This window comes from Nymphaea colorata, chromosome 3 (genome assembly GCF_008831285.2).
Source record: "Nymphaea colorata isolate Beijing-Zhang1983 chromosome 3, ASM883128v2, whole genome shotgun sequence".
Classification (NCBI taxonomy): Eukaryota; Viridiplantae; Streptophyta; class Magnoliopsida; order Nymphaeales; family Nymphaeaceae; genus Nymphaea; species Nymphaea colorata.
This window is the reverse complement of record NC_045140.1, coordinates 21,277,851-21,395,789: the sequence shown is the minus strand read 5'-3', so window position 1 is coordinate 21,395,789 and position 117,939 is coordinate 21,277,851. Positions and strand designations below refer to the sequence as shown.

Here is a 117,939-nt window from a genome sequence, read left to right as displayed (position 1 = left end):
ATATGATGGGCCTTAGATAGTGCATGTCCCTTCTTTTGAGGGGTAAAAGCGCTGTTGAGGGGAAGGGCCGGCTTCTTCTGGCGTTGGGGCTTGGGAAAGCCAACACCCCCGTCTGGTCTCCCCTTGATGGGACCCACTCTAAGAAAGTGGGCCCAACTCCGGCAAAAGCTGAAGAATTGGGAAGAGCTTTTTTTGTCATCTTGACCTTGACCATATGACCTTGACCTGACTTCATGTTGAATGGATCAGATGAGAGAATCTGACCCGGAATTGGATTCACATTGCTTTCTCTTCTTCTTCCTCGAGCACAAAAGAAAACCATCTCAATTCAAGAGTCAAGACTTAATGGTGGTAAACTAGTGGCCAAAGCCAACTTATTTTCCTTTTGCCTCAAGGTTCAAAGCTGTTTTCCAACTTGGGTTGTCATACCAATAATGTGATTTGTTGATATTGCATTGCGGGGGCCCAGACTATTGAAGAATGTTCAATGTTTGAATCGAGGGTTCTTGTTTTAATGCACTACTTTGTGTCGTTCAACTTAAATATTGTGCATAGCACCATCTTCAGTCCGTCCAAAAAAATAGCACCCACAACAATCAAATCGAAAACACTTTGTTGACACGCCCCCTCAAACTAGGGGGCTATGCTACACCCCTTGAGAGAAATTCAAGTGCAAAAAACTCTGGTCGATGAAGCATTTTGAATACGACGATTCAACCAGACTTTTCAACGGCCCATCTTGATTACTGTTTAAGGACTAAACAATGAAACAAGGACAAAGAATTCGAGAGAAAACCAAAATGGAGGGCTTTCTTCCGCGATGATTACGATCGATGGCGAAATCTGAGTTAAAAAGGTTGTAGCATTCATGCAGCTACGTGCCCCACTCACTCGGTCACTCTATTCTATAACTTGACAATGAATGACCAACATAGATGTCATTCTCATAGCTTAACGTAGAGTGGTATCACATGTACCTACATCACATCTGCATTAATCAAATGGAAATGCCCTATTATTCTAAATGATGAGCCCTATACATAAGTTTATTCTGCTTAGCAGTTAGCATATTAAAAAAAAAAAAACAAATTTTGTGGATCTCAGGAACGATAAGAGGATGCCAAAATCGATGGTGGTGTAATATTTTAGTGAATCATGATCTTCGTGTGATTGGTTTTTTAACTTTTGTTGTTTAGAGACGCGATCGGCTCTCCTGCTTCCACGAATTACAGGAATTGGTTCGGACGGTAATGGTCGCCATGATTAGTTATTGGGTTTATAAAAGCCTCGTATCAAGCATCGGTCATTATTCCGAGGCAGTGCGTTGTGGATGTGCATGTGATGCTTGTGAAATAAATAACGATTTCTCTTCGGAGACAATTGTCTGTTCCTGTCTCGGGGAATCAAGATCGCCAACCTTTGGCACTTAGCCATCATTCTAGTGCACGTCTAACTAGAAGACCGCATATGACAAAGTTGTTTATTGATCAATCATGCCAAATTATACTGATTTTCTTTTTAAACAATTCGGACCAAAAAAGTGTATTCGAAGTTTAAAACGGCAAAAAATTTAAAAAAAGGGAAACAAAAGAATAATCGCTACCAGGAAACCCGGTTGCCATTTTTCACGCTGTTTCCTCAAATCCCACCACCGAATGCTCGATGTAATATTTTTTACGACATTGGCATCTTTATTTTCGCATCACCTCACTTCTCATGTGCTTTTTTTTCTTAAGTTATGAGAAGAAGAAGAATTCTTGTGGAAAATCAATCGTTTTCTTTCCCGTGTTTTCAAAAAAGCATACGACATTCTGCCATGATCCGGTCGAAATATCGATGTAAATGTCAATATAGCAATAGAAACAAGACAAGAGATATGGGCATTCTGTTGTTTAAAATTGGCCCCCAGTCTTTTTTCTTTTTTATTGGGAATCGTTTAGAAGCATCATTCATCCAACTGTGAAGGTTTAAAAGATTCACTGCAACACAGATACGCTTTTCTGAAGCAATGATCGAAGTGCTCGTTGTAGAGAAAACCTGAACCGGCGTAATAAGAAACGGATTGTCCTGGAACCTTAGAATATCTAGATATTTGGACCAGCATATCGTGGAGACACTCCGCATCTATTAAGCGCCGTACCTCCTGTCATATTTGTCTTAAGGTGAATTTAAATTAATGTTAAGTGGTTCTTAATTCAGGTTGTTCCATCAAGCAAGCCAACTCCTTCTCGATCACTTCGAGCAAATACGCCCGCCGCCTGAATGTGAACCTACTTACACGTCCTGCAGAGGTTTCAAAAACATTTCCTGTTGATGCAGAAAAGCTAACACTGGACTATTCAGCAAACCCATTAGATCTTACAGAACCAGAGACCGGTAAAAAATCTGCATATTTTTTGGCAAGAGAGAAAACGAATCCGCTGGTAAACTGTAAAAAGATGAACAAGTTACCATTTTGGGAGAGAGATGCTTGGCTTTGGTGCACAGCCTGTGTTACGTTAGGCTTGGAGATTTAGATTTGATTTCTCATCGTCTGGATTTTGCTTGGTTTAAGATATGATCGCATCTCCCTACCCCAGGAGCTTTTGCCCATCATAACAAGTATAAATTTTATTAGTTTAAAAGGCCTTCTGCATATTGACAAATCCATGATAGATCAGACCCTTTAAGTTCTCAGACTGATCGGAGACAGACTGAGGACAGGTCCCTCGGCCCTGACTTCATGTCGAATATGTAGACAGTGAGCCTGAGACATGTTCAACCGGACAAGAAACGGTACCCAGCATGACAGACCTGAGCCCAACCCAACATTATGCTTGGCAGATGCCGCCCTGTCAGGCCCTTACAGAGTCCAAGTCCCCTCGTATCAGTATGTGTGAAAGCCCTTTGGCCTTCTAGAGGGCGTCTTGATAACCCCAAATCAAATATATTTTTTCCTTTCATTTGCCACACAGCACCTCTGTGATAAATATTGGCATGAGAGAATTAAGAAGAACCCACAGAATGCATCATCAGAAGGAATCTGGCTTACGGATCAATAGCAATGTATGGTACTACAATGTACAGCGGCTGCTTGCTTCAATGCATGCACCTGAGGACGATGCACCTGAGGACGACACAGTAGACGTTAGGGATAATGGAGTTTTTTTCTTTTCTTTTCTTTTTCTTTCTGTTTGGTTTTTCTGCATATTGTGAATGGCAGTGTACTGCACACAGTTCGATGGTAAAGGTGCGAGGTCCAGTGCAATCACTTCACAATTTGAGAAACACGTCTGAAATTCTCTCGTCACCATTTGGATCGTGAAATGACCGACCCCAAGTGCAGCCATCACAATGTTTAATATTCTTTTCACGGACAACTTGACTGCAACAGACGAGACAAAGGCTCCTGCCATCTTGCACTTGCACATTTCACGGTCTTAAGATAGATGAAGCTCTAAGACATAAATTTGTCATTGATCGACAAAGGAAAACGATCAAGCTGCTTCTCTGGTCACCAAAACAGCCACAGATCAAACGTAATGGACTTGGGAAGGGAACCACACCTCCAACGCTTTCGCATTGGAGACAAAAAGTTGTTTGTGCACCCCCCCCCCCACCCTCGCTCTACTATTAGTCGATCTCCGATACACTGCTCATCAAGGCCAGTGGGCGATAATGAACTTCTCGTTAGGTTCCTCAACAGCCACCTTTACCAGGTTGAGTTGGTGAATTTTTGACCAGCTAATGAATGGAGGTGCAAGAAAATTTTCCATAAGAGCTACTTCAAAAGAAATCAAAGTGACTGGCGTTAAAACATGCAGAAAGTACTATAGACCACCGAATACATTTGAAAAGCATTCCTCTTTGCATTTCTTCCTTTCTTTTTTTTCTTTTTCAAGTCGATTTTTTTCATGGCTGAGGGTTTTATCCTTTACACTCTCTCACTTGTAGGATCAGACTAATTTCTAATTCGGACTTGGCATTAATAGATGCTCTAAGAAAATGGCAACAAGTCAACAAGAGGATTTTATTGAGAATAATTAATTACAAGCTATGGCATGTGAAAGAATGATTCAGATGCTTACCAACAAAAAAACAGATGGTGGCATTAGCATCTGCCTACATCTATCCTGTAAGATTACATACACAAAATTATACACCTGATTGTCAGCCAATAACTAACAATCACCAGAACAAAAAGAAAGATCGCACGGTTGCATCGTGGGGACCATTATGCAGCAGTCACAGATGGGCTACGAGGCAACTTCCTTGGTGTTGCAAGGCCCTCCATTTTCCTCACTTCTGAAGGTGAATCCTGCAGCCTGAGCTCGGATAACCGTATCTGCTCTTTGCATATTTTGTACTGCATAGAAACCAGCAATAACCAATATAGTTTTCCATTGGACAGTACTCAAAAGCTGATAACATAATTTTACAAGAAAAAAATCAATCAGAAAAGAAACTAAATAAAAAAGTCATTTGATTCTTTCAGATGCATCTCTTTAATATACAATGGTACCTTCAACTTCAAGTCTTGTAACTCCTTTTCAGCATAAGTAGCTCGATCCTTGAGTTGGACAAGTGCTTCCTCAGCGGCATCTGGACTTATATCACGGACTGGGCACGTTATGCCGGCAGCCTGCATTATGAACTCATCTTTTTACCAGGGGAAGAAAAAAGAGAAAATGAGGGTTGTTGGGTCGGGGAATTTTGTGGATAGGAGAACACCACCTTCAAAATGCTGGTGCACATACTTAATAACCTTTGTGCCAATTGAATCCTCTCTTCATCAATTTCCTATCATAATTTTCAAATTAGTCCAAAAGCTATTTTGTCCAAGAAATTTCAGGCTTACCATTGTAGCTCGGGAGACGAACCTTTAATTTATTTTTCAGAATTTGTTCCTCATCAACATCAATATAAGGCTTCTTTCCACTACAAGCACGGTAACGGGCAAGCTCATCATTCACACGAACGAGAAGTGTTTCAGTACTCCTGACCTTCACAGCCAGTTCCTCATTATGGACTTTCAATAGGTTATTTTCCTCCTGCCAAAATAAACGAACAAGTAGACATGTTATTAGAGCAAGGCAGGTAGATACAAGTCTGTCAAGTAGAGAGTGTCACCTTGATTTTTGCATGATGATGTATGCGTTGCTGCAGATTCTGCTGTCCAGACAGTTTCTTGACCTCCGTTTCTAGTTCCACAACCTTCTTCTTCTGTGTAGTATTTTCCATCTATATGTATGAAGTTTAGAGAAACAAGGTTAATAACACTAGCTGTTAGTGGATAGTTTGCATCAAATATGTTCTGTCAGTGTCACACCTTTAACATATCGTTTTCTATTGTAAGAAATTGCTCCTTTTGTCGAAGCTTTTCACATGAGATTTGTGCAGCCACCATCTCTGCGTGCCTTCGATTTATCTCGTCTATCCAGCTTAATCAAGGGGAGCAATTTTTCCAACAAAAATAATCAGCATTGAAAGTTTAACAAGAAAGAATTCCATGAAGGCTGAAGCAATGGTTATGTATAACCCACCCCCTCCTCTCCTCTATAAACTCATTAAGCTGTTGCCGTAGCTTCACAACTTCCTTCTCCTGCAAAGAAAATAATGCTCTTAAACATACAAACTATCAAATGCCAGTAACTTGATCAAACCAATAATCAGACCTTCTCTTGAAACTGTTCACTTTGATGCCTTGCTTTTTCTGTTAGTTCTTGCAACTTTTGTTGGTCTAGCAAAGACTGCAAACAGAAAGTGATTGTTAAAGAATGAAAAGACAAGGAAAGAATTGCTCTGGTCAGAGGATATGAGAATTGATGATTTACAGCATAGTTAGTAATATCCAATTTAACACCCAGAAGGTCCCTGATCACATCATGTGTCATGCTCTCAGCTGCAGCTAGTCTTGTGTTCAGCATGAATATCTGAGGGAAAAAGAGGGTACCTTCTTAAAAATCCGAAACACAATTCTCTGCATTTTCAATACAAAAATGGAGAGGGAAAGAAAGAAAAAGAGAGAACTTCTGAAGTTACCTCCTTCTGCCTGCTTGCAGCCAATGCTTCCAGCTCTTCCATTCGAAGCCTTACGACAGACAGCTCCTCATCCTTCTCTGAGTTTAACTGATGTGCCAGTCCTAGGCCTATACATTTGAAAGGGGAACCAGAGCCCCTAGCTTTTGCAGGAGCTTTTTCTGTTCTAATATTCCCCCCTGAAACGGCTTGAGAACAAGCAGGTTCAGGCTTAACTTGTTGCACCATGGCTTCTAGAGATTTGAACTGCATTATAATTCCATAAGGTTAGTCTATCACCTGTCATATTCCTGAAAACAACAAATTTGGTGCTCAGCTAGTTCAACAGGGTTCTACCTTTTGCTTGTACTCACTCGCTTGTGCCTCTGCATGCAAGGTCAGCTCAGAGATGTGAGACTTGCACTGTTCAATCTGTGAAACACAACACATAAAATAAGCAGATGAGCAAGCTCAGAGAAATTTAGGATCACTTGTGAACAATATGGAAAGCTACAAATGTCTGGCATCTTATAATACAAAAGTAGCTTCACATCCATAAATGATCACAAGCAGCACACAAGTTCTAATTAAATAAACAGAAAAAAGCAGGTTATGATCACCAGCTCATTGCAAGTTTGAAGCAATGTCAGTTGACACTTGTGGGGAATATTTCAGATGACTAGCATATCCAAGAAATTTTCAAGACTGAACAGTGCTATCAACCATAACCTGCTTACCATGGGCAAAATTCAGTTCCAGGCAGCCAAATACTACTCATTAAGCAGCTTTGCAGTTAAAGCCAATGCTTGATGTATTTTCCACAAGGATTGCAAGCTTGGTTGAACCAAGACCAGTAATTGGGACAAGACTTGATTATATCCATTGAATCCTTTCTTATCCTAGATATGAAATAATCAAGTTTTTTGAGGTTTGGTATATCACTGCTTTAACCCCCATTCTTCACATTACATGCAAACAAATCCAAGATGTTGGATCGGATAAGCAACCAGTGACCCACTAAACCATCAGAACATACAATTATCTACTTTTTATAAACAATCTCTCCTCAAGATCCTTCTCCATGAATTGAAGATATATCAGTTGACTCTTGTAGAAAATATTTCAAATGACTAGCTTATCCAAGAACTTTAGAAAACTGAACAGTGTAACAAACATAACCTGCTTATTATGAGCAAAATTCAGTTCCAGGCAGCCAAATACCATTCATTAAGTAGCTTCACAGTTAAAACCAATGCTTGATGTATTTGCCATCAGAGTTGCAAGCTTGGCAGATCCAAGATCAGAGTAATTGGGATAAGACTTGCTTATATCTATTGAATCCTTGTTTATCCTAGAATCTAGATATGAAATAATCAAGATTTCCAGGTTTGGTCTATCAGTGCTTTACGTTTGTTCTTCACATTACATGCAAACAATCCAATGTGTTGGAACAGATAAGCAGCCAGTGACCCACTAAAACATCAGAACATACAATTATCTACTTCTCACAAACAATCTCACCTCAAAATCCTTCTCCATTACTGTCTTCCTTAAAAACTCTATTTGTCTTTTTGCTTCCAATAGCTCACTTGTTTGTCCGTCTAAGAGCCTACAGAAAAGCCATCATTTAAGAATTTGCAAAACTAAGAAGCCAGCAAAAGGACAGCATATTGAAAATGTACTACCTTTGTAAATCATCTTCACTTTCCCTAGTAGTGACATCCATTTTGGTTTTCATACCATCAGTATGTAATGCTGACATTTGATGCCTCAAAGCTTGGAGCTCAATTTCCAGTTCTTCACTCTGCATACGCTGCCTTTCAGCTTCATCTTTGACAATTTCCACCTAATAACACAAACAGTCAGAGGAGCTTCAGAATGAAATGCAAGATCATGGTAATAATATGACAAGAATAATGCTAGTACAGGATCATGCACCTTGTTTTCCAAGACATTGATGGTACATTCAAGCTCTTCAATAGATCTCTCTAGAAGCTTCACCTCCTCTTCCTTGTCCTCAGCATAAGCCCTTCTTGCCTCAGCCATCTATCATACGCCCATGTTAAAATTATGCAACTCGAACAAGAAAACAAAATGGTCAGCCCAATAACATCATAGTGGTTGGGTACCTCTCGTTCTTCAGCAGCAACTGCTTCATTTTCTTCAGCTAATGCTTGTGTGACTGCTACTTTTTCTTTTAAGGAAATAACCTCGCCTTCCAGGAAATTCCTGTCTTTAGTAGTTTTTTCCAGATCAGACTTCAAGCTTGTGAGCGAAATATTTACACTCTCTAATGAAGACTTCAGTTCTACAGCTTCTTTAGTTAGCTCTTCAATTGACATGCTTTTGTTTTCTAGTTCATTATCAACAGAGTTCTTCAAGGACAAGAGTCCATCTAATTGACGTTTTAGCTCACAATTTTCATTTGATACTTCCTGCAACGATGTAAAAACAGTTGCATTTTCTAATTCCAGTGAGGCAATCTGAGCAATTTTTTCTTTAATATCAGCTTCAAGCACCTGGCTGTGCTGAATAGCACAGTCAAGCTGATTTGACTTTGTGTCCAGATCGCCTTCTAAAGCAACAAGTGTGGCTTTCATTTCTCTGAGTTCATCCTCTTGGTCCTTGGCCTTAGATGCTGTCTCCTGTAATAAACTCAAATCAAATGATAATCCTTTCAAGACCTCATCCTTTCGAGTAATCTCAAAGTTGATCATGAAATTTTCAGAGTACAATTCTTCAGCTAGACTCTCCAAATATTCATACTCTGACATAATCTTAAGCACCCTCATCTCACATTCAGAAATGCCGTCAGAAAGATCATCCAAAAAACTGTTTATTCTTTCACCAGTGACTTCACCAAGCATGAAAGAGAGTGATTTATCTACCCTCTGATACGTTCTGCTTACATCTATATCAAGCTGTTGAGTCAAATCCAAGCAACGATTGGCATTTGATCTAGTAGAAAACAACACACTGTCCTTTCTCTGAAGTGCAGAGGTAAGTTCCTTTTTTTCTATTTCAGTTGTAGACAAGCTCTGCATAGTTGCAACTCTCTGTTGATGCAGTACAGCCAACTCTTCTTCCCTTCTTTCTAGATTCGAAGTAACTAAAGCATGTTGACCTTTGAAATTTGATAACTCATATGATAATTTTTCTTTGGCATCATTGATCTCAACAGTTTTGTTTTTGAGCAGCTCATTGTCTTTGCTTAATTCTTTGATTGTCTCCATTAGTGTGTTTATTTGTTCGTTTTTCAGATCAAGCACTTCTTCCCTTCTTTCTAGATCTGATGTAACAAGAGCATGTTGACCCTTGAAATTCAATAACTCGTAAGACAATTTTTCCTTGGCGTCATTGATCTCATTAACTTTACGTCTCAAAAGCCCATTCTCTTTGCTTAGTGCATTAATTTTCTCCATTTGCAAGTTCATTTGTTCGGTTTTTAAATCAAGCTCATCGGCAATAATTGAATGAGAACAAATAGAAAGGTCCATCTCCAAATCCATATCAACCAAGAACTGATTTTCAAGTTCCTGGTCTACTTTCAAGAGAACTATTTCTTCTTTGAGTCTTTGAAGGACTGCAGACAAGTTATTTCGCTCTTTGCCCAACTCAATAGTTCTTAAAGTTCTCTTTGTCAACCCATTTAAAAACTCAGATTCCACATGTTGTAGAAATCTCACCGTGTCCCCCAAATCCACAGATGTATCTTCTGTTTCAGGGGCTGTTGATCCACTAAAGATCTTGCATAGCAGATTATCTTCAGTATCAGCTAATCTTGATGCAATTTCAAGCTCTTTCTCAAATTCAGAAACCTTGACTGCATATTTCTCTAATTGTGCAATCATTAACTCTTTTTCGGCTCGTAGCTGATCCAGCTCAATGCATAAGGACAGGTTAGCCACACTCTTCTGTGTTAACTCTGAAGAAAAGACAAGCAACTCAAAGTCCATACAGGACAATGTCATCAAGAGATACTCAGCATGTTGTTCCATGAGTTCCTGGATGTGCTCAATGCCTTCATTTTGTTCTATGCATGAGCTTCTATGTATAAAAATAGAAGGATCGACAAAAAGATGAAGATGTCTAAGGATTGACTCCTTCAATAAACCTTGCTGGATGCGCATACCTTTTTCCATTTTAGAAAATTCCTCCAGCTTATGACGGAATTGTTCTTGTTCTCTTAACAGATTTTCTTGGTTAAGTACAGCCATTAGAGAACTTTTGCTATTCTCATCTATTTCTTTCATCAGGAAACCAAGCTCAGAAAACATGTTATTTGACCTAGTCAACAGAAGTTCTTCCTGAGCCTGTAAATCTAGGATTTTCCCCTCAAAGTCATTCAGTTTTTCTCTAAATTGACCAGTTTCTTTTTCCTTCTTTATGATGCGGTCAAAGCTGCTCTTTATATCAGTTAGTAGCTTTCCCCTTAGATGGCTGCATGCTTCAAGTTCACCTTTTGCTCTGAGATTATTCTCTCTCAAGCTGGCTATGACAGTATTGGATTCAGACAGTCCATGATCAAGGAATCCTATCTCTGCATTCAAACCAGTTACGGCCTCCAAAAAGATTCCCATGTGGCAGAGGTGTAGTACAGATACAGCACAATCTTTTCCAATAATATCAGTCCACACATCTTCCAAACCCTTTTTTGCCAAACATGCTGATTCCAAAACTAGTGATTTCAAGTGGTAAATATCACATGCAATTGACTTTAGATCTTCCATGACAGAGAGTTGGATTACTCTAAAATGATCCTGAAGTGCTATAACCAGACTCCTTGTTTCAGTTAAGGACAAAAGGAAATCTTCTTCCAGATTATTGAATTCTTGGTTCATCAAATTGGCTGAAGAATTCAATCTCTGTATTTCGCCAAGCAAGAAATCCTGCTGGCTTATCAACTTGGCTTCCACCTTCTTAGCTTTTTCCATCTTAAGCTTTGATGATTCACTTGCTTTGACTAATTCATTTACCATAAATTCTGCTTCCCTCATAGTTGCTTGGGCCTCTTCAAAATTTTTAACCAACTGGGATGCTTCAACTGTTTTCTCCACTGCAGTTGCTTTTGCAGTTTCCAGCTCTTGAGCCATCGCCTGTTCAAAATCAACACCACTTACAACATGAACTACAAAAAGTGCCTTGAAGAACTATGTCCAAAGAAAAATATCAGCATAGAATAATATGTATTGTTGCCACAAAAATAATATTTTAAAACTTCAAATTATTGAAAATTAAAACAGAATTTCAAGTATTATCATATGATACCTTGTTGTGTTGGACGCAACTGTATTTAACCTCTTGAAATGCCACCATGACAGTATTCAGCCTATGACACATCTCCAGTAATGTAAGCTCAAACTCTTTTTCCCTTTGATTAATATGTTCCTGCAATTTAAGAACCTCAGCAGAAAGGGATTCAAGGTTTACCCTGCTCTGTTCCTCAAAGTCCTTCATCATCTTCTTCTCAGCGAGTAACCTGCTCAACTCAACATGTAATTCCCGAGCATGGGAAACTGCAGAGTGTATTTCCTTTCTTAGAATTGGCACAGTTGTGATGCCCTTACCATCAATCCTCTCATTTTCAGAAAGCAACATTAGAGAGGTCGAGCGTTTCAGTTCATTGTGATCATGGATGCAGTCACAAAGTGTGCAATGTCCATCATGTGCATGGTCAACATTAAATCTGCATAGAGTTCTCTTCCCACAATCATCCTGACAGGCATATTTATGGTCCTGAAGCATCCTATCCAGTTTTGGGTAGCCATCATACAGGGATTCTCTAGCCACAATCTGAAAAGGACACACAGTCCAGTTACAATTCAAACTCTAGCGTGAATTGCTAAATTTTTAAACAAATTCAAAGTATGCTCTCATGGGATGTGAAAAAAAAATAGTAAAATCATTATAAGTGCAGGCCAAGTATCCAACACTGAAAAGTTCAAAAGCTGAATTCCTTAGACGAGAAAAAAATATATATACAAAGAGAAAGAGAAAAACACAAGAACATGTGTGTACATGACATTATTTTTATGCATACCTCTTGGTTTGGCTTCACAGATGTAACCACATACTTTTCAATCGTCAAGCTCTTTTCATTACCATTTGGTGTTGACCTTAACCCATCCCCCTTGCAAACATCCCTAATACTTTCCAGGCAATTTTTCAAGCAGGAATTGAGGATGCTTATATCATTTCCCAATTCCATTGCTGTTTCTTCATCTAAATGACCAACTGATGTAGCACCCACAGCTAAGCATCTCTCAGAAAGTAATTCATCAGATGGATGGTTCGTTATAGCACCAAGAAGGACACACATAACAGCATCAGAAGTAAATGCCCATTGCCATGCACTCTCAACCTGTATTTCGATCTCCTCAATTGCAATTTCAAAATATTCAGATCCCTCCATTTTTGCAAGTTCAACCTTACTTTCCAAATCAATAATTTCTGACGCTTTTTCATCAAGCTGTGACTTCAAAAGAAGGATCATGTTTCCTTTCTCATTTATTTCCTGCTTCTGAGCTTCAGTTACAGCAACAGTTGCATCCTTTAAAGACTGCAATTTCCACTCTACATCATGCCCCGCTGCTTGTGCATCCATCAGGCATCTTTTTAGGTCTTCTATCTGTGCATCTTTTTCAAGAATGCAACTTATCATCTTCTCAACCTGGATACTTATCCAGGATCTCCGAGGAAAGGATTGTGCAATACTATTAACCTCATACAAGGCATTTTCCATCACCTCATTCCCATCAACAAGCACTTTGGCAATCTCGCAGGCTACCTTCTCCCACTCCTCTGTCAATGACTTCATTTCCTCATCTCTTTTCTGAACTTCCTCAACAAGTCTACTGTTTTCCTTCATCAGCAAAGACACTTTATCCTGCAAACCTTTTGACGAATCCTCCAAATGTTTAACCCTTTTGCCTGTTTCTAGATCTTTTTCAGTAATCATGTTAGCCTGTTGCTGAACCATGGCAAGCTCTTCCTGTAGGCAGATGATTGCTTGAGCAGTTTCTGCTTCAACCTGCTCTCTAACTTTATCCATTTCTTGTTCATATGTTGACTGGGATGCCTGATCAGATTGGTAGATCAAATTCAGTTTCCTGGCCTTCTCCAGAGAATGTTGCATTCTCTTCAGCTTTAACTGGAAGTGAGATTCATCATTCCCAGCATTCTTTAGGGATTCTTCAAGAGATTGCTCTTCACTGTACCAATGTGAAATACTTGTTTGTGTATTCCTTTTGTAATTTTCAAACTGCCCCTTAGAACATGAGATCTCATCTTCCTTTTTCTCCAGATGGTAAACAAGTTGATCATTCTGAACTTTCAGACTCTCCAGATCCTTTAATAAAAGGACATTTTGGGACTCAAGTTCCTCAATAATTGACCTTGTGTCATTCAACTCCTTCTCTGCATCTCTTAATTTTTCATTTGTCATCAGATACTGATTATTTTCCTTCTCAAACTCATTGCACAGATCAGAAAGCTGCTTCTCTGCCTCTAATCTACATGATCTTTCCTCTTCAAGCATGACTCTCACTAAATCTAACTCCAGCTGCAAATTGATGACATCAGTAGAATATTTCAGCACAATGTCATCCTCTAATCCTCCTCTTCTGGGAGTTCCATCAACTAACTTGCCCCAAGATTTCTGATCATCTGTTGAATGCAATATATCTTCTGTAAAAAGATCCTGTGGAACATGAGTTAACAAAACCTTATCAGTGATAGGACCATCAATTTTGATACTGCAAGGAATAATATCAGATACTTCTCAATTCTTCTCATCGTTTGAAAAGGAACACAGAGAAAATAACCTGATTATGCTTATTAATCACATCTGCCTGAGTATGAGTTGTTTTTGCTGCTGCAATAGGACTTAAAGGGACAACATGCTGCTTCTGCATAGAGACAATGATTAGTTAACTCAAAAGTTGCAAAAGACTCCTTCATGTCAAGCCCGAAAATGAAAACGCACCCTCAGCATTTCTTCTTGATCACGGCACAGTGATTTAGCAGCATCTAGTTGAATGTGTAAGTCATCTATCTCTCTGTAGAAAATAGAAGTCAAAGGCCACCAACAAAAGTTTGGGTGATATCACAAATGCAACCTTCTCAAGGATTTAGCATGCAGAATAATCACAAAAAAAGAAAAGTAATGTTACCAAATACCTGGTCAATTTTTCATTGTCTGCCATACAAGAACTTAGGTTATTCCTGCAACGCTCCAATTCTTTTTGGCAGTTGATCATCTGGAATTTGACAGAAAGTATCATCTTTTGCAAGGAACGAGAAGAACATTCTGTAAGATCGAACAGCAACAGTCAAAGAATTAAGAAAACCTTTAGACGCAAAGGCTTATCTTCACTAGGCACATCAGCTGCTCCAACTTTAGTTGCCATCTGCAGCTAACAAGAGCATATCAAAAATAAATAACGCCTTTCTCAAATAATGAGGAGAAATGAAATAAATGCAGTTAGATAAAACATGAAGTAATGTCACCTGAGGTGTGCAACCAATGTTCTGGATATTATCCAGTTTGAACTTTCCATCATAGAGTTGAATTAGCTGAAAACCAAGACACCCATAAGAATGCATGCACTTGATTATCAAAATAATGATGAAAAAAAATATATATGAGAACTGACAATGACAATGAAAGCCATCATGGGGATAAACCTGATTGCGCAGTGCGGAGACTTCACCCAATAGGATTTCTCGTTCACCCTCTTGGTAAAATTCCTGAAACCTGGATGCAGTGACAAAAGAAAGCAATTAATATCATCCACAGAAACAGAAAAGAAAATAATAAGGAGAAAAAGGAAGCATGTGTGAGTTTACTTTTTGAGTTGCTCAAGAAGTCTTATATTTTCCATAGCAAACCGAGTGACCTCAGGATTTCTATCCACACGATTTCTTAATAATTCTAGCTCTTCAGTTAGAGCATTTTTCTCCTGCAGCAGATAGACATCTGATGGCATCAAACTGTCGACAAGAGATTTCATCCTTTGAATCTTATCCTCCCGAAAACGCAGCATCATCTTCATCCCTCGAGTATCCTCCTCTCTTTGGCGGACCTAGGGACACATGATAAGTTATGGAATTGTTTCTTAATCACATTTATACATACAATGAGAATTAAAGAAAACCTAAGGGCATGACAACAACATGGACAAAAAACTCTACTAACTAAAAAAACTAATTAAAAATCCGCACTCTAAAAGTTACAGATGGCAATTACAAAGACATCAGCATAGCAATAATTCAATGATACCTCAAAGTGATTCAACTTTCAAGACCTAATAGCAAAATTGTGGCTTTCCAATTTCCAAATATCATCCATTTAATTGAAAATTTTTGGCAGCTTTATTGTTGAATTGGATGTTCAACGTCAACATCATCAAAAAACAACTTTCAGTAACCTGCTCTGAAGGACTATAACAAACATACATATATACATGTATATACACTCATACTCTCTTGTACACATGTTGTAAACGAGGTCTGTGCAGTGCTATTTCCAATCTAGAGATAATCTTTTACCAAGCGATTCAACTGTTCTATCTCTGCTTCGAGCTGCTTAGTCATAGACTCCTGCATTTGTTCCCTTCTCAATGAACCAACAAGTGTTGCCTCCAATGACTTTAACTGCAGCCAAAGATGAGAAATGCAATCAGGCATGGCTATATTTATTCTGATAAATAAGACACATTCAATTCCTAATAATGAAAAATGGCAAAAAATGGAGCACTATAAAATTCACCTTCTTACATGAGATCCTAGGGCTGCCAGAAATTGCCAACCCATTAACATCATCAAAGTTATTATTTTTGCACGCATCATCATTATGTACATCAGGATTGAATGAAAGTGACCTTGAAACGTTTTGGCGCTTCAATAGTGCAATTTCCTCCTGATTTTGCAACCAATTGTTAACGAATTCAATTGTCCATGAAATGAACAAACAGGACATTCATAAAATTAAAACTAATTGTTTTTACAACCTTCAAAATATGTATCTGATTTTGCAATGCAGTCACATCTCCTGAAGTATCCTCATTCACAACAGCCTGAAAAAAAAAATTAGCCTTTCAGGACAATTTAAACTGCACTAGCCTCTAGGTTTAAAAGGAATTTATCAAGAGCTACAATGTAAATGCCATGAAAGTAATGAAACCATTGAAGTGCTCTGTACATTATTTTGAATGAGTTTTGCACGTTGAGCAAACTTCAGAGTGCTTAGTGTCTCGCTTGAACAACTGAAAAAACAAAAGGAAGCAAAAAATAAAAATGTGACGAAAATAACAGAGAAAGATGGGAATCATATGTTTAACTAAGAAGACACACCAGAGTGAAGGGCTGACGTTAGCGATAATCATTGTTTTTGAGTTTCCACCAAGAGAATCCTGAACAGAGTAGATTAACTCATTAAAATGTCTGAGTGAAGATTACTCATGGTAAAGGCAACTCAAAAGTAATAGTTCATCATGTGCACACCTGGAGAAGGAATGTCAGCCTGGAGTCTCTATAAGGGATATGTCTCTGCTTTCCATGTGCAACATCAACCAAAACCATGATAACATGGCTGCAAAATGCCAAAATCATTTCCAAAGAAAATAAATGGAATGGAATTAAGAATAACAGGAACATTGAAATTCTCAAGCTAAAAGGAAAATGAATTTATAAAATTAATGTGAAATCAAGATTCCTCAAAGTGTCTAACATAAATAGGTAATAGCTTACCCTAGGGTTGAGAGCGACTTGTTGATATTTGCAGCTTCCTTCAGTCGGTCTCCTTCAGCGCCAGAACTTTTCTGCCTCTCAGAACCAGCAAGATCTACCAAATTAAGTCTCCCATATCTGAAGTTAGTTGTTGAATTCTTCTCCCAGCAACTTTCAATAACACATGTGAAAACACTATGAGAACGACTGCTTTCACGATTCATGTTTGTTGCTGCCACCTTCCTGTTGGAAGATCCCTGGATATAGAATGCATTGCAAGTGAGATTCCTTTCAGCTCAAGCTAGGAAGGAACTGCAATGCAAAAAAAAGTTACCTGAATAAGTAGCTTAAGGACATCAGACACTGAGTTCACCTCATATTCAGTAAGGTTCTCTACATATACACCTTTTTTTGTGTCTTCTCTGAGCTGCAGTGGTGGTCAGAATGGTTAAAATAGGAAGGATGTCAGAGCTAAGTTTTTGAAAGTGTGATGCATGACTATTACCATCAGATTCGTAGAAGAAGGATCTAAAAGATCTGTTATTTGTTCATTATAGATCTCAAGGAATGAACATTTGCAGCTAAAACGTACTTTTTCATCCATCCGGCTTTCTTCCTCCTGTGAACTCAACAAAATTTTAAAATACAAGATCAATTACTTTTGGATATAAAGTAATAAACTATATTATTGTTGGAAGATAAAGAACATCAGACATTACAGCTCTAATCCTTGCAAATAAGAACTCGAAAATGCGAGACATCATCCCTTGATCAGGACTAGGCTTCTTATCAATGTCGTCAATTTGACCAAGCATAGTATATGTTTTCCCACTTCCTGTCTGCAACAAGAATTAAATGTTTAAGAATGGGTTCTAAGTCTGTAATTGAAAAAAATAGATGTATAAGAAACATCACCTGGCCGTATGCAAATATACAACTATTGTAACCAGACATGCAATTTTCTACCATTGGTAAACCAGCGACTCTAAAAAGCACCTCCTGTGCATTTCAAACATCTCACTGGGAATTAACTTTGCAGAACCTTAGTGTAAACAAAAAAGAAAAATAATGAAAAATCATATATTTACCTGGGTGATAGTCTCACACGCTACATGATCAAATATAAATCGTGTCTCAGGCTGCCCAATCCAAGTAATACTCTGAGCACTTTCCTGCCTTAAACATCTACTGTGACCATATGAGTTCTTTTCCGTGTTGTTAAGTGGGCGTATACGAACCAAAACCTACACCATAGAAGTAAGGCATAATTAACTACAAAATATGTGTATGGAAGCAAGAAGGAACATCAGCCTAATTGAATTTTTGGCTTTTATCCTTGCCCCTAGACGCATAGGTACCTAGTCTTAATTAAGACTTAGGGTAGGCAAATTACAACACTTCCGGTATCAGTCGGATGATACTACGAATTTCTCTTTCACAAACTCCAGGATGTGACCAAGGATATATCCTCCTAAGATTCACACAGCATAATCAACGCAACAAACTACATAGTTAATGCAAACAACAGCAAGAAACTAATACTGACACACATAATATGCTTGTAAATTCATACGGCATACAGAATATGCTTGTAAACTCATACGGCATTCTACCGCCACTAAAGAAAACAAAGACTAGGAAACCTGATCCGACCCACCAGTGCAGAAATTATCTGCCGATTCCTTGATGTCCAAGTCGAATATCACTTATCATGATTGGTCCCAGCTAGATATTCTGACTGATCAGATTGTGCAAAGATTCAAACGGATAAAAAAGCATTGCAAAATGAGGACAACTTGGAACAACATCATAGCCTATTGTCCCGACATACAGTAGAAAACAGAAACCAGAGATGGATGAGTGAGTGTGTACCTGTACATTATGATCCATCCAAAACGATGGGTCCTCCCTAAGCTCGAAATGTGGCACTGCTACACTATCCACGACCAAAACTGGACCATAGACAGCCGAAGCACCCCTTGACAAGGTCCCGAAATTCACGCTACGTGGCTTCGACACGCTTTTTGTTGGCGTGCTCTGCGCCAAAGAGCTCTCCGAATTTGCGGACGAAGCCTTCCCGGCAGTCCGGTTGGCCCTAGGAGTCGTATATCCGCTGCCAGGACCTCTTGGAGCAGGGGGCAAGCTGTTCGTCCCAGTAACGGAACAAGATTCTCCCTTGCTATCTTCCCTCCCCTCTTCCCAATCCTGATCCATCCTCTGCCCCCATCCAAACCGGTTCCTCGCAATCCCTGGCTTGTCCGGGGTGCGAGGAGGTATGCCTCTGTTCCTCGAAGGAGTCCTTTCTAGCTTCCTCTTCTTGCACAATTCTTGCTCCGGAATCGATCCAGGGTTCTGGATCGTGCTCAAGGGTGGGCGATCGGGTTCTTTCTCCATTGAGGGTTCCACGGCATCGGCCGGATTCACCGGAACATTCTCACTCTCTTCGGATTGAATACCTTTTCCAGCATTTCGCCGGAAAAATCTCAAAGAAGACATATCTCTGAGCATACGAAGATCGGATCGGTGTCAAGATTTCAAGAACTAAAAAAGAAGCGACAAATCTAAAGCCATCGGAGACGGAAAGTGGAAAGGAGATAAATCCACTTTCTGATCTTTGGGTTTAGGGGTTTGGATGAGGAGTGGGGTTGGCGTCGGAGAGAAATCCTCTCCCTCTCTCTCTCTCTCTCTCTCTCTCTCTCACTCACTCTTGTGTGCCTTCTTGATTCTTGAACGAGTGAGTGTGAAGAGCCTTGACGGAGTTCGAATTCAAAAGCGGGGGAAGTCGACGATCGGACGGTTGGGCTTTCTTCTTGGGGGTGGGTGAAAAGTGGACAGTCACAATGTGATTGAGATCGGCGCGATAGCCGTTTGAATTCGAGGGAGGGGAGGGCGTGACCATGTGGGCCCTACTTTGTTCTCGTTCCCCTTAAATTTTACAGGAGAAGTCCTCAAGTTAATGACGACGTAATGCCTGTGATTTCGTAAATTCCTGTTTCACTACTCCTTTTGCTGGTAACTTTTCTTTTCGCCCCGTACTTACTTTCCTTAATTGATCATTTACCTAAAGAAAAAGATGGCTCATCTCTTCTTGTCAGCATTTATCATATGCATAAAACTATTAATACAAGCTCCACATTTTTTTTATTTCCTTGGTAAAATTAACCACCAATTAATCCTAGCCGATCACAGGCGTGACCAATCAAAGTTTTTGCTTTTCATTACCTGTGATGAAAAAAAACAAATTCGCATTACCATAAGATATTATTACCTGTGATGAAAAAACAAATTCGGCGTACGTTTCAGAAGAATTTTGAACATGATCACAAAAATGAGTTTGACATGCGAATATTCAAGTGTTTTTTTTTTTTTTCAGGAAACGCTACGGGCACACAATTTCTTCGAACTTTTAACAAGAACGGACCTCGCCTGTCTCCTAACTCAGGAGTTCATATTGGATATTGCCCTACTTGGTTTCACACTTTCATGGCGGAAGCAGGCATTGGGTCCATCAAGAATTGCATCATTAATGGACATAACAGCGTTCTTCTATTAATAAAATGTGTAGTGCAGGTTTTTAGATCTGCTTAAAATGTGATTTAGCACATTACAGTATGACCCTGCTCTAGAATGGATAGAATATTACTTTTGCAGGAATCTGGAACTCAGGCAACCTGCGCTTTTAAATTATATTTTTAAAGTTTATGACAAAAGGCACTATTTTCAATGTCAGCGGAGACATGATTCAAATTTAAGTAAGTAGTAAAACCAAGTAGAAGAAATTAGAAAGCAAATCAGACTTGCATGTACCAAGGCATACAAAGCAGCATCGGACTGCCTGCCCTGATGACTATCCAAAACCAGAGTTTTGGTCAGATCGAGTTCAAATTTAAAAAATATTTTTAATATAATATATATATATATATATATATATAATCATAAGAAAATATATATAATTTTCATATATCAATAAAATAATATTAAAAGTAAGTTATCGAGCCGGATCGAACCAGCCTACTAAGCCAACAACTTATCAAGCCAGCTGGTGCCCAATTTTCGAGCCTGGGCTTAGGCCCAGGCCACCGAGTAACCATGCCCAGCTTTCCTAACACATATACCTTTTGTTTTCTCCTCAAAAAGAATAGCAAAGAAAAAGCTCAGATTCAAAGTTACTTCTTTACTGTATCTTAAGACCCCATTCAAATTCACTTGTACAGTATGACTATTCCTCTTTCATCCATGAATTCACCACTTCAATATTTTACGTCTGACCCAATATTCAACTTTTAACGGTGAAATCATTAATTCAAATGAAAACGAAGGCGGTCAAGTCAGAACCAACTGAAGTAATGCGTTCGGTTTATTGAAAGCCATACATTTAAATGCCCGAAAACTGCCCTTACACATAAAGGTTGGAGAAAACTGCAGAAATTGAGCTATTACAGCCAGTACACTGCTTCATTTCTTCATGTGAAGGCATAACACGGCATTCTATTTTGCAAAGCAGACCCACTCATCTTACCGCATTTTAGTCACTTTGTATTATTAGTCGAAAAGTAAATCGCGAAGACAAGCTGCCAATATAAAACCTAAATTATCCTCTCCTTCTCATAGACATAATGATTTTGGCATTTTTTGCTTCGTCGGCGTAGTATTTTGCAAAGTCATCAGCACTGACCAATTCAAATTCGGACGAAAACCAAGATTCGAAAAAGAAAAAAAGTGGGGGAAAACGGCAAACGGATCTTTGGAGGCATCTGTGGGTCCACATACACATGAAAACAAACATTAAAGACATCAGTTCTTCGATAATGCGTGGCAGAAAATAACAAAAATATATAGTTTCCGAACAATAAAAAAATCAATAATGGTTCCCCAGGAACCGTTTCGCCTTTTCCACGATCTCTTTGCTTGCGTTAAAGCAAATTCAAATTTTAAAATTCCGGCGGCTCGTTATGCCTACTGCAAAACCGCACAGGGTACTCCCAACCAGCAGACAAGGAAGTTCAGCAACGCTATTAAGCTATTTAAGTATACAGTCGAAGGAACGCAGCGGGGCAGAACCGGTGTTTACGGCTCATAACCAAGTTGTAGAGACTCACAAAGCATCAGTGTGCGGATGGCCCTTCAACCTCAGTGGAGGCGGTGACACACATTTCCCTGTGCTCCTCTAGCAAGTCTGTAGAAACACACGCAGAGAGAGAGAGAGAGAGATGAACAAAGTCTCAAAAGGCATGTAAGAAAACACAATATATTCATTGAGTTAGCTGAATATACAATCATGTACAAGGGAACTTGAACCCAGAAGAAAATGTGCAAGTTTGGCGCTTTCTGGAATCCATTAGGTTCTACCCATCAGGAGTCCTGGACTTTCGAAAGCAACCAGAAGCTTCAAGTTTCTAGCATAAACAATCAGCTGAGCATGGTCGGGTGTCCCGTCTGAAGCATCCTCTTGATCATATCCATGCCAAACGAAGAGTCAGAAGCACTGATTATAAGGAAGACCAAGTGTCAGGATGCCCTCAAAAGCAAGCAAAAGGTTTTCACTTTTCACAGCATAAGAACAGACTTCAGGCTAGAATTCAGACACACACACACACAGAGAGAGAGAGAGAGAGAGGCTCATCCATTACATAACTGGACAGTTAGACACACGGAATCAGAGTTGGGCACATGTTTTATTAGGACAGCAAAATTTGTTTACACTGACCATCTGGAGCGATGTCTTATCGAACTAATAACTCATGAAATCGAAAACGTGAAAATATGAGATAATTTCAGGAAAAAAAAACAAAGAAAATAAAAAAGAGTCATAGAACAGTAAAACACGATAAAGAGAACCTGATGCATTAGAGTACAGACAAGTCTGCTCCAATCGTAACTAGATACACAAGCAAAATTATTTCTATGTTTATCGAGGAAGCAGGAAGAAAGGTGACTACTTGTGAGTTGTGAGGTGTAAACAGGAGGAAAGGCAAGTACTAGCGAGGTATAAACAGGAGGAAATGTAACTACTTGTGATTAAGACATGGCTGCTGAGCGCAAACTCACAAGTGTAAACCACAAAAGCGACCCTATAAAATTTGCCGGTCTCTAGAGTACCAACAGTCTTGCTTCGATCATGTGTGACCAGACAAGCAAGCAGAATCACTTTTATACATTTTTGAAGAAACAGGAAAAAAGAATAAACTAATGAGGTACCCAAGCATAGTTGCCATGTGCAAACAAAGCGGCATCAGTCACAATTTTGCTGAAAGTCGAGACAAAAGATAGATATAGCAATCATTCAGAAGGTAATAACTTTAAGGAATGAAATGGTTTAAAAATTAAAAGTCTAAAAATAGTTGAAACACCACGAGTGCAGACCTACCATGCAAATGGAGTTGCAACCATCACTATTAATAGACATAATCAGAGAAACATATTTGTCATACAAGGACCAGTTCACAAATATGCGAAACTTACAATCACGCAATTACCTTGGGAATGTAATTTCATAAGGAAATGAGACCCCCTCCAAACTGGGAACAGAAGGAATGTGATCTTTCTTTTCATCTACAAACCTTACAATTTGAAAAAGTACTTCACGAAGGGTAGTTTCTAAGGAAGCACGACGTGCAGTCCGTTCTTCAGCAACCTCTGTTGTCAAACAATGAATAATCAGTTCACTGAAGAACCATCCTTCGTTCTTTCGAAGCAAAAGGCATAGATAAGAGCCAGCACAGACCCAGTGAGTCTTTACGAGCTTTGGCATGGTGAGATTTTCCAGCATGTGATTTTGATGGCACTACATTCATATAAATATACCAATGCTCCCAGTACGAGCGCTCAATTTTATTACTAAACCATGTTGCTTGTTTGTTTTTAATCTCGAAGAAGGATAAACATATCTGCATCATTCAAGACAAGCTCATCAGAAAGGTCACCTACATATAAATTGTCAAGCACGATGAAGTCCAACAGCAATAAAACCAAAAGAATGGATATCACTGTCAATGTTACAAATAGAAAATGGCAAACAGCAAAAACATAGTTGTCCAACAGAACAGCACAACAAAAAGGAAAACCTCAAGAAACCAAAGAACTAATGAAAGAGAAGGTGCACCATAAAAATGCAACAAAACTGACCTGACTTTTTTTGTTTGGATGCTTCTCCACCCAGGCAATGAACTGATCAATTTTTTCCTCTATCTTTTTCTCCAGCTCAGCATCCCCACATTGTACCTTGACCAAACAAAATTTCCAATAGAATCACTGGAGTGTGCAGCAATACAAGCTACATGGCATCATGATGATCCATAACAAACCATATCAACACAAGATTTAAATTGCACAGATGCCTTAGAAAACTCATGGATAGGAAAACAGCTTTGGAAAATAGTTAAGTGCTCGTTTTCCCAAAAATCAAAAGTTACAGACAAGTTGAGACAGCTTTATAGTTTCATAATTATACCAAATGCTCCCATCAAATAAAGAAGATGGAATTACATCCAAGGTATACAAAATATGCTGGAACATAACTCTACAATCCATTCATATTAAAGATGCATACAGAAATAGGATTCATCAGCATATGAAAATAAAACTAGAAAACAAAATATTTGAGAATCAGCAATGAGTTTTGCTAATCAAGTATGCCTTTTCACATGAGAACATGACATAATTGTAAAAACTATCATAGTGATAATTTTGAAGAATATACACACACTTACTGGTTAGAGGATTTTTGTCCTTGGGAATGATTTTCATGGAGTACTGGATGAATTGTCAAAACCCAGAAATGTTCCAAAACTATATGCTCGTCAATTCAAATGCACTTTAATAGTCTATGCAAGCTCCTACACTTTCTCCAGCTCTATTACACAAATAAAATAAATGGTAAAAGGACACAGATTGTTTCTAAATCATGGTATGTTAATGTGAGCTACATGTCTAATAGATCAAAACCAACACAAAGAAAACTAAATTGCACTATATCTTTCCTCTTGCATATCATACAAGATCATACAAGAAGTTTTAATCACATAAAGGTTCCAATATTTGGGTGCAAACAATCATGTTGAAAGGCTAACGTCAGAGGCAGAAAAGGGCCACATTAACTTACATAAGTAATATCAAAGAGTTCAGAATCAACATCTTTTGGCCGAACAAGCCCTAGGGCTCGATGAAACACAATTGTGTGAAGTATACCTGTAACCACAAAACAAAAAAAAAAACTCACTTTCAGAACATGTGTGTTCCCATGACATGGTTTCTGTTGGAAAACTAAAATTTCAAAAGTCATAAGAACAGAAAATATTGTGTTAATCTTCATCAAGCTCTTAATCTCATACTAAAACTGCTCTGAGATAAGTTGATCGTGAAGCTAATTGTTGTTTTATAAATCCTAAAAGAAAACAGAGTATGCACGCCTGTGAAACATAGATAGTGCTTACATCTTAAAACTTCTGGGATCTCAATGGCCTCCACCTCCTAAAAGCACAAAACACCGGCCAAAAGGTAATTCAACATATATAAAAAATATGAACTATTTCTATAATCTATATGACGAGACAAAAGATGAATAAAAAATTGAGGAAGGTTAGAAACCCATCATGTGTTATGCTCTGTAAGAGCCCATAAGCCATCAAGGAACTTACTTGGCTTTTCCATCATAAGAGACAAAGGATAAACAGATGTTCATTCTTAAAGACCTTAATCTCCTTGACTGACTCTTCTTCTTGAACCTTTTTGTTTCATTCTTTATGTTTAGCACAACGGTTACATTCACAAAATCATCACAACATTTTCATTCTACACACGCTTCAGTTTCAACTTCAGGACATCTAATGAACAAGAGGGGGAAGCCAGTTAAAAATCCATCGCTGCTATTATTTTAAGATTATAAGCATCTCCTAACAGAGCTCAAAAGTCCAAGATAAGACAGTGCAATTAGAAATTCAATTCCCACATTTTTTCGACTAGGTTGACATTAACAACGGTAAGTGTAACAACCATGCACTTACTAATACGCGTACGGCACATTGAAAAGTTCAACAAGAAATATGACATCCAGATTCCGTATGCATGTAAGAATCACTAAAATGAAAGCTAGTCCTTCGATATGTAAGTTTCGCTTGCATCAAGGGCATCTGTATAACTGTATTCCACAAAAAGAAGACGAGAATCCTTAGCTGACACAAATTCCCACTTCGCATACTGTGGAACATTGATTCCGGATTCGCATATATTTACAACAAAAAATTCTCAACTACTTTCTGATTGTAGGAATTAAACACGGTATATCTTGCAGTTTAGGGATAACTACGTTCTCTAGTGTTCTTCATGAAACCCTAACCATCGGCTCCCCAGTGACGAAGTTGACGATTTGGGTTCAAGTTTCAAATTGGACAACCAAGAATAACTGGCGAACAGAATCGCCAACACATGCACAAGCTTAAACGACAAATCCCCAAGAAGAATCAAAGGGGAAAAATGATTTTCGATGGGCACGTACCAGTTCTTTAAGATGGCAAACTTCACAGTTCATGATTCTCCCCCTCCTGTCTACATCAGAAAAGAGAAAGAATCCAAACAAGTATGAGAAAGACGATTCAACTGGGAGAAATCTTCTGCGAGCATGGCGCGAATTTAAACAGCCGGTGGATATACAAAGCGAGAAAAAGTAGTTGCAGCAAAAAGTTTCACAAAATTTACCCAGGAAATAGCAAGTAATTGAGAAGATATTCCCGACAAAAACAAGCGCGATACCAAGGAAGAGCAGAGGGAGAAGAGAGAGGTAATTTGTCAGTTCTTATCGATTGAGAGAAAAGGCCGTTACCCGCCAAGGCTCCGAAGGCTTTATCTATCTCCGCAGTGTCTCGTGGAAAATTTTTTATTTCCGTCCATGCTTTCTTCTTAATTAAAAAAGTCACCACGCTTTTGTAATTGTTTCAATAAACAAACACATTTTCACGTAGCTGTATTCCAAAGTTCTATATCGTACATATTGAAATATAAATATAATGCGCACAAACACATAAGTTTATATGTTTATATATGCGATATTTCTTTTGTTCGCTCAACTATTTTCACTTTTTTAGCTGACACTTTTTTGTTTCTCAAGTTAACAGAATGCTTTTATTTTACAAATATTCAGTCCATAATTCAGGCGTTTAATTTTGAATTTATCTGGCTTGTCGGCAATGAAGAAGTCGATCGGCTTGGATATTATATAATCTAATATGGATTTGAAAAGGAATCGAAATCCGGCTGGATGGCCAATTCAAGCATCGTGTTTTGGTTATGGATCTTAACATTACAACGAATTTTTGTCCCCGGATGCAGCAACGTACCAAATGTTGTGTAATTGTCGTCGGATCCCATTCTTGTACGTGAGCTTACTGGACGGAATACCTCCACTTTGTTGATAGTGTTGGAAATGGATACGATCTGGTTTTGATATTTTTGGATGAGCCTGATCTCAATTTCAGCATGCATAGCTATCATGTGTCCTCTTTGTTGGGCTTGGAAGATGTTTTTGGTTCGATCTTCATAGGTTTGATCGGCACCAAGTAAAACCAAATGACGATGCATTGATCCGTACACACTATAATCAATCTGCCTTAACATGATCCAGATTATCTTTACTACTTTACCTTATAAGGATCCAAATCTAGAATGACATTTTAAATTCAGATCAATTGTCTGGCTATCCAATGTATTCACATCCCCACCTGGGTCTGAAAATTAAATCAAGCATATCATGGCTTGAATTAGGCAAGTTTGCATCAGCAGGCTGATGAGCTATATATTGAGCGAGCTTCGTTGGTCTAATGAGTCGAAATCTTTTGCTGACTTCAGTCAGCTTGTAAACCAAATGAGCTACACACACAAAGTTACTGGACGACAAATGGTGTTGAATGGTTAAAAATTAAAAAATCTAATACTAAAAAGCAGACGACAAATGGTGTTGAATGGTTAAAAATTAAAGAATCTATTACTAAAAAGCAGTCGGTCTAGGAACATCAGAATTTGTAGTGCAACAATGATTCATGATACTTTTGGCAGCAGTTTGTGAAAGTTTAATTTTTAACTATCCGGCAACTACTAACATCAGCCAGCATATGAGAGTGTGTAAGATAAAAAAAAGTTGAAAAAACCAGTCCTAAAATAAATTTAAATATTTGATTTCTTAGCATTATTGCTTTTGGCATAGTGGGTCTGCTAATTGGATTACATGAAGGCAATTAAAAGTAGGGGTGGGCGACCGGCCCGGTAAAACCCGGTTCGGGTCGGTCCGTCAAGCCTGAAGCCTGTGTTCGAACCGTTCAAAGAAAAATAGTTTTAAAATTATAAAATATTTTTAAAAATATAAAACATATTTTTAATAATAAAATACACATTATTAAATTTTTAAAATAATAAAAAAATATTTTTTATTATTGCCGGATCAGGCCCGAGCACGAGCCCGGTTTTCTTGGCTCAAACCGCATACCCGGTCTGCGGCCCAAGCCTAATTAAAAGCCAAAGTAGTCTTTGAAAGTGAGGGTAGGGTAGAGTTAATAACTTTTCATAGAATTATAGTTTCAAAATTTTAACATGAATGAAAATATAAATTTTTAAAAAGTTTATATAGAATAATTGAAATCTTTTAAAATTTACATGTAAATTTTAATATTTCTTTTTTTGAGAGGAAGCCAAGGCCCCTCTGGCTCCATCCTAAGTGATAAATGAGGGTATTAACCACGAAGTTTTAAGCGGCCGGCAAACAACAAAATCTATTGCACCTGGGTGTGGTTTGGCTTCTTAATATTTACAAGTAGAAAATAAGAAAAGCATTGCCCATGAACTTGAGTGGAATAATGCAAAGTAACCCATAGGCCAAATTATTTACGATACGAACTCAAGACCCTACAAACAAACAGATACCTTTCTAAGCTTACGTCGAGCTTAAGCATGAATTATTAAATCAATTGAACAGTTCACGAGAAAAGCATAAAACGAACTATTTTCCTTACTTTAAACACCTCAAACTGATCTGAATAACGAACATGAATGGAGATGACTTCATGTATTTAAAAGATATAGGCACATGAAAAACATGCTTTATTTACTAACTTAAACCATACAAAAACATCAACCAAGTGTAATATTCAAAACATAAGATATTATAATGAAGAAACAAGATTCCACAAATGATCCAAAAAAGCAAGGGAAAAAGTCCAGGAGACCTTCAATATTAGGAGCAGATCTTAGCTATATTTTTTCACAGACTAACGCAACTTATTCAGGTCAAACTGGTATGGTCCAAGTTGTTCTACCACTCCACAAATCCATCACACAACAGTATGTTCTTTAACCTAGCTTAAAGTGATATACTTGAATGTTTTCAACATCCAATTTCTTGAAATCGCTCAGCTTCCTGGTCTTGAAAAACTTGCCCCAGTTGTACTCTTTGTATTTAGGAGGGTTCTGCTTATTCACCATCTCCTCCAATGGCTTCACTGTCACATAGTGGGCAGGGTTGAAAAAGAAAGGGATAGAAAACCTCTCCCTCTCTGAGTTCACCACGACCCTGTGCTCCACGCTCTCATATTTGTCATTGCTCCACACCTGAGAAAAGCAACACATGAATCTAAAGTGGTTTGATGCATCAGGAGGTTAAGAACTGCGTTTTCTGTTACCTGAACTATATCCCCAACATTAATGATGTAAGAATCCGGCACAGGCTTCACACCGACCCACTCCCCATCTGTCTTTCTTTTAACTTGGAGACCCCCAACATCGTCTTGAGCTAGGATGGTAAGGGCGCCGGAGTCCTTGTGGCGGCCGACGCCGAGAGCATGGTCGGGAGTTGGGCAGGGAGGATAGTGATTGAATCGGATGAAAGAGGTCTGTTCTTGGAAGTAGCTGTTTAAGCGGGTTGCAGGTAAGCCCAAGCTCAGCGACATTAACTCCAGAAGCTTGAATGCCAACTTTTCCATTTCTTGGCCATACTCCTCGCAGGCTTCCCTGGTTGTGGGGAGGAAAGGGAAAAGGATTAAAGGCAAAATATGGTTTTAGCAGATAATACATCACCTCGCTACTCAAGATGGGTGAGAGTTCTGCTGCTTAAATTAGAACCAGTGACGGCTTGTGCAATAGGAAAACGAAAATGTCAAGCTAACAACGAGTGAATAGAATTGCGGTGAGGATTTGGCACATCTAGTTGCATGTGGGGAGAGAAAACAAAACAAACCAAAATCAACCTTTTTGACCAGAGGATTTCAAATTATTGCCAGTTTTCATTCCTTTGTTTTCTCTTGCTGCAGGCTGAGTACTGTGATCAAAATTGCCTCACCTGAATCCAGGTGGCTGTCGGGGCCATTGGCTGCTGAGGGACTGCAAGCCATGGTCGCCGTCGAGGTGGGAGGAAGGGAGGAGGGTGGGTTCGCGGACGACGAAGTCGAACACCTCCTTCCAATCCCTGACGTTCTTGGTGTGCTCGGCCTCGTAGTAGCCCAGCGGGTTCGCCTCGTCCCTTCGCACCAGCTGCTTCTCCTCGGGCGGGAGCCGGAAGAACCCTGCGGAGGCGGCCTCTGCCTTCTGCCGGACCTCCAAGGGGACGCCGTGGTTGAGCACCTGGAAGAATCCCCACTCCTCGCAGGCCCTGCCCACCCTCTCCACCAACGAGTCGTGGAAGGGGTGATGGGGGGAGAGGTCTATGACGGGGATGTCATCGGCCGACTGCTGCACGCCGTTGGCCCGCCGGATCGGCCTGTGCTCTTCCCCCTGCAAGAATGCAGAGTCCAACTCCAGTCCCTCACCCATCTCTCTCTCTCTCTCTCTCTCTCTCTCTCTCTCTCTCTCTCTCTCTGGGCGTACGATCGGACAAAAATTTGGCAAGTTTGCCCGATGTCTGTAGTAAACAGAAATCTAAACATGAGAGCATTTACCTGCCCGCATCTCGCCCACACATCACGGCCCACGGATAAACATCTGTGATTTTCAATAAAAATTATGACTCATTTTTTCGTTGCTGTTTCTACTTGGCTCGCATTACTAGCTAACAAAGTTTACTGAAGTTTCACAATTTGCATTTATAGTTGAAGGCAGCCGCCATTGAATATGTGCAACCATTTTCATCAAGGATGTTCAAGGAAATAAATTTTTTTCTTTAATTACAGACGTACGTCACAATTATCAATATGTTAATAACAGTATCCCATATTTTAGTTTGACAATAATTTGCAAGAGGCATTATTGTCCATCAAGATATAACCACATTTAACAAGTTCGTAGGCAAAAAACCATTCTCTTAGTCCCCATGTGGAAAGAGCAACCAAAGAAAAGAACCATTTTATCTTGAGATCTTACTCATTTACCTCCCCAACAAAGACATCAATGTCACTATCATGTTTTAAAATACTAACATCTGCTTTACCTTTCATTTCTTCCTTTTGGATTGGAAATTTCATGCTCCTTCTTATGACAATAATTGCAAAACAATTTTTACCTATTTATTTGGATTTGAATTTGACTCTTTCCTCTTTTGCATATCATTCTTTTGTTCTTTGGATCTTTGTTATCATTAATAGTCAATTCCTCATCAATCATTTCTTTGCTCATAAGCATTATTTTGGCTTTTTATTAGTATAATGCTAGGTAGTATATGTGTATGAAAAATGATTAACAAAAATTGAATACGGTTTATCTGGCATGTCGGCAACGAAGAAAGTCGATCGTCTTGGATAATATATCTAATATGGATCTGAAAAGGAATCGAGATCCGGCTGCATGGGCAATTCAAGCATCGTGTTTTGGATATGGACCTTAAGATTACAACGAATTTTCGTCTTCGGATGCAGCAACGTACCAAATGTTGTGTAATCGTCATCGGATACCATTCTTGTATGTGAGCTTCCTGGACGGAATATCTCCACTTTGTTGATAGTGTTGGAAATCGACCGGATCTGGTTTTGATATTTTTGGTTGAGCCCGATATCAATTTTCCGCATGCATAGCTATCATGTGTCCTCTTTGTTGGGATTGGAAGATGTATTTGGCTCGATCTTCAAAGGTTTGATAGGCACCAAATAAAATCAAATGTTGATGCATTGATCCGGACACACTATAATCAATCTGCCTTAACAAGATCGAGATTATCTTTACATTTTTCTGACACCCAAAAAATTTAGTCCGGTATTGAAAATTGTGAGGGATTTTTAAAGACTTATAAAGGGGGTTATTAAATAAATGGTTGTTCTGGTTCTTAGTTTTTTTGGGGTTCAAATTGAAATGCTAGGGAGTAGGTTGAGATCCGCCAAACCAAAAACCCGAGCCCATAAGTGGGTCAGATTGTAACAACTTTACCTTATAAGGATTCAAATCTAGAATGACATTTTAAATTCAGATCAATTATCTTACTATCCAATGTATTCATATCCCCACCTAGGTCTGAAAATTAAATGAAGCATGTCATGCTTGAAGTAGGCGAGTTTGCATGAGTAGGCTGATGAGCTATATATTGAGCTAGCTTGGTTGGTCTAATCAGTCAAAATCTTTTGCTGACTTCAGTCACCTTGTTAACCAAATGAGCTATACACACACACACAAAGTTACTTGACGACTAATGGTGTTGAATGGTTAAAATTAAAAATCTATTACTAGAAAGCAGCCGGTCTAGGAACATCTGAATTTGTAGTGCAACAATGATTCATGATACTTTTGGCAACAGTCTATGGTATTTTTAGTGACATAAATTTTAATTTTTAACTATCCGGCAACTATAGACATCAACCAGCATATGAGAATGTGTAAGATAAAAAAAAGTTGAAAAAACCAGTCCTAAAATGAAATTTAAATATTCGATTCCTTAGCATTATTGCTTTTATTGTATACCAGACAAAATTTACTTTTTCAAATTTCAAGTCAAATTTTATTTGTTTACAAACTTGCCCCAAGGGGCGTGGCGTAGTGGGTCTGCTAATTGGAATACAGCCCATGGCAATTAAAATCCAATGTAGTATGGTCCTTGAGAGTGAGGGTAGGGGTAGAGTCAATATTTTTTCATGAAATAACTTGAATTATAGTTTCAAAATTTTAACAAGAATTAAAATATAATTTTTCAAAAAGTTTATATAGATTAAATTAAATGAAATCTTTTAAAATTAACATGTAAATTTTATTTTTATTTTTTATTTTTTGAGAGGAAGCCAAGGCCCCTCTGGCTCCACTCTAAGTGATAAAGTGAGGGCACTAACCTCGGAGTTTAAAGCCGCCGGGCAAACAGCAAAATCTATTGCACATGGGTGCGGTTTGTCTTCTTCGATTTACAATTTACATGTAGAAAATAAGAAAAGCGTTGCCCATGAACTTGAGCGGAATAATGCAAAGTAACCCATAGGCCAAATTATTTACGATACGAACTCAAGACCCTACAAACAAACAGATACCTTTCTAAGCTTACGTCGAGCTTAAGCATGAATTATTAAATCAATTGAACAGTTCACGAGCAAAGCATAAAACGAACTATTTTCCTTACTTTAAACACCTCAAACTGATCTGAATAACGAACATGAATGGAGATGACTTCATGTATTTAAAAGATATAGGCACATGAAAAACATGCTTTATTTACTAACTTAAACCATACAAAAACATCAACCAAGTGTAATATTCAAAATATAAGATATTATCATGAAGAAACAAGTTTCCACAAATGATCCAAAAAATGAAGGGAAAAAGTCCACGAGACCTTCAATATTAGGAGCAGATCTTAGCTATATTATTTCACAGATTAACGCAACTTATTCAGATCAAACTAGTATGGTTCAAGCTGTCCTATCACTCCATAAATCCATCACACAACAGTATGTTCTTTAACCTAGCTTAAAGTGATATACTTGGATGTTTTCAACATCCAATTTCTTGAAATTGCTCAGCAGCCTGGTCTTGAAAAACTTGCCCCAGTTGTACTCCTTGTATTTAGGAGGGTTCTGCTGATTCACCATCTCCTCCAATGGCTTCACTATCACATAGTGGGCAGGGTGGAAAAAGAAAGGGATAGAAAACCTCTCCCTCTCTGAGTTCACCACGACCCTGTGCTCCACGCTCTCATATTTGTCATTGCTCCACACCTGAGAAAAGCAACACATGATACATAGCTCGGATGAATCATTATAACTCTATTAATCTAAAGTGGTTTGATGCACCAGGAGGTTAAGAACTGCGTTTTCTGTTACCTGAACTATATCCCCAACATTAATGATATAAGAATCCGGCACAGGCTTCACACCGACCCACTCCCCATCTGTCTTTCTTTTAACTTGGAGACCCCCAACATCGTCTTGAGCTAGGATGGTAAGGGCGCCGGAGTCCTTGTGGCGGCCGACGCCGAGAGCAAGGTCGGGAGTTGGGCAGGGAGGGTGATTGAATCGGATGAAAGAGGTCTGTTCTTGGAAGTAGCTGTTTAAGCGGGTTGCAGGTAAGCCCAAACTCAGCGACATTAACTCCAGAAGCTTGAATGCCAACTTTTCCATTTCTTGGCCATACTCCTCGCAGGCTTCCCTGGTTGTGGGGAGCAAAGGGAAAAGGATTAAAGGCAAAATTTGGTTTTAGCAGAAAATATATCACCTCGCTACTTAAGAGTGGTTAGAGTTCTGCTGCTTAAATTAGAACCGGTGATGGCTTGTGCAATAGGAAAACGAAAATGTCAAGCTAACAACGAGTGAATAGAATTGCGGTGAGGATTTGGCCCATCTAGTTGCATGTGGGGAAAGAAAACAAAACAAACCAAAATAAACCTTTTTGATCAGAGGATTTCAAATTATTGCCAGTTTCATTCCTTCGTTTTCTCTTGCTGCAGTCTGAGTACTGTGATCAAAATTGCCTCACCTGAACCCAGGTGGCTGTCGGGGCCATTGGGTGCTGAGGGACTGCAAGCCATGGTCGCTGTCGAGGTGGGAGGAAGGGAGGAGGGCGGGTTCGCGGACGACGAAGTCGAACACCTCCTTCCAATCCCTGACGTTCTTGGTGTGCTCGGCCTCGTAGTAGCCCAGCGGGTTCGCTTCGTCCCTTCGCACCAGCTGCTTCTCCTCGGGCGGGAGCCGGAAGAACCCTGCGGAGGAGGCCTCTGCCTTCTGCCGGACCTCCAGGGGGACGCCGTGGTTGACGACCTGGAAGAATCCCCACTCCTCGCAGGCCCTGCCCACCCTCTCCACCAACGAGTCGTGGAAAGGGTGATGGGGGGAGAGGTCTATGACGGGGATGTCATCGGCCGCCTGGTGCACGCCGTTCGCCCGCCGGTTCGGCCTGTGCTCTTCCCCCTGCAAGAATGCAGAGTCCAACTCCAGTTCCACACCCATCTCTCTCTCTCTCTCTCTCTCTCTCTGTGTGTGTGCGTGGGCATACGGTTGGACAAAGTTTGGCAAGTCTGTCCGAGGTCCGTCGCAAACAGAGATCTAAACATGAGAGCATTATTACCTGCTCGCATCTCGCCCACACGCCACGGATAAACATATGTGGTTTTCAATAAAAATTATAACGTTCGTTTTTTTCGTTGCTGTTTCCACTTGGCTAGCATTACTAGCTAACATGACTAATATAAAATATAACTGAAGAAGACAAATTTTTTCGTCCAAAATTTACTGAAGTTTCACAATTTGCATTTATAGTTGAAGGCAGCCTCCACTGGTTCAAAGGATATTGTTTTGAACACGTGCCCCGGTTTTACTTTTACCTTACTGGCTGTGTCTGGGGCAAAGGTATTCAAGAACATTGTTGCAGACCGGATCCACACTGCAACTTCAGAACTCAATCTGAAATGCAAATCTGAAATGCAAAGATGGACGCAAAGATGGACGCAAATCCGGTAACTATTAAATAGCCAACAAAGTAGATATGTTAAATTCAATAAAACAAAGAGAGAGGGAGCCGATAAAATGAAAATATATAGCAAAATTTGAGGACAAAAAGTTCCTTAACTACATAAGCAAACCGTAGAAACGAAATATAATAAGAGAATATACAAGTTAATATCACAATAAAACGTAATAAGAGAGGTGGAGAGAGTGGACAAACGGAATAGCAGAGTCACCCAGCAGTAGACGAAGGACGGTGCCGTAGCCGAATAACAAAGTGAACATCTCCCTGCACAAGGAGTGCCACAGACTCCGACGATGAGAATGTGTCTCTCAATACCCTGTTGCTGCGCTCTTCTCAAATGCGCCATCAAGAAGAAATGAGCCACAACTTCCAAACACGACCCCAGGTAAAAGACAGGTGAGAAGAAGGACAAAAGAGAAAAAAAAGGCGAATGGATGGTGGGTTTGAGAGGTTGTTAACGAAGGAAGACCATGCAGAGGTAAGAACACTATAGAAGAAAGGACAAGAAGTAAAGAGGTGAACCCGAGACTCAACCGCGGCGAGATAGAGAGAGAGAGAAATAATAAGAACAAGAAGACCATTATATCTACAAAAGCGACAAAAGACTTTCTAATGTTGAAAATGGTAAATGACCAACTCCAGAAAGCCGCTCTATCTACAAATTCGATGGATAACAACACATTTACTAGATAAATGGTTTTGATCATAGTCATTTTGGGTGAAAATCAGGTTAACAATTCACTGCTAGAAAAAAGAGGTTTGAAGCCCTTCCCCCAAAATTTTTTTTACCTCTAGACTCTTTGGTTCTATCAATATTAACAATGATAGTAATTCACCCACCATACCCAAGATACACAAATAACGCTTACAAGGATCGAATTAGGATCTCAATCACAGCCATTTGATCAAATTATTAAACGAGTAAAAGTAACAAAAACCTGAATAAACCATAGGCTTCGACCACTCTACAACAGTTGTGGCTCCTGATTTATTCTTGTAATTCTTGCATAAGGAAATTAATTCATCAGAGTTGAGTAGGCACTGCATGCAGCTGGTGCGATCTACACCTTTATACTTCTCGCCTGCTTAAGAGGAGGTCGTGGGTGATGGAACCTTGTTTCCGTTGGTCTAATTAATCTTCGGGTGTTTTTACCTGATATAACGCTTCCACGCAATCCCTAGGCAGGGCTAGATCTGATCCTCTGGATGCAGAGAAGAGATCTTCATATGAATAGCTGAAAACACGAAAAAGGCTGCCTATGGACTCATCTTTGTCAGTAAGTCAAGGATGAGGGACAACAGGGAGTTTGGACATGGGATAACAGCTTCAACGCTGCTGAAAAAATGTGGTCAATACATTGGCTTGTCTAGAAAATTGGTGGTCCACCATTAAAATCTATCTTGTGCACTCCTACACTTCGTGGCCTGGCAGAATTTTCGGCAACAGAGAAGAAGAAAGGCGAGGCAGTAATATCAGTTCATACATTACTTGAACAGAAGCGAAACAGTCACTGTTGTGAAGAGCTTCTTTGCATCATCTGAGTTAAGCTGAGCCACTGAGGGAGCCAACCACGCCGACTCCGGCTCTCCCGAAGTTCGGCCAACTTGTTCATCGACTCCGATTTCTCCGCCAAGACCCCACTATCTTCTTTAGCAATACCACTCTCTGTTTTACGCATATCGTCCGCTCAGAACCCTGAAAGAATTCGTTGCAGGGAAGCCGCTTCGAGCTCTGGAAGAACGGAATGATCGAGGCCGAATTCAACCCCGACGATACCCCCGAACACGCCCATCCCAGCCGATCCCGAGCAAGAAGCCCCGGAGATCTTCATGGCGGAGGCCAACCCAGCCAAAACAGGAGCTCTACATTTCTCTGGGAGAAGATTTTCCAGCGAGGGACCCGTAACTCCGATGCGCCTTTACTCGGTAGGTACTATCAGCGGTGGAATAATTGATCGGCAACTGATCGAGATCGGCACTATGTTTATAGAGTGGAAAACTCGCAACCAGCAGCAGTCCTGGAAAAGCCTACAGTTGCCGCACCTGATTCCAATTGCAAGCGATTGTGCGATGTAGCCCGGATAAACAGCCGTGATCCTGATCGCCATCTCGGGAATTCTAGGGTCTGCCGGAACAAGTGATGCAACGGCGATTCCAAGAATGGAGGAGAGGCAGAGAAGGTGGAGTTCTGGACGCCGTCGACGGAAACCCCGGAGGCGGCGGCAGGGGATTGGAGAACAACCGACGGATTACGGTGAAGTTCTTCGGGAGGGGAAAAGTTGGGAAATTTCCGGCAGCGGCACGGCAGAAGATGCGGCCAGGTGGAGAGGGCGAGAAAAACATTTTTCAGCCAAACAAACTGGAAGGATGAGTTTTTCATGGTCAAAGGCAAAGTTTTATTTGGATAAATTTGTAGGGAAATGAACAATTTTTTAAAAATTAAAAATTTGGTCTGTCGATGTTCTTTGCCAGTGGAAAGACCTTCAGATCTAGCCTTCACGATGAAAAATTTTGATTTGAGATCCATTTTATGGACGTTTACAATCCTGAAGATAAAGTTTTATGCAGCTAACTGACCTCCGAAAAGATTTTCAATGGATCAACAGGGCTATAAACTTGGCAACTTTAGACATAGAAAGAAAGCAGATTCTTCATGATGGTCCGTCTTCATGGTTATCATGCTGCAGGACCTCATACTAGAAACCATGCTCATAAGGTTTGGCTCTGTGTCGGACGCTGCATGCTATGAGATAGAAGCGTTCATCATGCCAGCATTGGAGAGGAGGACAAATGCATTACCAAGATCTCCAACAGTGGAGGAATTATCTGCCCAGCATTGTATGCACGATCTGAGGAGCAGACCACATGGCTACGGTGTCAAAACCCACCGAACTCAGCACACACCTGACAGATATTGCGTGGTTTGCAGTTCAGCAAGACTTTCTGCGGTAGCAAGGTATCACTCAAGAGTGAACTTTTCATGCTAGTGCAGAGTCAGATTTCCACGTGGCGCCATTCAATAGTGAACTATTCATAGTAGTGCGGTTAGGAAACAAGCTTCATGTACTTGGCATCAGCGAATGCTACAGAGTTGAAGCATTTTTCTGTTCAAATATGTTAATATCATGTTGAAGCGAAACATGTTCAAAGTATTTTTAACAGGAGGAGGAAACACACAGGTTTTGCAGAAGAGCCATTTACCTTTTCATGAAATTCCAATAAAGACCTTTTCTCCAATATTTTTCTGTACTAACTATAGTCACAACAAATTTTCTCGCATTTTAAACGGTAAACGTAACGTTTTTTGCAGTATAATACACCAAGGTTAAATACGGTAAATTTTAAAAAATAAAAAGGACTAAAAATTAAAAAAATGAAATTAAGAGAAACTAATAACACAAACATAATGTGCAACAAATAAAAATTAAAAATGAAAACAAGCAGTTTGACATTAAAAAACATGAAGAAAAGGAAAAAAAGGAAAAACATGTCCTTTTCGCCTTTTTGTTTTTGGTGTTTTTTTTCCAAAAAGGTGTTTTTTTCTTAGTTTCAAACAGCTGACTTGTTTATCATGTTTTATGCACTTTTTTCGAAAAACTTATTCGTTTTTTGGTGACTATGATACTAACATTTATGTCTTTAAAATCAGATGTCTATTTCGATTTTTCAGATTTATCTGACTGACAAGCAATTTGCTATATCCATCCTTCATTTATTGTGATTGGCAAAAGTGCAGAAGTTTAGATCCTGGTAACTCGTTGAGACAATTGTGACTTTCCTCTTTATTTCCTTATCCAGTATTCATTGTCAAACAGTTCTCTCCATTTCCTTATCCAGTATTCATTATCAAACAGTCAAGTTCACATTTTCTAATGTTTCTCATTGTTTCACATTTAATAAGAGTGATAGAAACTAAAGACAAAGTTGTTAGTAATTGTAATGTCTGTTTTTCTTCTAGCAAGCACTTCGTGACATGCACTTTTACTAAAAACTGATCTTTTTGTTACAAAACATGGTTGGCGGTGACAGCCGTGTACTTAGCAGTCACTAGAAAGTAGAAACATACTTATACACCAATGAATTAACCCAACTTTTTTTTCATCTAGAACCTCAGGCATTTTACGAAATATAAATTATTGATAAGAAATCCACCTGTGATGCAATTTTAGACAACGGCCAATAAACGGTAACCACAATGCCTCTAATTTAAAGCTATCTGTCGAAGTAATCACAATAAGTTGACAAAAAATAATACGGAGAGATCCTCCCGCTTCACACTTCCCTAACTCTCATCACCTATGCTGATAGAAAATATTCATTTGTCCTCGTCTGCTCCACACATTGATTCTGGTTCCCTTTCCGTTTACTGGTAACTATGCCTTAAATATCTTTTCATACACAAATTTAACAAACAGATATCCATTGGTTTTTTAATAACTCGTTTTTATTTTTGTGGCATATCTACAAGTTACCTTCAGAAATTGAAATTTATTTGCCCCAACCACAGAAAACTTCACATGCACAAGGGTGGGAAATTTCACCTAAAGACCACCTTCATCATCCCAAAAATTATTTTAAGAGCACCCCCAGCAGACGCCTATTCACCGGTGACCTGTTTCCTGGCAACGAAACAACAACTTAAACTTCAAAGTCATGGTGGGCAGTAATTCAGAAAAAGACAAAGAAAGAACGGGGGGAATAATTGAGATAGCGGATCCAAAGGTTAAATGAAAATGAAAGGTAATTAATTACTAAATTTCTGTGGAATTTTGAGAAGGAAGATATGTTTATTTAAACATAAAACGATCTAATTATGAAATTTTTGGTCCTTTGAAGTAACATTCTTGAAATGGTTTGCCGGCAGGTACACGCTCATTGATCAACAACATCGGCCAAGAGTCCAATTTCCCTGCAGCCTTTGCATATTCTTCACACATTTCTGATAGTAAAAAACAAAAACTATTGCAGCGTATGCTCCAAGTAAAAGCCATCCTTAAATGTGAGAGCTGACCGACGCACCAACTACCTCAGTCAACAGAATTCAGCCATTGGTTCTTCACAAAAATCTAGACCAGCATCTCTTCACTAGATTCTGCAGTATAATCGTTTGGGCTCATCAGAACAAAGTCAAATACCTTCTTTCCCAATCTCAGATGTACTTTGTGCACTCAGTCAAAATTCTGTCGAGCAATATCGGGTAATATATACTCCTACTAACTTTTCGCTTCTCTGATGTTGGGTGGCCAAAAAACCTATGGTACTACATCATCCACTATGAAGCTAGAAAGGTGGACCATAATTGATAACCAGAAATAAAACCCCATTTGCAACTGTTTCTTACCTGACTAAACTGCCGGAATCAAAGGAACTTGCAGTCATATCAATGCAGTCTGACAATCCAGCGAAGGGCACTTAAAGGGACACCAGAAGCAGGGAGGGAGGATCGTGATCCAGGGACAGTCTTCTTGGGGCTGGAAAAATGCTGGCTTCACGTTCCAACGCATAACCCACAGAACACCTAAGAAGCAAACATGGAGAAAAATAAATATAGACTTTTAAAAATGAAGCAGCAGCATCTGGTTTTTCAATGAATCTGACAATCATCAACTTTCACATTCTGAGATAGTGCCCAGATCACATGACAGGAAAAATCACATAGCCACACAGGTTATTCCCAAACCAAATCAGTCACACTGCTTACAACACTGATTTGATTACTAGAAATTACGTACACAAACATGGTTGTGAGAAAACTGCCTGGAAAAAGAGTTGCCACAACTCTGTTAACTGCAAATTAATTGCTGCTTTTCTTAAAGACTTCCACTTGTGCTCTTTATAATCCCCCAATATTTTTGCAGTTCACACACACACACACAGAGAACTTTTGCCTTTCCAAGCAAGCTAATACTTGAGCCTAACCCCATAAAAGCCTAGCTCAACTGAAGCTTAAACCAGTGTCAAGTTTCATCATTGCATTTTCCTAATGATCTCGGCTGTTCCAGCTAAATTTAAACGTAAGTCAGAAGGAAAATAAAGCTGAACCTCGATTTTGGTTACCTAGTGTATTTCCTACTTAAGTTCAAGATGCATGTCAGCTCAAGCTAAACATACATGTGTCCGTTATACCAAAAACAAAAAGACAGCTAAAAGGCATTGTTTGACACCAGAAAACAGGTTCCAGAAATCACATGCCTGACTTCAATCTCAAGCAAAGCCGAACAAATCGAAGCCTGTATCAGAACTCCAAACTGATTCCAATCCATTGGCAGGGAAGTCCGCATGCCTACTTTTTGAGCTGCCATTTCCAGATACTTGTCATAGCTACTCTTTTACAAGATTAAATGAGAATCATATCCCATTCTTCACATCAAATTTCGCCAGCTACCTGTCTTTTCAATAGCTCTTCAAATTTTACAAAGCTGCAAACGAACATTTCTGTGGTGAGTGAATTTGATGAGAGCAATATTAATAACAAGAATATCCATCCAAATTCATACTCAAACTATACAAAATGACACATACATTCCTGCCCTATGAGAGACTAATCCAACCGTGACGTTCCTTTTCTCTGCTTTTCAAGGATACTTGGTTAATTTTGTTGGAAGAAAAAAAATAGCTATGCAAAAATAGTTATGAATGACAAATTTAAAAGGGCTGACATGAAACACTTGAGGCAGAGATGGATTTTCCAGTAGCAATAAAGCAGACATTAATTTCTCAATTACCTATAAGTCAGGGACAAAATCTAAAAAGAAATCTTGAGAACATATAAGAGAAAGATAAGAAAAAACGTGCCAACAACTACAAAAGGAGACATGGTTGATAATAGCAGTTTCAAATACGAGCTAAGGTCAATTATTGAAGATAAATATATTTGGTAACCATTCAGCAGGTAAAGCATTAAACACATGTTGAGATGCTCCGAAATTTATTCAGATAAAGTATCACCAATACTGTTTCAGTGCTTTGAAGCAACTAGTGATCCTGATCCACTTCTTGTAATTGAAAAAAAAAATCTAAATTCTACTTTCCCGTGAACCCATATACTTTTAAGTTTTGGTGAACAAAAAGTCTTGCAGATAGTTGACTGAATACCTTCATCATCTTATACAACCTGTAAGCTCTCAAATCGAGCTAATGCAGGCTTAAGATAGTTCAATAATGACCATCATAAAAAAAAATGACATGATTCAGATTTCGTGAAGTATAAGCAATCTCATTCAAGTAGAACCTACCAAAAGTCATAAAGGTGAAGTACATATGTTCCCACATTCATAATCCAATCAAAGAAGAAGCATATGGTTTTAGGCATGAGATAAATATTAACTGGATCAGGCTAGGTTGCTGGTTTCTAACATTACTCAATCTTGACTCAAATATGAACTAGGTTTCTCAAGCTTGACCTGGTAAAAAAGGTATCTGGCTATAGCTTATTCCTACACATATAAGGGAAAAAGAATCAACCTTCCAATTTCCTGCAAATGCTCCATAACATGATTGTTACAGCAAAAAAAGCTCATTTTGTTCAGACACTGCAAACAGATCTTGAAGTTTTTAGTGAATGCTTAATGCACTTTAAATTCTTTAATGGCTCCAAGTTTAGGTTTTACTTCAGCTTGTATAACCATGATACTCCTTATACTATGGTCAGGATTGCCTGTTCATAAAAAATAGATGCTCAGGCTGAAAAAGTGCCTCTTGTAAGAGGTTTGACATGTTACCATTCCTCTAAGTCACACTGACACTTCTAGAAGGCAGAAGTATCCATATCGACATGACCCAACACAGATTCGGGTATGGCCCAGAATTCCAACTGGAAACAAAAATTGCAGGTACTGATGAGGCAACATTGTAATATTCCCCATTTATGCACATGCTAACATAAAGTCTTCAAAATTCACCTTCTCAGCAATGCAGTTGGATTATAAGGAAACAAGTTTTTCTTGTGAAGGCTTTCTATCGACTTCTTCAAACATAACAAGCATTTGCTCGCACTTTCAAAGGCACCTATTGCAGGTAACTGTGTGATCATTGCCTTACTCTTTGCAGGTCTCCTGACAAGATAATTACTACCTGACGTTGATGATCCTGCCTTCTTCAGAGAATCATTATCATCAAGACAGACTTTCCTCTTTTTGCAGAGTGACAGGCTTGTATCAAATTCAGGCATCACAAACTTTACAAATAAGTCCCATGAACCAACAACTATGCGCAAGCACCTACAGCAGAAAAGAAAATGTTGAGAAACCAAAATCAATGCAACTAACAAAAAGCAAGGACAGATACTTCCAAGGTCAAAGCTTCCATTTGGCATGAAGCATTCTCTAGAATGAGCTGATCAATGCTACATGAAACATTTCAATCATATCCCCTATTTTCAGTTCAAACACAAGGAAGGTCAGCTCAGTATGATGGAAGAATTTCACATTAACCAAATTGTCATGGTGGCGGAAAATTTGATGGTTCGAGCTCTAGCTTGAAAACCATCTCCTGAAAGGTTCGAGGACAATGAAATATGCAGTCTAAATCTTCTAGTCAAATAAATGACAGTTTCTTTCCTCCTCTATGCATATAGATACCACCCATTCAAGAACACAAGTAATATGGGCTAGTTACAAACATATTATTTATTACATGAAGGTTATATGAAATGAATAAAGAGGAAATGGAGGGAAATACCTTAGCAAATAACGTACACACAGAACGCCGCTGTCTTTTGAAATAAGGCAGTCAAGAAGCATAGAGTGGTCGTAGTGTATCTGCAGAAGAGTCATGACGAGAATTTTGATAATAAATATACAAATTCGACGTAAACATAGTTGACTGTTAGAAACTTAGAAGGTATGACCAAATTAATAAAAAAGATAAGAAGTTAAAAGAAAATGCACCAAAAGAATGAAAACTGCAGATGATCCAAAGGGCAAGATGACCAGCTAAAAATAAAATCAACGGAAAAAGGCTGTACAATAATCATGCTTCAAACAAATGCATGAGACACAAGATTCCACAAGGAGTAGCAAAAGGCAATTCAACCATGTCAATAATAAAAGATGCCATTGATGGCTGACAGAATTCATGAAGGGAAGAGTAGTTATCAGACCAAGATATGTGCAATTCAAGCAGCAGCTTCCAAAAGAAAGAAAGCATGAGAAGGCAGTCACTATAAGAAAAGTTCTTGGAAGAACCTACCATACCTCGTCATGACATAGACGGAATTTGCATTGACCAACTATGAGGAAAAACTAGCGCCAATCCGCTCAAGATAAATGGAAAACTTAGTTCTAAGGTGGATTACCCTAAGTGCAAAAGAAGGTGAAATATTGAATAACTAATGATGATTGGTCAACTGTTGTTCTTCAGAGATTGAGCCTCGAAAATGCAAAAGAACATGGAAGATCTAGAACAAAAGATGATTTAATGGATCATGTTTTCCAACAGTAAGGTGTTTTGCAGACCTAACTTTCATATCATACTTCTAATTTTCCATCACTCGAAAAAATGGCTTCAGATCAGAATATGAGAACTTATGAAATATGATAATTCATGATAACCACTGTAAGTCAGCAATGACCTGCAGGCTGCAGCCTGCTGCATCAAAGAATGACATGCAAAAGGAAAGTTAATGTTGTTGTTTGATGTGGCAAGTCACAAGGCATAGAATCAGACAGCTGATAGTGGCTCTCATATTCTTAAGGTTTTTATCGCTTACCAGCCCTAATATAAAGATGAGTGTTTGCACGTATGCCTGTGTATGTATAAGGACATTAGAAAAATCAACAGCCAATAGCACTTATTTATTAATGTTTTACAAATATTAAGCAATGGACCCTTTTACGTTTCAAAAAGCATAAATTAATGAAAGTGAAGATGTTTCAACCTAATGATAACCCAGTCTTAGTTAAGACAATACTGAAATAGCTTAATCAGTATAAGTTCCAATAATGGCACCAGTGTACATAAAAACCTATGAAGTATCACCACCAGTATCATCATTCACGGTATGCCTGGAGAAAATAGTCACATTTAACATCCTCAAAAATGCGTATGTATATATAAGCTGCCGGATGTAGATGTTGGCAGATGGCTAATAACTAAAAATTTGTCACCAAAAAGCAGCCACCCTGTGTGCATTAACTACGAGTCTACGAGTGTATAATGCAGCAACAGCTCATAGTACTTTAGCAATTATTTATGGTGCTTCTAGTAAAAGATTTTTAATTTTTAGTCATTCGGCAACATCCAGCATCCAACAAAATATAAATCCTCCACATATATATATATATATATATATATATATATATATATATATATATATATGGGAAACAATCAAATATTGGTAGTCCTAGAGCCTCCTCACCAATAGGGTTTTCTCGGGTCTTTACATCCAAAATCTTTCAATTGTTCTTTAACTGCCAATACTCATTAACTACAGCAACTCTTTGGTCATAAGCAACACATTATAATGTTAAAATTACAAACTAGAAATCAAGGAATATGTTGCTCCAACACTAAAGTTCACACGACATATCAGTTTTTTTCATGTGCATGATAGCACTTTAAAGTTGAGGTTCGGCCTTAGATGAAAACTTGCGAAAATAGCAGGGAGTATCAATTAGCTGCAGTACAGTCAAACATGCATAACAAGCATTAGAACTTTACAATTTTGTTATCGATGCACAATAGCGCAGTAGTACCACTGGATCTTAGAGCATGTAAGCACAAAATCATACAAATAACCGATAAATCTGGAGGGAGAGAGAGAGTGTTAGTGAAACACAGAAATCGCAAAATAGAAGGGAATTCATAAGCTCAAGCATACAATAGAGATGGTACAAACTTGTATTGACCAGATAATGTTATATCTCATAATAAATTGTCCCTGATAATCATATTCATATAATGAGAGGCTCAGAAAATACAGAACACATGGATCTTAGAACTTGTACTGATTAAATACAATATATAAACAATTAACACTGTCTGTTGAACTTAAGGCTCACCCCAAAAAGAAACAAATGGAAAACATGTACAGGATCGAATATGCTTGTGATATGGAAGAGTGTGTTCCCTTTATCCTCTTCAAGGAAGGTTACATGATCTTTGCTGCCCCTGCATATATTCCAGTAAGTGTATCAACTCAGTACAAGCTGCAACAAGCAAGAGAATTGCTCAAATAATATAAGAACCTATGTCACACGAGTACTCCTCTTAAGGAGGAGTACCCGCACTGTACGGGTACAGTACGGATACGGGTACCGGTACGGCCGTGGGTGCGCCTCCAGTGCGGTCAACATGGTACCAGGTACGGTCAACGTACTTGTTTAACATGTTCTGTTTACCTGTTTAGCATTTCCTCTTTAACCATGGCGTGAGTCGTGAATTGTTTATCTTGTTATGTGTTTTTCATATAAGTTGTAATGGCTCATATATATATATATATATATATATATATATATATGGCCGCGTGTGTGTACGGTCATACCCCCGCACCCAAATTTTTTGAAAATGGTCCGTACCCGTACCCGTACTTATGTGACATAGATAAGAACTTTTGGGGAAGAAAAGAAAAGAGAGATGAAAGCTTCCTCACAGTGTCTGGAGTAGATGCGAAAAATCCAACAGGAGCAGAAGCATTTCAAACAGAAAGTCATCCTATACACAGCAGAATCAATCAGAAAAAAAGAATGTACAATATAGAAGCAGGAAGAAATTTTGGGAAACTAGGATAGTTTAAAGTTTAAACGAAGGTTTAGAAATAAAATAAAGCAAAATAAAGATGTTTTTAATCATCACCACATTAGGACCTCATAAAAGCCTAACTGGTGAGATGTTTGAAATTTGACAATTGATAAAATTCAAGCACTTGTTGAAGTTTAAGAACTGGAACATCTTATGGCACTAAAAGAAGTTGGCTGTTATTCATGATTAGTATAGAAAAGCATAACCACAGGCACATATGGTATCGGTACAATTCAACAAATCAGAATGAAAGACATGCTATCTAAACAACAAAGGAATAGTAACTTACAAGATTTTATGCTACATTGAAAGATTTGTCAATCAAGTAAACTCTATTATTGAATATATCATGAAATTCAAAACGTTCTGCTTACTTAAGGTCTTCATAGATCAGTATTTTTCTGCTGGCCAATTAATTCTTTTCTAATTTTTCTCAAGATATTTCTGCATCTTTCCCAAGAGAAAAAACAAAACAACTGCTTGGAAATCCAGAAAAAGCAATTACCTCAGTTCAAAACTGAGAATATAGTTATCATACTTATAATTAACTTTGTATTTGACATAAGCTTGTAATGTCTGGTGCATATTTTAATTGCAGGAAATTCTACTACCCACATTCCCCTAGGGCATGAATCTATCCTGAAATAAGAACTATTTAAGGCATTTGTTCCAAGATGGACTTTTCATCTAGACAAGAATAGTTCCATGACCATAAGCATCAAAACAATAACAAGGAAAATTGTGCAGATCCGACGGCTCAACCTGATGGCATTTTATCAAAATCTAGATGCACTTCCACCATTCTAGTCAACAGTAAGATACAAGCTAAATGAAGAGGAGAAACTGAAGAATGAAAACTTTTTGGCACGAAGGATCTCCAGAAGTCATCTAATTTTTCATGAGCCAAGATGAACATGTAGAAGTGATACCTCATCTAGAAAGCATTTCAAGAATGAAAATGCAAATCTTCTGCATTCTTCCAAATAAGACTCCTGATTAATAGACATGGCACCTGGAAAATGCCTCTCCAGCCAGTTACTGAGTTCAAAAATCTTCACAGAAGTATCTTTATTCAGATTGATAACATTGAAGGTGCATTTGAAAAGAAGAAAGGTAGCTTGTCTTTGTAAATGATGATAACACATGTCGCTACCAACCATAGTTGCAAAAAATGGGGAACCTTCAAGATGAGCATAGCAACTAGAAGCTATTTCACAAAGAGGATAGTTTAGTACGTGTCCAAAACTGTTCCAGAGTAGTTGAAGCCACAAAGCAAGTGTGGCACGTTCTTGATGGATACAATCACTCAACCTAATCATCAACATCTGCAGCGAATTCATTCAAAATTAGATACAAGAATCAAGTACCCAAATGACAAATTAGTTCCATGATAATCTTATGATACCTTTCAAGATTCAATGAGGGCATACTCTCTTAAAAAAAAATCCAATGAAAGATTTGATTTCAACCTGCACGTGCTATATGCAGGAAAGCATGTAGAATCACAATAAAATCAAGTGTCAAGCAAACATTTGAAAGCAAAGTATGAGGTTAACGACTGATCGTGGAAGCTGGTCATGGATCATCTCAAGTAAAATAAAAGAGGGTTGGCAATGTAAAGGAGACAGACTCTGTCCTCAAGGACTTCAAACCGGTCTTGAAAACAAGAAAGCAAATGAACCAGATTCAACTTGAGGCATTTGCAAATTTTGGCTGTATGGAGCCCAACCTTATTCTGACACTCTAATACTTGGAAGATTCAATATCTGAACCAGTTGGATGCAGACTGGCGAACTGTCAGCATGTTCTTTTACACAAAATGTTGTGGCCCACATACATAAAATATTTTTGAAACATATTTGGTATTGTCATGACAACTAAATATGTATCTGTAATTGCCTGAACAAGCAGAAAGGGTAGAATATCAAATTTAGGGAAATTCCAAAGCTGAAATACTTGAGGATTGAGTAAGTATGATGAAAAGATTCATGAAATGAAAGCTTGAACGCAAGCAAGCACTGTGGCAGGACAATACGGATCTGATGTGCATTTCCTATCTATAGGGTTATAATTATCAAATGCAGCGGTTTTCTGCAAGGAAAACATTTTAAAGCTTTTGTCCTCCCTCTAGGGAGGAATCTTTAGCATGTCTGGTGTCCTTAAGAAAGGAGAATACTTAGTGGAGTACACAGGTCTAACCTGTGCCAGTAGAACAAAACAATTAATCATAAGTGCGCTGTATTTATTTACTTTCTTCATATAGTCTCTTTCAGGAGGCATGATCAGATTTAACACAGAACCCATTTGCTAGGTGGCATTAGGGAAGTGTTGTTAATGACAACTTAGTGGTTCATTTGGTGGAAATGAATGATCAAAATTTCCATGGCAGTCCTGTAGGGAACGTTGCCTTATGTTTGCCGACCAAAATGAGGTCCACATGTGCAATACAGAGATGAACAACCTGATGGACTGCCAAATCTAGAATTAGCAATTCTAATTTTGTCTGTTCCCATTTCAGGCCAGTCCTTCAAGCCAACTGGTTTTTCTCCTAAGAAAATTTTTAAAGCTTCAAAATACAAGCAATGAAGACAATGTTGCCGCAAAACAGCAATCTGCCGAAAACAAAATTCTCCACCTATATCTTAAGATTCAAAGGGAGTATGTTCATAAACTTAGAAGAGCAAAAGCAAAAAGATGCACAAGCAGATAGATACACACCATCATTTTGTGTCTCAAAAATTGGGATACTGAATCAACAGCACCACTTCTATCTTCCAATAGTCCCCAATAAAAAAACTTCGGAACAAGTTCAATGATCTGAGAGGTGGCCGTATGCTCCCCTTCATTGGCTTCATCAGGAGCACATCTCTTAGACAAAGAACAAAGTAGTTGTAGCAACACTCCCAAAATGACAGTGTTACTTTGGTCAATGATGATTTGACCAGAAGAACTGGAACATGATTCATCAGATTTACAAGCCTTAATTCCATCAAGTATATTCGATGTTGCAACTGAGAGAGAAGCAATCACAGCATTCGTGTAGAATTTCACATCCACACCAGATTTATCATCCAAAGATTTAAATATATTGCGTAAAATCTGAAGAAGTTCAGCCACTGTGAACCATTTTGCTTTCACCAGTCTTAATCTGAACAAGACAGCAACATGATCATCCTCTAAAACCAGATTGGGCTTTGGTGCTGGCAATGATGAATCTGGCACATAAACATAGAAAACTGTCGTTTCTAAACTGAGGCATAATAGATGCATGAGTTCTTTCCATAAATCTTCCTGCAGAATAGGCAGAAATAAGAGGTAGACCAAGCACTTCAAGGAAAGAATGCCACCAAAAGATCCAATGAACTTACATTTTTCAGAAGAAAACTAGAGAGCTCCAAAAAGATTCTTCCAGCTGAATGCCGAACAAATTGACTCTCAAGCAACAACAATGCAACCTGCAAGATGACACAATTTGCAAAAGAATAACGGGAGCGAGTTATTTATCATCACATGAGAATTAGAAACTAGTTGTAGCATTAAACTGAACACAAGATGCATCAACTATACCATTAAGTGATTAACAAAAAAACTACACTCAACCAATATATATCTAAAAAGTAAATGTCCTGGGTAGTTGGAAACTTGGAAGTAGTTCACCACCGAAGATGCAGAACAGGAAGTATGTATTGATTGACACCGATCCCTTCAGTTTGTTGGCTGACATAAATGCAACTTTTGACACTATATATAAAGAAATGTTCCTCTATCCCTCCATTAGATGTTTTTCCTAGTATATAATAATTTGTATTTTAATCCTTTTGAAAAGAAATTGATGTATGGCCTCGAATCCTAGATCTCCATATTTTATCATAATAAGCAACTCCTCGAATTTTGCGAAACAAACTTAATCATAATGTCACTGAAGTGCTTTATGGATTGAAAGGTTTAAATTGTCATTAGGAATGCTAAAATTATAAACAATTAGTTCTTAAGAGGCAATGAGGAGTGTAATAATTGTCACATAGATACCTATTTAATTGTGTAACGTTGTACAGGATTCCAGAGCCATTAATGGAAGGGTTAAATATGGAATCTGGAAGTACCTTTGGGATCATCAAGCATTTTTGAAAAAATTCCACTTCAGTTGGCAAAAGTTCCTAAGAACTTGAGATATCCTCTTCCTTCTACAAAGTCCAAGAACTAAAGAACCTTGTAACGTTTCATACTCATTGGAACGGACATGTAAGGGCGCAAAAAAGGTTCCTGGATGTAAGAATCTTCACAAAGTACTCGTCTCTCCGTATGCAAAACAGATATGTTGAGAAGAGAGGATGAAAGAAGACGATGGAGGAAAGGGAGCAGCCGGCTTAACTTAGCCCTGCGTTCCTTAATCTTTAATTAAAGAATAACCCTAATAGGGTACAACAGATTTGTACATAAAAAGATAAAAAATTACAAGAGAGCCACCGCCTAGTAGCTTTAGGCGTGTGGATATAAGGAGAATGGATCGGGTCTGTTCAGACCCGATCCCCATACGCTAACAGCTCCCCTCAAGTTGGGCATGAGATTTGATCATGCACAACTTGTTCTTCAAATCCCAAAAATGCTGCCCTGTGAGACCTTTGGTAAAAAGATCAGCTATCTGTTCATTGGTAGATATATAAGTAGGCAAGATCTCGGCTTCTTCAACCTTCTGTCGAATGAAATGTTGATCAATCTCTATATGTTTGGTGCGATTATGCAAAATGGGATTGAAAGCAATTTTTATCGCACTTTGATTGTCACATAGTAATGATGACCGAACAATAGGAAGATTGAGCTCTCCAAGTAAATGACGTAACCATGACGCTTCAGCCGTCCCTGCAGCCATTGCTCTATATTCTGCCTCAGTGCTAGATCGTGCAACAGCACGCTGCTTCTTACTGCTCCAACAAATGAGATTAGAATCAAGAAAGAGACAGAAACCTGAAACTGATCGTCGGTCATCGGGATCGCCTGCCCAGTCGGCATCAGTATATGTATATATGCTATGTCCAAGAGAAACATTGGAACATTTGGTGTAGACTAGTCCATCTCCAAGAGTAGCTTTGAGATACCGTAGGATCCGCTTAGCAGCATCCATATGTCCTTCAGTGGGTGCATGCATGAACTGAGAAATCTGATTTACAGCATATACTATGTCTGGGCGAGTAAAGGTAAGGTATTGTAACATACCAACAATGCTGCGATAGAATGTGGGAGTGGAATATGCAGCAGTTCCATCAGATGCAGTCAACTTAGTATTCAGAACACTGGGGGTAGTGATGGGTTTGCAATTAGTCATACCTGCCCTATCCAAAACATCAAGGGTATACTTGTGCTGTGTAAGAGTCAAACTATCATTTGTCCTGTCAAGTTCGACACCCAAAAAATATCGTAATTCTCCCAGATCCTTCATCTTGAACTCTTGCTTCAACATACCTTTAACATAAGATATATGTGAAGAAGAATTCTCAGTTATAACAATATCATCAACATAGATAAGTAACTAGGTGGTAGCTTCTCCAGTGCGATAGATAAACAAAGAGTGATCGAGAGAGCTTCGGAGAAAACCAATTTGTTGTATGTGATGAGAAAAACGATCAAACCATGACCTAGAAGCTTGCTTCAACCCATATAGAGACTTGTGTAATTTGCAAACCCATTTTTGAGAATCATGAGTAGTGTAGCCGGGAGGTTGCTCCATGTATACCTCTTCCTTAAGAATTCCATGAAGAAAAGCATTTTTGACATCTAACTGATAGAGAGGCCATCCATACGAGACTGCAAGAGAAATAATGACACGGATTGTTCCCATCTTGATGACTGGACTGAATGTCTCATCATAATCTTCCCCATATTGCTGAGTGAAACCGCGCGCCACAAGTCGTGCTTTATACCGATCAATGCTACCATCTGGTTTATATTTCAGTTTATAAACCCATTTGGATCCCACAACATTCTTATCAGCTGGACGAGGGACAATCTGCCAAGTCTGACATTCATGCAAGGCTGCCATTTCCTCATTCATAGCTTCAACCCAACATTTTTCCTTACTCGCATTGTGATAAGATGTTGGTTCCACCTTTTTGCTGACTTCTGTCATAAACAGCTGAAAATCCAAAGAAAAACTGTTATAGCTCACCCATCTATCAATAGGATGTCGCACGCGTTGTGATTGGCGTGGAACTGCAGTAGGAACTGATCGCCTAGAATACACCAGGCCTGAGAACCGATTATGCATAGGTGGCTCACTGGGCTGAGAAGATGAAGGCATGCTGTCCAAGGAAGTAGTGCTGCTCAAGGAACTACTTACAGATGTCTCGGGCTCATTAACAACTTGCTCATTGTGCTCAGTCAACATTGATGCCCCTTGTCTTAAGATTTCAGCATGAAGCCAAGTATCATAAACTTCATTTTTGTCCTTGAGTGTCACAGAAGTAGCCTTGGGATCCTGTAACCTGTTCTCATCAAATACAACATGCCGTGAAATATGTACACGCCCAGTTTTAGGATTGTAACACCTATAACCCTTGTAATTTTCTGCATACCCTATAAATCTACATAAAACAGCACGATCTTGAAATTTGTTTCGCAAGGAAACATCAACATGCACATAGCACACACATCCAAAAACGCGCAACTCCTCATAACGTGGCTGCTCTTGGTGTAAAAGAAAAAATGGTGATTTTCCATCAAGCAAAGCCAATGGCAATCGATTTATAACATGTACAGCCGTATGGAAAGCCTCGGTCCACAATGTCATAGGTAAGTCTGTTTCATGCATCATGCTAAGTGCACTTTCAACAATATGCCTATGTTTCCTTTCAGCAATTCCGTTTTGCTGAGGTGTATGCGGACATGAAATTTGTCTAGTGATCCCATTATCTAGTAAGTACTCAGTAAATTCATTAGAAATAAATTCACCACCACCATCACATTGAAAATGCACAATATTACTGGAATATTTATTTTGAACTAAGGCATGAAATTGAGTGAATAGGCGAAAAACTTCTGATTTGTGTTTCATGAAATGGATCCAAGTATATCGGGAATATGAGTCAACAAAAATGACATAGTATCTACTCCCAGAAGAAGAAGGAACTGGAGCAGGCCCCCAAACATCAGAATATATGGTGTCAAAAACCTTTGGAGCTCTTTTATTTATTAATTGAAAAGGAAGGGCATGGCTCTTACAGATATGACAACTCGAGCACATGCTGGACTCACTGACAGAACTCAGACTGGACTTATCTAAGAGCCCGTCTGCAACAAGACTTCGAACAAAAGATTGACTACAATGAGCTAACCGACCATGCCAAATGGATGGTTTATTATACTCTGTGACATTGACTTCACTATGACTTGGAGAACATGAATCGGAAGGGTGAGATTTTGACATCTGTGGAGCTCCTTCAAGGACATACATATCTCCTTTGCGAGTGCCCTCAGCGAATGTCTTCTTGGTTCGAGCATCCTTGACATAAACAGAAGAGGGTGTGAATTCAACAGAGGATTGAGTATCATCAATAAGCTTGGACACTGAAATAATATTTTTCTGGACACTTGGAACAACAAGAACATTCTTTAATGGAATCGAAGAAGAGCCCATAGAAATTTGTACATTTCCAATGTGTGATATTGTGTGATGGGAACCATCTCCCGTGACAACTGAGCCTTTATCTAAATAAGGGAGAGCACTAGAGAGATTACCTGCGTCACCAGTAACATGGGCTGCTGCTCTAGAGTCCACATACCATTCTCCTTGCTCGTTTTGTTTCAAATGAAGCTTAGACAGGGCTGTCATGAGGAGTTGTTGTACGTCTGCTGAAACATTAGATCCAGATGATGATGAAGCTGACCCTGCTGCTGCCTTGTTCTCACGTCTAATCTGATTATTTTTGTTCTGTGGGTTGTGCCAACATTCTGACTTTACATGCCCCCTCTTGTTGCAATAGAAACAAGTCGGAACCCTTCTAGATGTGGCAGATGTAGTATTCATGCCCTGTGGTGTTGGGAGAATCCCTCTTCCCATTCCTGCCTGAGGAATCCAAGTACGAGTGCGATTCCCTTGCAATGCATGTGTCCCTGTGATCAGTACATTGTGACTGTTGGAAGGAATCAAATTCTGTCGCTGAACACGACTAGCTTCGTGTTGGAATAACTTAGCCTTGAGATCTTCGAAAGATGGAAGAATAGGTAGGACTTCCAAGGCTGTGCAAAAAATATCAAAATCTGTTCCCAGTCCACTCAAGGCTTGTTGCACTTTGTCCTTGTCGCTGACGGGATGTCCAATGGCAGCAAGTTGATCACTTACACTTTTAATTTCATTCAAATATTCCAAAACAGTACGCGTCCCACGCTTGATGTCCTGAAATTGTCTTCTTAACTGCAGAAAACGTGCTTCGGATACTTGAGAATACGTGGTGGCAAGGGTAGACCACAACTCTAGGGCTGTTAAATCATCATCAATACCTCCTAATACTTCCTCTGACAAAGTAGAAGTAATATAGGCAACAAGAGACTGGTCGTGAGCCAGCCAAGCTTCATACTCAGGATTATTTTCAGTAATGGTTTCATATTCAAATCTGATTTCACTCATAGCCGCAGCCCCAGCAGCTTGATCTCCCACTACGCTTTTCTTCACTTCACGGTCAATATACATAGGAGGTGCTGGAGTGGTCCCATCGATATGCCCGTAGAGTCTATGACTTTTGATAAAAGGGACTATTTGACGTTTCCAAGTCAAATAGTTACTATGATTCAGCTTTTGTGAAATAAGTTGGGAGAGAAAGCTGGAAGATAGAAGAGAGGGGGTCGGCTGATCCATAATTGATTTAGGGCAACGACAGAAATTAGGGCAAAACGATGAGAAGATTAGGGCACAACGATTAGGGCAAATCAATTAGGGCAAATCACGCAAGATTTAGGGCAGAAACTGAAAAGAGGGATGATCACGCCAGAAAAGAAAGAATTTAGGGCAGATTAGGGCTAATCACATCAAACTGAAATCACTCACCGGAGGACGATGCAACCTGTCTCTGATACCATGTAAGAATCTTCACAAAGTACTCGTCTCTCCGTATGCAAAACAGATATGTTGAGAAGAGAGGATGAAAGAAGACGATGGAGGAAAGGGAGCAGCCGGCTTAACTTAGCCCTGCGTTCCTTAATCTTTAATTAAAGAATAACCCTAATAGGGTACAACAGATTTGTACATAAAAAGATAAAAAATTACAAGAGAGCCACCGCCTAGTAGCTTTAGGCGTGTGGATATAAGGAGAATGGATCGGGTCTGTTCAGACCCGATCCCCATACGCTAACACTGGAATTACCATCACTAGAAAGAGACACCAAGATTCCAAAAAAAAAAAAAAAGGAATTAATCAGTTGATGACTTGATCAATGTACACTTCATCTATGATAAACTTACTGTGATAGCTGTAATGGTTTTCAAACAACCATGACGAGCTGAAGAATGTAATTTGGAGAACCAAGCACCGCTGTGGTCACAGATAGCTTCTGCTGCAACCACCTATACAATAAAAATGAAACATATCAATCAAGATCAAAGTCTTCAATCATGTTACGCAATTTCACATAAGAAAGAGAGGAAGACGCCAATGACATCAAGGACCAGAGCTGCAAGCATATGTTAACAACTTAACACCTAACCACTTGATTTGCACGATAGGAAAAGGTGAAGACTAAATTTGCTATTTTGTTACCTGTAATTCATTTTATTCTCACCCATTCCTCACTTTTCTATGCTAATATGCTTACCTAGCTGTCATTCAGTTTCGTGGTCTTATTGCAAAACCAGGAATGGCAGGCAATTCATACTCTCATGTTTTAAGCCTTCAGCAAATGGTTAATAGAAGATCTTGGTTGAAATTGATGGCAGCTAAATGCAAGATGATTTGAGCACATGACTTACAATAACTATTGGACCTTTTTTCTGTACACCAGCAGATCTTGGACCACGTAATCAAGAAATGACTCTGTTAAAACAATGTGAACACAAAACCAAAAATCGCAATTTCAAATTTTTAGCAAGCAAAAGTTTAGGAAAAGGTTGTATTTAGAAGTTATAGAAACATGGACAACACAAACGAACTCACCTGCACGAGGCAATAGCTTTCGTGTATCAAGAGATTAAAGTCCTATTCTGCCAAAAAAAAGTTGGTTGTTGCGAATACAAAAATTATAAAAGTTTTTGGTTAGGAAATCATAAATTATTATTAAAAATCACGTGTTTATCCTTCTAATCTTAGTCTTGCTCGTTAAGATTAAAATAACTCAAGTAAGGTGGTCATAAGAATGTGAATTGTTCCCGTTAGTCGCCAACCATGTAAGGGAATCCCAATATACGAAAAACTCAAAAACTTTAGCAATCGCTTCCTGCAAAAGACATCTAAGACGCTCCCATAGAGGTTCAATAGCATCTGTTGCTTTACCGTTCAGCTCGTACCCAAGCACATGGTTTCAATTTCAAATGACAAACACCGCAACCATTTAACAAGGAATAACTAATATTATTATCAGAGCTCCATCTGAAACATAAAAGAGGGGAGACGGATATCGATATAAAAGAAAAGAATGATAAGCTTCCGAATATCCAGATCCCTTACTCGCGCACAATGTGGAGGAGGTTCATCGCCCGCCTGACGAATGCGCCTGGAGACCTAGGGCTCCAAAACAAGCGAAAAAGTTCATCAGAAACAGGAAACCGCAAAATTGTTTGCGTCCCTAAAGAAACAAAAACTAGGATAGGGCAGAAAAGGAAACCTGTGAGAGGGAAATCAGGAGACTTCTCTCCTCCTCCGTCGTCAGAGAAACCAAGCCAGCGTCCTGCAACCAGAATAACTAAGGATCAGGCTAAAACGACTTTAGGGCTTCAATGAGAGAGAGGGCGGGAGAAAGAACTATACAATGTAGCGAGAAAAAGAGGAGTGGAGGAGCCGGCAAAGCCAATGAAGATCGGGAAATGCCATGAACGACGCGGGGACGACGCGGGGAACTATATCAAGAAAACGTTTTAAGGCGATTGAGAACCCGTTCCCGCCAGTTGGCCTAGGACGAGGCGCGCCGGACTAGATCGGATAAGATCCGGGTTTATGAGATCCGAATCCGAATTCAAATATTCACGTTCCAGCGATATCCGATTCAAAACGGAAACAGAGATACGACTAATTTGAGTTTCGTCGGGGTCCGGACGATACGTTGTACAAATGGATGAAAGCTATGTCACTGAGTGCGGGTGCGGGTGTCGGTCTCAAAAAATTTAAGTGTGGTGGTGCGGTGAGAGTATTTTATTATTTTATTAAAATAATAAAATATCCTATTCGACTACGTATTGGATCATTCATTTCAAGAAATTATAAGCGACAAGAGAGATTGCTACTTACCTCGAATGGAGGTCACCCTGCACGGCAGGCTGTAATCGACGACTTCGTCGGCTCCACTGACCACCAAATGTGACGTATAGAAGAGGGATTCAAAAGAAAAAGAGACGAAGAGGATGAAGGTCGAGGAAGAGAGATTCAGAAGAAGAAGGGATGAAGGTCGAGGAAGAGGGATTCAGAAGAAGAAGGGACAAAGACGTCGAAGAGGGATGAAGCCTCAGGAAGAGGGAAGAAGAAAGAGGGAAGAAGAGGGAAAATCGGAAAGGTCGAGTTAAAAACTTAAAAAAAAAAAAAAGTTGGACCAAATTATATTTTCTCGCCTTTGACCGCACCCGACTCGGGTCAAACGCGAGTCGGGTGCGAGTTTGAAAAAGACGATTTTAGTCGGGTGCGGCTGACCGCACCCGACTCTTGTTTGACCCATTTGGGTGCGCACCGGGAGCGCACCCGCACCCGCACCACGTCGACGCGGGTGCGAGACAAAAAAAAATGCACCCAGGTGACACAGATGAGAAGACTTTTTAAAGGGATTTTATTAGTTACGATAATCACATTAAAATCGGATTTTTGTCGGGTTCAAAATATATTTTATTTATGACATTCTTCTTAATCTGATTTGAGTATGAATAATATTTGATTTTTAAATGAAAATGTAATTAGAGCACATTGTATAATATAACTAAAATCAGGGAGTGCAATTTGAACCGCATGTAAAGTAATATTAAATTGCCTATGTAGTATAAAATACAATGACAGCTCAACCAAGGGCGGAGCACTTTGAAAAAATAAACGTTTATATCTTAGAAAAATTTTAACTTGGTATGTGTAAAAATTCTGAAAAACATTGTTCGGCCATTTTATAAATTTTAAATATTTGGCCAACCTAAAAAAAGGTTTATGGTTCCGCGAATCCGCCCCGTACATTACAAAATCAACAAGTCGGCACCAAATAGTGTTCCGAAAATGTGTTTAAATTCTTATGAGACATTCATTGAAAAGAATATTGTACTTTTTCAAACATCAATGCTAACGAAACGCCACGTTTTTTTATTAAGGACACAATGTGATTATGCCTTATGTTTCATTGTTAAATTTATGAACAATATCCATTATAATTACACTATATTTCCTAAAACAAGAGCATAGTGATTTTGAAACATGTTTTCAGTAACACAACGTTCTTATTACAAAAACAAGATGCGACTTTACTCGAATATAGTGAATTTGCATGTATTCAATAACACAATACTCATATTACATAAAACGGGATGTGATTGTACTGAACATTTAACTATTAAATTTTAAGACAATTTTTTGTACTTTGTTTTTTGAAACAATTGCATGGTGTTCTTATAACATGTACTGTAAAAACGTGTTCAAAATGACGCTGTTTCTTCTTATTAAATGTCTTTAAGTAGGGATATGAACATCCCGTCTACTTATATCTCACAATATCGACAGAAACTATCTGCGGCAAAGTGCGATATGGAATAAGAAGCTTTTGAGAACCTTTAACTCCTTTAAAACCCTAAGCAATAGCGTTAAAAGTCTTTAGTTAACGAAATTCTAAAGAAAGATCTCGCTAGAACCTTACTAAAATCTTTCTGATCAACGATAAGCATAAAGCGTTTGAAGGAATAGGCCAAAATCAGGAGTTCCCAAGCAACAAAGCGTTTTCCTTCTAACCACAGTCAACTACCATGTCATGGCATTCAGAAAATCGTTCAAGCTCCAAAACGTAAACGCCTCGTCCACGCTAATCAATGGTTAGATGATGCTTTCAACAATTTACAAATGTGAATTTCCTTTCGATTAAACACTACAATGAATACGAAATACGTCTTGTTGTTTTGTGTCTGAAATTGAAAAAAAATACAGAATTCGAAATTTCCAGTATTTACACAAGCTAACCAAAATCGTAGTACACAAAATGGAATGAAAAAACTGCTAGACAAAAAAAATATATATAGAAACGAAGTTTCTGCAGCAGCTTAAATGGAACTTCGTCAATCAGCTGAGCGCAGGTACAATTTGTTCCGACCGTGGCTCGTAAATAGTGTTGGATATTCTAGAGGGAGGCCAATAACGAAGTATGGACCTGCCCACAATATTTTTTATAGGAAGTGGACCCCTGAAACACAAACTCCAGAAGATTAGTGCAGGGGATGAAAGAAAACATGTAAAATAAAGGTAACTCTATTTGTGCAAACAGGATAACAAAGACCAGCAAAGAATCCAAGGACTCTCCATCCATCCACTTGTTACGCCAGATATATTGGAGAACAGCAGTTAATTAGATTAAAATTAATGAAAATCAGGAAAGCATGTACCAGTTATGGGAATCAAAACTGTTGTTGCGGTTATCCCCCAGCACGAATACGCAGCCTTTAGGCACCCGCTGCAGAAATCATGGTACATATACGTCAGAAGAAATTCAGATGGAGGACAAGGCTCACAGTTCGCAACAAGTAATAGCGCCGGTTACGATGTTATAGTCGTCTGAATCACTTATCAACACAACATCATCAGCTACCAAGTTTGAAGAAACTGATCGTAAAGTTTGGATTTCAAAGGTGACTTAGCAAGAAAACTGGGGAGAAAAGAAAGAGTAAACGCTAGGAAGAAGCTGATCATTTTCCTGCTCCCACACCATCAATTCAGAGCAAGACTACAACTATAGTCTATAGGCACTAACGACTTTCTTGAACTCGCGTACCAACCACTGACTCCAACTTTCAGACAATAGCCCTGTTCCTTGTCGGTGTGGAAAGCTACAAATTACAACCGTCTCCTCTTCTAGCCTAGCCTGAACTGGAATGTTCATGACAGTTCCCATTTCTGCAGTATGGGAACCATACGTTCTAGGGATAAATGAGCCTGGGCCATAATGTATGTAGCCAAAACTGTGCAAAGCAGATGCTACAAACGGAAAAGAAACTAGGAGAGGAATAATACCACTGCTTCCATCTTATACACAAGCGGCTCTAAGACGAAGTCTTCATCTTGAACAATGCCATTTACCACCAAGTTTCCATCTCGTACCTGCATCAAGGGGAAGATAAAGAAAGGACAGAAAAATCGTAATTATTTTCTTCGTCACAACTCACAAGCAACAAAAAAGACCACAGGAACATGTTGAGTGCTCACCTGCACAATGTCCCCTTCAGTAGCGACAACTCGTTTGACAAATTCATCTCTTGGACTGTAACCCTTGGCCTAACAGAGAAAAACTTATCAAGCTGTGCAACAAAATGCACAAACGAAGTTGAGAAAACAAAGATTCACCAGCAATGCAGGTGGAGCCCTGAATATCACTATGTCTTGAATTTCTGGTCTTCTGAAGAAGTACGACACCTGAGATATTGCCACCGAAATCGGGTCAACTTATAACAGTATGGGTTTCATGTAATTTGCACATAACATCAATTCATTACTCCATGATGAATCAGGAATTCAGCATGTGATGGTGGGAACAATAACTGCACATTAACATGATGAACCGAAAGACAAAGGAGAAACAGCGCAATCATCAATTTTAGTCACATCCAGGTTTACAGGAGCTGCACAAATTATAAAACGATTGAGTTTCTTCTCGAAGCACCATTCTCAATCACATTACCAGCTAAAGACCTAGTCCAGCGCAGCACGGAAAGATGAACTTTTTTTGAATAAAACAAGTTCTTGTTCCAAACGAAAAATGTCAACCAAACTTAAAAGAATACCTTTTCTGCTAATATCCGGTCGCCCACATCAAACGTGGGGTACATTGAGAACGAGGGTATGGACCTCGGCTCCGCCATACATGACTTGAACAGAAGCGAAACAGTCACTGTTGTAAAGAGCATCTTTGCATCATCTGAGTTGAAGCTGATCCACTGAGGGAGCCAACTACGCCGACTCTGGCTCTCCCGAAGTTCGGCCAACTTGTTCATCGACTCCTCCGATTTCTCCGCCAAAACCCCACTATCTTCTTTAGCAAAACCACTCTCTTTTACGCATATCGTTCGCTCAGAACCCTGAAAGAATTCGTTGCAGGGAAGCCACTTCGAGCTCTGGAAGAAGGGAATGATCGAGGCCGAACTCAACCCCGACGATACCCCGAACACGCCCATCCCAGCCGATCCCGAGCAAGAAACCCCGGAGATCTTCATGGCGGAGGCCAACCCAGCCAAAACCGGAGCTCTACATTTTTCTGGGAGAAGATTGCCAGCCAAGGACCCGCAACTCCGATGAGCCCTTACTCGGTAAGGACTACTAGCGGTGGAAGAATTGATCGGCGACTGATCGAGATCGGCCCTATGTTTAGAGAGGAAAACTCGGGACCAGCAGCAGTCCTGGAAGAGCCTACAGTTGCCGGACCTGATTCCAGTTGCAAGCGATTGTGCGATGTAGCCCGAATAAACAGCCGTGATCCTGATCGCCATCTCGGAAATTCTAGGGTGTGCCGGAACAAGTGATGCAACGGGGATTCCACGAATGGAGGAGAGGCAGAGAGGGAGAAGTTCAGAACGCCGTCGCCGGGGATAGACGGAAATCCCACAGGCGGCGGAAGGGAACTGGAGAAGAAGCGCCGGATTAAGGAGAAGGTACTTCGGGAGGCGAAAAGTTGGGAAATTTCCGGCCGCGTCGTGGCAGAAGATGCGGCCAGGAGGAGAGGGCGAGGAATAAAGCGGGTAGGTGCGAGATACGCGGGGACGATCTTATATGGGCCGTAGGAGGTTGGGAAGGTTCTTAAATTAATATGCCCAAAATTTTGCACAAGACCTCCGTTGCACCACTGAGGACTGAAGAGGCAGTAGGCTGTAGGCGTGCCGATGTAAACTTCAAAAAATATCTGTTGTTGTTTATAAAGAAATATGATGTGATTATATTTAGCGTTTGATTGTTGGATATAAAAACTAAAAAAGATATTCATAGACACATTATATTTTTTATAACAAGAACATTGTATTATATATATATAATATGAGTGATTGGTAGAAACCATACGAGTATGTGAGGGACAAAAATCTAGATCTTTTAGATATGATATTGAATGTGTTTTTTTTTAATCCAACCTTACCAATATGATCTTAAGGATATGTGGATGCAAAATATAACAAAATAGCAACATTTTTCATGAAAGCAACTTGATTCATATCATGCTTTATAACAAAATAGTTTTATAAATAGATTAGTATTTTTATATTTTATTTGAATTATTTTTTAGTAAAAAATTGAAGGATATGGTTTTTACTCTTGACCTAAATATTTGGTTTATATATATATATATATATATATATATATATATATATATATATATATATATATATATATATATATATATATATTGAAACAGCTAAGTCAAGTTTGTAAGGTTGGTAAGGACTCTATGATAGTCTTGATGGACCAAACATTTAAAACATAAAAAAGTAGCACCTCAAATCTTATGGATATTTTATCTCATTTTTGGCAGGCGCCAAGGCGGCTGGACATGGGCAAATGCATGCATACATGCAAATACATATATAGAAAATAATTGGTATCTAACTTGCATCTCAAAGTACAGATCCAAAAAAGTTTGATCAACATCGTTTTGTATTAATGGAGCATATCAGATGGTATGTACTCCACCAACCTTTTGGGATCGATACAGGTTTTGTTTTTCTATTTTTTTCCTTTTAAAATCAATTTAAATATTCTAAACTAGTCAGTAAATTCAAAGTCAAAAAAAGAAAAAAATGATAAGATGATTGATACATGCCAACGATGCCAGTACCGATGTTTAACATCGGTTCAAACACCTTCAGAATCGTGCTTTGACGTCTTCTTCGCTTAAACTAAAGACGATGTTTGCAAGAAAAAGTGCTGATTTCTTTACAATCAAGCTTTTCAAAATTGCAAGGGTCGTTGAATTTGTTTGCTCACCACGTGTGAACGTAAAAAGTACCAAAGAAAGTATGGCTCATAAATGTAAGAAGAGGCAAAATAACACAAGTATTAAAGCCTCTTGGTATTCCTAAGTTATAATAGGCTTGTGATTATGTATAAATAATCACATCGTTCAACTCACTGTCATCATAAGCCGCTTAATTTGGTTCCCTTCAAAGGCGTTTTATAAGATGAACATTATTATATTTTTGCATCACATGTTTATAAAATAAATCATCAAAATTTTGGTTTAGAGAAGATGGTGCGATTATAAAGGTTGTTTTGAAATTGAACAATCAAACATTTGGTACAATTATGTCATGCAGTTTCGGTTATCAAACATTCGCACCACAATGAGTCGTGAGCAAGGACTCTTGCTCATAGCACCGGGTTGCTAGATGCTTTACACGATCTTTACTGGTCAGTTCTCTTGACTCTTGAACAATGGGCTGGGCGCAGTTGGATCTGATACTTGACTTGCTTAGGCTTTGCTTACAGTTGAGTTGAACCATCTTAGAGTTTGATTACGTTTCACCTTCTCTGCTTCTAGATTTTTCTTGTCACTGGGACCATGCGTGGACTTCATAGCCAAATAAATGGGAAAGTTGTGACGCATGCACATGCGTAACTCCCAAGCACCAATTATTCAGTATTATAATCGCTATGACGGTTGATGTAATAAAAAATTATTAGAAAGAGAAAAATAGAGAGACACATGTAGTTCGTTACAAGAAGGCCTCAGGTTAGTCGGACGACACTTTCAACATAACTCTGGATCCCAAAGGCAATGGAAAAATGGGTGCATGGGAGTTTCGGCCTCTCACTAGGGTGTTACAATCCACTCCTTTTAAGGTACAAGTGTTCGCAAGTATGAGATTCGAGGTTCGAGTGTTGAACCGATTCTGATACATTAGTTTAACAACCCGATCCATTTCTAAAAACGGACCCTTAGTTTGGCGGGGTCCCAACCCACCGCTTAGCAGTTTCAGTTCTAACCTCTAAAAGGTTAGAAACCAAGACTATAATCTAATTGATAACATCTTTTATAAGCCCTTAAAAACTCCTTACAATCTTCAATACAAAACTAAATTTTTATGGTTTTACACAGGAACTGGTGTGCCAAAGACAACTAAATTTTTATGGTTTTACACAGGAACTGGTGTGCCAAAGGCTTCTTTCACAAAGAAAACTTAAAACGTACCATATATTATAACTAATAATGTTTGGAGGAAAATCCTATCAGTTTAGTGTTGTATTTGCTCTTCAAATAGGAGACACTGATCGCAACAACTAGCTACTGCCAACAATTCACCAGAGACACCAACAATCTACATCAATGTATTTGGTCATCTGTTGACAGTAACGGCGGCCAAATCACTTAAGATATCCACAGAACAGCGCTTTTCAATGAAAATGATGATTACATAGGCGCTTCCCTCATGTTTTTTGGATTAATCCACTCAGTCAGGGAATATGGGGTCCTCAACGATTTCATGTTTCTCTTAATTACAGGAGCCTTCACATGTGGAATGAGCACAACAATCACCCAAAACTTTGAATCTTGACTGCCCCAAGAAGATAGGATTCTGTGACTATTTCGAAGAGCTCAGAGTCGCATATAGGTGGGGTTAGACTCAAGACCTTCAAACTGAAGAAAATGGTAGAACTCTACCTACATCAACTCACCTTTTTGAGACAACAAAAGGATCATCAATCATCATCCATGTTGAATTCTAACATAGACCATCTTTTCTAAGCATCCTATCGAAAAGCCCAAGTGCATAAGATGGAAATTTCCAATGAAAAGCTCTAGTCACCAGCATGTACACCTGTTCCTTCAAGATTAAGGCATGAAGGGGACACTTGTCCTCTGGTGATCCATTTGCCCCCAACGTTTGGAACTTTGCTCGAGGCGGTGTCTGGTCGTGGTTCAATTCAAAGATAGACTTGTCTCTGTCCAATAATTTTATATTGGCCTCTCAATTATGCAGAGTCAGGAAGACAGAAAACAGTAGGAAAGTTGATGGTTCAGATTTGGGTAGATTCAATCACTGTCAAGCTCAACTTATGGACTTCACCTACCTGGATTCCGATTCAAATCCTCATTTCCAAACTGGTTTTAGCTGCGACCATCATAAGATCTGTTACATAGCAACATAGATTACTTCAAATATTTATCAAGACCTAGTCCAACATCAAACTCATACTCAGGCTTTGTTATGAAACTGTATGCCAAACTCGAATCCAACCAGCAATCAAATGTGGATATCTTTACATGGTATCACCAATCACATACATCTGATTCATTTACTTGGCTATGTTGGCTTACCTCGAATCTGAACTTGGATGTGTGGTCTTTGCAACTTAACATTGATCAGTGGATCCCACAGGATCTGAGGCTATGAAACGACATGTCAAAGACAGGATACGGTGCAAATCCATGGTCAAGGTTAAGGCGGCTTGTGGAAAAGCAAGGGCTGGAAGAATGAAGAGCTGACGACCCTCACAAGTCAAGCAGGAAGAACTATGTCCAGGTTCAGAGAATGGGGAAGCTGCGACTCTCATGACCGTTGGGTCCACAAGATGAAGAAGCTTCATCGAAGTTGCACTTCCATTTTACAATTTTAGCCCTATTAAATCCAATCTCGATCCAATCTTTGGTGTTTTATCTAAAAGAATATAATATCCCACAAAGAATGATTTTTCAAAAAATAAAGAATCCAGACATCTAATCAAATTTTTTTGGTAGGTTATTGCTTTAATCCTCAGGGTTCACAAAGTAAGTTTTAGGACCTTTTTATGGTTCAAGACAGTATCACATTGGGTCGTCACAGCAATCGATCTCTTTTAGAGTAGACCACCTTGCCGCCCAGTTACACTACATGCTTCGTAAAAACTTCAAAGTCAATTTTTTTCTTTGTTTGTTTTTTACGTGAAATTTCACCCTGTTTGATTTTCAGATGTGCTGAATTCCCGCTTGTTTCAGTAGACCTTGAAGCAAAGAGTTAAGCCCCAGACCTTTATTGAAACAAAAATGAATATATGCATCAAAAAATGGAAATGTTTGCTGGGGTTAGGCCCTCAACTTTTATTGAAATGTTGTCATCAAACCTCCCTCTAATATATATTGGGAAATACGAAACTGACGGCCTGAAAATAAAATGGAGGAAATTTTTCCAACAATATTTCAGTATTTTGAAATTGTTCGGCTTGCAAACCGTATAAAGCACGATTATCTCATTTTAGAGATTCCTAATATTGGTGTCGCACTTATTCGCTATGATGGAAACACATCCTATAATGAGATTCATCCACACTGTACACTCTTTCTCAATACTGGAAAAATATTTTAATGTGTATTGAACAGGTGAAATTTCACTAGAAAATACATTAAGATAAGCGGTAGAGCCACAAATTTAAGTGAAGGGACACGAGCATATATAATTGACGATACAGATAAATTTCATGTTGAGGAAGCAGGAAAAATCGCTGACGGAAGAACGCGCGCATATACGAAAACCAGCACCCTGAATTTGCATTTGCAGGGTTCGAGAACCAGGCACAAGCCACCAGAAATCGTTTGGAACGCATCTCTTTTACAGAAGGAGAATGCGCAATGGCGGTGAGCTTAAGGATCTGCAGACCACATTGGAGTGGGAAAAATGAAATGCATAATATATCTCTAAATCCGTGTCTTTACTTAATTCGAACAAAAATGAGGGTATTTTCATAATTGACTTAATGATTTCCTATGTCTGCCTCGCAATTGTCCTCAGACGAGATGGATGTGGAAAGCAACGGAGGAAGCGGAAGCGGAGAAGCTTATGAAAATTTCCAAACGAGATGTTTTTGTCCCGGAGCAGGTTATATGTTATGATGCATAACATGTTATGGGCAAAAAGTTACCAACATGCCTCTGTTGGCTAAATAAAAGGCCCCTTCCCTATAAGAGCAAAAAGTAGCATGGGTCAAAAAAATATTCCTTCAAAATGATGAAAACGCCTCTCAAATTATACCGTGGGAACATGGTTTTTGTGTTATTGCATAATATTTAGAGAACCTTTGCTTCGCTCGTCCATGTCTCCTTGCAATTCCACCAAATTGGCACAATACGTTCCATCTGCGAGGCATGCAGATAGCCTTGAATCTGAGATCTGAGGCTAATGTCAGATTTGCATTAGGTGAAATTTACTGCTGAAACAAACAGCACAACGGCAGATTTGAGATCTGCATGAAGTTATAGAAAGCATGCATACATAGATGGAGTGAAAAAAATATCCCCGTGAATCTGTAATAGCCTCCTAAGCTCATAGCCCAGGTTATCAACCAGACAACCACAGGCTAAAAGCGTGCACATTGCACTATCACAAGCATGCTGCGTAAGCTGCAGAGTGTTAGGAAGCTCCGGCCTAAGAGGCAGGCACGGCACACAGTTGTGACGCTCAGGAACCTATATATTCTCTCCTTAGAGATAAACACTGAATATATTTTAATGGAATAAGTTGCTTCCACCTAAAAAGTGATATTCTATGGCAGAGATCCGCACGGGGGCTCCAGATTTGCAGTTCCACTCATGGACTAATGAACTGACACCACTGTCCCAGTACCTTCCCACTTTCTTCTCAAAGAAAGCTGCACTCACACATTTCTTTCGCCAACCTTCTGTAAGCCCACCTGATGAGAAATAGCAGAGCACCAACCACGCACATGCACACACCCATCCGGAAATGCTCCTTTTGGGGCATGGAATGGGATCCAACATAAGAGCACATAGACACCAATGCCCAAAAAATTCCTGTTCCAGCACTGTGCCAGAAATGGCAGAAAGCTCATACACCCGAGTCCAGAAACGTTCACCTTTCTACCATTTTAGGGGACATAACAGAGAAAAAAAAAACAGATCTTGCTATTTTGCAGGCTCTTGATTGGAAAAGACAGGAAGGCACAGCAGCCAATGTTCATAGATTTTTTTTTTTCTTGTTTACCTTACTGTGGATGGGAAACAACATAGTAGCTCACATGCTCGTGGTGAAATGCTTATTTCACGGAAGATGTCCCATCCCCATGGTACCTTAGTTAATGTAACAAGCTATAATATCATAATGTCACAAGCTATAATATCATGCAAGATGGATAATGATGTTCCGCTGGGTCGCGTTTAAGATTTCAAGTTGGGGAATACTGAAGGATGGATAGTAGTTTCAGCTTTACTTTTGAAAAGATATCCACTTTGAGAAACAACTTCTGCGATGAAAAGTAGAGAAAAGGGAGACAGCTCTACACAAGTCACAAAAAAACAATAAAACTACCCTTTAATCCAAGGAAAAGCATCTCAGAGAAAGGTGTGAATTGAGATTGGAATAATCCACGAACCACATTGAATATCCCAAGGAAATTTTGCAGCAATGCTGAAGACAGAATTGCTCCCTTAATGGGTGTTCAGTCACCATCAGCTGTGACGTACGTGTCAGCCAGCATTTGCTTTCCATTCCACTCCGAAAAAAATTTTGTTTTAAAAGTTCACCAGGTACCAAACGATAACATGCTTCTGACTACAAGCATCACCACCTGTATCCTAATTGTCCTAAAGCAAAGCCAAAAGCCACAATTGATTGCTGGAATCAAAATAACCAATGGAGAAAAGAGTATATTTTAATTGTTGCCCAAACACATCAGGCCAAAAAAAAAACTATAAATACCCAACAGAGATGTGGAAAACAAAGAAGGGCCATTTCTGCAGCCTAAACCCCCGCCGTGTAGAAGCCTGGTCACTCAGTGTCATAGGCAACAGACATCACCATACAAATTTCTCACCGAAATCTGACCCCATGACTCAGTGCAGTAATATCTTCCAGCGTACAGTAGCACATGGCTTTGTGGTTTATTCCATCTCTTGCACACTGGAACTGCAACATAGGAGCAGATTGGTGTGCAAGGGATGGAATATATCATCGATCCATGAAATTAAACCAGCACGATTGGCACCCCGAGAGATAAGTGGAGCTTTTATCGACCCAGGTATTCTGCTTCTGCATTTTGTGCTGAAAATAATGCACATATCTGAACATCTTGTTGTAGAAAATAACCTGCAAATCTGAAAATAGAAACCCATCAGGAGTAGCAATGCATGCACATTCACTTATGATGCATATATATTTGTGTGAAAAACCTCTTCCTTTTGCCAGACAAGCTGCGGATAATGGTGACCTGAGCATGCATGTGAAAACCTCTTCTAATTAGTTTAAGGATGGTGCAAGCAAAAAAGACCACCGAGTCTCCTGCTAAAGTGCCATCCTTGGACGACTTGTGACTCATCCCCTGAGACTTGAGTGTACAACTCCTCTCAACCAAAAAAAAATGAAGAGAAAAAAGAGTAAAAGACAGACAAAAACAGAAACATTGGAAAAACTAAGATCCTTGAGGCACAACAAAAACCTGCAGACTTGACAGAAATTGCAGATATCCACAAAAACAATTATCAAACTCGGTCAGAAATCCTCCTTTAAGGGCGCATTCCTGCGTACAGCCAAATTGCAGTTATTGAAAGCTGCACTAGGTAAATTAGAAGCATATTGCAAGCATTGCATATGAACAGAATGCAATTAGATTAGAAGCCCATCTCGAAGAATGCTTTTAGTTGTAGGACAAGTGGAGTCATGCCAAGAAAATATAGTTATAAAACACATGACAGGCAGAGAAAGAGAGAGAGGTATGCATCACATGACTCCCAGTCATGCGCCAAAGTCCTGTCCGTAAAGAAGGCTAAGCATTAATAGTCATCCTTTTTTATGTAGTTACAACACTAAGACCTGAAGTGAAAGGCGCCTTTTATTTACAAAAGGGAACCACCCAACCTCTTCCCTCAATGGACATGAAAGGGACCGCCACCTAGCCTTTCTGTGAGCCACAACTAAAACCCAAAGAAATCACTGACAACTTCTGATATAGTGATCTTTTGAAAATATCATGCTTTACGTCCAAGTGATGCTTCCCATTCTTTTCAAATATTTTCAAAAGATCTTCATTATGTGTTTCTATTTTTTCAAAAGTGCTTCTTCTTTCAAAATACTTCCTCAAGATGTTTATCTTTTTCACTTTTCTTTCAATGTTCTTATCTCAACTTTATACTCCATGCACTTGGCAAGGAACTGCAAGAGAAGTCCTCACATGTAACACTTTGACTTGCAAAAATGAAAGCACAGGTTAGAGAGGAGGAGGAGCACGGCAGTGAAGTGAACCACAAAAAACTGCCATCCTGTATAGAGAGAGAAGCCACAAAGCAGCAAAAGGGTTTTTATTATTATTTCACTAAAGACAAATAAGTGCATAACAGAGATGCCGTTAAAGTCCCTTTGTTCTTCCCCTTGAAATTTCAATCGCTCCTCCATGCCTCACCTTGTCATGTTAAGTTACGTTGCTTGCTCTCATACTTACTAGCTATAAGTGCCTTTGGTGCATGATATGTTGAGATGGTCAAAACAACATAATCAAGTACTTCTACTACTAACAGGTCATAAGCACATGAAAACTTGAGCAATCATTAGAAAGGAAAAATCTCACAAATCTTTGAGACACATCACATCACAGTAAAAACCTCATACAGGCACAAACCAATGTGAAATCTTTGACTGAAAACAGACCAATTCATAAGGCAGTGAGACGTTTAGCTCATACAATATTTAGGAAACATCCACTATTTCCTGATTGTCAGGAGTTCCACTCAACTCAAGGAGTTTTCATATAACTGCATTGCAATACGTACTTGTTAGAATTATATATGTGAAAGAGCCTCATCAATGACCCATTCAGGAGAATTTGAAAAGGAGACTTTACCACATTTTAACAGGAAATATCTCTAGAAAATGAGGCAACAGAAAGTTTAATCACATTAATATTAAGTACTGAAAAAGTTCAAATTTAGTCCAACTGACTGATGGTGAAGTGACGCAAGTCAATTGAAAGCATCCAAACAAGCCATTGCTTAAACAAAGGGGATCAGAACTAATTTAAAGCTCGTACAAGGAATCCACAAACACCATGGTCTGCTGATTAGGTAAATTTACAACTAAAGCCTACACCTGGTAAGCTATTATGCAATCCAACACTGACATCCAACTTGAGAGAAAAAAGCAAATAAATTGCAAACAAAATCAAACATGTTTGGAGTAACAATGTGCTAAGGAACCAGAACCAGCATTTCATTACTCTAAAATCATCGAGAGATTATGATTATTCATTTCATAAGAATGTTTGTCCTCTCAAGATGAGTACACAAATTTTCCTCAGGTACAACTCTGTGCCTAAAATACAACCAAAACCATTTCGACAGAACCTATTGTTTTGATTTGCTACTGGGTATAAGACCAAGAAAAATGGTAGAAGACGTAAGAATTGCCTCAAATATTCCAAGCTTCAGATCATCTAACTTTCTAGGCTGCGGTCAGGGCTACATCTCCATCCATCTGCAAGAAATAAACAGATGCTCACTTGATATTCTGCCAGAGCAAAACAGAAACTATGAGAGAAAGGAAGGCCCGGTTCTTACAGATGCAGCAAGCTCTTCTGCTTTCTTATCATCAAAACCAAGAAGAGCCATAATCTTGTGACCAGCTGAGTCCTTTTCTGACCAGATTCCAAGCAGCAAATGGGTCACAGTGACCTCCCCACTTTTTCCTGTGAATGAAACTTTTCTTAGGGATAGTTGGAGGCAGAAGGTAGGGAAATCATCGGACGCCCCCTTCAATTTTTTTTTTTAAAAAAGGAAAAAGAAAGAAAACATACATATGCTGCCATGTCATGGGCTTCAGCATCCATGAAACACAATGAAACAAACTATTTGATTGAGCATCTCATTTTTCAAGACACAGCACATATATACAAAGTTGCATACATATGTACATCTATATATATATATATTATATATATATGATCATGCCCACATATTAAGTTCTGGTTTTTTCTGAAAAATCCTTCAGCAGATCGGGCATAAATTCACACTGATGACTGGCAACCATTAGATGGAAACATAAACGCATTTCTGGGAGATGGTACATAGGAGGAGTTTCAAGTACCTGACTTAATTTTTTCATCCACTGCCCAATCGAGTGCTCTCTGTGCTGGATCAGTCAATGGTGGATGCTCCGGACTGAAGAAATACATATCAGATTTCCCAAGCAATTTTATGGTTTCCTCCCGGACTTTAAAAAGTGTAATGCCATTATTGCGCAAGAATTTGGATGCAAAGCTGGTCCCTAGCAACACACAAATAGGAACAAAGAAAGGACAGCAGCAAAAGTAAAAAAGATGATCAAACATTTCAAGACTCAGAAAAATAGAAACTGTTGGCAAAATTTAAAATTAATATGGTCATGGACATGGATTTAAGTCGCCTGAAACAAAGAAGATAACGGGATCCTGCTGCTAAAAAGCAGAACATATTACACATAGAATGTCGATAAACAGATAAACATAGCAACTTCTACCAACAAGGAGGGGGGAGGGGGGGGGGGAGAGGAAAGAAGGCTTATGTAACTAAAACAAATTTCTGTGGCCAACAAATTCAAAAACTGTCATTTTACTAACACAAACTATCTAACCTTCGACAAGTATTCCCATAAGAAGGGCCTCCGTCCCAGTATTAGGATATTTCAGCTTTCGAGCTTCCAACTCGGCCATGGTAAAAGATTTAATAGCCCTTGCAGACCACCTGCATTTCATGGAATCAAATACACATCAAGACCATGATAAACAATAAACAAGCAAAATTCTCTAGAAAACAAGTCATGATGCAAATATAACAGCCCATGTAGGACTTGAGACTAGTCCTATGCTGACAGATTTAACAAATCCTCAAGGTAATACTGTAAAATGCATAAAGTGGCCAATGGTTAAATGAGTAACATAACGTAACATAAAAAAATCACAATTTTTAATATAAAAATCATGAAAAATATTTGAAAATCTGAAAGATAGGAAAAAACTTCTATAAAAATATGAATTACGTAAGCACAAGTCATATAAAAAAGACTCCAATAACAAAAGGAACAACTCATTGTTACAATTTCGTTTTCAGATATAGAACGGTTTGGATTTTCTCGGGTATAATACAACAAACTTGAAAAATCTCAAGAAAATGTCAGCAAAATTTTAAAAAGGTAAAAAACTAAAAATAAAATGTAAAAAATGTTACAACAAAAATCTGGTAATTAAAAAATGTAAACAATGTGAAAAAAGTGGAAAAAAAAAAGAAAAAAAAAAGAGCAATACGTGTTTTTGGCTTTTTTTTTTTCCAAAAAACGTGTTGTTTCCCTATCTTCAGCTGACTCGTTTTTAACATTTTTTTGTGTGTTTTTTTTAATAAAACCCATGTTCTGTGACAATGCAACAATTTAACAGAAACATAATAAACAAAGATTCACATTTCACATAAACAAAATACATCCATTAAATCAACTTAAACATAAAATCCCTAATTCATAAGTCAATAGCAAAATGTCAAGTATAAGATTTTGAACTCAAATCCCTCATAAGTCATAACAAAAATCTCATAGGCATAGACCAATCAAAGTAGGAGAATACATACATACATGCATACATACGTATATATATATATATATATATATATATATATATATATATATATATATATATATATATATATATATATATATATATATATATATATATATATATATATATATATATATATACATATATATATATATATATAGGCAATAAAAACTTGATAGTTTCACTAGGTCATTTTTATTTACTAGGTTATCATATTTCACTAAGTTATTCTGCTCCACTAAGTGCCGTTTTGAATCTTTCATGTGTTTGCTATACTACTGATGCAGATGCTAATGCAGCTGGTGTGACATCCTCATCTTTGATTAGTCTAAGCCTCGTAATCAAAGATCATTAAATCAACTAGTGTATCATCTTCATCTTCAGAGTCATAACACCATATATATGACATTGGCTATCAATTGCAAGCCTTCTGCCTCTTTGGGAGAACAATGTGAATTCTATGACTCGTTCATTTACATCAGGATAAATTATCATGTAAATGCATGGTGACATAAAATATGAACCATTATCTTATTGTTATAAGCCAACCACATATGCATCTTAAACCTATGGAGTCCACCTTTTAGATGTCCGCCAAAAAATAACATATTACAGTTCTTTTCAACATGTACAGTTGACAACATCAAACTTCAAATGCTTACCAACAAATCCAGCCACTTCAGATCTAAGACAAAAATTGAAAAATCTATAAACTATATATCTGAAAAGAAATAATAAAAATTCATAGCAAAAAATGCAAATCTTATACTTTCACAGTGAAAATAAGGTGTAACGAACAAAAAGTGCGTAAGCCTATTTTCATTGCAAATTCAACATCTCGCACAAATCTACCTTCAGATCAACATTTTCTCGATCAAAACGGCAAGAGATATGCCAAATGCAACTGCAAAATAGTGTCCAAGAGTCACGTGCAAAGGGGTTGGGTCCCCTTAAATTTCTGTAGATTGCAGACACCATATAGACAGGTCTTATTGCATTGTATCATAAATGCAACACTATTACATACGAGTACGTTAAACTCCTATCACTAGTTACAAGGACATACAGTAGCACGTTTCCCAGATGTTGTCCTGCATATGCTAGAGACATTGTTTTAAAAGTTCATACATCCTATCATACTAGAAAGACTACAAACCACCGGGAGCCCAACTACGAGGTGGGTGAGGATCTACCTAACTATGCACTTAAGTTAATTTTTGTCCGAGTTGTTATAATTGTTTTAGAGGCATGTTTAACATTCAGACTTAGGGTCTCGCACGCATTGACGTGTGGCCACATGTGAGGACATGATAATGATCCTATATTGATAGTTTTAACTTTTAAGAAAGGGATCTACATACCCCTGTATCATACTACACTCTTTTTAATGTGAAAACCAACTCCAGCTGCACGGTGGGTGGGGGGATTCGCCAAATAGGATCTCGGTCAGTTTTGGACTAGATCGTCACACAAACTATTGCAATCAATGACGTCATTAATTATACAACAAAGACAGTGAGAAACCAAAATAACACTAAATAAGAAAATGTACTAACATCAGCAATTCCCACAAATAAACCAAACTTCTAATAAGCCAATTAAGAATCTCGTAAACAAAAATGCCTCTCTAACCAAAAGAACACCCCCGCATCAATGAAGTCCAAACGGTCCCGATATAAGAAATTAGGGCAGGAAATTTGTATTTCAGACAATCACATCAAAGAAGGAAAGGAAACCTTACTTCGGAATGCTATTTGTCGGGTCTCTCTCTGGCTTCCTGCAACCAAAGTGCAAACAGAAAACGTTCACACAGTCAAACAAAAAGAGCGATAGACCCTTTCTTCCCATCAATGCACTAATCATCCCAATGCAACCAACACAAATTCACAAACAAAATATCAAAAGGAAAAGTGAACCGGGCGAGAAATCTCACGCTGTAGGGAGCATGAAATACACGGTCGTCGATGGACGCCTCTTTCGGACACAAACAAGCCGATTCTCCGCTCCAGCCACACATTTACCCAGAATCTCATTGTTCAGCTCGAAACGCAAAAACGGAACAGAGCAGCATTCCTTCCGGGAACCCAATTTTGAGAGCGGCAAATAAGAAAACGGTATCAGAGACACCGAACGAGCAGCCATTGTAAACCCTAGTTTCACTCAATGCCAAGAAATGGCTTGCCCAATTTCCGCAAGAGATGAACCGGATAAAAGAGGTTAGGGAAACACCAGCTTCTGATTATTTAGCTGCCGGCGGTATCAATTGCCTTCCAGCAGGCTGAGATTAGCGGAAAACAGCCGAGTATGATCGGCGTTTCGTTATCTTGGCATTGTCTTCCTCACTCCTGCTGCCTTGCTCCCACTTCTCGGATAGCGTAAGTTTACAAAACTCCGGGGGTTTATCCCCGGCAGAAGGGATAGAGTAGGATCCAGTCCATGACCCGGACAGAACCGGTAATATACTGCCCGGATCTATCCAGGGCACCATATCGGTCCGGGCTCAAAGGCGGAATTTGGATCAGAACAAAGTCAGTTGATCCCACAATAAAAATGTATAAAAACGTACCCTTGTTCTTGTTCTAATAAACATTGTGTAATTATAGATATCATTTTAGATTCGAAAAATTAAGTGTTAGACATAATCAAACTATGTTATCTAAAACAAAAACTATAGTATTTTTTTATGAACATGTGTTTCAAATAAATACAGTATTTTTCTTACCAAACACCTTCAATTTGTAGTTTCAATTAGTTGGGCAGTCCGACCGTATTCACGAGGAAGCCAAGCACCAACACTACTTGTCTAAGCTTATCAATTAACAATCAATGCATAGCTTGAACTGTATTATATCATACAATATTTTGATAACAAGAGCATTATTACTGAATAATGTATATGCCTGGCGTTTCAATTTGTTGTGAAAGGTTCTATCTAAAGCTCGACTCAATAACATATGAATTTTAGTTTTGGTAGTTTTATTTTATCAAACAATTCATTCCACATAACCTTTTACCTTTAAGTACGTATGAGTTTGAAGATGCATGGGTTACAATTCATGCAATCTTCAATCTAGGTGAATAAGAAGAGTATTTCATTCTATCACCAATCAATCGAGAATCAAGACCCGAAGCCTCGATCTCTTTCCAATTGGGTAGGACCATATATTTGAGATGCATCTGAAATCAGATAAGAATTTCAGATCCCAAATCTGGGGTATTCAAATGCCTTGTTAATTAAATCTGTGGTGCTTCTAATTCTCTTACACCAAACAAGCAAAGCCTTCTATGTGTATGATGTCCCCGAATGTGTTGTATGCGTTTGTTCATGTTATGGTAATAAGAAGCTAACACGACTGCACATATGATAAGCATGGCTCGGGGCTACTGAGTGAACTACCAGTGAAGCTAAAAACCCTACCTACTTTTACAGCTACCCAACTTTCAAAAAACTTATAATCTCCATTCAGGCTTAACTTATAATCTCTATTCAGGCTTAAAGGGCCCAGCAACTACCAGGCTGAAGACCCTTTTTAAGTTCTACAGTTTCCTTTAGTTTTACTCTTTGGCAAATAAATCAAGTGAAAAAACAACAACCATATGTCAGTCAAATCCTACTAACAGAATAACAAAATCTATTTCTATCTAACTGATACGTATTCCTATATTGGAATCTGTTTACGAACTTTTTATGTTGTGCAGGCCAATCTTTCACGGAAAGAAAATCCCAAAACTTGAAACACTTGCAAGATTTACTGCTCCTCCCATCAATAAAACTTGCGAGTGTCTCGAAGTCCGCGGCGTGGCTTATTTAGTTAGTCTAACACACGTTCTTGGTTACTTTTTGGACCTTAAGATCCTGATAGTTTGAGAAGATGGAACCTTCTGGTGGTGAAAAGATCAACAAATTTGGATTTCAAGCGTGGATGTTTGATCTCTGGTATGATCGGAGATCTTTCATTTGATGAACGATGGATTTTATCGAAGCCATGTTGCCAAATCAGATTCACAGATTTAAGACATTTGTCTGTCGACCCTCCTTAAAGATGACTTAAGTTGGATCTCATGTAGAGTCGATGGTTGCACGAGACTGGTGAAAAAGGTGCTGTCAGATTCGGATAAGCTAAACGCATTGAAAACCAGGATTTGATCGTGGCCGGTAACGGCGCCATAAAATAAAAACGGCCGGCGGCTCACCAACCAAGAACCCGACCTTCGGCCCTTCCAAATGGTGGCAGGTCGCCCGTGTTCTCCGGCCATTGGTTTACCCGATGCCCCCAGATCAGGTGGCGCATGATAATTCATATTCGAATCCACCTTTACTTAATCAGTTGGATTTGCCAATACAGACCAAAATCAGTAGGTAACTTTGGAGAAAAAGTCGAGAAATTGAAAAAATGTCAAGATCGCGGGATGGATCTCTATCGGATGCCAACTTGAGCTTGCTAACAGAGCATGCACTAAGAAAGTGGAATCAAACTTCAATGCTGAAGATGCTTTGCATCTTCCTGCCTTTTTCCTGTAATTGCTTCTTCCAAGTCGTAGCCTAAGCTATGACTGCTAACTTTTGCCTCTCAATTTATTTGGAGCTTTTATTGGCTGTGAATGTGATTACTCCGGGCGGAAGACGCCGCTTGCTTTGAGTAAGAGGTAAAGGATCCTTCTGGCGGGCTATCAGGGTGATTGTTTTAAGACATACATTTCTAATCTATGCTTCCTTTTCCTTGTAAGCAAAGGAAAACAAAAAAAAAAAATCATCACAAAGAAGCAAACGCTGGACGTTTGCCAGTTTATTAATTATTAACAGCTAAGCTATTGAAGGAGGCTGATGAGATACACTTTTACCATGGATTCTTGAGCGTAATCGTTCATTTAATTACTATAGTACAGTTATTTATAATGGGCTGCGTCATTCATCCTATTCATGATAAACCAGAACCCTCGTTCATGGTTGCCAGCATCACACCCATTACCGAAATCACATAATTTTGTGACCCACTTGGTGTAATGCTTCATAAACGTTTCATCATCCGTCTTATCACCGTTGTTATTGGAGAAGAAATCGAAGCCAGATATGGTCGTCCCGTACCTTTAGCATCTAAATCAACCGAGAGCTCATACGGGAAGATTTATTTCAATCAAAACATAACACATCGATCATCACGTCACACTCCATTTTGAAAAAAAAAGAAAGAAAAAGTCAAAACATTTTCACCAAAAAAGCTCAATTTTCTATGGCATCCACTTAAGTTTGCTTGGTTTACTCACTTGCTCGAGTTGCTTAGGCGGTGTAAGAGAAACCCGAAATGCCGGCTTAGCTGACAAACTTGCTTTCCCTTTCTCATGAGCCAATCTTTAAGTAATATATAAAAAAAAAATTTTTTTTTTCAAATAACTTACAGTAACGGTCCTTTTTTATATTTATTGAGGACGCGATATATTATGGTGGTCTTGTCCATCAACATGAATATTGATGGGACCATAAAAACGCATGGTATGGTTGATGGTTGACCTGATTCCAAGTGTATAGTAAGCACTTTGTTTTGAACGACAGTGGTATGAGAATTTATGGATGCAACTCTAATACTATGGTACTTGAGTCGAGAAATATCTTGGAGTGAGAAAATGACCCCGCTGCTTGATTTTTATTTTTCCTTGGAAGAAGGGGATAAGCTTTACATTCATTCAAGAAATAGCAAACGGACGTAGCTTAGCTGGTTGAGTAAGTGGTCATGTAGAAGGTACATTCCTTGTTCGATTCTTGTGGAAGTTGCTTCCTTGAACGAACGAACGACTAAAAGTAAGGCCACTACTTAATAAGGTGAATCATGTGTCAACCTCAGAGGCAAAGGAATTCCTCCCCTCTATGAGCATTCCCCTATCTTGAAACTTGCCTTCGTAATCCCATGTACGTCTATCTTTCCTGATAAGATGTACCGATTTAGATAAGCAAAGTGAAAGAATAAATTTATTTTGGTTGGCCGTGTGTGAACCAGGGACGGTGAAATAATTGATGGAAAGTTTCAGACGGTGGTTGGTTGTGCAGGTCACATGCACAAGGGGGCATCAACGCTATAAAACTAATTGCTGCCGCATGCTTCCCCACCATGAGTCCATTTTTAATACATATAGATACAAGTTCACATGCCACTGCCAATGGAGTGAGTTTAGAAGCCGTTTATTCCTACAAATTGCATTATTATAAGACTTATACCCTTTGGAGCATACTTCACAAGTGATGGGCTTTAAAAAAATGATATTGGCCTTTGAAAAATGGAATGAAAATAAAGAGAACAAGAAAGCACTCGGATAAATGATGACGAGCCAGCCAGCTAGTATCAACCAGCTCAGCTGAAATTGTCATCGGTAGTGTCCATCACACATCGATTTTAACGTGAAATTCATTATTGGAAACGACAATCAATGGCCTCTCTCTGTAACGCGATCCGCTATCTGTGACCTCCCCCTCTCTCTTAACGAGGAGGCTGGTCGCGTACAAGGAACAAGAAACAGAGAAAAGTGGGCCTCCCGAGTAACATGATGGCACATAACGCGTGCTGACAATGATCTGTTAGAACTGAGCATCAGGGCCCATTTGATTGATACGGCTAAAGTTAAAAACATTAACCCAGCGCCTGTATGAAGCGGAGGATTGCGTCCTCCTGTATCTGATCATCTCTCCCCAAATCCGATCTGTTCCAAATGTTACGGCTGCACAATATGTTGATCGAATTCACAGAGATGAAGTATAAAAACCTCCACCATCATAGTGACTGTCAATGTTCAGATCACCAGAACACCTGTAGTTCCAAGATGGAAGACGGATCTGAGGCTTTCTGGGTCATCAGCCACGCCGAGTCAAAACTAATGAAGACGGGTAGTTGATGGTAAGTCTATAAATGGGAGGAGGAAGGCGGTCCATGTTTGTGTTGCGCACTCACAGTACAGTAAACACGGGAGTAATTGCTTCAGGCGACCAGTCCAAAGGGTTGGCCGAGGTAATCCCGGAGCAGCAGGGCCTCTGGTGCAGAGCACGCCGGCAGTATCGGCACGCCGGTAGCAGAAATGGGGCCCAACCACCTGCCTAATAATGAGTGACCCCTACCTAAGCTAACCAACCAAGTCAAACCGTTTGAATTGCAATGACCCACTGGCTGATATGGAGCACGTGGCCGGAGAACAGACTACCGGCGCACATTTTGCAGGGTGGACCAACATGGCCGCCGAGATATGGACGCATGCTCTCGCCAACCAACCAAGCCATGTTGGCGGCTTGCTTGCTCGTGCCAGCCAGGCTATCATGGCCCATCAGGCAAGCACCACCCATTTCTCAAATTGATCTGAAAAAACAATAAGAAAATGAAGGAGCTAGAACAGAAGAGGAGAATCGATTGGAAGAGATGACTCATGCACCAGATTTCCAAATGGTCTGAGAAATTCTACAAGGAACAAGGAGAAAAGAACAGAAGAAGAAGATTTTTACAGTATGGTTAAAATTCAAAAAGAATAAGTGCAACCCTAAGAACAGTAGAAAAGTTGTTTTTTTTTTTTTTTTTCCTTTTCTTTCCTATACCCCAAAATCCAACACGCCATCAGAACAAATCCCTGCACAATCTTCCTCACGTAAATCTCTCTCTACATAGAAAGCCCGAATCATTATAGTCTAGAGAAGAAAGAGCGTGAAAAGGAAGTCACCAAAGTGGTAGTTGAAGAGTTTTCTCTGCAAATCCACCGGAGTTACCTCACCGGAAGCTCTTTCCGGGAGCCGGAATAGCCAAATCTGACATGCCGCTCATACCCCAGCACTCTTCGTCAAGGTTCTCCTCTTTCAGCCCTTGCCACAGCGCTCCATCGCCGGATTCCGGCAACCCCCATGACGATTTGCCCATACCCAGATCATCAAACCCAAAAGAGCACACGCCGCCCAGGCCGGAAGGCCACCCGATCCCGCCCAACGGCTCGCCGAAACACCCCCCGGAAGCAAGCAGCGAGCTGAAGGTGCCGGTGGCGTCGAGAAGGTTGTCGCCGGCTAGATCGTCGGAAACTGCCCGTCCCATTGCCGGTACCTCGCGTTCTGGGGCCACCTCCTCGACCGGCTCGGGTTTGGCCTGCAGGAGAGGCTGCCTCTTCGACCCCTTCGGCTCATGGGCTCTCGCGGAGGTCTTGTGCTTCGCCTTCCCCGAGCTTTTCCGGGTGCCACCGCCGACAGGGATGTTCCTGAGGGAGCCGCCGACGGTCCAATACCGGCGGCAGGACTTGCAGAAGTGCCGCGGCTGCGAAAGATTGTAGTTGTTGTAGTAGGAGAACTTGGTGTCCGTGGAGTCGCATCGTGGGCACCTCTGGATTTCCTCATCCTGCGGCGGCTGGGGCTTCGCGGCCCGCCGGTCCCCGCTCCCTCTGTGCATCTTCTCGCCGCCGCCGCCGTCGTCGTCGTCCGTCCTCAACAGAGGCAGCGCCGCATGCGTTTCTAACTCACCCATCTCCCGAACCCAACGCCGGCGCAGTATCAATGCGTGTGAAGCAGATGTTGTTTTCTCTCTCTAGAGTTGGTGGTGGTCGTGGTGGTTCAAAATTTAAAGAGTGGGGAGGCTTGGGCGAGCGAGTCAAGAGTGGAGTGGAGTGGAGGAGAGATTCGGTGTGTGTGCATCGTAGATCTGGGTGGAGAGGAGAATGAGAATATGTCAATGGGGAATTTGCTCGAACAATTTGCAGGGGAGAGGGAGAAGTGGTGTTATGATTGGAATAGGAAACAAAATGATGGGGGTGGTGTCATCGACATTCCTCAATCAATGCAACCTGGCTACAGTGAGTGCCCACTGCCCCGACCCACCCCCACCCCACCGACTCGTGGGAGCACGGGGGCGCTACCACTACCTGCCAGGAACCCAAACCCGTAGCCCCGTGCTGCTCCACTTCACCACCACCCTAAGCAAAACGACAGCCCCCTTTTTTTTTTTTTTTCTTTTTTTTCTTTTTTTTCTTTTAAAAGAAAAAAGAAATCACTGACACGAGCCTCCCTCGAGAACCGAGACGCATGGACGACTCGTTGGACAACAACATTCATTCACTTGGGAGTTCATTAGTTTACAGTCGGAAGAGAAGACGCTTGCCTTGCTTGCATTTCTAGAACAGTAACGTTCCGTCAACAAATAGATAAAATAAGTAGGTAGGTCCCTATCCCTTTTAAAACCAAAGGGAATTGGTGTGCGCGCGAAGGGGCCCGGGGCACCGGAAGAAGAGGAAAAAAAAAACAAGAAAAAAGTGAAGCGAACCCGGCCGGCGATCAATCATCTTGCCCGGGGGAACGCACCGGCACGATCATTATGTCGGCGGGCGGACAGAGGGTCGCCCATGTGAGCGCGACGCGTCGAGCCCCGCATCAGATTCTCTCTCCTTAGAAAACCATTCCCTCTCTCCTCAACCTTCCGTCCTTTCACATGAGTAGCGAGTGAAGGATAATTCTATTTATCTAAATCATTCGGGTGATTCGTGGTTGAAAATATATATATATATATAAACTGATATCAAATAACAAAAATATCTGTTACATTTTTCTCTTAAACATTTGACAATGTCTTAATACAATAGCTGAGTAACTCTAAAAAAACCATACACCAGACCAAAAATTAGATTGATGTGAGTTCTAACATTTAGGACGGGATTTAATTAAAACCATTATCAAACAAGATTCGATTGGGTACGGTTGGATCTGGATTGCAACGAGGCGATGAGATATTGTTTTGCATGTCGACGAATGCGGTTGGATCACATCCTGATCTCGATCCAACTATGTACCGGTCAATATATTGATCAGAACGGAGCAACAAAAATATGACTTTCCCTGAAAAATTGTGCGTTACAATCGAGACGTAGAATGAACTTTGGTACGCAGATCTCACAAATCTTCTTCGACGATCCATCGACTCGATTTGATATATAACAATGCCTTCTTTTCTCCCCTCAGAATCCATCAATTTCAATGTCGGTGGAGACCCAACCCCTTGAGGGCGCACGGCCAGGGGATGATGCCCAAGCATGCTTCATAATACCAATATATTAATGCACACGCCAATGATGAAGGGTTCACCTTCATTCTCATTGCCATCTTCATTTATATATATATATATATATAACATTCTATTTATTTCTTTAATTCTCAATAACTTCACCTTTTTTTTTGCAATTAACTATCACAAGTGGTTTAATTCTTTTTTCTCGTTAAATGTTATGAAATAAGAAAAAAACTCGTTGGAAAAAACAGACAAATGGGTCAAGTTGCGTGGATCGTGATAAGTCAGTGAGATATATTATATCGTTCTATTTGTATCTATAAGCGTGCATGTAACTAGAAAAGTACCATATCTAAAATCAATAATGTGCATGAGCAACATTAATATTCTTGTCCGACTTTCTTGTTTCTTCCTCTGATCATATGCAATTCGCTTTCCACAGTGATCTAAAAATACAAAATTTGTTACATCACGGTGCTTCTATAATTGACTTTTCCAGAACTTGAACATGAAAGTAGCTTAAGGCAATATTTCAATTGGTTGGCAGGGACGAGTCTTACCTACTAGATTTATGCCAAGCGCTCCGCCGTTCATATTTGACATTTGATCTTCTTTCTTACCCAGAAGGGAAAATATTATAACAAAACTCCTTGGTTATCAAAAACAGGTCTGATTTCAATAATTTTAGTAGCGTTCAAGACCAATAAAAGAAATTCAAAAGTCGTTGATAAACAAGACACAGAATATGCATCACCAAAACGAAACAAACTTTGTTTTCTTGCATTCAGATCGTTCCGATAATTTTTTGTCTTTTTTTTTTTTCCTTGGAATGAATCACGTCGTCTCTTGCAGCTACCGTGGTCGCCGGAAAATCAGGACGTCTTGGAAAATATGCCAAACTTGACAACCCCGTGCTCGGAAATAGTTGTCCTCTTCTCTCACGTCATGCTATAAGCCTACAACGACTTCCACCGAAGAAACGCGTCTCGGCCGAACTTTTCCGGATATTTCTGTATATCACATTTCTAAATAGAAAATTTATATATATTTGAAATGTGTGTCCCATTTATCTCCACTATAATATTCTCCTACTGCGCCTGCCTCGGTAAGACTGGTCTCCAGTTAAGCAGACTTGCGACAAACTATCTTGTACGATAAATTCATTTAAGAAACAACCAAAATCTGGAGCTGGAAATAATTTTAGTTTTTCAGATGGGAATTTTTTGTCTGACTTTTTTTGTGAAGAGTCAAACACAGTGCCGGGACTATTTTCTGACCGAGCCATTAAGGGCACAAATATTTTACTTATGTTTATGAATTATCGTTATATTTCGTCTAAAAAAAGCAACAGTTAGCTCCGCTACTATTTTCGAGAAAAAGAAAAGTTGGGTCATACATCAGCATTTTATGAACGGTCCAATCACCTGCCCAAGTTGATTAGCTAGCTGTTTCCGAAACGGACCCACATCCATTTAAGAGTATATATATATATATATATATATATATATATATAAAACGAGTTTCTTCTTTTTTCTCGAAGAAGAAGGAACAGAACATAAAAGCAATTCAGAATTTCAGAATTCAAATTTTGAAGTGAGTAACGGCTACTTACACCGCCACTGCCATTTAAAATTTCAAAAGACAACATAAATTCGCCGCATTTGATGTGATAAGAATGTTGGTTTATCTTCCTTGCTCATTCAAGGCAGATTTTGAATTTCAAAGCGCTTAACATATCTGAAGTTCATCTTTTTTTACTTTTTTTTTTTTTTCCCTGGAAATGGTCGGTGGGCAATTTACCTTTCCATTACAGAAAAATTGCTCTCATGTTTTGTTGACCATTGACCACAGGTCAGCAGATTTCTCTGCAGCCAAAATTTTGAAATTTGAAACAATTCAGTCACCTGTTTGAAATTTTCAAAAAGCTGACGCCTGACAGGCACCATTTTGGAATGGGGGAACCGCTCGATCGGTAGTCGGTAGCAGCATTGTCGGCCTCGCATGCAGTTCTGGAAAGGGACAGGCCGACGCCATTAACGTTGCTAATTTATTTTATTAGCTTAAACGAGTGTATAGTTATTTTTAAACAAATAAAAACAGATTAGGCTAATTCTCCTCGAAGCGCGATTCCTAACGTAGCCACGGTACTGATCATACTGACAAGTTTGTGTGGAAAACTGTTCAATTAGAAACCTGCAGATCGTGTCGACAAAGTCTGACCATATAGCCGGCGGCAGCAGAGGCAGATAAAAGTAAACCGTGATGGGGACCAGTCACCCGACCTAAATCCTCAGGCATGGCGGAATGTACTCAGTTTTTCTTCTTCATCCTTCTTCCTTTTTTTTTTTCCTTTTTTTTTTTTTGCCGGGGACTGCACCGGTGGAGTCAGGGTCATGGAGGTGGCGCGCGGAAGTGCCTCAGGGTTGCATATGGTTTGAAACTTTAAATATGATATCAAGATTTTTGTTTACTTATAAGGTGTATTGAACATGGTTCATGTATTAACTCGAAGATTCGGATTCGAATCATTTTGATTCTCGAGTTCTTCAAGATCCCTGCTGGCCACCGGAATGGCAGTTGAGAGTTTTCATCTAGAAATCGATAAGGTAATGAATAAATAACACGAAAACAATTTTTTTTTATTAAAATTAAGTTTGATCCAGACACCGTACTCGAAACTCGAAGTACAAAATGTATATAGCACACAGAGGGTGAGTGACGATAAATCGAGGTAGAACTCCACTGCGGTAAGATTGTCGCAGATCACAAGTTTGGCCCTCGGATCCATGCACGTCTGCCATCACCGAACTCGAAACAAGGAAGTAATCGCCTTAGTTACCAGCGAAGTGAAACAAACAACATCATGAGGAGGCAAGAAGCTGCAAGTCGATCTCAAGAACGGGCGGCAGCCAGTCAGCAGTACATACAACGACGACGACGTCCATCGTGATCAAAGGTGTCTGAGAGTGTAGAGGTTCATGGGGGAGATGTATTTGTCGCCATGGACGAGTTCCCTGGCGAGGATAATGTTGGCGGCCTCGCTGGGGTGGTAAGGGTCCCAGAACACGTGCTTGGAATGATCTTCACAGAGGGAAGTTGCTGGTCCACAGGGGATGAGGCCTCGGTACTGCCCACCAGAGCCGCAGCAAGCCTGACTGGCCGTGTCGAACCCTGCATTATGGATAAATCCGCAGCCGCAGAGCTTCAGATTCAGAAGGTGAGAAGACACAGAGAGGGAGACAAGGGTAAGGGATGACCATATTTGGGGTAGTTGGAGATGAGCTCCATGACGAGGTCGTAGACGTTGGCGAGGCAGAAGCTGGCGCCGGGCAGGTTGTCGTTGAGCTCCGCCAGTAAGTCCTTGAGCTTGCCGTTGTATTGAGTGACCACCTGGTTCGGAAGCTCGGCGCACTCTTTCTCATCCAATCCGCTCAGCGACTTTTGGTAAGGGATGCACCCAAGTGGACCCACGTTCGCGACCACAAACTTCCTCGCATCCAATGTGTACAGCCTCTGCACAGGGTGCCAGTTAAATTAAACCGATGCCAGTCCGGCCATCTTTCCGGCCAGCAACAAGCCAAAAACGGCCGGAAAGAAAAGCCAATTCTTTTGTTGTCTTTTTCTTTTTGTCACAGATGAGGGTCTTGTCATTCGAAGAAGTTCGAAGCAAGTTCTAGGCAAAAGCCTGGTTTCGTATAATGTACCGTCAGGTTTTGCCCCCTGTAATTCAAACAGCGCCGATCGACGTGTCCTGTTAGCTCTGTTTGTTTACTAGCTTTACCTACTTTCTGCCCGTTCAAATGCTGTTCAGATTCATTTTGGAAACTTCGTTTAACATGAAAACCAAGACTTGAATAAGATTTAAAAGCTGTTTTAAATAAGATGAGAGAGCGGGTTAGAGAGAGGATTACGGTAAGTTGGGATCTGAGATTGGTGATCATGCTGTCGGTGAACTGGTTGGGGGTGTAGACAAGGCGCTCGGCGACGGAGACAACTGGCAGCAGGTAGTTGTTGAGGAAGTCGTTGGAGCCGATGGTGACGGAGAAGATGGAGTCCTTCATTATGTAGTTCTTGGCCTTCGCCGGCCCGAGTAGCTGGTCCACCTGCTTCCTCGTCACGTTGAAGAAGTCCACCTGCACATCCATTCCTATCCGCCCCACCTGCATTCATTCATTTTTCTCATCGACTTATATACTTCTTCCTCTTGTTAATTACATGTGCACTAACCAACCAGCATACACGGCCAATGAAATAAATATACCAACACATATGCAGTCGGCAAATTCAGTGTCAATCAATCTTTGGTAAGTGAAATACTCTTGTGAGTAGGGCAGGGTTTGTTTCCTGATCAATACACATGGAAATCCCGTTAATTAAGCAGTATCAGAGGCTAGTTGTCGTTTCAGTGCTCAAATTTCTGTCAATCAAGGTTACCTACCACCATAAGTCAAGGTGGTATACTTTTATATATACATGGCATCACTATAATCAATATATATATTCAATTTCATACGAGATCCTGTTGCATGAACTTGTTGTGTTAGGTAACCAGAATCATATCCACCCATGTTGACACAATAGTCAATCCGCGGATCATAACAGATTCACGGATACCTCGTGTCCTTTTTCTGATTAATCAAAAAAATATTTCACCGATTCTTGATCAAATCACAGCTGCTTTATGAAATGGATGGTATTGAAATTTCAGGCCTGATTTTTCAGAACCCTGTTCGATCTAATTTATAAAAGTGAAATCTACCAGGCATGTTCATTAGAAACATGTGATGTGGGACATCTAAAAGCGACTATCCCACGGATCAAGACTTCACTGAGCTGATAAGACGATCCTGACGATTTGCAACATTACTTGACTTAGTTGCCTAATGGAAAACATCGTGCATACTAGCTAATCCTTACTAACTCATTCAAATAAAGAGGAGCGAAGGGTGTCAAGTTCTGCCAACTTACGAAGAGTCTACCGGTCTGATTCAAGATCCCGCCCCCTCCGGATGCGTAGTTAACCCCGTTTAAGATGACTGGCCCCGTTGCATTTGGTGAAAGAAATGGCAGCGCATAGTTTGGCTGCCCTAGCTGCTCCCCTGCACACATCATCCATCCCACAAGAATCGCATATAACAATCAGCAATATGCTATCAGAGGGCAGAGGATTTTTTCATCCAAACCCATACAGAGAAATGCACAAATCCTATAATACGTATATGTTAGGCTTTTATTTTTGAAGTTATAATCAGCAACAAATTGTTGTTTTCATGGTTTCAAATTGCATTTGTGTAATAAGAAAACATGCATACAAAGTGCACACATCCGTGGACACACACGCACACAGACACAGAATGCAGCATTTAGAGTTAGATACTAAGCCATACCGATAATGTCACCAATGGTCCTGCCATTGGTGAAACGTCCAGTGGGTTGCCCTCCAGAAGGCTTGAAATCGATCCCGTTTGGCGGAAGATTGGCCCTCGACAGGGTTGTCAGATAGTTGTTGTTGCCAGCGTCGACGAGGGAGTCACCAAAGAGAAAGGAGGCACCAAGAAGGCCATCTCCATCTTCTAAACCAGCGGCACAGGCCAAGAGGCTCAGAACAAGCAGTATCATCGTGAATGGAGTGCGGGAATCCATTGCCACGATCAGCGGAGCGAGCTCTTCTTGCAGCGAGAACGAAGGGAGAAGACCGTGAATTTGTAAGGAGATAACTTGTCGATGGCGATTGTTTGGTTGGACTCGTGTGGCTGGGGAGGTACTGCCTTCGTTGAACGGATTTCCTTGGTGGTTCATCTACATATCGTGCTCGAACACTCTTTGGGCACCGTTGAAGTTACGTCTGCTGCATGAAGATTTTGTGCATTTAAACAAATCAGGCTGCCAGAACACATGAATCCGGACGTCCCATGTTATATGCTAGCCTATTTTCAGGCAGTCTGTTTCCACAGTATGATGGGGTCATTGGGATTTGGACGCTGTGGATCCAGCATATGTGCAGGAACCCCAGAGTGCAGCCTTACCTAGACCAAGCTTCTCGACCACAAGCTTAGTTGTTAGTTGAAGGTTAGGTGTGGGTTGGCGGGCTGCCTTGAACAGAAATAGAGGAGGAAAACAAAAGTAACATGGGACGCGAAAGCACCAAAGCGTTGGCCGACCAATAAACTGCTGCAAATTGATGAAGCTGGTTCGAGCTTCAGCGCTGTGATGTGATGTTTTTCTCTGAATGTGTTTAGTATCTGTGAAGTCTCATGACAAAGCACTTTTCAGGTTCACATGACACAAAGGATCGAACACAAGCAGAAAATCTCATCGAGTCCTGTCCAAGTAGTTCTCTGGTCTCTGCAATGTTCCCTTCTCTAAAGAGACCCTCCCTTTTTTCTAGTTGAATGGTTAAAAACTAAAATTTTTTATCCATTTTCCGCCCAATGGATGAGAGTGATTTTAGTATTTTCTTAAACTTGCATAAAATTTGGACAAAATCAGCAAGTTTGAAGAAAAATTCGAAACTTTTATACAATAAGGTAAAAATGTAAGCAGAGAAAATATTATTGTAGAAATCAAAGACGTAATTTACGGGCCATTTCATATGTACCTCAGGTGGAACTTCAACTGGACCTTCCAACAGAGCAGATGTTACCAAAGAATCTGTTCACGAAGATGGCTCAGACTTAACTTCTTAAAGGCCAATTGATTGTCCGAATGCCACCCATTAACCCGTGGACTGGAATGCACTTCTTCCTGAGGAGCACCTTTGACTTTGTCCTCCTCTTCAGATGCACTGTGAGATTGTTCCATCTGACTATAGCTTAAATGTTGAGTTTGTTCCTCTTCATTCATTCCTGAACTTCCCTTTCTTAGTGACGAAGAACTATCTGGCGAACCAATGACTTTTCTACAGAGTCCATCTGAAACCCCCTTCAACCGACGAGCTATAACCAAAAGGGTTTCAGATGGACTCTAGAAAAGTCATTGGTTCACCAGTTCGGGAATGAATGAAGAGGAACAAACTCAACATTTAAGCTACAGTGAGAGAGAACAATCTCACAGTGCATCTGAAGATGAGGACAGGGTCAGAGGTGCTCCTCAGGAGGAAGTGCATTCAAGTGCACGGTTTAATGGGTGGCATTCGGACTCAGTTTCCACCACGAGTAACCAAACGTTATGATAACTTGAGGAGCATGGAATCTAGGAGTAGTCAACAGTCAGAAGTTAAGTCTGAGTCATCTTCGGGAACAGATTCTTTGGTAACATCTGCTCTGTTGGAAGATGCAGTTGAAGTTCCACCTGAGGTACATACGAAATGACCCATAAATTATGTCTTTGATTTGTACAATAATATTTTCTCTGTTCACAACTTCGTTTTACTGTACAAAAGTATCGAATTTTCCTCCAGAACCTGCTGATTTTGTCAGAATTTTATAGCTATATCTTATCAAATCCAATTGGGTAGACTTAGTTGTCATTTCGGCAGGTATCCAATGGATATGGCAGTCTAACAAGAATAAGGACACTTTGTTAATATTTTTTGTGTCACTTATCTTTTTAATAAAGATGGCATTAATGCTTTCTACGTGGATTGTTTGCTCTATATGCATCAACTACGATATTACCTTGAATATTTTAAGATTGATAGGTCGTGTTATAAAGTTCATACATTCTTGGATCTGTATATGATATGGACTCAGATCCAGTTGCACTTTACAAGGGCTTTTTGTCTTTTGGATCTCTAATACGTACGTAAGCATTAGTAAGAGAGATGCTCGATCTATGGAGAACAGTTCTGTTTGCTCTCTTTCTTAGATCCTGGGTATGCCCAGATGTGATTAGTTTGGTCTGCCATTTACTTCTTAGCATGCACTTATTTCTTGAGTGTTGATTCTCAAATTTATTTCATTATCATCAATCTTCTTACCCTTATGGAATTGTTTCTCTGGTCCTGAATCCATTGAGTCCGCCTGAGTCTGGTTTCATTATACTCTTTCCTGTCCTTTTTATTTGTGTTGAGTTCTGTAAGGCTGTTTGAGCTTTCTTCTCTCCTGATGTCCTTTCTACTTTTGTTGTTAACCTGTTTCCAATGTTTGGGCTTTGGGTTGTGGTGTTGTTTATAATTTTTCAGACACTGATCTGATATACTTTGTACTTGCTACAATTAGTGATGGAGGACGCTCTTGATGATTGGTTGTTGAGGCAAATCCATTGGCTTCGAAGGGAGGATGTTGTTGCAGAAGGGATAAAATGGCTTCAAGATGTGAGTCTTAGCTATTAGATACTAGATATTGGTTTTATCTGATATTTGTAAGCTGTAATCTTCATTGTCACAAATATCTTCTTCAGGTATTATGAGCAACGTTTCTCTCAGGTATTAATCGGAAAGTTTCCTTGGTAAACTCGAAAAAAATTCAGAAACTGCAGTTTTACAAAAAATAATAGAAACGTTACAAGATCATGAATTTTATGCTATTTCTGTTTCAAAAACATTATAAAAGTTCAAATATTAAACGTGTCTTCTTTAACTCGTGAAATTTTGCAATAAAAACATGATGTATGTTTAGAATGAGATTCTTCAGTTCAGTTCAGGGAATATTAAACGTGTTGGAAGGGGTTCGCTTTCTAACCACATTTGTATATGCAATTATTGGAGAAAGCGATGATGCGGTGAATTTTCCTGACAAGGGACCTAAACGAAGATTAATGCCACAAGACTCGATTGGCTGCTCGAAGATCCTGCAGTAATATTTTTGAAAGAGTATTTTATTCTTCCCTATATCTGCATGTAGATGTAGCGGCATGCCTCGAGAACCTTTTTCTTATATAGTGCTAAAAGTCCCTTGTGATATATAGAATTTTCTTTCTGTTGTTCTTGTATGTAGACCACTTTGCATCTCAGTTCGAGTTCTACTTGTGGATTTTGTTAAAATATGAAGCAGTATTCACATTCTCTGCTGTCACCAACTCTGAAGAACCCCAATAAATGTACTCACATGGCTATGTGAACCCTGATCTACTAGCACTTGGATGAATCTGCAGTCAATGAAGGTGCCATTGAGCATGACTGCATTGTTACTGGACTCGATCTTGCTTATCATTAGCTTTTTCATTCCTCCATTATTTCTTTGTGCTTATAGAACTGGCTTAAGAGAATTTTGCTTCTTCCAGAACAGGCAAAATGTTGGAAGGCTTATTTCATATTCTAAATGTGTCAGCCGGAACTACGGAGTCATTAGGCCAATGGAACGCTGGCTACTTTGCTTTTCCCAGTGTTGATCTCCACTGCAGTTACCTGAAAGAAGGTTCTACAGGTCCAACGAGAATTTCTTCCTGGAATTTTACATTGTCATGCAAGCAACCATAGCTGCGTCAAGTAAAACCACCATGGTTCAAATCTTGCATCCCGCCACGGGATTCTCCATCATTTGGACGAAAAAATAATATCTTAATTCTTGATGTCTGCATAGATTTAAGAGACTCCAGACGTGCAGGAGGTGTATTTCATTATGTTTGGTATGACTTGAAATTCATAACGAAAATTGGTGGGAGGAGAAACATGTCAAAAGATCTTGCAATTTCAATGCATTTCTTCTCCCATTAGTTTGTGTCTGTTATAAACAATTGGAAAGAAATTACCTTCTTTTCTTTAATGAGAACCACGTAATTGCCTTACTTGTTTCATGGCGAAGAGGCTCACTGTAAGCCAGGCCACTGATTGTCCTGTGAGGTAAACCCCCGGCGAGCCTTGACAACTTTCTTGGCAGTTAAAGGTTCTTGGTGCCTTTCGTGGCTAAGCCGCCCACCTAAGATCATCAATCAACGCATCATGAAAATTCAATACAAATTGCGAAAATCTGATAGTTTTCCAGAGAAAGGAAATAAGCGACGACTAGCTTTTCAACATGTAAAAAGTCTGTCAATTCATGTAATGAACCAAGAAAGATTTTCTTCTACAAGCGCACCTCGTCCTGACACCTTTTCGTGATACGTTACGAGAAAGTCCGCTTTCAGAGGAATAAGAAACAAAATCTTCTCAAATGAGTCGCACCACTGGATAAAATCTCTTGCCAACTTGTGAAACACGAAGAAAGTGCAAGCCTGGCCCCAACGGCCTCCGTGCTACCAACTGAACTAGAAAGAAAGGATCAATAGTCACATATTTTTTTTCTTTTAGGAGAGGAGTTTTACTCTTTCTTTCCATCTTCTATCACACTTGCTTTTTTTTTCCTTCTAGGAGAAGAGTTTTACTCTTTCTTTCCATCTTCTATCACACTTGTTTTCCTGTTCTTTTTTTCGCATCGATTTTGTACCACTGCAACAGACGCTGCCGCATGTTAAAAATAAAGATTTTCTTTCTTTCCATGACCTTTTTGCTTTTGTTAGACACGTTTCCCCCCAAGACTTCAAATCCCCGTAAAAGAGGCTAACTAAATAATTAATTACCGCCTTTTCTCTCCTTGCACTCAAATTCTCGACCGTTGGAGAGGGAGGGAGGCGGAGGAGCAGGAGGGGGAAGAAGAAGAAAGGATGGTGACGCTGAGGTCAGGAACCCTGCAAGACGCCTCTGAGGAAACAAAACAAGACTCCAACGCCTCCGCCGTGAAGTATGAAGACTACAGGAAGCGGAGAATCCAAGAGAACATGCAGAAGATGCATGAGATGGGGATCACCAACCTCTCCATCGGCGCCCCGGCCACAAAATCGCCCAGGAGAACCCCGACTAAGGCGTCCCATTTATCCCCAATAAGCCAGAATAGTTTGCCTTCTAGGCGGTCTTCAAGGTACGTCTAAAAACCCGAGTCGTTTTGTAGGTATATGGTTTTCTGTTGTTTCCCTCCTTCTCCAACGGGAAGGAAGGCTTGGGCTTCCTCTTCCTTGTTGGAGGCGGCAGTCTTATATTCCATCGTCCGCCAATAGGTTGCAGAAGATTTCGCCAGTGAATTATTCAGAGATCCATCCCCCGAAGGAAAAGAAGTCTACGGGTGAACGAATTCTGATTGGTGAAGGCCTGGTGCCAGAGGTGTACACCGAGGAGCACGAGAAATTGCTCGGGTCTTGCCGGAACGTTTGGGTTCTCTTTCAGGATGGGTATGGAAGAGACGGGAAGCGCATTTATGATCCCTTCGATGGGAAAACTTGTCACCAATGCCGGTTAGGGTCTCTTTTTGTTCTTTCGAATTTGTGGATCATATCCGTATGCATAACTTTAATTGCTTGACGTGTTCTACTTCAAGTTGGTTGGAACTTGAAATTTGTTTTACTTGTGGTTGGTGAAAGTTGATTTCTGATTCTTTTCGCGTAAGAGAGAGGTGAACCAAATACCCTGAGTGCAGTGGAACTTTTTTCAATGTTTTTTTATGGTATTGAACTATGACTCTCTTAAATCTTCCCTGGCCATGTCCATCATCAGTAGCAGTAGCCTTCTCTTAAATGTCCTTTTTGTCAAATGTGCTTCTGTTCGCTGCTTGACATAGAGTCAGAAGCCAAATGGTTGGTTAAGAGGTAAATTATTTCTCGTAGACGAGAAGGAAGTTGGCATCTGAAGATAGTAGTCAAAATTTTAACTTTTACGGACGTATTTTAACCCCTCACGTTAAAGGCTTATCACCACATGTAGAACCGAGAACGCAAGTCAAGATTAAAAGAAAGAGAATTATTCCTTCAATTTAAAACAGTACCATCTGTAAGCTTACACTGCTATATGAAACCGGCGTTTTATCACTGTTTGCAATGTAGACAAAGTTGTGAATTTTTTTCGTCCCGAGCAATTCTCCTTAACAGTAATGATCTTATCATCAAGAGGACTAAAAGAAAGACTGAGACTTCATATTTACTTTCCTCTAGAAGCTTGTAACTGGACCCAAAGGAAAAAAAAATAAATCAGGACAAACATCGTTTACAGCTGTTGTCATAGAACATGGTGATTAGATGATTAAACAATAAATAAATGTTAAGAAAACATACTATCTTATTTTATTTTGGTAGATGCGAGGTGACATTAATTCTGACGTACATGTATATCTGGGTGTTCCAATTTATTAGACTGTTTCAAGAAGTGCCAGCGTGTGAGTAATTTATTCATTAGTTTATTGCTATATGAGTAATTTTTGAATGTTACTTCTTGAATTTTTGTATAGGTAGCATAAAATATTTTGATTTTCAATCAAGCGCTACTGCTGCATTATGCAATGTTCATTTGCTTCTTTATGATGAATCAGATCCACTGTTTCATGGGTTATCTCAAGCTCAAATATTATGCAGAAAGCACCATATTTTAGTGCATGAACGCTATCATTTTAGCAGTTCTAGCTAGGTGCACTGCATCATAATTTTTCTTACAGGCATGCAAACTAATCCAATTAATCTATGTCTGCCTTATAACCTGTAATTCAGAAAAAAGGATATCTTGCATTAAGGCATGCATACACATGTTTGCATGCTTGTATTGATACAGATTCGTAACATTAACCAGTTTTTAAGAATTTGGCTAAGATTGTTGATTGGTCGTCATCCAGTTTCTGCCTTTTCCCAGCATAATTTTTTTCTGAAGGGCCTAAAGTGATAATAGATTGTGTTAGTTCTTCCCGAAGAAAAAGATATGAGAACTTGATTGTCATGATGTAACTGTACAGTCTTTCTCCATGAATGATAACATAGAGATGTTATTTAAACTTTAGTGACCATTTTGATTCCTGGTTTGTATCTGCTATTATATTCCAGGCAAAAAACTCTTGGACACCGTACATCCTGTCCCAAATGCAATCTAGTACAAGGCCAGTTTTGTGGTGATTGTCTGTATATGAGGTAAACTCTGGTCACAAAGCCTCTTTCATTTTTCCTTGTGCCTGATGATATTCATGTACGAATCATGAAGGTAATTATTATTCGTAGAGTTTTCATTAAATCAATTTACTCCCTCACTCTCAGGGTATTTGTTATTGATCTTAGGTCAACTAGGGAGATGCTTTATTATCAGCGACGTCATGAATTTCCCTAAACAAGATGAATAAGTCATATAGATTACATCCAATTTTGCAACTTGGAATGACACAACATTTTAATCTTCTGAGATATGGTACGTAAATGCACTCTTGATTAAAAACTACAGGAATACCATCTGTTATATGTAAGTTAATCCAAGCAGTTTCGACTTAAATCACTGACACTATTTTCAGCTTTTAGGATTTTAGAACTGCAGTGCAACATATAACAGTTCTCCACCTCTCACCATGTGACTCCTGATACTTCCAGTCAATTTTGCACAAGCTTGATTTTGGCAGTCTGTTATTTATCCTACTCAGCTCAAACATTCCAAATTCATCATGACTCATCCTTGAACGTGACTTTTTTGTCACAATTGAGTACCTTCACATGTTAGTTTTAAATGGTCATTGCGCCCATTTAAACATTGTCCTTACACACTGACCTCTTAAATGTAAATTACTTTCCGGATGGCAAAATGTGCAACCACAACAACCAACAAGGACATGTACAGGAAATAAGAACCTAGTCCATGTATTTTGTTCAATGTCGTGAAATTTGCTATTTTCATGATCTGATCTCTAGTAAACAAGGAAGCTTCCAATAGCAAGAGCAACTTTCTATAGAACGGAATGGTAATAGCTGCAAAATTTTTTCAAACATGCATATTCATTATTCCATTAGCAAATTGTTTTACATGATCATCACTTGGACTTTGACACAACCTTATGGTAGATTTCTGACTCATTCAGAACCAGGAGACTTTGAGATAGGCCTGCAACAAAATCAGGGAATCCAGCGACGTCAGCTCTGTTGCACATCCTTATAAACACATTGCTATGATTAGGGTGCAGAAATGCTATGATATAATTTAAATAAATTTTCAAGGTGCCTTAATGAGTCACCAGCTGACATATAGCACATGGAATCTGATCAAACGGATCCAGCCCAATCTGTATACCAGAACGACCCCTTCTTTTCACTTTACTTCCATCTAAAATCGATATACCTCCTCTCCTCTGGTTTAATGATCAGGCTATGTGGATAGTTGTTTATGTTAGAGTCTGCCTTCAGAATGACCTAAGTTCATTAGTCAACAGCTATGTACATGTGGTTCCCTTCATTGCAAGTTCCTTTATGACTGAATTAATTCTCAGATTTGACTTTGTGTTGTCAGATATGGTGAAAATGTTCTAGAGGTGAACAGGACACCTGGATGGATTTGCCCTGTCTGCCGTGGAATTTGCAACTGTAGCTTGTGCCGGATCAAGAAAGGCTGGCTGCCCACTGGGCCTCTTTACAAGAAGGTATGCCTCTTCCATCCTTTGCAGAAAACTGGCTGCTATCTCCTCTGCTGCATTTTGGATTTTATCTATAGTTTCTTCTTTTTCTACGCTGTTGACAAAGTATCTCTTCACGACTTTCTAGATTACAAGGCTTGGATACAAATCTGTTGCTCATTATCTCATCCAAACTCATCGAATTGATGCAAAGAAAGGCGACGATGAGAAAGTAGATGAATCTACTCCTGAAGGACCCCTAAATTTCTCGGATGCTGACCAAGCTGATATGCAAAACAAGCTCTCCAGTGCAATGCCTGATAGTTGCCAAGACCCAGAGGATTTGATCGGTCAACAAAAGGAACCATCTGATGTAGAGGCACAAGCTGATAAAAACTCTCCTGCAGCCACTAAGGGTCTCATCAATCAGCAACATGAAGCTTCTATGACTGCAATTACGGATACTGATCATCATAGTGAGAAGAAATATGCCTCGGATCTGATATCACTAGGTAACGGTGGCCCTCATCAGAATGCCGTTGTGGAGAGCTTGCAGAGTGGTCGTGAAATTGCTAGAGTAGTTAATTGCAATTTAAATAGCAGCACAAAGGGTCACACGGAGGAAGTGGAAGTAAATGCGTTAGATGCATTTAGTCCAACAACCCCAGAAAATGTCAGAAAACCTAAGGAGATCTGCAACAAAAATGATTCAGAATGTACAACTGTGATCTCAGACAGCATCGCTGGAAGGATAAAAAGGAGGCGTGTTGGCATGATACAATTTTGTAGGTAAGAAAGATTCTTAGAAGACACTGCCTGACACCAATTTAAAAATTAATTTTTCATTTCTATAGGAGCTGATGACCCATTTATTGATTCTGTGACAAATTATCTCTTCGTCTTCTGGTTACAGGGCATAAACTATAGCCTCAGAGAGCATTTTTGGAAGAACGAAAAAGGATGCATATGGTGCAGTACAGTCTTGTATTTGAAAACAACAAAACGTGCGGGGTATCCCAGAATCTTGAATTAGCATTTTTGCTTAAAGAAACTGATGACCTCTTTTGTAGCCATACCAGTCATCTGGCGTCAACGGATTCATCATGTCCATATGTTTCTTGAGATGCGAAGTTGTTTTCTTGAATTCCTGTAAGAATGGCTTTTCATGTATGAAAATATGCAAAGATGAGATGCTTACGGTAGGCATGTTTGATGTAGCGCTAACCCCTGAAGGTTATCATGTAGTGGGTGTGATTCCCAAGTTGATAGGATGCAGTTCATTGGAGGCTCGCAGTAGCATGTCTATTGCTTTGGTCAAATATAAATTTTTTATCTGGTGGAAGAAGTGCTTTTCCCCCGTTATCCCCATAACAAATGCCACTTACGATATTTTTTTGCAGATTGGCTTTTTGAACCTTTGCTTCTTTTTAGTTCAAGGTCTTACAGGTTCAATCCTCTGGCAAATAGCAGAAGGGTAAATATCAACAGACTGGGTGCTTCTTTGGACTGTTTAAATTGAGATATAGTTTGCAGTGATGTATGCGTCTGGTATAACTGTTAACGACGGGGTTGGCCTTTGAAGGTAATAACCATCTGGTATAACAAGAGAAGGCCCACTTGGCTTAGGGGTTGCACTACCTTGAAGTTGAAGGACGTCGAGCTGATGCAGCGTCTAATATTGACACAAATTATGCTTACTTTCAACTTATCTATTATTACAGAAAGAAAAAAAGATGGCCCTTTCATAGACATCGTATGTTACTAACCTGATGGATTAAGAAAATATCCCACTCACTGCAACTAGGCCTAAATTTGAGGGATCTTTCCTGAGCATCCAATACCGCTGCGGCTAACGGTGAAATGGAGTTGTCCAGGAATTACATAGTCTGAAAATGCTACCCTACGTGCAACCTTGTTGCTAAACTTTTTCATTCTTTCACGTTTCTCTGGTTAAATTTGAATTCCATTAAGTAGGCTACGGGATTCCACATTCCTCTTTAATTAGAGATAACCTGTTTAAATCGCCTAAATCACGTGCGTCAGAGCTGCTGTTCTGCGAGACAAAAATCTGACATCCAGGCGTCCTTCCTTCCACTCTCAACTTCCTTTATCAGAGAGAGAGAGAGAGAGAGAGAGAGCATCCATGAACAATGACATGGGGTTTATTCCGAGAAATGCCATTTCCGTGGTTGTGGGTTGAGGTGCTAATATCAACATCCTGCATGTGTTTCTTTCTCTATTAATGACAAGAAAGGCTGTTGGCCCTTCCCTTCCATGAGATCACCTAAAAAGAAGAGACGAACTTCAGTAGCATGTTGGTTATATGTATAACCTACTGTAATCGTCTCTGTGTTTAAAGGAATAACTGGTATGTATCTGTATTAGAGTAATAGGTTGACTTTGCATTTTCGTTGATTTGTCGATAAGTTTCCTTTTGTTACTCCACCATGTTCATTATTTTTCCAAGTTTACCTAAAATTTTCAAATTCGTACCTTGCTTTTCTAACGGATAGATCTGTCTTCTAGCTAGATTATAGATTATTAAGAGGTTACAGACCATTAAGATGTTTGATACAGTTTTAATTTTAGTGAAAACACCCATGTTCTCATCAAAGAATCATTTCGAGCACAAAGAGAAGGATAACGATGACACTATGAACTAACCACAGAACGGATAAGCTGGCCTTATGCAGAAGCCTACCTGTATATTGAATCAAAATATACGACTCTGCATATATCGAATGCACAGTCAAACTTTTTCCTCCTTGCTTCGAATTTTGGAGGCTTGTCCTTTCAGCTGAACTCCTCTGACGCTAGGGCATGAAAGAGAGAGAAATTTCCAGATCACTTGGAAAGCAAACGTATATCTTGATTTGAGATTTGGCAATGGTACAAATATCGATCCCCAAGAACGCAAGATAGATGCTTCTGAATCGCTTGGAAAGCAAAGTGAGGACCTTGACTTGGGACTTTGGGCATGTACAAATGCTTTGCCCTAAGAATTAACGTCAATCCCGGAACTTGCAGATTCTATAGTAAAAAATGAGGATCCGGAGAGTTTGATCTTTTAGTTAATTTAGTTAACAGAAAGAAAAAACAAGTCCATCCTATTTGCCAGAGGACGTAATGTAATAAATGCCCAAATGACTATTTCTAGTTGTACTTTTCCACCTATTTTCCAATGTATTATAATGATATCTCTTGTTGCGCCATAAGCTCCTAAGAGCTTCCAAGAATACCCAAACAGGAAAGAAGAAAGTGTTCAAAGTGATTGAATGCACACAATCTCATGATCTATTTTGCTTTCGATTTGAGTTTCAAAAATACCCATTAATGTCAAGTCTGGTTCACCCGTTGCTAATGAATAACACAAATTTTAGTTTGATATCATATGAAAGCGGATTGTCAAGCTAACAAGAGCAGAAAGTTCCAAATCAGGTGATGTTAGATCCAATTAGGTATAATTGTCGTCTGAGATCGTTACTTTTTGATCGACGAAAGTATATACAACATATCATTGAGTTACTGGATAGAAGGCCCATCTACCCACTTCTAGATACCAAATTCTCGACATTTAGAACAAAATGATAAAAGAGTAAAGAAGCCCAATGATCCCATTTAAAGTTCATAATAATTTGTCAAAGCTTTTCACTGTTGCATCTTTGGACTTTGGAATCCAATGTAAATTAGACCCCTCCTTTTGGTAATGCTTCGAGGTTATCGGAAAAGAAAAAAAAAAAAAGAATGAATGAACAATGACAACACGTCCGGATAAGTGCTTAACTCATTTTCCGCCACCTGTGAGTTCGCAAATGATTGATCTTAAAAGACATTTTGGGTGCTATTCCTTGTCATTTACCACTGAAGAATTTTTCTAGTGGTTAGGCCTTGTTTGAAGGCGCCTTTTCTACAGTTGGGTGTCCTTTGATGTCAAAAAGTGGCCCAAGCAAATGTCGTTTCCTTGGAAAGAGACTGAGAAGTCTGCAAGGACCTCCCTTACATCTCAAGAAAATCAAATCCAAAGTGTGAAAACGAACAATCAAATGATAATCAGAGGACACTATCAGTGGACATGGACATGGTTGCATCACCCATGAGGACAAAAGCAACGTGGTAGGTTTGCCTTTAGCCAACTGCTACAGACAGTCCACTTATGTTCTCATTTGTCTCTCACAACTATTAGGAAGAATCTTATAGAAGGTCGGTCTCTCGTGTCCATGTGATATTGTCTCTAACCGTTTGGGAACAGTAGCATTATGTTACTGTTCCATGCATCTTTCTAACCCAAACAATTTCTTGGATACTTTAAAAAGTGTTCCATGAATCTGCTCCACTTGTTGGGGCAGATGCATGAAATGGTAACATACTGTTTCCACACAGCTTCTAAGAGGATTTTAGTTCAAGAGTTGAAGTGGAATACTCCAGTCTCTCAGCCACGATGAAGCTGAACACTTGCTAAACGTATGGTCTGGCATTTGCTTTTTGGGGAACAAAGAAAGGAGTTGGTTTGCCTCCGATGCGCCGGTGCATCGATTGCAGTAGCAACCATCACCATTTTGTATAGCAATATAGAACCAAAGAGTGGTGTTATCATTCTGTATATAATTGCTGTTCAGTTACATAAGAAAATTAACAATTTCTTTAGCATCTGCAGCAGTAATCGAGAAGCTCACGTTATACATCTGGTCTCGCAAGTTCACTTGCCACGAAACTTAATTTATATTAGATCAAGTTTCATGTGAAGTTAACAATATTTACATGATTCATCAAACACCGGACGACTTCAGTAGTATGATATGTAAGATATTACAGAACAAAGCACTGCGCTTATTCGTGCGAGCATGTATGTCTGTACGTGTGTCGACCACATTCAAGTATCACTTCCCTCTTTGCTCCTTTTCTTTGTGGACGAGCTCCCCGAATCACAGATCGATCTCGATACTCAATGCTGTAAAGGTCATCAAGTTGATCAGAGATCAGCAGATTAATCAATTTGATCTGTGCTCCGGTCCAAGAGTTCTGTAACTTGACCTAACTTCATTAAAATTTCAAAAGACATGCTGATCAATATAATAGTACTACAACTAGGAAATATTTTTGTGTCATTATTGCATGAATCTTTTTTTTAGAGGAATGTAGGTCCTTGAAAGCCTGTCATGGCAGCAAAGCTTTTGGTTTGTGGATGTGTGGTAGCTCCGTACTCTGACCATTGTATGCCATGGTCTAGGCACATCGTGGTACATCTAATATTGCGTATGATCTGATATTATACTACTCGAACACGTAATATACAAGTGAATCCAATGAAAATTAATGCTGTGGGGTTCGCCCAAGAGTGCTTAAGTTCATGGGAAGAGGGTACTCGATTATTATGATCAATCCCTCCCTCGTTGAAGAAAAAGATGGACTCTAGCCCTTCCAATGTGTTGATTGACTTTGTACAAAACATTAGTTGACAGGTCGATTCTTATTAATCCAATATGCCGCCTTCATTCTGTAAATTCTGCAAACTTCACCCAAGTTTTGATCAAGCTTACAGGTGGGATGTTGTGTTGCCAGAGTTCTTCATTGACTATATTTTGAATGCTTCTTCAGGAAATGGTTATATGGGTGGAAACAGCAAAATATGCACTCAAACCAAAGAGATTAGTTTCTGCCATGGACGGCCATCCCACTCACATTCTAGGCATGATTCCAGAAACTGGCATTGCTGGAAATGGCTGGCCATGGTGGTTACCCACCCAACCTCTCTCTCTCTCTCTCTCTCTCTCTCTCTACCCAATCACTACTTCCTCTCCTTCCCACCTCATATCATAAGCATCTCCTTTGGAGGAAGGGCCCTCCGCCTATGGCTAAGCTGCATCACAAGCCAAGTAAAGCACTTACCGTCTTCTTTGGGCCTGCAGGGAAGTGCAAGGACTATATCATGATTTTTGGCACTACCCATCTCTGCTCGTCACATAAGCATCATCTGCTCGTTATCTTCAATTTGGTGTTACAGCCAGAAGGTGGTCTAAGAGACAGTGGTTCCTTCGGACAGGGGCACAACCCCTAATTTTTTTTATTAAGGGGGTTCTCAAAATTTTTAATATAGGTAAAATTATTTTTACATAGATTAATGAAATTTTTTTAATATTATACAAGGTGATCTCTCTGTCTCTCTTTCGCTGCATTGCTAACTTTTAAATTTTAGGCATTATGTTACTTTTTCTGTTTTGCATTATCATAACCAACATTTTGTTTGTCACAGCGGCACCGTTATAATGTACTCATTTTTACTCTCTCTCTCTCTCTCTCTCTCTCTTAACCCTTTATGATACTATAATTGGCATGCACCGTATAGAACCTGAGACAAGATATCACCTTCATATTTGGTGATAAAAGTTAATCAGATCGTTCCCTGTATCGCATTGAGTAGCTACAAGGAAAGTTAGCTTCTTGTTGGTGTCTCCTTCAATTTTATCACGCCACATGCGGGTGTAAGTAACCAATATGGCTAACATGTTTGCGGCATAAATGCACATTAAATGTGGGGGGGATTTTACTCTTCCCTTCAAGCGTCGTCTTGAATACGGACCAGCCAGCACTGCTGGCCTTGCCACCGACCTGATCACTCTTCATCGGCATCATTGCCCCGCTCCATCGTCCCCACCTTCCACCAGGTCATGGCCCTTTTTTTATTTTTTTATTTTTTCTTTCTTTGAAGTGAATTGAACGGAACGGAAGATCTGAATAATATCACTCAATAGAAACAGTAATAAAACCTCTTCGATATATACTTCATTCAATCGAAGGACTCATGAAAGTTACAGTGGAGAGCCCAATGACCTCCTAAAGTCTAGATATGTGCTTTTTTAAGCGGGGCTCCAAAGGGTATGCGTCAATTTTTATCTTTAGTGGCATGACATGACTTGACAGGAACATGTGACACGCCCATGAACATGTTGACGTCTCTTTAAAAATTTTATTACTACTGCCCCTTAGACCTTCACCGACTTACTTATCAGCTTCCCTTTCAGATTCCGTTGATCGAGAAGAATTCTGTAGTATCGATCCAATCTCTTATCCGTGTAACAGACAAGACCAAATGAATAAATCACTGCCCAAGTATATTGGATGAAAGAGATGCAATCACAACATTCATGTAGAGTTTCACATCTTATCGTCCAGATTAAGATCTAAACATATTTGGGCAGCGATTTATTCATTTGATCTGCAATATATCCTAGTTTGTTTCATGAGTTTCTTGCCATAATCTGCAGACATTTTTAATTGTTTCTGAATAAAGAGGGGAAAATCCCCAGCGTGCTTGGATCGGAATAAATCACGCTTTATTAAATCATGTTTCCGAAAATATAAGTTTGCCAAAGGGCTTCTTGTTAACCTCAAACCCTAGGTTGTGCAGAGCAACCAAGTTGATGAAGTTGATTTGGACACAACAAAATCTTGCTTAAGAAGAAGACTTTTTTTTGTCGAGCCGCCAAGTTTCTTGGTATGATGAAGTTCTTAGTGGACTGACCATATACGGCGCTGACCATGGTGACGGCGTCGGCCGGACTTCCTTTTCTTCACGGCGCCTTTGGAAAATATGATTTTAAAATAGTTGAGGCCGATAAAATGAAGTCAAAAACCATTAGAAAACTAGAAAAATAAAAGGGTATTTTTGGGTAGGGCCAAAAACCTTGGGCAACGTAAAATTGGGACTGCGTATTTGACCAAACACGGAGGCGGTGTACTCTGTTTGACGGCCCGTCTATTTTTTAAATGCAGCTTTATTTTATTCGAGGGAGGGAAGGAATCTGGGTCCAAAGGCTTGTCGATTTTGTGCTCTTAGTTGAATTTTTATTTGGTGTATTGTGTCCCTTCCGATTCAAAATGGCGTCACTGATGGTGTTTGTGTTTCTTAATTTGATGATGGGTTCGGATTTTGCCGAGCCCATTGAGTTATGAATTTAAATCCATAGATTTGATGGAACGAACATGTTTTTTGTTTGTTGATGTGGCAAAAGATCGATGGTAGAACTTACAACTCATTAATAATGCTTCTTGAGATCTTTATTCATTTTGAAAAGATTTAAGATCAGAAGGAAGGAAGATGATTTGATCTTAAATTCATGGTTCTCAAATCCTGACTATTTAAGATTAGGGACATTAAGACAAACTTTTCTTCTATGAGGATTAATGTTTCAGAGTGTACATCTTCATTTTTGGTAGTCCAACTATGCGGTATACTTCGTTTGTCAACATGCGAAGTATAGGTCTAGATAACTTGTGTACATTGAAAATCAAATTTGGTGCAACGGAGAAGACCAAAAAGCTGAAATCCCACTAACATTTTAAATAACATATGTACATGGAAAATCAACTTCGTGCAATGAAAGAGACTTTAAAACTACAGCCTAATAATTTTCTGATCGCTTTGGCATAGTCTTGGCGATTGAGTTGGGTCCTCCTGCCGGTTTAGTCAAGCTAAGAGAGCACGACTTGTTGAGGCTCGGCCCCCCAGCAAACTTGGAACTTCATTCAAGCTTGCGCTTGCTTGTCATATATAAGGTTTTGAAAGTCAATGTTTGATGTTCTATCACTTATAAAATTCATATGCACATTAAAAAAGTTGAACTTTTGCTTTAAAGAGTCTTGATTATGAAGATCACATACTAAAGATTGATTTACAAAAAAAAAAATAGATAGCGAATATGATAAAATACTTCTTCTAGTCATCCCAGTACAAAGTTGAAGAGTCTTGGACAACTCCAAGCTATTGAACAAAAGAAAAATTGGTAGTTCAATTTGGTCGAGTTTAATACAAAACCATATTCCAACCATTTTTAACCCCAATCTCATAAAATATAATCTATCCTTTGGGGCAAAATGCTCATAATTAGATTGATATTTATTTGATAGATATACAATTGTACCTCTCCATTTTTAGAGGATTATTTTCACCCTGAAAATAGCAACAAGTTACTCACCTGCCATCAAAACCACCATAAATGAAACAAGTTTAGGCAAAACACGTCCTGTTTGATCATGCAAATTTGTTGTCATCAACCGTGGGGGTTGGCGGATGGCATGATGGTTATTTCGGAAGGAAGTGGGGACATGGAGGACTTCTAGCATGGGCTTTGATTAACAATGCATATTACCAGCTAAAGCCTAATCAAGGTTGCCAAAGCAAGCAGAATAACTAGCTATTAATTGACTAACTGTAACGTCCGATACACAAAGTTAGAACCCAACGGCGCAAAATGGAAGTAAACACAGGTTAGCGTCATGGATATAGTAAAATCGAGAAACTCAGAAACTGCTTCTGGTTTACACTTGACTCTAATTGAGATCAGCAGAACCAACCGGCTGAACATTGTTGGCGAATAATAAAGAGACGCCGCATTGAATCAATTGAACCTGTTATTATCTTTTTCTTAGTTGAGGGAAGCAAGCAGAGAGAGGACAGAGAATAGCTTTCTGAGTGCTGGAGAGTATGGAGTGTGATTTTGACTTCTTTAATAAGGCAAAACCGTGACGGAGACACCAGGGTGGGGGGGAGGCAGGTAATTTTTATTTAAGAAATGCTGATTATAATATAAAAATATTTATAGTTACGGTGGCAGGTCAATGGATATTGAATTGTTTTTTCCTGCATAATTTGTAACCAACGGGGTGGACAAAAGAAAAAGAAAAGAGAAAATTGGGCGTATTTCACAGTGGGGAGTAAATGCGAGAGCAGGGCATTCAATGTAGGCATGTATGAATTGACCATGGGAGTAAATGAAAGGGGATTGGAGGGAAGGAAGGAGGGTTGTGCTAATTAAGACGCAGAAAGTAGTTGGTGGTGTTCGGACAGGCTGAAAAAGAAACACACGCAAAGAGGAGGAAAAAACAGGGAGGGAGAGCCCACGAAGAAGGCCCTTCTTTTTCCCTTCTTCCATTCATTTTTCTTCAGGGCTTTTTTCATGAGTTCTGCACTTCTTTTCTGAAGGGCGTTGATTTGGGTTGTTCCTTTTTTTTCCCATGAATCGAGGGTTCTCCTCCTCATTTGGGTACGTCGGATTTGCTGGTTGCTATCTTGCCGCTTAGGGTTTTTTCGTTCCTTGAGGTTTTTGGTGGGTGGGGGTTTTTGGAGGTAGGTCTTCTTTTGGGTTTTCTTGGTGCTTTCTTTTATGGGTAGTTTATATTCTTAGCATTGGGAGTGTCTAGCTTTTCCTTTTCCTTCGGATGAAATACCATCATCCATTATGTTGTTTGGTGGACAGAGGGTAGGGCTCGAATTTGCGAAAGGTAAGGGATTTGGGATGGAGGTTCCGTCTTTCCGAACCCCCTGTGTCTCTCTCACCCCTCTCTTTAGTTTCAAATGAGTATAAAGCAAGGTCTTCTTTTGTAAAAGTTTGGGAATAAGGTTTGAATTTTTTGCCACCTTTGAATGGGCTAAAGATTTTGTTCCTGGTATCTTGGCTGGGGTTGTTTCCGAGGGTTAGCCTTCATGCATCTCTCACTATGGAAGCCCATATCCCACTGTGCTGCCCTCATCCTGGAGAAGAAAAGCAAGAAGAAAGATGGATCTGGTTTGACAGAGGAAGACAGAAGGAAGCCTTCAATCCTAAGGCAGTTGCAGGAGAACAAGCTCAGAGAGGCCCTGGAGGAAGCTTCTGAAGATGGGTCACTGGTCAAGTCCCAGGACATGGACCCTGAGAGCCTTGGCATCAGCCAGGACGGAAACTTCGGCAGGTCAAGGTCCCTGGCCAGGCTGCGTGCCCAGAGGGATTTCCTGAGGGCAACCTCCCTTGCTGCTGAGAGGACATATTACAGTGAGGATTCCATCCCTGATCTCACTGAGGCCTTCAACAAGTTCCTCATCATGTACCCCAAGTTCCAGATTACGGAAAAGATTGACCAACTTAGATCTGATGAGTATGGGCACCTGTCTGATAAGTTTGCTAAGGTATGTTTGGATTACTGCGGTTTTGGTCTTTTCTCTCAAACCCAACAACTGCAATATTGGGAGTCTTCTGCATTTAGCCTGTCTGAGATTACTGCCAACCTGAGTAATCATGCACTCTATGGTGGTGCTGAGAAAGGCACCTGTGAGCATGATGTCAAGGCTAGGATCATGGACTACCTGAACATACCTGAAAATGAGTATGGTCTTGTCTTCACTGTTAGTAGGGGGTCGGCTTTTAAATTGCTTGCGGAGTCCTACCCATTCCAATCGAACAAAAAACTCCTCACCATGTTTGATTATGAGAGTCAATCCGTCAATTGGATGGCTCAGAGCGCCAAGGAGAAGGGTGCCAAGATCTACAGCGCTTGGTTCAAATGGCCGACACTGAGACTCTGCACTTCGGAGCTCCGAAAGCAGATATCTGCCGGTAAGAAAAAGAGAAAGAAGGATTCGGCTGTCGGCCTGTTTGTGTTTCCCGTGCAATCGAGGGTGACTGGTGCCAAGTACTCGTATCAGTGGATGGCATTAGCGCAGCAGAACAATTGGCACGTTTTGCTCGATGCCGGATCTCTGGGTCCTAAAGACATGGATTCCCTTGGGTTGTCTCTCTTCCGGCCTGATTTTATCATCACTTCATTTTATCGTGTTTTTGGGTCCGACCCCACAGGCTTTGGATGCCTGTTGATCAAGAAATCAGTCATGGGGAGCTTGCAGAACCAATGTGGAACTGCTGGCACTGGGATGGTGAAGATCACCCCTGTCTTCCCTCAATATCTCAGTGATTCTTTTGATGGTTTGGACGGTTTGGCTGGAACAGAAGACGAAAATGGTGATGGAAATGAAGAAACAACACCTGAAAATGTTAAAGGAATGCAGTTGCCTGCGTTTTCAGGTGCATTTACTTCTGCACAGGTTAGAGATGTGTTTGAGACAGAGTTGGAGCATGAGAACAGCTCTGACAGGGACGGGGCTAGTACAATTTTTGAAGAGACGGAGGAGAGTGTTTCGGTTGGAGAGGTTATGAGGAGTCCTGTGTTCAGTGAGGATGAGTCTTCGGACAACTCTTTTTGGATTGATCTGGGTCAGAGTCCTTTGGGGTCGGATAACTCTGGCCAGTTGAACAAACCAAAGTTGGGATCACCACTGCCTCCTTCGTGGTTTTCCAGCAGAAAAAACCAGAAGAGGCTTTCTCCAAAGCAGAACTCAAAGATATCTAGGAGCCCCCTTTATGATGACAGACGCTTGAATCCAGGATCACATAATGTACTGTCGTTTGATGCAGCAGTCCTGTCTGTTTCCCAGGAGTTGGACCGTGTAAAGGAGGTTCCTGAAGAGGAGCAATCTATAGAGATGGATGTTGTGCCAGAAAATGGCCTAAAAGATTCTGAACCAGATGCTTCTGGCACGATGGCAATCTCTGAAGACCATGTACGTGACACAGAGATGCATGAGGAGGAGCAGCACGGTGCAGAAACGAGCTTTTCATCAGATGAAATCAGAGGGGAAATGGCGGACAATGGACATAGCTTGGACCACATGGCAAAAAGGTCATCAGTTGACAAGCCAGATGCTGATTTAACCCATGGTAATGGTTCCATGCTCAAGATGCATCTGGAAGGCATGGAGCCTAAAGAAAGTGCTATTAGGAGGGAAACTGAAGGAGAATTCAGGCTGCTAGGAGGAAGAGAAGGAGGTAGGTTTGCTGGAGGTAGGTTTTTCGGCGTGGAGGACACTGAACGAATTACTAGCATGGGGAGGAGGGTTTCATTTACTATGGAGGACGACCACAAGCCAAGTCTGAGTCATTCCGAAGGTGGGGAGGTCTGTGCAACCACAATAGGTGATGATGACACTTTTAGTGATGGAGAAGTAGAAGCAGATGATTGGAGCCGAAGAGAGCCTGAGATTATATGCAGGCATCTTGATCATGTTAACATGATGGGTTTAAATAAAACTACTCTTAGACTGCGTTATCTGATCAATTGGCTTGTTACGTCATTGCTGCAACTGCGTTTTCCAGATTCAGACGGTGGAACTGGAGCACCTCTTGTTCACATTTATGGGCCGAAGATCAAGTATGAAAGGGGTGCAGCTGTAGCCTTTAACATATTCGACAGAAGTGGAAGTATAATCAATCCTGAAGCTGTTCAAAAGCTGGCAGATAAGAATGGCATATCCCTTGGTATTGGGTTCCTTACTCATCTCCGGATTATGGAGAACCAGAAACAGCTTCCTCGAGAGCTTGATGCTGATAACACTTCTTTATGTAGGCCTATTTCAAATGGCCGTCATGACATGAAGAATCCCATGATCAGAGTAGAGGTCGTCACTGCTTCCCTTGGTTTCTTGACAAATTTCGAAGATGTATACAAGATGTGGGCGTTTGTGGCCAAGTTTCTTAATCCATCTTTTGTTGAGGTTGATGGATTATCCACCATACCTGAATCTGGAGAAGGGTGAAGCTCGCTCATCTGACTGATGCTTTTTCTTGTGCCAGCTTGATGGGAGTTATAGGTCCATTGCATCCAAAGAGATGAATTACTTGCCTGCCTTTGCTGACCATATTATTTTGGGAAACGGTTGGCTGCATGATATAGCCAAGAATAGATGCATCGGAAGGCTTTGCTGTGTGCTCATTGTTCTTTTGCATCTTTGTTGGAATGAAATCTCTTCAAGGAAGTGGTGTTTGAGTTGTCAATGAAAACAAATGAGTGGTGCAGAATTTGTTGATTGTGGGTAAAATTTGTTTATTCTTGTTCTTTTATATTTTTTTCCACTTCGGTTTATGTAGATTTCTCTAGAATGATGTATCACTCAGTCCACCCTTAGGGTCCTCTTCAGTTTAATGGAGTCTGTAAAGGCAATACTTTGAGGATGAGCAAACAAATGCTGTCATATGAAAGGACCTCGGTTAGTTCATGCAAGTTACTCTGAGATGCTTCGTGTTCGCCAATAGTTGATATTATAACCTAAATACTGGTTGAAGCTTCCCTTCCGTGCTCTTTCAACTTGTGCAATCATATACTTCGGTTGCTTTTTGACAATATTATAAGCTGGTTATTTGATATTTATCATTGTGAGCCATATTGATGTGGCTTATATGATATATCATTGCTATCTGGCATCTGCATATGAATATGTAACTTGCACGGTTACACCTGATACTACGTGTTAAGCAGCGGAATGGAACATTTCCTTTTTCTTTCTTTTCTGTTTGGAGTTGTTGAGCTAGTCCCCTTTCCCAGTCCGTAATCTTTGTCGCACTGTTTTGATGCCATACACTTTAGTGTTTTTCTGCCATATGGGAATGATCTTATTGCAATGGTTAGCTCGATGGAATATTAGTATCTCACAAGCCAAAATCTTTCGTAATTATCTATTTTCTGCATCTGTTGTGAATTCCTAGGTGCCTCATTGGCTTCATTATGTTGACGGCAAAAATTCTATTGGCCCCTGGGATAGAGAAACTTGGGGATTGTAAGTCACGCCGCAGTTCATTTCATTTTCCAGTGGCTAAATTTTTCTATTAACCTAGGTATCTAGATACTTCTGGAAAGCCTGAGGACAGTTGTTTCCAACATGAACTTCATGTTCGAAACTTGGGTTGAGGCTTGCCTTCACACTAGACCTTTTGTTTGAACTAACATCCACAGCGGTGAAGTTAATGTTTATTTGATTTTAATATCTCTCGGTTCCAACCTGTAGTTCTAAATTGTCAGCCCTGCTGTTTTAATTCCTGAGTTGATGTCTGATGTTTAAATTCAGGTACTAGGGAGTTTTAATTAAGGTGTGTGAAAAATGATGGCACCATTATCAATTCCAAAAGCAACTCAATTTAGGACTGTCATGATACTAGAGTTCTGTATCTGTTTTTTAGGATGTATGCGTCCACTTTTATGCTGTGTAAGCCTTTTTTGTTATTGCCATATCATGCTAGAACTTGTAATGATGCTCCACCAGGCCAAATAATATATATACTAAAAAATGACTGATTACTGCAGTTTGGAGCCACATACTCGAACTTGTGTAGAAAGTGGGTAGGTACCTCTGTCTTGCATTGCATGGCTCCAAATTGAGGTCGTTGCAATGTGGGGTGGAGCTTTTGGCTTTTTCTGAATAGTTGTTGCATGTTAGTTATTTCTGGGCTCATAACTAAGGCTATTCTATGAGATACCCCTGTTTTTGAATTGGAATTTTGGATTTCTTCTAATATTTGATTAATCGATATTGACTTGTGCTTGAAACAGTTTTGCATTAATTGGTTGCACGATGTGTGCGGTCGGATACCTGCTCTTTTTCCATGGACCACAACCAATGACAGGAGTCCGACTTTTCGCTTTGGGCTTCGGTTTCAGACTAGATATCCAGTGTTTATTGTCATATTTTCATTTTTTTTCTTCTTTTTTGAATTTGCTCTTTAAAAATAAACTTTTGTGCATTCGACATCAACTAACTTGTTCACTGTATCTTGTTAGACTCATGTAATGAAGAACTTAGTCATGTCAATTATGTGTTTATTCTGCTTTTGGTCACAATCTGTCAAAGCATGTACTTAATGGTGTAAAATGACCTTTTTCTGAATCCTATGAAATAAACAGAAGGTCAACGATCAACAACCTCTCTCTCTCTCGTTCTCTCTAATGACAACTCACATGAGCAAATACGAGAAAATTAATGGGCGGCCAACGTACTTAAATGCCTAATTGCAGTTGCGGTTGCAGCTGCATCTACTCACTAAAACAGTGGCGAATACGGAATACGAAATATATAAATAAAATTTTCAACCACATGGGCCAGTGTCTTCCTTTTATCTTTTGCGCATTGGAACGTGATAAGTTGATGTTCTACTATGGTTCAGTAAGACATAAGTAGATTTTCTACTACGGTTCGGTAAGACGTGCTAACTTCGAGGGGTGATAGTTTGGGCGGTAAGGTTCACTTTTTATAAAAATTCGATTCTAAAATAGTTACTGTTATGTCGTAGTGTGTTTTTCGTTTGATCTTAAAAAGTTTCAAAGCATGTTTTTTGAATCCAAGAGAAGAGTACAAAAGAGTCGTGGTAGAATGAACCATTCACCTTTAAATAACTACTCACCTTTAAATAAAAATTAAAAGAAAAAAAAGATGGTTCTCGGATTTCATCACCATCCTACTAAAATCATTGCCAACAGCTAAAGGTGAGAACATTAAAAAGCACATTGAACGTGAGTGATTATGTCTGCTTGCTTTTCTTGTCCACTGGATTGCGCCAACTCTTCTCGGTGACGATTTCATGTTTCTGTATCAGTGGTCAAAAGGACGATGACAAAAGAGCTTTTGTTATTTTCTGTACAAGGACTCTTGTTTTCTGTGCATAAAGCTCTCTCTCTCTCTTTCTCCCTCTCCCTCTGGTTTTGTCGCGACCATGATGATGTGACAGAAGCCATGAAAATGTCAAATTATACGAATGGAAATTTCCAAGGTTTTACTGGAGCAAGCCCATACATTGACGTTCTGGCCTTCACACCGACCGTGATCTCCCGCACTACAAGAGAAAAAAAACAGAATCAAAGGTAGGAGGGAGGAGTTGGTCTATCTGCTCTGTCAACCAATTGCTGCTATCGGGCCTGACCTCGAGACAAATGTTTGAACTTAGTGATTATTTTATTAGAATAAAAAAATATGGTCATAATACATTTTATAAAATCTCTCTCTATTGGCTGACCTCTCTTCAGTGATCAGCCACCTTCCATGAAATGTCGCTTGATTCAACAGGTCATGCTTCCTTTGAAAGAAAAAAACAAGCATTCTATATGGTTTATTGGAGGTCATGGCGACGGGGCAGCCTAGCATTTGAAGTGACATGCTGGAGTTTGACTGCCCACAAAAAATTTTCTCACGTTTTTTTCTTCTTTTTCAGCCTAACAAATGCCACTTAACATGCCAAAATAATTCCTCCTTGCAAATGACCCAGATTTGGGTGATGGAAATGCCTGTCGTTTGCTCATTAGCAGAGTCAATATTGAAGAAAAAAACGAGAGAGAGAGAAACAAAGTCAAAACAGAACAATAGAACCAAAAGAGAAGCCAAGGTATGGTCGTCAAAGGGGGAAGTAGAAGGGGCCACAGGGAGCCACCATGGACCGTCGTCCCCAAGCTCACCTACCAAGGCATGGAAAAGGCTGAACATGCCGTCATCATCAAAAACCCTTCGGCGTTGGGACCTTCAGTGCAACATATGGTCTCAACGGGCTTTTAATGCCAACTGATTCAAACCTCAGGACTTTTGTTCCTATGTTCAAATTCCTGAAAAGATTGCCAAATGCCGCATTTGGGGGCCACTCCGAAGTTCTCTTTTCTCTTGTTTCTTCTTCTTCTTCTGTTGTTTTTCCTTCCAGTGCCTCAGAAAAAAACCAAGTGGTCATACTTCAACAAATTAACTTCCCACTGGTCTAGATCCAGCTGCTCGTCCAAAAAGGGCTTCGAAGAGCTAAAAATCAACTCCAACGACCGTTCTTTGATGTTCTCGCCCTCATAATAAGACATTAGGAGAAGGAAAAATTCAATGTTGTCACGTGCCATATAGTTAGTCAAAATTAAAAATTTTATCGTTAAAGTATACCAGCTAAAGTCATTATAAACTGTCATTGCGTCATAAACTGTGACTAATGCTAATTTAACTGCTTTTAGTTGACAAATTTTTATGGCAACATCCCAGAGAATTATCGTCTTTTAGATGTCATTTTGCATGTTTTTAAGTCTCTCAACAGAACCCCAGAAAGAAATACTAAAAATAAGAAAAGTTTTACAAATTATTGCCCAACGTTTAGTAAATTTACACACGATCACTGAACTTTTTCAAATTGCAAATAATCACCTGTGGCTAGAAAATAAATTCACATACACACTTCAAATTGCATCATAAAGAGATAACTTACCATCCATAAGATCAGGACTTCAGAAAAGAAACCGATCGTTCCATAATTTTGCTCGCACCTCCCCCTCTCCGTCTGTGTGTGCCTTTTTATGCCTACAATCAGATACAGAAAAAGGGCAAATTCGTGGAGAAAATTGCCTCCAAAAATATGGATCCGCTCTTTCCCACTATAATCAGACATGGTAAATAGCAGGCTAAATCGCACTTTGAGCCACGTTGGCGCCTCACAGAGTTTGTTTAATTTTATGTTGATGCTTTGATATATTTGATTGTTTATATATATATACATGTCCCTAAAATAATTAAAAATGTTGAATGAGTGTCTCCCCAGCCATAATTTTTTGCTGTCACTGAAGATTTATAATTTAAATATTAAGATACAGTAGTCTTATATACACTTATAATATTTTAATCCACAAAGCATGTGGATGTAAATTGGGTGACGATGTACTTATAACGTTATTTAGAAATTGCCAAGCATCCAGCAGTTCTTTCTAAAACACACAAAAAGATGGAACTAAAAATTTCTCGAAAAAAAAGATTCCCTCACAAGTCGAACAGATGGTAGCTTCATGCAAGTCAAAACAGCACTGATAAAACAAGACAATGTTCGG

At 39.6% G+C, this 117,939-nt stretch overlaps 11 protein-coding genes and 1 long non-coding RNA gene across 28 annotated transcripts in view; 2 read left to right on the top strand and 10 right to left on the bottom strand.

Moving 5' to 3' along the window:
* Positions 1-3,985: 3,985 nt before the first annotated feature.
* LOC116250918 (kinesin-like protein KIN-12F) lies at positions 3,986-19,420 on the bottom strand. Of its 2 annotated transcripts, none has more exons than XM_031624908.2 (37): positions 18,598-19,420; positions 17,814-17,969; positions 17,641-17,724; positions 17,445-17,564; positions 17,231-17,344; positions 17,060-17,152; positions 16,747-16,982; positions 16,501-16,588; positions 16,351-16,409; positions 16,199-16,262; positions 16,008-16,073; positions 15,767-15,916; positions 15,547-15,651; positions 14,845-15,080; positions 14,683-14,752; positions 14,506-14,571; positions 14,346-14,411; positions 14,176-14,255; positions 13,982-14,054; positions 13,821-13,904; positions 12,038-13,696; positions 11,266-11,790; positions 8,127-11,093; positions 7,936-8,043; positions 7,683-7,843; positions 7,519-7,606; positions 6,355-6,429; positions 6,022-6,264; positions 5,814-5,912; positions 5,655-5,729; positions 5,523-5,581; positions 5,309-5,420; positions 5,110-5,220; positions 4,860-5,030; positions 4,714-4,779; positions 4,502-4,621; positions 3,986-4,345 (listed from the first exon to the last, which is right to left on the bottom strand). In XM_031624908.2, exons 1-37 carry the CDS (start codon positions 19,231-19,233, stop codon positions 4,214-4,216), a joined length of 9,417 nt encoding a protein of 3,138 aa, XP_031480768.1. In that variant the 5' UTR covers positions 19,234-19,420; the 3' UTR covers positions 3,986-4,213. The 2 variants fall into 2 exon arrangements, with proteins under 2 accessions (XP_031480768.1, XP_031480769.1); XM_031624909.2 differs by having other exon boundaries at positions 14,346-14,405.
* A 2,121-nt stretch (positions 19,421-21,541) lies between these two features.
* On the bottom strand, positions 21,542-26,562 carry LOC116251636 (autophagy-related protein 101). Of its 4 annotated transcripts, XR_004171721.2 has the most exons (9): positions 26,419-26,561; positions 26,219-26,268; positions 25,158-25,194; positions 24,827-24,912; positions 23,851-23,946; positions 23,450-23,612; positions 23,202-23,361; positions 22,000-22,210; positions 21,542-21,901 (listed from the first exon to the last, which is right to left on the bottom strand). XR_004171721.2 is itself a non-coding variant. In XM_031626015.2 (8 exons), exons 2-8 carry the CDS (start codon positions 26,249-26,251, stop codon positions 22,135-22,137), a joined length of 567 nt encoding a protein of 188 aa, XP_031481875.1. In that variant the 5' UTR covers positions 26,252-26,268; positions 26,419-26,562; the 3' UTR covers positions 21,960-22,134. The 4 variants fall into 4 exon arrangements, 3 of the variants coding, with proteins under 3 accessions (XP_031481875.1, XP_031481872.1, XP_031481873.1); XM_031626015.2 differs by lacking the exon at positions 21,542-21,901 and having other exon boundaries at positions 21,960-22,210; positions 23,286-23,361; positions 26,419-26,562; XM_031626012.2 differs by lacking the exon at positions 21,542-21,901 and having other exon boundaries at positions 21,960-22,210.
* Positions 26,563-28,788: 2,226 nt separating this feature from the next.
* LOC116250680 (jasmonate-induced oxygenase 2-like) lies at positions 28,789-38,448 on the bottom strand. 2 transcript variants are annotated; one of them, XM_031622659.2, is made up of 4 exons: positions 34,833-38,416; positions 30,044-30,297; positions 29,388-29,715; positions 28,789-29,316 (listed from the first exon to the last, which is right to left on the bottom strand). In XM_031622659.2, exons 1-4 carry the CDS (start codon positions 35,046-35,048, stop codon positions 29,059-29,061), a joined length of 1,056 nt encoding a protein of 351 aa, XP_031478519.2. In that variant the 5' UTR covers positions 35,049-38,416; the 3' UTR covers positions 28,789-29,058. The 2 variants fall into 2 exon arrangements, with proteins under 2 accessions (XP_031478519.2, XP_031480357.1); XM_031624497.2 differs by lacking the exons at positions 28,789-29,316; positions 29,388-29,715; positions 30,044-30,297 and adding exons at positions 33,356-33,821; positions 33,927-34,251 and having other exon boundaries at positions 34,579-38,448.
* Positions 38,449-39,748: 1,300 nt separating this feature from the next.
* On the bottom strand, positions 39,749-41,085 carry LOC126409905 (uncharacterized). Its single transcript, XR_007572813.1, has 2 exons — positions 40,910-41,085; positions 39,749-40,187 (listed from the first exon to the last, which is right to left on the bottom strand). It is a non-coding gene; the product is annotated as an uncharacterized LOC126409905 (long non-coding RNA).
* Positions 41,086-41,764: 679 nt separating this feature from the next.
* On the bottom strand, positions 41,765-58,337 carry LOC116250676 (uncharacterized). 7 transcript variants are annotated; one of them, XM_031624490.2, is made up of 13 exons: positions 58,257-58,337; positions 58,114-58,176; positions 57,957-58,010; positions 56,759-56,860; positions 50,676-50,762; positions 50,026-50,598; positions 48,237-48,632; positions 47,159-47,220; positions 46,569-46,677; positions 44,248-44,327; positions 43,470-43,787; positions 42,091-42,136; positions 41,765-41,987 (listed from the first exon to the last, which is right to left on the bottom strand). In XM_031624490.2, the coding sequence occupies exons 1-12, from the start codon at positions 58,317-58,319 to the stop codon at positions 42,100-42,102; spliced, it is 1,944 nt and encodes a 647-aa protein (XP_031480350.1). In that variant the 5' UTR covers positions 58,320-58,337; the 3' UTR covers positions 41,765-41,987; positions 42,091-42,099. The 7 variants fall into 7 exon arrangements, with proteins under 7 accessions (XP_031480350.1, XP_031480351.1, XP_031480352.1 ...); XM_031624491.1 differs by lacking the exon at positions 42,091-42,136 and having other exon boundaries at positions 48,237-48,359; positions 48,465-48,632; XM_031624492.1 differs by lacking the exon at positions 42,091-42,136 and having other exon boundaries at positions 48,237-48,359; positions 48,543-48,632.
* A 2,180-nt stretch (positions 58,338-60,517) lies between these two features.
* Positions 60,518-63,431, bottom strand: LOC116250679 (thylakoidal processing peptidase 1, chloroplastic-like). Its single transcript, XM_031624496.2, has 6 exons — positions 62,453-63,431; positions 62,016-62,084; positions 61,878-61,946; positions 61,686-61,772; positions 61,061-61,128; positions 60,518-60,861 (listed from the first exon to the last, which is right to left on the bottom strand). The coding sequence occupies exons 1-6, from the start codon at positions 63,152-63,154 to the stop codon at positions 60,741-60,743; spliced, it is 1,116 nt and encodes a 371-aa protein (XP_031480356.1). The 5' UTR covers positions 63,155-63,431; the 3' UTR covers positions 60,518-60,740.
* Positions 63,432-72,814: 9,383 nt separating this feature from the next.
* On the bottom strand, positions 72,815-77,604 carry LOC116251437 (ATP-dependent Clp protease ATP-binding subunit CLPT1, chloroplastic). Its single transcript, XM_031625714.2, has 6 exons — positions 77,143-77,604; positions 76,951-76,986; positions 74,237-74,346; positions 73,712-73,891; positions 73,186-73,313; positions 72,815-73,102 (listed from the first exon to the last, which is right to left on the bottom strand). Exons 1-6 carry the CDS (start codon positions 77,349-77,351, stop codon positions 73,070-73,072), a joined length of 696 nt encoding a protein of 231 aa, XP_031481574.1. The 5' UTR covers positions 77,352-77,604; the 3' UTR covers positions 72,815-73,069.
* A 5,003-nt stretch (positions 77,605-82,607) lies between these two features.
* On the bottom strand, positions 82,608-84,033 carry LOC116249681 (dof zinc finger protein DOF1.7-like). Its single transcript, XM_031622876.2, has one exon. It carries the CDS (start codon positions 83,684-83,686, stop codon positions 82,949-82,951), a length of 738 nt encoding a protein of 245 aa, XP_031478736.1. The 5' UTR covers positions 83,687-84,033; the 3' UTR covers positions 82,608-82,948.
* A 3,793-nt stretch (positions 84,034-87,826) lies between these two features.
* LOC116249786 (GDSL esterase/lipase At2g23540-like) lies at positions 87,827-91,264 on the bottom strand. The gene is made up of 5 exons (XM_031623050.2): positions 90,604-91,264; positions 90,185-90,315; positions 89,128-89,376; positions 88,474-88,729; positions 87,827-88,387 (listed from the first exon to the last, which is right to left on the bottom strand). The coding sequence occupies exons 1-5, from the start codon at positions 91,013-91,015 to the stop codon at positions 88,167-88,169; spliced, it is 1,269 nt and encodes a 422-aa protein (XP_031478910.1). The 5' UTR covers positions 91,016-91,264; the 3' UTR covers positions 87,827-88,166.
* A 4,039-nt stretch (positions 91,265-95,303) lies between these two features.
* LOC116249870 (uncharacterized) lies at positions 95,304-100,816 on the top strand. The gene is made up of 6 exons (XM_031623177.2): positions 95,304-95,991; positions 96,128-96,361; positions 97,931-98,014; positions 99,369-99,498; positions 99,620-100,260; positions 100,385-100,816. The coding sequence occupies exons 1-6, from the start codon at positions 95,738-95,740 to the stop codon at positions 100,389-100,391; spliced, it is 1,350 nt and encodes a 449-aa protein (XP_031479037.1). The 5' UTR covers positions 95,304-95,737; the 3' UTR covers positions 100,392-100,816.
* Positions 100,817-109,201: 8,385 nt separating this feature from the next.
* Positions 109,202-113,329, top strand: LOC116250266 (uncharacterized). Its single transcript, XM_031623871.2, has one exon. The coding sequence runs from the start codon at positions 109,952-109,954 to the stop codon at positions 112,868-112,870; it is 2,919 nt and encodes a 972-aa protein (XP_031479731.1). The 5' UTR covers positions 109,202-109,951; the 3' UTR covers positions 112,871-113,329.
* Positions 113,330-117,849: 4,520 nt separating this feature from the next.
* Positions 117,850-117,939, bottom strand: part of LOC116251609 (uncharacterized) — a 12,427-nt gene continuing 12,337 nt past the window's right edge. For all 6 annotated transcript variants that reach the window (XM_031625973.2, XM_050077162.1, XM_031625972.2 and 3 more), the window contains one exon: positions 117,850-117,939. This exon is cut by the window's right edge and continues 776 nt beyond it. The gene's annotated coding sequence lies outside the window, so the exon portion shown is untranslated.

Excerpts from the sequence above, each read along its gene's own strand:
- LOC116249681 (XM_031622876.2), bottom strand. The coding sequence starts at position 83,686 with ATGGGTGAGTTAGAAACGCATGCGGCGCTGCCTCTGTTGAGGACGGAC.
- LOC116251636 (XM_031626012.2), bottom strand. The coding sequence starts at position 26,251 with ATGAACTGTGAAGTTTGCCATCTTAAAGAACTG. Across the intron at positions 23,947-24,826 it reads AACTCTTTGATATTACTTAT|GTACAATGTGGGGATGCTGA; the intron begins GTAAGTTAATGT and ends TGTTTGGTCAAG. Across the intron at positions 22,211-23,201 it reads TATGAAATTACATTCCCAAG|TGCTTCTGACTCTTCGTTTG; the intron begins GTAATTGCGTGA and ends CCTTATAATCAG.
- LOC116250266 (XM_031623871.2), top strand. The coding sequence starts at position 109,952 with ATGCATCTCTCACTATGGAAGCCCATATCCCACTGTGCTGCCCTCATC.
- LOC116250918 (XM_031624908.2), bottom strand. The coding sequence starts at position 19,233 with ATGCTCAGAGATATGTCTTCTTTGAGATTTTTCCGGCGAAATGCTGGA. Across the intron at positions 16,263-16,350 it reads AACGTCAGCCCTTCACTCTG|TTGTTCAAGCGAGACACTAA; the intron begins GTGTGTCTTCTT and ends TTGTTTTTTCAG. Across the intron at positions 14,055-14,175 it reads GACAATGAAAAATTGACCAG|AGAGATAGATGACTTACACA; the intron begins GTATTTGGTAAC and ends TATTTTCTACAG.
- LOC116250680 (XM_031622659.2), bottom strand. The coding sequence starts at position 35,048 with ATGGGTGTGGAACTGGAGTTGGACTCTGCATTCTTGCAGGGGGAAGAG. Across the intron at positions 29,716-30,043 it reads CGACAGCCACCTGGATTCAG|GGAAGCCTGCGAGGAGTATG; the intron begins GTGAGGCAATTT and ends CCCCACAACCAG. Across the intron at positions 29,317-29,387 it reads ATGTTGGGGATATAGTTCAG|GTGTGGAGCAATGACAAATA; the intron begins GTAACAGAAAAC and ends TGCTTTTCTCAG.
- LOC116249870 (XM_031623177.2), top strand. The coding sequence starts at position 95,738 with ATGGTGACGCTGAGGTCAGGAACCCTGCAAGACGCCTCTGAGGAAACA. Across the intron at positions 95,992-96,127 it reads CCTTCTAGGCGGTCTTCAAG|GTTGCAGAAGATTTCGCCAG; the intron begins GTACGTCTAAAA and ends GTCCGCCAATAG. Across the intron at positions 99,499-99,619 it reads CTGGGCCTCTTTACAAGAAG|ATTACAAGGCTTGGATACAA; the intron begins GTATGCCTCTTC and ends ACGACTTTCTAG.
- LOC116251437 (XM_031625714.2), bottom strand. The coding sequence starts at position 77,351 with ATGGCTGCTCGTTCGGTGTCTCTGATACCGTTTTCTTATTTGCCGCTC. Across the intron at positions 74,347-76,950 it reads CCGACAAATAGCATTCCGAA|GTGGTCTGCAAGGGCTATTA; the intron begins GTAAGGTTTCCT and ends CATGAAATGCAG. Across the intron at positions 73,314-73,711 it reads GGATGAAAAAATTAAGTCAG|GAAAAAGTGGGGAGGTCACT; the intron begins GTACTTGAAACT and ends TTTCATTCACAG.
- LOC116250679 (XM_031624496.2), bottom strand. The coding sequence starts at position 63,154 with ATGGCGATCAGGATCACGGCTGTTTATTCGGGCTACATCGCACAATCG. Across the intron at positions 62,085-62,452 it reads ACCGGATATTAGCAGAAAAG|GTGTCGTACTTCTTCAGAAG; the intron begins GTATTCTTTTAA and ends GCAATATCTCAG. Across the intron at positions 60,862-61,060 it reads AGTTTTGATTCCCATAACTG|GGGTCCACTTCCTATAAAAA; the intron begins GTACATGCTTTC and ends TTTGTGTTTCAG.
- LOC116250676 (XM_031624489.1), bottom strand. The coding sequence starts at position 58,319 with ATGGCATTTCCCGATCTTCATTGGCTTTGCCGGCTCCTCCACTCCTCT. Across the intron at positions 50,599-50,675 it reads CTAGTTTTCTTCTGAAAAAT|GAAGATTTATGGAAAGAACT; the intron begins GTAAGTTCATTG and ends CCTATTCTGCAG. Across the intron at positions 43,788-44,247 it reads TGTGTACGTTATTTGCTAAG|GTGCTTGCGCATAGTTGTTG; the intron begins GTATTTCCCTCC and ends TTTCTGCTGTAG.
- LOC116249786 (XM_031623050.2), bottom strand. The coding sequence starts at position 91,015 with ATGAACCACCAAGGAAATCCGTTCAACGAAGGCAGTACCTCCCCAGCC. Across the intron at positions 90,316-90,603 it reads GACCATTGGTGACATTATCG|GGGAGCAGCTAGGGCAGCCA; the intron begins GTATGGCTTAGT and ends TGATGTGTGCAG. Across the intron at positions 88,388-88,473 it reads CTCCAACTACCCCAAATATG|GGTTCGACACGGCCAGTCAG; the intron begins GTCATCCCTTAC and ends TCCATAATGCAG.